This window comes from Podarcis muralis, chromosome 4, assembly GCF_964188315.1.
Source record: "Podarcis muralis chromosome 4, rPodMur119.hap1.1, whole genome shotgun sequence".
In the NCBI taxonomy this organism is placed as follows: domain Eukaryota; kingdom Metazoa; phylum Chordata; class Lepidosauria; order Squamata; family Lacertidae; genus Podarcis; species Podarcis muralis.
Window position 1 is genome coordinate 80386742 of NC_135658.1, and position 119239 is coordinate 80505980.

At 41.6% G+C, this 119239-nt stretch overlaps 2 protein-coding genes across 5 annotated transcripts; both read right to left on the bottom strand.

Annotated features, from left to right (window-relative positions):
* Positions 1-19976: 19976 nt before the first annotated feature.
* TEX29 (testis expressed 29) lies at positions 19977-29316 on the bottom strand. The gene is made up of 4 exons (XM_028728121.2): positions 27921-29316; positions 25512-25622; positions 22507-22576; positions 19977-20100 (listed from the first exon to the last, which is right to left on the bottom strand). The coding sequence occupies exons 1-4, from the start codon at positions 28105-28107 to the stop codon at positions 20004-20006; spliced, it is 465 nt and encodes a 154-aa protein (XP_028583954.2). The 5' UTR covers positions 28108-29316; the 3' UTR covers positions 19977-20003.
* A 133-nt stretch (positions 29317-29449) lies between these two features.
* Positions 29450-112101, bottom strand: ARHGEF7 (Rho guanine nucleotide exchange factor 7). 4 transcript variants are annotated; one of them, XM_028728118.2, is made up of 22 exons: positions 111792-112101; positions 98189-98275; positions 89699-89783; positions 86365-86495; positions 83658-83859; positions 82621-82709; positions 75877-75971; positions 73551-73646; positions 72370-72492; positions 66153-66291; positions 64714-64773; positions 63181-63327; positions 61906-61992; positions 60388-60466; positions 58857-58996; positions 58199-58423; positions 55780-55873; positions 54898-54987; positions 49010-49186; positions 33697-33796; positions 32885-32939; positions 29450-31540 (listed from the first exon to the last, which is right to left on the bottom strand). In XM_028728118.2, exons 1-22 carry the CDS (start codon positions 111954-111956, stop codon positions 31418-31420), a joined length of 2589 nt encoding a protein of 862 aa, XP_028583951.1. In that variant the 5' UTR covers positions 111957-112101; the 3' UTR covers positions 29450-31417. The 4 variants fall into 4 exon arrangements, with proteins under 4 accessions (XP_028583951.1, XP_028583952.1, XP_077783796.1 ...); XM_028728119.2 differs by lacking the exon at positions 49010-49186; XM_077927670.1 differs by lacking the exons at positions 29450-31540; positions 32885-32939; positions 33697-33796; positions 49010-49186 and adding exons at positions 38833-39880; positions 42503-42595.
* Positions 112102-119239: the final 7138 nt, after the last annotated feature.

Consider the following 119239-nt stretch of genomic DNA (forward strand, 5'->3'; position numbering starts at 1 on the left):
TAAGAACAGTTTCAGGTTAAGAACGGACCTCCAGAACGAATTAAGTACTTAACCCGAGGTACCACTGTAACTATCTGTTTGGCATCTGCTGGGAGGGCGTTCCACAGGTGGATGTGACTACTGAAAAGGCCCGCTTGGCCTCTCTACGTCAATTGGTGAGGGACTCCGTCTTGTCCATCAGCTAGCAAAGATGCATTATGCCAGCCTAAATGCTCCCCCCCCCCCAAAAAAAAAGGGCAATGGAAAGTTCCCAAGTAAGCACTCAAAAGATTGTACAGATGTGAATCCAACTCTGGCTCAGCTGTCAGCCTTGTTCCACTACCAAGGCTCCAGGTGTCTTGTACTTTAATTTATTTCCGAGTGCTCCAATCCATTTGCCTTCTTTAATACATTTTTTTCCAAAGCACAAAATTGATTCAGAAATCAGAGGACAGGAGGGCACAGTCTCAGGAAGGAGATCTGGGAAAGAATGTCTGGGTCATTATGAGGTGATCTAGGAACATTGAGGTATCCATTGCAACATTTCATTTGCATGTCCTAACTGTAAAGTTAACACTGTCATTATACATTATAAATAGAGGGTCTTTCTTGCGCCTCCGTATCTCAGATTAATGTTGGTAGTTTATGGAAGGGGCAGGCAGGAGGCTGATCAAGATCTTGTGGTGGATCTCTGAGCGATTTGCATGAGATCAGCAAAGGGTTTCTATCTCCCAGTTGTTTAGCAATAGCAACAACAACCTTACTGCCCCACCTAAATTGGGCTGTTGAAGTGAAGAAAGCTTGAAGTATCCAGTAGTGGTTGGAGTTCAGTTTTGTTTTGCAACATAGAATAAATTTCTGGGCTCAGGGGTATCCTGTTCTTTAATATGAAATGCATGCCCTTAAGTACCTTGTTCTGGTTGTAGATCTTGAGGTTCTTAATAAAAAGCAAAATGTCTGAAGTCTGTCTACCCCTGGTTTAGGGCAACAATAGAAACGACCTAAACTTATATAAAATATGATGTATTGGTGTTAGGTGCCATTTCTGAAGCAATTCCTTAAAGGTGCCATTTTAATATCCAAAACTGGGCAAAATGTTGGGTGATACTGCAGTAGCTGAACTTCCAACTTCAGTTAATGTGATGTTATGGCGCACAACTCTGAGAAAGCTGGATGTAATTACATCCTGCTGAGATGGAGGAAATTCTGAAGTCCCATTTCTGAAGTGTGCGTGCTTTGTTTTGTTTTTACTGAATTATGACCTTTGGGGGTTTTTTTGTTTTGTTTTCCTCTCATTTCCCTCCAGAGGTTCCTCCAGTGAGGTGTTTCTGGGATCAATAGATTTACAAAGCAATCATGATACATAAGTAAGTACATGACTATCTCAACGCAAGATGAAAAGGCAAAGTGGTGGGATTCATGTTATACCATAAACCTACATAGACAGTTATCACTTTATACCAAAACACCACCACTAAGCATGCTAAATTTGCATATCAACATTTCCATGTATCTTCCATGAGTGTTGCAACAGATATTGAACCAATGAGATATACCAACTAGCTTTATCCATTTCTTATATGTATAACCTTCCTTAACATTAAATATATATATTTCAAAAATATGTTTGAAATAAAACTTCATCGTCCTGCAAAGTCCAATGATCATCATTTTTATCTATTTCTAAAACATGCACACGACAGTTCTAAAGCAGAACTCATTTGGATGTACATCTCATTGAAAGCGGAAAGAAAAGTTGAAGTATATTACACTGTTACTCAACAACCAAGCAACTATAAAGCACATGCAGGCGAATGCTGGGAAGCAAATTCAGCTGAAGTCAGTTAGCTTGAGGCTAGTTCTACATAGACAGAAAAATGAGGGGGTGGGATGGACTGTCCCATTTTTTCCGAATGCAGGTAGAGAAAACTGGTTTTGAATGCTGCCCATAACAAAACGTAATCTGGGAGGACACTAACCTTGGCTTCTGCCTGTTCTTCTAGGCTTATTTGAAGTGATTATTTCAAATATTTTTATGCCACCTTTATTAACTCGCTAGATAATTTAAGACCATATGTCTACTTTCAGGAAGCATTTTACAAAGAGGAGAATTCCAGTCAAATTAACATCCCCTGCAGCCTGAAGCAGTACAACCCATTTTTACCATACAAGGGCTACACCTGACAACTTTACCACCTTTTCCAGCCTTCAAGCTGTTCTACACTTTAAGCAGAACAAGGCAGTGGGATGAGGTGGTAGAATTCTGGACTAAGCCATTCTTGTAAACTTTTCTAAATACAGGGAAATTTTCATTCTGTGTGAGAGTACTACAGAATACAGCCTCCCCATTCTCCACCTTGCAATCTGAATTCTACCACCTCAGTTTCTCACCTCATTCTGCCTAATATGTGGGATGGATCTTGTTGTGTACAACACCGCTTAGAAATTCTAAGGATTAAGCAGTATATAAATGCCTCAAACAAACAAACAAACAAACAAGTACATGTGTGATGGGCTGAGGCGCAAGGGATTCGTCCAAAGATGAAGTAGCTGGCATACTTAACTTGGAAGGGCATTCCACTTCAATAAATAACAGTTTCAAGAAAATGTATTATTTTACTTCCACTCCAGGTGAACAAAATAGTGACAATCACAAATGTTTGCACCCTGTATCATGTGCGTGAGAGCCAGAAAGAAAGGTATGTTTAAATCACCCAAGCTTCACCCCTCTCCCCTCCCCCGCCCCCCGCCCGACATGCTGGTTTTACTAATTGGATAATAACACATATTACCATGACTGTCAGTTACCACTGCGCTCATAAAAGTTATGTGACTTAAGTGTGCAATTTCATCACTGAACTGCATAAATAATCAAGTAATGGCAAATCATTTAATGTGAGGCATATTCCCCCCCTCTTTCTCTATTTCTTCCAACACAGCATTTGGGTTTCTCTGCTACAGTGATGTGTACATTTCAAGCTCTTGTCCGAATTCTACACTGCAAAGGTAAGTGTTTCCTTTACCTTATTGTAAACCCAACTCAAGAGTTTACCAAGGTAAAACCCAAAAAGACATGGTGTGCATCCGGTCTCTTTACTTCATAGCATAAGACTGGAGTTTCTGGACCTGCTGTTGTGAACAGTGTAATCTCTCATTGTAAAAGCTGAGGGGGGGGGGTCATTAATCCATCGGTACATCATCTCACTGTCTTCTAACAGAGTTTCAGTCTGCATGCAGTAACCCTTTTCTGACACATTCTTCTAACACTGATCTTGATCTATATATCTGCAAGCAACTGAAAGATATACTGCCCACTGTTTTCTTCCAACCAACATCTGTAGACTAACAAAATTACTGACATCTTTAATATAGTAGGGATTCCAGATGTTGAAAGAATGCGTGGTTTGCTGAAGGTTGAATGTAGCTTCTGCAAATATTAATAAATGTCTCACAAACTTGAGACCTGTGGCTGAATTTTTAAAATAGTTTTTATATGAGAATTCATGAACATGACAGGTACTAAACAATATCCAAAGTCGAAATAAATGTAAGCACACACACATTCATTCACAGATAACTTCTCCTTCCCCAGCCTCCAAGTTAAGGCAGAGAACAACATCCACTTTGGACAATAGAGCATCTTCTTCATATACCCAAAAAGTCTCTGTCTAAAAGTACCAAGAACATGTATGGCACGGGACAAACAAATGCATCCATAAAGCAATACTGTTGTGTCTATTGCCATGTGTCAGATAATGCACGTTAAAGATTCTCCAGATTGTGTGCTAGAACCATATAGCCGACATCTCTCTTTAAGAAAAACCAAACCAAAAGCACTTCACACAGTTTCCAGTGCAGTCTTAGCATACATGTCCTTACCAAAAAAAAAAAAAAGACTCTACTCCATCTCAGAAATAATACACCTTCCATTCTGGTAAAGTAGCCAAGCACACACACTCTTTCCTTAGTTGTTCCTTCAACACCACTTCCAAGTTCACCGGTAGAACTTTCCCCAGTTTCTTTTCCCTCATCTATTCCTTGACTCACACTTAAAAGCGAAGGGGATTTCAGCCTACCTCTGGGTGTCTTGCGGTCCAGTCGCCCGTACTGTATGTACACAGTGATGGAGAGCAGGGAACTCTTCAGTGATAATCAGTGCTGAGAGGCTGCTCCCTTGCATAATGTACATCCTCTAGCAGCAGGCTCTGTTCCCCGCAGCTGGCAGCAGCCTTTGCAGGAGCAGTGATGAGCACAGCTTGAGACTATCCACAATTAACCAAATATTGTATGGCAGCAACAAATCAACAACTGGAAAAAAAGGGGGGGAGAAACCGAGCTTATAAATAAGAGCAAAGTACAATTTTAGATGGGAGCTGAAAGCTTCGAGTCACCGAACAGTACATTTCGTCTTGAAGATTATTCCAGCAAAGCTCCTTCTGCTATTTTTTTTTTTTTTTTACTGTACCATAATGCACTAGGTCTGGCTTTTACCCTATTGAAAGAACATGAATATATTATTATCCACACAAAAGAGCAGGTTATTGTTTATGAATTACCAGCCTTCCCAGCAACAAAGGCTATTTTCATAAGAAAACTCAATTTCATTTTAGCTCCAATTTGATTACCAGCTGAAGAAAAGAAACCCTATGCCTAAACCTCAAAGGATTTTTATTCATGCCACTGAATGGGCTTTATTGCTTCCCTTTCAAGACTGACGTAGAAAGCTTTTAGAGTAAAACATTGACAAAAAATTATTGCGCTGCTATTTTGTGCAATAACAGAGCTGAAGAGGGGCAATGATTTCTCAGTCATCCTTCACTGTACTTCAGAATAGCAAAGGCTGGAATTAATGACAGACCATAGAGAGGAGCCAAGCTAAGGTCTCACAATGCATGTCAAATCTAAATGATCACTATACATTGAAAAGGCCCCCAAAAAAGAGCTTGCAGCTGATTGATTCATGGCTTTCACAAGAAAGACAGGCTTGAAGAGTTTATTGCACCACAATTTACTCTGAATTATCATAAAAATGAATGTAGAGGCTGAATGTCACCCCGGCACACTCCAAAATCACACATCCAATGACAAAGTTCAACCAGGAATTATAGCAAGGCTGTTCATGCTACTGTAGTTAAAGGTCTGACAGGGTTTTGGGGGGGGGTTGTGGTTTTGTTTTTTTTGTTTTTTGCTCCCCCTATTATAAGCCTGTTGGTTGTTGTTGTTTTTAGCTCAGCTGTAAAACTAGGATTTAAAAAGAACTTGGCGCACAGGGTTTCCTTTTAAAAAGAGTATTCTTTTAGCAAATTTAACAATTTCCCCCTCCTTCCTGCCTGGTTTAAAGTTAAACATTTGGAAAAGAAAAACACAGAGCAACAGCTTAGCAATTTCTTCTGACTCAACCATTCTGTGTCGCTTGAGAACACTGTGTGAGATGTTTGTGATGCGCGTCTTTAAAAATAAGATTAACTATCAGATCACTGGTTATGAAGGTTGGCTTCAGTGGTAAAGTCTTTTATCTAACTTATATAGAAACATCTTTACATGTTGTGTAATTCACTTATATCAGTATCTATACATTCTTGGGCATTTCCTCCCCCACTCCGAGTAGTTTCCATCTTCTTCCTCCTCCTTCTCCTCCTCTTCCCCCTCATCTTCTGTATTCACAACTTGACTGAAGCAACTGATCAGTGGATGATTATTTCTGTTAAGAAATCTCCACACATCTAAGAATATGTAAACCAAAATAATTCTGCAACTTATAAATATTAAAAAAATGGTCTCACTCCGTTTTTATACAACATTGTTTTTGCTGCCTTCTGCACCGCATCTAGAATTGGCTTCACCACAGTGCACAAGTTTGATTCAATCAGACCTAGGCTTCAGTCCTTTATATCAGCCTTCCCTAACTTGATGCCCTCTCAGAACCACACCTCTCATCATCTCTAACCACTACCTGTGGTTGACTGGAGTTGTATTCCAAAACACAGACAGGGCATCTAATTGAGGAAGGCTGCTATACACCTTTCCATGCGAGAATGCCCCACTGAATTCAGCAGTAAACTTATTTCTGCCACAGATGGCAATATTGGAGGCTTAACGCCTACCTGATAAGGAAGGTGTACGAATGTGCCTCAACACAAGAGGAATAACCAGTATCCTTACAATCATACATTATTATTCTAAATGAATGGAATCTAATGTAAGAGATCTTTGCTTCTTCTTTGACTTAAACTTGTCCTTGAACTCTGAGTTAGACACCTCCCCTAAAGGAGGCATTCTGGAAGTGGGCATGAGTGAATGATTTAGCATTCAGTAAAACAATAAACTACAAAACAGACTTTCAGCAGGCTCGGCTCTATCGTGGTTTCCTTTTGGGTTTAGAAATCCAAGTATTGAATAGCTTGCCCCTAAATCCTTAACTTCTGGTGCCCTACACTTAAGCTGAATTTATGTTCTTTTCTTCATCAGTAAATGGTAATTTGACTTCTAAAAAAAATAAAATAAAGAAATTGAACAGCCCTTGGAAACTTGGATGGAGATCCTAAGTTAGAAGAGGTACCGACAACACAGCTTAAGTCAACATCACACCAGGGCTGCCATAAGGCTTGGCATCTGAGATCCCTTTCAGATACCCTCCCTATGCAGAAATCTCACCCCTCCATTAATCTCTGCTGTAATAACATGAAAATTACTAAATTTAGGATCCCAGATCATAAGAAGTCTGTGAGCTACCCCCCACCTCAGTACTCAACCAACAAGAAATATTGTTTACCTTTTAATCGACAATGTGGCTTTAGATGTGAAATGCTTCTTTTCTAAAACTGCATTTATTAGACTTCAACTAAAAGCCAACAAGCACCATCGCTAGGTCACAAAGCAGCATCTTATTTGCATGTTATGTTTGCATCCTGCTAGTCTTTCAAAGCATTCACAGCAACTCAGGTAGTTCCCAAGTGGTCTCTCATTTACATGCTGCTCGGGGCCAGACCTGGTTAGCTTCAGGCATTCTATACCTTCAGACAATGCTCTGAATTACGATTACATGAAGTAACTTCAGAGGAAGTAATGCTTCTAAATGCTTCTAAACCACAGGAGGGGAGATTGCCCTTGTGCTTGGGGTCTTCCCATAGGCATCTAGTTGGCCACTGTGAGAACAGAATACTAGACTAGGTGGACCATTGGCCTAAGCCATCAAGTTCTTCTTTTGTTCTTCTGTTAACTGCATATTCCTAAGCATGTTGATTCATTTTCTATCACCAGCCATTTGTGCACACGGTAGCAGAGCCATATAGCCATATGTTGTTCCTCATATCTCCACACACTTGAAAAATGGCATTTGCTACAATGTGCAAATGCTGGAATCTGCGTGGCAGTAGGTAGTTGCACATGACTAGCCAATCATAGGCAAGGAATCAACAGGCACAGAAAGCTCAAGTAACTAACACACCCCAAAGATAGAATCTTTTGTTTTACAAGCCAGAGTTGTCCTGCCAACCTAGTAATTCGAAAGCATACCAGCACGAGTAGATAAATAGGTACGGCTGTGGTGGGAGGTAAACAGCGTTTCCGTGCGCTCTGGCACTTGTCACAGTGTTCCATTGTGCTAGAAGCGGTTTAGTCATGCTGGCCACAGGACCCAGAAAGCTGTCTGCAGACAAACGCCAGCTCCCTTGGCCTGAAAGTGGAGATAAGTGCCTCAACCTATAGTCGAATTTGACTGGACTTACCGTAACCATCCAGCAGTCCTTTACAGCCTTTTTGAAAACTTACGGTGATCCATAACCTCTCAACGTATCAGTGATGCATTCAGGTGAACATTATCATAAAGGGACTTTCATTAGTTTTTCTTTCCTGATCAAAGCAAATCTCTTTCCCAAACTTACTGTCCTCCTTGCAGTAATTTGAGGCACTATTTTTTTTGCAAAACACAGGTAATGAAGGAAGTCTGAAATTTATTTCACAGCAGGCTTATCACACACAAGAATAAAGTAGACTAACATACCAGGCAAATGACAATCCCGCCTTTCAGTTGCTGGGAGGCCCAAGGATGTAGCAGCAGAGTAGACCTCATTCTGGCCAGGCTATGCAGCCTATATGTCACTTTATTCCTGCATCAAAGCTCCCCCACTCAAGCCCTAAGGTTTTTAAGCTACCTTCCCCTGGCTTGATTGTTAAGCTACCTTCACCAGGCATGGGGGTCTCATGACCTAGACCAGCAGGCAAACAAAGTATTTAATCTACAGCTGTGTTATCTCAGCACCAGGAGCACAGCTGTAAGCAATCAAGTCAGCATTAGAATCACTACTGCTGGGCTTTAGGAGAGCCATGAAGCCCTGTTTTCATATGGTGATCGGTAAAGATAAAGGGACCCCTGACCATTAGGTCCAGTTGTGGACGACTCTGGGGTTGTGGCGCTCATCTCGCTTTATTGGCCGAGGGAGCCAGCGCACAGCTTCCAGGTCATGTAGCCAGCATGACTAAGCCGCTTCTGGTGAACCAGAGCAGCGCACGGAAACACCGTTTACCTTCCCGCCAGAGCGGTACCTATTTATCTACTTGCACTTTGACATGCTTTCGAACTGCTAGGTGGGCAGGAGCAGGGACCAAGCAACGGGAGCTCACCCCGTAGCGGGGATCCGAACCGCCAACCTTCTGATCAGCAAGTCCTAGGCTCTGTGGTTTAACCCACAGCGCCACCCGCGCCACTTCATATGGTGATATGAAGGGTTCATTGTGCAAGGCCACATACACGTTTTCAGATTAACCATTCATCTTCCACATTTCTACTACAGTTCCTAATATGGAGTTCCCGTGCAACTTGCTCTTTGATCCTGAGGTAACATTCTCACATACTTCCAGTGGCATGGGACCTCATAGTAAAATGCAGGTAAGGAATCTAGAGTACTAAAACAATAATAATTCTCTGTGGGGTGACTCCAAGTCACTTGGAGTATATCTCACATTTGTGTATTGGAGTACTACTTTTTTGTGGGTCTTTCCCAGCCAAAGGGCACCTTCTCTACCAGGCAGTGATCAGGTAAATGTTTTATTGAGGTGGAGATAATTACTACTCCTTGGTTTAAAAAAGTACTCCCTGCTGTTCTCAGCAATTAATATATTGTCTGCTGCAGTTCTGCTCCCCCAACTGCACCCCAGCATCCTTTCATCTTTTTACAGCATGGCACAGATAGTGAAGTCTGCGTGCCATTAATAAGCACACTCTCCAAAAAGGAGTGCAGCCAATTCAGAACTCACCAAACAGTCTCTGTTCAATCTAATCTCTGTAGAGGAGAGAAGGGTGAAGATCCGTGCCAGCTGGCTAACAATGTCACCAGGGATGCACAGAAGAAGCAAATAGAAAGCTTGAAGAAAAGCCATGGAAAATGAGAAGCAGCAGCCTGAGATGCAGAGCTGAGGGCAGAACGGTGTGTTTGGGCTGCTTGTGAGATAGCACTGCATGAGTCAGTCAAACCGGTCGATTAGTCAGAGGGGTTGGAGCTGGGAGTTAAGAGCACATATCTTCTGTTTTTCAGGTTATTTCCCCCCCCCCCCCGGTGTGTTATTGGTAATAATATGAAACAAAAAATAAAATATTAAAGGTGGCCTTTCCTTCTAACAATGAGAGCTTTTGTTTATTCAATTGTACAATACCACAGGATCCCTAAAAGACGCATTTAATTAGCAGGGATGCTCTGCAAATCTACTTAAATGTTCTACATGTGGACATCATAATCAGTGAAAAAGCAAACGCTTAAAACTAAAATCTATTTAATCATTTGACAACTCTAATATGTGGTTGTCTTAAGCCTGCCTTGTTAATTCTGGTTTTCCAGTTTGGGGTTTTCATTTCATTTTTAGAAATGAATGCTATTTACTAGTTATACCATTCAAGAGTTTCTTAACAAGGCGGGCTGTAAGGAGGGGGGATTCCTCTGATTCTGAGCAATTTATAAATGTGAAATAAGTGAAAATACCCAGTGGGGGTGGGGGAAGGGAACTACAGAGTCAAAAGCATGCGCCGATCAAAGCACATTTCCTGGTTATTGGGAACTGCTTACAAATCATGAGGCCTAGGAAAATACAAGGTTTCTCATCAGGTATTCTGGGAAGGTCAGTTTATTCACACATGTGGAATAGTAGAGAATGGAGTACTCAGAAAGTAGTAAACTTTGGTCATTGCTAGAACGGCAGTGATGGAACGGTTCCTTATTTAGAACCAAGCATGCCTACACGCAACACCTCAAAGGGCCCACAAGATCTGCGTTTTCTGCAGCTATCCCAGCTTTGTTATCATGGCCAGCCAAGCCAAGCCCCATTCTGTGGAACCCAGAGATGAAATAGAGAGATATCATTTAAATCTATCCTTGTTGATAACATTGTAGAATAGGGAACTTGGCGTCTAATGCTGACGCCCCGAGACATTTCCCACCTTGGAAACATGAAGTCAAAATGTCTCTTGTTCCTCCTCCCAGCTTTCAAGATGGATGCTGGAAGCCTCTCAAAACAACTGCTTTACTTCACTTTGTGGTAAGACCAGCCCCTTTGCCTTTGTCTTATTTTAAGTACAATCCCGGCATTCAACTGCATTTTGTTTTATAGTTGCTTGGTTGTTTAATAACACAGTGACATACCTCAAGTTTTCTTTCAGGCTTCAGTGAGTTATACCCAGTGCTTTTTCCCCAGAAAAAAAAATATTCATTTCCTCCAGAAGAAGCCCAAAGAGATCCTCTTCTCCTTTCCAGTCAGAGGCTTGTTGAGGCTGCTCAGCTGAGGCGATGGGAGTCTTCCACACCTCAGCCAAGCGGCTTAACGAGCCCCCACTGCACCTGTCTGGCTCATGTGAGCTGGAACAGCTGGGGCCTTGCTCAGCTGAGGTGAGTCTTTCCCACGGGTCACCTGTTAGCTGGGAGGCTGAAGAGCCTCAGTAAAGCCCTGCTGTGCCTCTGGCTCGCGAGGAGACCCTCTCCAGAGCCCTTGGACGATGTCCGCTTTGGACTCCAGGGTGGGTCTCCTCATGAGCCAGGAACATAGTGGGGCTTTGCTGAGGATTGGTCAGAACCAGCACGCTCTTACTATGTTCTTAGGTTTCGTTCTCACTTAATTCTTTGTGCTCCGGTCGCTATGTAAAAGGTGATCATGATGCAACCGCTTGCTCTGCAAAAAGTAAATCTACAGGGTGACATCTAATGCAATGGTACCTCGGTTTACGAACTTAATCCGTTCCAGAAGTCCGTTCTTAAACTGAAACCATTCTTAAACTGAGGTGCGCTTTCCCTAAGGAGGCCTGCCCTTCCACCGTTCGGATTCCATTCTTAGACTGAGGTAAAGGTCGCAAACCGGGACACTACTTCCGGTTTTGCGGAGTTCGTAAACCAAATAGTTTGTAAACAGAGCTGTTCTTAAACCGAGGTATTAGTACAGTGGTACCTCAGGTTACATACGCTTCAGGGTTACAGACGCTTCAGGTTACAGACTTCGCTAACCCAGAAATAGTACCTTGGGTTAAGAACTTTGCTTCAGGATGAGAACAGAAATCGTGCTCTGGCAGCGCGGCAGCAGCAGGAGGCCCCATTAGCTAAAGTGGTGCTTCAGGTTAAGAACAGTTTCAGGTTAAGAACAGACCTCCGGAACGAATTAAGTTCTTAACCCGAGGTACCACTGTACACCCATTGAAAGCAATGGATGTGTTCCGACTATCTCCTTTTTCACACACGCACACAGCATTTTTATGGAACTGGGGTTATGCTGATCTTCAGGAACAAGAAATGCAAAGCAATGGCTTTATTAAGCCCACTTGTTTGTTTGTTTGCAACCTTTTTATATATAAAAATAAAAAATGGTGTTGCAGAAGAATTAAAGTTTTGCCTTTATACAAACACTATTCAAGGCGTGGCACCGGTTTTCATGCTAAGAAAAAGTGACTTCTCTATTCCAAAAGAAAGAGAGAAAGTATGCAAGAGAGAATCAGAATTGGAAGCAGGTAAGAGGGGATTGAAAGCAACATAAATTAACTGGTGGCACCCTTTGCATTCTCCTCAGTATAGTGCATTAAGCGCATTATGTATCAAAATATTAAGAAGGGCTTCTTCTTCTTTTTAAGTCCACTGTTATTGAACTTGAAACCTTTAATGGTGAGCAAAGCAGTGTTTTTCTTTAATATAATTTTACTATTGATTTCTTCATTCATTCAATCTGAATGATTCTGACAGTTTTTTGAAAAGATACATTACCTTGATGAAAGATGCAATATTTCACATCCAAGGAAGCAAAGGCTGATAGCCTTGCCTCCTGTGCCATAGAACTGAATACTAAACTGCAGCTTCGTAGCATCATCAAATGGAGCAATGCATTAAGTTTGCATTCTTTCATTATGCACCATTGTAATGTATATATTAAAATGCAGGAGTTAACCAAGGTGGGACTATGTCTTCATCTTCTATTCATCTTCATCCTCTCTAGAATAGCAGAACGCTATTTTCTTTGGCCATGATTTATGCAAGTTGGTTGGGGTCCCTGACGCACAGCCCGGCATGGAGGCGGAGCAAGATTGTCCCACCTTGGCGCGACTATGCTACTGATGGAGGAGGCCGTATGGTGACATCAGCACAGGTGGGGGAGGTGGGTTCCCCATGGCAGTCAATTGGGTGGGACCCCCAAGCAGACCAGAGAGGTTGTTTTAGTTTAGATTATTGAGAGGGAGGGAATTTTTTCCCCAATTTCTTCACGGCCCCACTGGATAAAAATTCAATGGGGAGAACCTATAAGGCAATACAGTGGTACCTCTGGTTGCAAATGGGATCCGTTCCAGAGCCCCGTTTGCAACCTGAAAGGAACGCAACCCACATCTGTGCATGCACAGGTCGTGATTCGCCACTTCTGCACATGCCTGTGATGCCATTTTGCGCATCTGCGCATACGCGAAAGCCGGAAGTAACCTTTTCCGGTACTTCCACGTCGCCGTGGGATGCAACCTGAAAATGCACAGCCTGAAGCAAACGTAACATGAGGTATGACTGTATGGTAAAACAGCACTACCTGGTTTGTGCAGGTTGAGAAGCCTGGACTAAAATTAGATGCTGGAAATTAGTTCATATTCCAGTACCGTCTCACTCTGTACTATCACCGTGTTGTCACACCAGTTGATGTTGCAATGCACTCGCCCTTTTCATGCGTTGAAAAGAAGGCATGTGAGCAGAGAGTGTAAACAGTGTGGCAGGCCTGGCCCACTCATGGGGCAGGGTGAAGCAGCTGTCTTGAAGCAGCAGAGGCCCCTGAGGGGACACCCCCATGGATGCTCCACCAGTCACTCCATGGCTGAGGCAAGTACCGCTTCTCCCGCTGGTGATGAAGATGGTGGAGCAGGCAGAACAGAGGGAGCCATGTGGGATGCTACTTCCTGCTTCCCCTCAAGTGGATGCGCTGACTATGCAATGTGGACATACCTTCTCCAGCCCTAGTCTTCCTGTGTCAAACAGAAAGGTCAGAAGGAGTTGTTGTTTTTTTAAAGTACGCTCAGCATCAAGTACACAACAGTATCAAGTACACTTAGAAGGCTCTTCATGATGAGTGAACCCATCTTTAGGTACTAAGTAGGGTTCACAATTTCAGGGAATCTGACCACATCTTTAGCTATCAAACTTGATTCTACAATGAGAGAGTGAGCTGATGTCAGAAAATGGCAGCCAATCTGCTCAGCAGCTTAATGAAGTATGCTTCCTAGAAGGAGGAAGGCATCATACCGACTGTGTGACTGTCAGTGAAACAAGCAAGGATGTAGACACAGCACTGCTGGATCAGGGGAAAGTTGGAAAACTTAGGCAGAGTGTGTGCGACATCTTGTTTAACAAGGTGAGAAACAAAGGGCAAACATGGAAGGGCCATCTATCCCCTGCTCCTTCCTCCAGACAACCAATCAATGTGCCAACCGAAGTGAACTGCAGTTGCAAGCTGGATTTTGCATTGCGAATGTATCCAGTTCTCTTTCGAACTTTTTCAACCAATGTTTATTCCAGGGAGACTATTCTAGAATGTTGTATCGCCACCCATTGGAAACGTTCTTTGGATTTCGACTCTAAATTCCATGTTGCAGTCACTGGAGTTTGTACACACAATATTCTTTGACCTAATTAGGTGGCTTTCCTATTATCCGTTGCTAATATATTTACTGAATAGCATCATATCTTCTCTTAGCCTCCTTGTTTCCAAGCTAAAAAGGACAAGCTCTCTTTAATCTCTTGTCACAAAATGAATTTGGATGAAATTATCTAAACCAGCTAATATTATTTAGTTCTTTTATCTTCTTCATTGTGCTCTCTCAGTCTCTCGTTCTCTGGCAGGCATCTAGACCAACTTTAATTCTTTCCTATTGAACTTGGTTACTAACAATGGACAATACTATTCCAGATGTAACCTCACCAGTGTCTTGTACAAAGGTCCAAACATTCTCCTGTCCTTACTAAAAATGCATTGCCTAATTAAGTTTATGGATGTAGGTTCCATGCAATGGGCAGTGCTGCCTTTTGCAGGGTTTCCAGCTGTGCAGAGAGCAGCTACAATATGTATAGGCCAAGAACAGAGACAGCAGGCACAACCCCCAGTTGGTCTGTTGACAATTCTGTGATCTCTTCAATCTGTCCTGGATGCATTCGCTAAAATTCTTATATTGTTGTCCTTACAATAATGATCAGTTACTTGAGCTGTTGAATTCGGTTCTGTATTTCTCCACATGATGAAGTCACACAATTAATGTTGACTCCAGATCTTGGGTGGGTCTGTGGTTGGACCCTAAGCAGAACACCTCCATGCCTCCTCGTTCTTTTGACCACACCCTCTTGCAACAATTTGTAAAGGTAAAGGGAACCCTGACCATTAGGTCCAGTCGTGACCGACTCTGGGGTTGCGGCGCTCATCTCGCTTTATTGACCGAGGGAGCTGGTGTACCGCTTCCGGGTCATGTGGCCAGCATGACTAAGCCACTTCTGGCGAACCAGAGCAGCGCATGGAAACGCCGTTTACCTTCCCGCCGGAGTGGTACCTATTTATCCGCTTGCACTTTGACGTGCTTTCGAACTGCTAGGTTGGCAGGAGCAGGGACCAAGCAACGGGAGCTCACCCCGTCACGGGGATTCGAACCGCCAACCTTCTGATCGGCAAATCCTAGGCTCTGTGGTTTAACCCACAGCGCCATCCGCAACAATTTGTACCTCTGCCCAAAGGGCAAGGCAAGTGGAGACCTTCTCTTTGCATTGCTCCGAAATTGAGAGAGTGCCATTGAACAGGGAGCAACCGTGAGGAAGAGGAAGGATGCATCAGGGGGATCAGCAGTGATACCCTCTGCTAAGTTGAAGGCTTGAGCCCTATGATGCCAACCTTTGATGCCCAGCCTGCATCTGGTTCACATAGTGTAATTTTTAAATCCCCCAGTCATGTTAGCAATGCCTCCCAACTTTGTATTTATTTGCACATGCCATACCCGCTCCACCTCCTGCTGTTCGATTGTCCAGATTTCTGCATAAACTTTCTTACAGAGATAATTACATGATTCTGTCTATGCCAGCAAAGTATGAATTTCTGTGAAATTCTTATTCAAATGCTCCAGCTGAATGAAAGTGCATGGATCGATACAGTCATTCTGTGTTGAGCTTTCATCAAACCTTCTTAAAGCTACCTATTTGAATAAAGAAAGAAAGAAAATACTACTTTTTCCATAAAATTTAATCTAAGTTGTGTCCACACAAAGGGGAAAAAACACCCTCAACATTAAGGTAGAAATTAACCTAATCGAAATTATTGGATGAGAACAGCATGCCACAGGATGTAATTCCTGTACAATTCATATACTGATGATAGGTTTTACTGGACCAAGTGAATATATTTAAAATATTGAACATTAAGACCAAAGTACAGCCGAGTCGACAGCTGAGTAACCATTTTTTAAATGAAATTCATTATTGTTGCCCTGGCTAGTCTTAAACTACAGGACAAGGAAATAGAAGTCCCCCTATAGTCAAACTACACCAAACGTTAACCCTTCAATCATCTTTTAACTCAACCACTTCCACATTTTAGGATGACAGGAGGTGAGTGACTTGACTAATATAGTGAAAAACTGCAGGATTTAGCTAGATGTTGCAGCTGATCAGGAAGTTATGGGATGGTAAGTGTAAAAGGCCTCTTCCACATAAATCTCCATATATTAACATGGGATGGTATTTTTCAAATGAAAAGGAAAATGCAAATTGCAGGATGCTATCCATTTGAATAGATTCCCCTCCCCTATTGTTACCCTGTTAAGCTCTGCTGGGACATGGAATAAGCAAACTGTACAAATATGAATACAGTAGGGTGCTTTCTTGGGGCTTGCAGAATTTGCAGATTACCGTACTACTGAGTGTGGTGAAGTCATTATTTTTCTCTTAGCCAGGATGTCTGGTTTTTCCTCTTTGAAAGCATAGTATTCAGGCCCAACTGAAGTGAACTGCAATTGCTGAGTGCTTTGCAAAATCTGGTGCAGAACAATTTACACTGGCCAGAGTTGCAGATGAACGCACGTATCAAAGCAATTTCAGAATGTTCATGTTCAAGATTTTCCTGCTCTGTATAAGCTTTGTAAATTGGTTTTCTCCCCTTCAGAGATGTTTGGCATGCTGGGTTTTGCAGGTCTGTCTTCCTGCCACACATTCTACACCTGGACGGTTCTATAATTGATAACATAATTATCAGCAGAGTCATATTACTTCACCTGGAACATTCTCAACCATTTATCACAATGTTGATCTTTATTTTAAACATAAAAAAATCGGGCGATCATTTATGTCTCCCGTGCTCTTTGTATTTATTCAAGAATATTTAACAGGAGACAAAAGGTGACTTATTCATTATTCATCCCGAACAAGGCAAGTATGGCAATTTGAAAAGCCTGACATTTGAGCTTTTTGCCAACACTAGCAAAATTATATCCTTCCCATTGTAAATCAATGAAGTAGAATCATTGTGCACAAAAGAATTAAATTGCCTTGTCACTTTAATAAGGCCACCTTATATACATCCTTCAGCCAGTGCCATTGAGCAAAGAAAGAGTGCTTCCTTTGCCTCAGCTGCCTTAGATCTCAGTAGGCTTTCCAATTAAACGAACATCCTCTTAGTCTTTTGCAGCACTCTGGACAAAGAGGAGGAATGAAGTTCGGATGGCATTGGAACGAACCTTCTACCAATGGCACATACCTATCAACGTGAATTAACACTCACCTTTCCTCCCTATTTTTTGGGGGGGGCCAAACTTTTAACTGGGTAACCATTGTCAAAATGCAAGAGAAGCACTCAAAAAAAATCCATTGAAGATTTGGGATACAAATATTAGTATCCTGGACAGACAGTGTCAGTACCACCAAGACACCATGTCCAATCAAGCTGAATACAAGTGGCATGAGAAAGAATGGGCATAATTTTCTGTATTGTTAACCTACGACTCTGTTATTATAATCAGAACTGGGTCCATCCCCCCCTTTTGCTAGCCTAACCCCTTCAGCACTTCTCTCCCTAGAACGTTAACCTTTGGCGTTGCTATTTTAGTTCTCCGAGGCAAACAGCGATTTGATGATTCAGAATCAATGGTCCTCCTCATCCATTGAATCCATTGCACACTAACATTCATGGAGCAAAAGTGTGTACTCAAACGACATTTCCCCCGTCCTTGAGAAAGAGAAGGAGATGGGAGGGAGAGAATACTGCCATTAATTTCTCTCCAAGGGCTGTCTTTTAATAGAATCTTCATATTTCAAAACATGTGCAAACTGCTGCAACCTCAAATTTATGTGGGGCATCAATATTTGGCATTGTTTTGATATTGTTCTGAAATATAGATAATGGGATGGTTAAGAGGGGTGGGTGGGGAGGAGGGAGAAAAATGAGACCATGGCAAGGAGCCTTGAATAGTCTCAATGCCACCAACATTTCAAGTTTTCGTCAGAAAATGTTAATGCCAGATGACCTTTTTTCTGAAGGGCGTTTTGAGGAGACCAGGCGAAAAGATCATTTCTGTAATATGGTTACCATAGTGATCAGCCCTTTTTAAAAGGCTGGAGGGAGGTGGGAGAATGGATGTACATTTGCAATCAACTAGTGACTATAACAACAAATGGGCTTGATAAAGCAACACTTTGAATTTAATTCCAAGCAACAAGGATAGCGGGGAAGAAAAGAAGCTATTCAAGGAGGTGGACAAAAGGGACCTTTGGTAACATTTATGATGAACTGGGAAGCATTTTGCTTGAAAAGGATATACTTGAACATAATAGCAGCCAGGTTTCTCTTCCCAGCTATGATTTCACCATATGTACTGGAATAATGAAATGTGTGATGCAGTGATTCTCAAACTGTGGGGGTTGGGGCGACAGATCCACACCATACATTTAAAGGGCAGGACTTCCCCCAAAGAATCATGGGAACTGTAGTGTTTACCCTCACAGATATACAATTCCCAGGATCCTTCACAAACCAGTTACCAGGATACTTTGGGTGAAGCCATGTGCATTGAATGTGCTTTAAATGTATGGTACGGGGGAATCTAGTGTGTCAAGAAACACTAGTGTGCTAAGAGATGAGCAGATATAGGAACATAGGGCCATTGATCCATCTACCTCAGTACTGTCTACAGCAGCCTTTCTCACCCATGGGTTTCCAGATGTTTTCGGACTACCACTACCATAATCCCTGACTGCTGCCCCTGCAGTATGTTAAGTGGGAAAAACAAGTCCCCATTGATTCTAGAATTAAACATCATGTGTACACACCCTTTGGGAAAGATTTTGAACCAAGCTTTTTTTTACAAAATTTTATTTTGTGTGTGCGCGCACCATGCACACACCTCCCCTTCCAACACAACTCCATAACTGCCTCTTAGGATTTTGGGTTTTTTATTTTCTTTTTAATGGGCATGTTGCAGCTATTCTAAAGCAAGCACAGTAAGATTTTAAAAGGGCACAGTTGGGACTTGTTTAATAAGACCCTATTGTTTCAGGAGTCAGCGCTGGGCAGGCTCTTAGTAAGCAATGAAGTCATCACGGCCAAATTAAATCCAAGTTTGGTGTCCACTTCTGTCTTGCCATTCTACAATTCAGTGAGAGCTAAACAGAACAAATTGATTTGCTTTAGAATCAATCAAATCCAGAGAGAGAGAGAGAGAGAGAGAGAGAGAGAGAGAGAGAGAGAGAGAACAATTCTTTTTCTGACATGTCCACTTCCAGTACTATCCCTTCCTGTCTTAATCAGTACTTTGAGTGCTATCTGCTGGAAAGATAATTGATTGATTGATTGATTGATAATCCACACGTTCATAAAAATATATCATGGCAGTATACAGCATTTAAGCATAAAGTCAGCAATAAGCATCCATTAAAACATAATCAAAACAACAGTTTTGCTTCTCTGTGTTTCTCTTTTTTCCAATCTTCAATTCAGTTCTCTGCATTTGTTGGTTTTTTAAAAGAAAAACAAAAACCCTCATGAAATGTCTTTAAAATTTTGGTGCAAATTTTTCCGAACACATTTTTGTATGTGATTCTTACTAGTGGACACATTTTTGCCAGCCATTTCTCCTAATATTAGGCATTTCTGAATGTTATGTTCACTAATATGTTCCTTTTTATGCATGCACAGTTTCTTCTAATGCATGCCTTTAAAAAAATTGGTTAGTTTGAGAATTGCATGGCAAAATTTGAAGAAAAAAAAGGTGTGAATTTCAAAAGATGGCTGCATTTCAGTTCTCTTACCATTTTGAAAAGTGCAAATTTGATTCATTCAGTTTTAAATGTGAATGTGAATCAAATTTCGCCTCCATCCCTAACAGAGATGGAATCTGAGCTGGGATCTTAAGTAAACTTTTGCTTCTACGTACATGTCTGAATACCATCTTGGACTGTCCTGATGATCACTACTGTATCAGATAACGAGAAAGCATTCAATAATTGCTTCCATTGGGCAATACACACACACACAAAAACCACTTACTTTTCATATACCTGGAGCTAATCTTCATCAGACTCTGCAGAACTGTCACTTTCATCTGATGAACTTTTCACTTCATCCTCTAAAGATGACTTTCTCTTTTTTCCTGCGCAACAACTGTTTTGAAATTTTGTTATTTGCTATTAATAATAACCAGGGTGGATTTGATTTGAATAAAATTGATTTAAATCACGATTTAAATCACGTCAGTTAGAATTGATTTAAATCTATTTTTTACAGAAAGACTCATTCTTGCTGGTATAATCTATAATTTACAACCAGATGAAGATTTCATTTTTGGAATAATAAATTTTCAGAGTAGATTTTACAATTATATCAAAAATTACTGATTTGGTTATACTATTAAAAGATAGACAGATAATTATGAAATTATTGTGAGGTTTAATAAGTTAACTGTTTATATTTGGACAACTTTTCTGCTGTACTTTACTGGAAGGAGAAAAATCATTTCCTTAATAACAATTTAAACAATTTAACTAAAACAATAACATTATAGCATATGTATCCATGTTTGTTAACTGATTTGGTTAAACAATAAAAAGAAAAATTTAGACTGAGTTTTAGGCACATATGAAAAACTTTAAAAACAAATACCGGTACTTATTTCCTGATGAATAGCCTTTGGACTGGACGCGGGTGGCGCTGTGGGTAAAAGCCTCAGCGCCTAGGGCTTGCCGATCGAAAGGTCGGCGGTTCAAATCCCCGCGGCGGGGTGCGCTCCCGTTGTTCGGTCCCAGCGCCTGCCAACCTAGCAGTTCGAAAGCACCTTCGGGTGCAAGTAGATAAATAGGGACCGCTTACTAGCGGGAAGGTAAACGGTGTTTCCGTGTGCGGCTCTGGCTCGCCAGAGCAGCGATGTCACGCTGGCCACGTGACCCGGAAGTGTCTCCGGACAGCGCTGGCCCCCGGCCTCTTGAGTGAGATGGGCGCACAACCCTAGAGTCTGTCAAGACTGGCCCGTACGGGCAGGGGTACCTTTACCTTTACCTAGCCTTTGGACTATAATGTAACTTAAATAGAAAACTATCTTTAGAAATATTTTTCCTCCTTAAGCTTTTTATTTTGAAAACACAATTTAAATTTAAATTTTAAAAATCTGTTTTAAATTTTTAAAAATCTGGGTTTTTTAATCATTTTTATCCACTCTGATAACAATAATAATAGTACTATTTCCACACTGCACTGTTGGATTGAGGCTGACTTTATGTTAAATTAGTGGTTTTCAAACAGTTTCAGGAATCCCTGGATTTTCTCAAAAGCTCATTAGCAGCTCCTCAGCTTGAAGATCAGTAATACTAGAAGAGGCAGTTTTACGATAGACCCGTGTGACCATACTGGGCATTGCGCAGCAGAGGGTGCCACAACAATGCTGTAGAACAGAGTGAATGAGGCGGTGTGTGCGTGCCAAAATATAGCATCACCCAGGGCACCACCAAAATTTGAGAGTCCAAAGTCCGCCACTGATACAGGCCAAGTTTCCCCAAAGATTAAAATTTGAAAACTCATTCTCTGTCACTTATCTCACCCTGCAGTGTGCAGTCCCAAGATAATATTGGGTTCATGCGCTTTTATGTCAGGGGTGTTCCAATGTTTTGCCCTCCAGCTGTTTCGGACTACAACTCCCATCAGCCCTGGTCCACATGGCCTATGTAGGTGTGTGGGGATCTGTAGTTCACATCATTCAGAAGGCCACAGGTTACCCACACTTTGCTATCTGAGAAACCATTCCTGGGGAAAGCTTCCTTACAGGTGCTTCTCAATGGAATGGGACCCTGATCTTACCTGTAGTTAAGCTAATAATACCCTTTTGATGAAAACACACACATAAAACCAAAGAAAATTGCCTTGCTTGTCCCAGTGCAGCATGTTGATTAATTTAGGAATCTAAAGCTTAAGATTTTAAATTTAGAATTCTACTGGTATATCTTGGTCTGATGTATTCCCTGTATAGGGAAATTTTTAAATGTCTACCGTTTTATTAGGTTTTCATGCATGTTAGAAGCTGCCAAGAGTGGCTGGGACAACCCAGTCAGATGGACAGGGTGCAAATAATAAAATATTATTATTATTATTATTATTATTATTATTATTATTATTATTATTATTATTATTTCCCACTCTTCCACATAGTTAGACCACCAAACAAGAAAGCCCCCTCTTCCAGATGCAACCAGTTTAAAATATTACAAATGATCTAAACTTTCTTACAAAGAAAATAAAGACATTTTATAGGCTCTAGATTGAACTATCCCATTCATTCATTTATTCAGTCGGTCAGTCCAAAACCTATACCCCTCAGCCACACATCTCTCAATCACCTCCTTTTTCTGGATCTCATACCTTCTTTCATGAATCAATATGAAGAAAAAAATAAAATCCTGCTCTCCTTTTCTAAACTATAACATTAGAAACGTTTTCTTGGGGCTAAATCCTGGAATATTTTAAGTAACTCATGGGAGGCCAACATTTAGCTAATCAAGTTTGTATAAAGCGTCAACTTACCTATACAGCACAAATATACAGAAGGCCACCATGACGATCACTATTAAGCAAATAAACGCTTTCATGTATTCTAAAAATAAAAATGCAACTTCAAATTTCTGACAGAGTGAAGTGTTAATTTTGAATTTATCTTTTTTATAAAGGACAGCTTTGCTACAAGCATGCAATGGAGACTTACGTAGTCACTACAAGCACAGCAGTTGCCTACCTTACCTTGTGGTCTGTGCCACTGTTTAAAACAAGCCTCAGAGAGTCATCCTGTTCTGCCTAATCCTATAGATAAACTTCCCTTCAAAGCGATTGAAACCATCTTCTGAACTGAAAAGGTACAGTTGACACCGTCAGACTTTTCCTGTTTGCACAGTCTTCACTTTAAGAGGAGAGATGGTTCTCTCTTTTTTTTAAAAAAAAGGACCACATTAACCAGGATTTTTCCCCTCCCCCAAAACACGCGCACATACACAACTGTAGATTTAGGCAACATTTCAGTTAAGGAGAGCTTCATACACAGCTTCTTCAGGTTCGTCTAAATGATGAAAGGACTGCAATCATGAATGTTGATGTCCATGGCCAGCAATTTATCCTGTATTTGAAGGAGCTCTTTGAAGCATTGATGGGTCCAAATAGTTTAAAAGATCGCAGTTAAAGATAAAGAACCACAACCCTTGGACAGCCCAAAGTTTTCCCCACTATCATGAGATGCATTCTACTTCTATTTAATTTATACATATAGATTGGCCTATGTAAATTTTATGCAGATCTGTGTCCTCTGTTTGATGTGGTTATCCTACCAGCAGTGCAGGCCAGCTGAGTTGGGGAGCTGCTGTGGCCAAGGCCCATTTAAGTAGCCAACAAACGAAGCAGGTGGCACAGACCCTGCCAAGGCCCCACCAAGTCAGAAGCAGCACTCGCCACCTCTGACCTAGTGGAGACCCACAACCAATGGGATTGTAGCCCTGAATCTCAACAGACTCTCAACAGGTTTATTCATCTGAGTTCAGATGGGCCCAGCCAGGTTGGAGGCAATCCACACTGCCTCTGAACTGGCTCTGTGCCTCAGAGTCCCATGTTGCGACTGTGCATAGGATTATTTGGTATTCTCCTAGGTATTCGTTTTCACTGCATTTTGTTCTATCCTATATTTCAATAAGTTGGCTCCCAAGGCAGTTCACAGTTGAATTCCAGTGCAAAGAGAGCACTGAAAATGAAATGCAATAAAAAAAATAAAAAATGCAACGTCACCATTCCTGTGCAAAATCAAAGTTCCCTTTCCAGAAACTTTTCTGCCTACTCCATTATATAGCCCTAAAGCGCTTAGGCATGAGATTGGCTGGCTGACCCTAATCTGAGTTCTTTAACACAGGAGTGGAAATATTTGGATGATGAGGATTCCTTCGCCCCCACTTCGTCTCTTTTTATAATTTTCCAAGTCCCTGTAAACCAGGGGTCCTCAAACTTTTTTTAAACAGGGGGCCAATTCACTGTCCCTCAGACACTGTTGGGGGCCGGACGGGAAGTTTTGGAGAGTGGGCTGGCACCCTCGCAGGAACTGGGTGCCTCGGAAGCTGGGAGCCTGCAGGAGCTGGCCGAGAGCGGCACACACCTCTTTCAAGGAGCACGAAGACGGAGACAAGGACAAGCTGTTGCCTCACCTGCATCTGCCGCCCTGTGCAGGCGTTTCCACCCCTTCATCCTCCTGAGGTGAAGGCCACCGCATGGGCCACTTCACCGCTGGCCTCATTGTCCTCCATCATGTCAACTGCCACTGGAGCACAGCAGTGGCCCCACCGAGCCCTAGCCCGGGCCAGCTGTCCTTCTCCAGGAACGCCACTGTCGCCCCCCTCATGGGGACACAGAGCGGCAGCAGCCACAGGAGCACCAGGGCGGCAGTGGCGGCGGAAGAGGCTGAGCGGCGGTGGCTCTGCCAATCAAACACCGAGCCTGGGTTACCTCAGCACCGCGCAGGGACGTCTCTGCCAATCAAACACTGTGCCTGGTGCGGCACAGCATTTGATTGGCAGAGACGTCCACATGCCACACTGAGGTAAAACAGTCATGGCGTTTGATTGGCAGAGCCGCCGCTTGGCCTCTTCCTCTCGTCACCATCGGTGGGAGTCTCGGCTTCGTGGCGGGTTCTTAAATAGCTGGGCGGGCTGGATTTAGAACCCTGGCGGGCCTAATCCAGCCCGAGAACCAGAGTTTGCCGACCCCTGCTGTAAACCTTAAATACACTACAAGGGTCCTGTTAAGGACTGGAAGGAACAACTGGGACATTTTGTCTTTCCTCCAGTCGGAAACTTCATGGTGCCATGTCTGTCAGTTTGGTTGTGATACAAAACCATCCACAGTACAGTCTAGATGGTGGATGCAATACTACTATCCATACATATACATACATAGTATATTCGTTACTCAATGAAAGAAAAGAGCTCTCCTGCCAGAGAGAGAGAAACTAGGACTGAGCATGCTCAGTAGCCTTCAGGAGCCATGGGGTGTTGATAGCGTCCATTGGAGAGGGGGGAGGAAAAACGGGGTAGGTCGATAGGAGTTGCTTTGCTTAAGCCATGGGATCTTATAGGATCCTTGAAATTAGGACTTGGCTGTAGGAGAAGTGCACACCACGAGTTTTAAGAAAAGCTCTTCTCCTCGTGCTATAAACAATGAGGCTTCAAGAGGGAAGAAAGGGGAAATGATAAGTTTCCTCTTTCCTACTCTCCAGAACCCGCCTGTCAAACATTTGTGATCATGCTGTATCACATCTCCTTGTTTTTGTGCAGTAATTGCCAAGTTAATTTCTGGCTGTCCCAGGAAAACTGCTTTCTAGAAGCAGCCACAGAGGGATGATGATGATAATGATAATGATAATGATAATGATAATAATAATAATAATAATAATAATAATAATAATAATGATGATGATGATGTTCTTACTTGAAGAAAGGGGAATTTGCTCTTAAGGTTGGCAACTGAGCTTGAGTTTGGGCTACAAAATTATAGTTACTTACGTGGTACAGCTTTCTTATAGCACGTTTCTTTGTGGTAACAGCACCCCAACTCTGAACACTCAATTCTTGATACATTTTCACGGCATATTTCATAAAAGGGGAATTCACAGACTTCAGAAAAGAGAAAGGCCCAAAATGAATTGCAAGCATGATCTTTTAAATAGATCTATTTAAATACGTTAAGAGTTTTGCACTGCTGTTCTGTTTGTTTTATATAGATTACGAGCTGCATTCAATAGCCTTGATCCTAAAACCTTATATCCAAAGACTTTTTGCACATATATGGATCTGTCATGTTCCCATATGACTGATTTGGGACAGGGAAACCAAACTTCTCACAAAATTTGTGTGTCAGGTAGAATGCAAACAGCAGACAGATATTGTAAGACGCTTCTGCACACAGATTTCCATGCTGAAGTTAATGCAGCAGGTCAAAGTAAATGGGAAATGAGTCACTTGAGCTGAGGGACAGGATGAAGCCCCAAAAGACTAGATTCCAGCCATACCCCTTCCTCTCAATAGTTCTTCAAGTCAGAAGTTTCTTTTTCTGTACTCCTGCATCTCCTGACCCATGTTTCGCACTGACCCTTCGTGGTTCTACTTAATGACCTTTGGCAAGTAGACATTGGAGACTGTAACTCAGCAGCCTCTCAACAGATATGGATACCATGAACCACATGTCCTTCTGGACTGGCTGTTCAGGATAGAAACTCTGGCACACTTTCATTGCTACCTACTGTGCCCCACAGAAGGCAGTACTTGTGGGAGCATTACTCGGCCAGCATCCTGCACATATTTGCAGGACCATATTTTGGAACACAGGAAGCTGAGCTTTAGACAGGCAGCCAGATCACTGACCCACCAAGCTCAGTTTTGTTGACAATGAGTGGTAGCTGCTCTCTGGGGTCTCAGGCAAGGGTCCTTCCCTGTCCTACCTGGACATGCCAGGAATTGGACCAAAGATCTTTTGCATGAGAAGCAAATGCTCAACCACTGAGCTATGGTGGCTCTTCCCCATCCCCTCTATGTGAGAGACCTTCACATATTTGACGATGGCTACCATATTGCCTCTTTCCCAGGATAAAGATACTCCATCAAACATTCCTCATCGGACTTGGTTTCCTAGCCCCTTTAGGGCTGGGCAATATCTGGTTTTCAATATTGTGATACAGCAGCAACTAAATACCGCGATATGCTGATATATCATGTCTGACTCTGGTATGTATCATGGCTGCTTCTTCCTCCCTGCCCAGCCCTACAAAGCCCCCATAACACTCCAGCTCCCACGAGCTAGAGGAGCATCAGGGCTTCGTTCAGTTGCTCAGCTGGGGAACAGGAGCTTTCCTTAAAGGCACAAGCAAGCAGGCAGATGGAGCCCATCTGCAGGCAATTTGAGCTGGCGTGTTTTAGCACCAGCTCAAATTGTCTGAAACTGGTATCGTGATCTGAATGCCATACCAGTTTCAGACGATTTATCAATTTATCTATGCACATATATGTGTAGTTTTTTTATTTAAAAAAATATGTTCAAAGATGCCAGTTTCAACAGCCCCTTTGCTCTTGTATGTGTCCACTTGCATGCACTCTTCCCATTTTTAACAGATTTATATGTGGTTGCCACCAGAGGGAGCTCCCCAGCAGATAATATAACACCTGCACAACTTTTGCCAGAAGTCTTATGGTGGTGGCCTCAGTTGGAAAGAACGATTGAAAACTTTTCCTGAAATAATTGAATCATCGTTTCAGCCAGGGACAGCACAGCCAACAGCAAAATTAGTCCACAAATGTTGTAAAATATGCTTGTTTTTAGCACAATGCCCTCCACCTCCCGTTTGCTTGATCTGCTTGAAAACATAGATTTTACTTATTCCATTAAGGACTTCCAGCAGCGAGGCATAGCTGAATAGCTTTCAAACACAAAGCTAGGGAAGCAGCTTGTGTTAAAGTGTAGTAAAGATTGTTTTATTATGAGCAACAGGTTAAATACAACTCTGTACTATTAAAACACACAGGAAAACCAAGGTTTCCAGAACACTTCCTGTGTAACTTAATTTGTTCTAGCACCTTAAAGACCAACTAAGTTAGTTCTTGGTATGAGCTTTCGTGTGCATGCACACTTCTTCAGATACACACGTAGGAATGGTATGAGCTTTCGTGTGCATGCACACGAAAGCTCATACCAAGAACTAACTTAGTTGGTCTTTAAGGTGCTACTGGAAGGAATTTTTTTTGTTTTGACTATGGCAGACCAACACGGCTACCTATCTGTAACTTAATTTGTTCTGTATCCCAACAGTGAACATGAATATAGTGCAAAGTTAACTTGAGCGTCTCTTGCAAAATGTCATCTTATTATAGGGTACTTTAATCAGTTCATGGCAGCAAAGCAATAGTTTGCTAACTTCTTACCTGCAAACCCGTAACGGAGGAAATTGGTATTTCGTTTTTCCAGCCGATGAGGCAAGGGTGGAGATTGTATTGCCCTGTTCAACTTCAGAGGCGACTGAACACACAAGCCAGGAGGAGACCACAATGTTAGGCAATACATTAAGAAAATAAGCCTTGGATTCTGCCCAAGTTCTTCCAGGTCTTTCATTAATGGGCTTAATTACACTGATCCGTAAAAAAATATTTAATGCAGTCATGTAAACAAAAAAACCAGTTACATTCTTGTGGATTTGCCAACAGCTTTGATTCGTAAGTTCTTTCAGGAAAAAAATACTCAAGATATTGGTTAAGTGCTACTATTTCCATACATTTAGCAGGTGGCTGATCTAGCTAGTGTGGAAACCTGCCTTGACCCCTCTCTGATTCTTTTTCTCCACCAAGTCTGCCAAATGATCTCCCCGCTGTCATGGGGAACAACTAAAGGATGCTGCAAGCTATGACATCACAGTTGACTGTGTGTTGTCATTAAACTGGTTGCCTAGGGTACTGAAAGTTGAGAGGATACAGGTATGGAAGTAAAAAATGCAACACAAAGCCTGAGCAAAGAAAGGAGAAGATGAGGTTTGAGCTCTGCCCGGACTCCTGCAAAACTGCCCATGGCTTGGAGAAGTTATCTCTTGCTTCTAGCTGAGGAGGCTGTACCACATTGTCCATACAGGGTGTACTGCTAAGTCAACAGGAATTGAGCAGACTCTGAAGCCTAAGGCTCAAGTGTCAGGTGGAGGGAAGCACATTCAGCGCTGGTGCTGGTGAAGATTACAGCACAGACACTAGAAATTGATGAGCTAGCTCCCTTTATATGAATGTAGAAATCTGTCTCGACTTGGGGTTGGGGATCTAGCCACCCAAAAATTATGTACCAGTCCTTTTGTGGCTGAAAAGCTGGGAAATTGCAGACGTGCAGAGGGTTGCAATGAGAGAACAGGACTATTCATTAATGTTTTCCCCATTCCCTAGATTGCGGAATGATCTCCCCAAGAAAACTCAGCTTTCCAATGCCAGGCAAATACATATTTGTTCTCAAAAACTGATAACATTTTTAGCCTGTTTTGATGCTCCTCTTTTAATGGGGTGGAGAAGTACATGGGTTTTTGTGTGTGTTTATTTATTTTTGTTTATTTTGGGGGCATTTTTATATTTCAATTCCTTGCAAATCACTTTTCCTTGCAAAAAGATATGGGGGGAAAATCATAAATAAAAATGATGCACCATATCTCAGAAGTGTCAAAAAGTAAGCCTGGCGAAACCTGTTGAAAGTTTCGATTGTAAGCTCCTCAAGGCAAGGGACTGTCCTTTAAGCTCCTGCACGTTTGCACTAACATATACTGTGCAATGCCAAACAGGGTTAGTCCCAGGATTGGGATTAGTTCCTATTTCCAAATTCACAACACCACTTAAGTATTTAGATATTTAGCCCCATGAAATTTACTCCCATCCTAAAATTATGTGTGTATGAAGGCAGTTCATAAAATAAGCAGCCACATAAGCCCTTTATCATCACAACAAACATTTATTTTCAACGGAAGTATAGCTGCCCATTTCTGGTTGCTGACAGCGAGAAACAATAAACAGCTGAGTCTTATTGCTTCGTGGGTGGGGAATGTGGATTGCCTGTTTGATGGAAGAATCAACCATACAGCATACAGTATCAGAGACGTGTCATCTTTTAGGGGTGACATTACAAGAAACACAAGAGCTACCTCCTTAGACGGCTCCCCTATGTTGGGTTCGCTCCTCCTGTAACATGCAGTAATAGCAATCTTGACTTCTGATCTCATCACAAGTGTTTCCCCCTACTCCAAATCACCAGTTACTTACCTAGGCAGGTAAAGTAACATATGTGATGCTATTAAGAGTCAGGCGAAAGTTTTACTACACAATAAGGCAGGGGAAGAGCTCAGAACAAGGGTGCGTTCTGCTGCAGGATCCTGCCTAGACTCAGCAGTAAGACTGATATTTAACACCCACCAGGATTTGAACTGATTCACTGACTTCAGGAGCCAAATCCCTTCGTTCCTTTGTCTTCAAGAAATGTTACGCAACCTTCAGTCTGACGCACTGGCATGGTACATGATCACAATGGTAATTTAAAAGTATATACTGCCAAAACTGCACGTCATAGAGTCCCTGATTACCAACACATTGCAGAGTCCCAGGCTGCAACCCAAAATGTCACAGTGCCGCGTTTCACCGTAACAGCCATTTTATACGGACAGAGAAAACTAAAGAGACTTATTTTCATAAAGCACTGGGTTTTTCCCCTCATTCCTTTCTTTGTTATTTATTACTTGTATAAAGGGAATGGAGGTTATGTGGACTATAATTTCATTTGATCTTAAAGGATGGAGGGGATGTTTTCTGCACAGTAGTGGAAGATCAAATGTCAGTTCTGAGGTTTGAGTTTTGCAAATGCTTTACATGCATACATTAACCTAAACTTGCTACGATCATGATAAAAATAAATAATACATTTTTTTTCCATCCCAAAACAAAAACAAAAAACCCTACACACACTTGATTGGGACTTTTTGTTTTGACAGCAGTGCTTGAGTGTTCAATTAAAATACTAGCCAGCTGTATGTTAAAAGTATTTGCACAACCATAAAAAAACAATGTACTACATAAATCATCTAATAACTACCCATTAAAAAAAACAAAACAAGAGCAAGTACATCCACCTTTAACTAGTAATTCTGCATATTGGCATGCCAAAAGAAACTTAACTGTCTGTCTTGGATCTTTAAGATGCTAACTTGAATACAAAATGGTGCCAATTGTCACTGCATTGACAGCTTGGTGTTTTTAAAAAGCGTGTTAAAATTGTGTCTGAAGCTTTAAACAGACATAAATAAATTTAAGTTATTAAAACAGGCTGGTGAATACTGGGAAATAGGTCGGGAAATTACAAAAAAGAAAAAAATTGTAACTAACATCTACTATGTCTAGAACAATTTAAAACAATCCAACTCAGAGTAGAATTTTCAGTAAATTTTAGAAGAGCATCAGGCACTGCCATGTCTGTCTGCTGAAATCATTACAGGAAGAAACTATAACACTATATCAGTCCTGATACATTGATCACATATGCATTCAAAATTACAGATAATATTTACAAAGTGTTTTTTGGGGTGGGGTGGCGTCATGGACTGCTTAGCCAGCTGTTGCACTTGCTGCAAAAATGAGGTAATTTAAATGCACACAAGTTAATTCTAGTTCAGTTCAGGGTCCATGCTACCTACACTTAAGTACAGACAGCTTAAGTGAATGGATTATTATTATTATTATCATTATCATTATTATTATTATACATTGTAAGAAATAAAAATAATTTGATCCAGTTAAGTCCTACTTTGTAGTGCTTGTTATGCAACACTGACTAAATGTCAGAAGACTTCCCAGCTTGATTTGACAACTGGTCTTTCAATAGAAAGAAAAAGAAAAGAACAACAGTAAGTTTGTTATAAATTGGTTTCATCCCAAGATGGATCATTCATACTCTTTAGAACTTTCCGGACAAGTTTTTCCAACTCCTTGCGAGCTCTTTGTTCTTCTTCCAGCGACTTCTTCATCTTTTTGTTATCCTAACAAACAAAAGACAAACATATCATGGTAATTTGGTCTGAACAGCTGGAAGATGAGTTTCTCATCGAGATGTTTTTATAAGGAGAAGACATGAGGATCTCATGGAGCACTAGTCTATTGCTCTAGAATATTATCCAGGGACCAGGGATATTTTGCCTCATGAGGTAAAAAAACATTTCTACATCAGTAGGCCCAAGCCACAAATGGAAGAAAGGGTATCATATTAGAAGGGGCTCCATTTTAAGTACATGAACAATGTTAAGTAAATAGTCATAAAGTATAACGGGGGGAACCCCACAAAACATTAAAATCATGGCGGTACTCGAAACTTATCTCATCTCCAAAAATAATTATCTTGTACAAAGTAATGCTGAAATGTAGGAGGAAGTTATCTGTCCTGTCATCACAAGAATTTCCTCTTGCACAACGAGACTTTCCCACCTCTACTACCCCTGGGAAGCAGGGGAAGCAGAAATTCTTGAGCTGACAGCATGATTACTTAACACTACTGAAAGGTTCATTTTATTCCTTTTAGTCTCTGACCAAGAAATCCTGATATTTAGGGATATATTTCACTTTGGAAACTTGGAACACTGAGAGCAAAAGGGGGGAGACTAGCCAACGTTCTAGACATGTGCCCAGCATACATTTCCGCATCTGCATTACTTGGGAATCGCTTTCTGGGGCTTGTATTATATGGCTTTCATTTTCACAAACTGTTTACAATAATACATCTGCTTAAATGCCGCAACAGTTAGTAAGCATCAAAAGCAAAGAGAAGGCCATGTGTTTATAGCTGATGATGAGGGTAAGGGGAGTTGCGACGCAGCTTCACGTTCACTGTTTCTCGATAGGGCTTATGCATTTCCATAGTATGACTCGGCTTTTCACAATTAGTACACTAGGTATTACATTGCCGTCAGGTCATAGGAGAGCAAGTGCAAAGGCCTAGTGCCTATATGTCACAAAGAAGAGACCAGCAGTGAAGAAGGAGTGAGCTGCATGGAGTAATGCTGACCCCACATTAGTAACTGTGATAGCAGTAATCAGCAAAGTAAGGAGGATATGTAGATTGTTGGCCCACCTTGACACCTGACAGACAGATCTAAAGGAGGCAGAGCACACTCTTCAGACATTTGCTATATAGCCCATGGTACAGGGAGCAGAAAATTAATGCTCCTCCTTCAACCTCCACTCCAGCATCGATGCTATGAAACAGCATTGCTACTGGGGCTTACTGATTCTATTGCTAACTCTTTGAAATCTTAAATGGCCTAAACCACAGCATACTGCCCCCTCCTAGTCTGTGTTGATAAAGGGTGGGATATATATCTTTTACCAACCTGTCTTAATTCCTGAACTTCATCCTTTAATGCATATACTGTGTCAACAAGACTTCTAAAACAGAAAATTAAGATAGAATACTTTGTAAATATATTACGTTAAAATAAATATAAAAATCACATCAAGAACTATCAATACACATTTAAACGAGAAGCCACACAATTTTTAAGGTAGAAAAGACAGGGAAACAAAAATGGCCAACGTATTCCTCTGCAGTATCTCTTGGTCTTTTCTGGCATATTCTTAATTTAGCCTTTCTTGGAATAGAGGTTATACAACTAGGCAGCATAAAATCACTTTGCTTGGTTAGGGAGCAATCTGCTATAGCAGATGCTGTTCATCTGCAAATCCTCTTTGTTTTAATGGGCTTTGAGATGAAGCAACTCTTAACTGCACATTTTAAAACGGAAACAATAACGTTAACCGGTACCAAAAAAAAGCACCTAGTAGTGATTCTATATATTATTAAGAGCAGAAATCCTGGAGCACTCAAGAATGCCACCTTACCCACAAAACTGATCAATTCCCAGCTGGTACAAGGATGAAGGGAGAAAGATGCAAAGAGAAAAGTTAGAGAACTGAAGATTGTTGATATTAGTCTTAATGGGCTAGAGTGGAACGGCAGTGCACATTTATACGCAATTCAGCAATGAACTCCAGTAGGATATTCATCTGCTTAAATATAAAGCCAGAGAGTATATAAGGAACAAGTTTATATGCAGCTCAAGTTATCACACAAAAACTTCCTGTGCTCAAGAACGTGGACTGCTTAAAAGCCATCATTTTGCTAAAAGAAATTAAAAAATCTTACTTTTCTTCTATCACAGTCTGACCATTACTTTTTGTTTCTTCTACAATAATTTTCTCCTCCTCTGGAAGCAGTACTTGGGGAGCAGATTCTTTACGGGAGCCTAATGCAAAATAATAGAATTAAAAGATAAACATCCAGGCACTATTAAAAGCATATGAAAGAATATGTTTCCAAAAACTGCAGGATTGTTATTACATAGCAGCTATATGAAATATTGGACATGGGGACATATCATGTCTAGTTCTCTTTTTTGGGAGGGGGCGTATGCCAATTACTTCCATAGGTGTATTCACACTAGTTTATGTGAGACTGACCAACAAATTGCCACTTATGTTTTTTGAGCTATGAGCAGATTAGATTAGCACTGCCTAGTTAAATCTAAGAAAACTCTATATAGAGAGCCTAGTAACATAACCAGGCAATAATCATCTTTCGCCAGTAACTTAATCAGGCAATAATGAATTTTCACTAATATAATTGAAATTTCTATCGATACTGCAAAAGCACGCCATATGAAAATATCTTGGTTGGTTGTGATCGCCTGACTATATAATACACCTAATAAAAGAGGCATTTATGAAAAAATATTTAGGAATTGCAACTGCTTCAATGGAATAACCTGGCTCTAAAATTGGTTGGTCATTAGAAAAAAAATTGTAATGATGCTCAACTATATTGCTAAGCATAATTCAAAGTATTAGCATTCACTCTCAAAATCTATTTGACCTGAGTCACATAATATAGAGACTGCTTCTTCTCTTATTTGTCACTATAAATTTTAGGATCAAGGGGGGGAACACATTCTTGACAATATTCTCAGAACTAAACACAAATCAGGAGTAAATACAAAGGAACAACCATACAAGAGGTGTAGAGGAAAATATTTCTGCCACAACAGCTAAAGAAACACACCACCACAAAGCCTATATAGAGAATTGTTTTTATCACTTATCTGTACCAAATGTGTAGTTAAAGCCTCCTTACAACCTGACAGGATGATACCAGTTTACCAGGTGGCAAGTTCCCATTTGGCAAATGGTCACTAGTTAAACCGAAAACCTATGGTACAGAAATCTTAATAAGCCACTTACACACAGGAGTTGTTCTGAAAATAGGATCAAAACCAGATCTTTTATGCTGCAAACGTAGGAAAAAGAAGATACAAAACAAGTGTTTTCCGTCTAACTTGCTCGAACTCAAGAACTTTTAAGAAGTAAAATCAAAGGACAATGCAAGGTAACATAAAAATAGATGTTCTTTTAAACAAGGAGTACTTCATCATTACCCAGAACAATTAGGCACAAGAAATATCGTTGACACATCACTGCAACCAATTTTAAAAGGATAAACACCCTAAAAAACCACCATGTCGTAAAAAGAGGCAACACTGAATGAATTGTGCTATTCTTTGCACACAACGATGACACATCATTAACTTTTTAAATACAGCGTAAATCAAGTAATTTCTTGTTACCGTACTGAAATAAAGGATGCTATTGCAATAACGACACTGAAATTGATGACATGGAAACACTGTTATCCCTTTGTGTGTGGTAAGGAATAGCTATTTATTTCCAAACATTTTTATCAGTAGCTCCCTGACATAAATTAAAAACCTAAATCCAAACTATCAGTTCAGTCCCTTGGAAATTAGGTAACTATCATTTTAGAATGTATGAGATCTGAAGCACAATTTATTTCAACAAATAATGCTTTGATTTCATGGATGTTACAATAAACAGAGAAGGAAAGGGAACTGGAAGGAATGTAAGCCTTATGGATGGCATCAAAAACGGTTAAGTTACTAAATGTTTTTTGATACATGGTAAGACAACTATTACAGAATGTCATGATTCTAGCAAATATGACTACACAATAGGCCAGATCCGCTTCTCGACTCTAATTTATTTACATACTAAATAACAATCTAAACACAACCTTCAGCTTGACCTGCTATCACTTATTTCCCAATAATAATGAACACTTAGAAGCACAGTCCTTGTGTCTCAAAACAACTTTGTTAAATGTTTAGGATGTTAAAACCATCCAAGACTTGTATCTTCTTAAAAAACATGCAGTTGCATGGCAAGAAAAAGCATGGTTTTGTAGTGACGGAATGGACTGAAATGAAAGCACATCAAAACTCTGTATATGAGAAGGAGAAAACAAAGACACTTCCACACTTTTGGTCTAGAAAAACCACAAAAACCCACCAATCATTTCAAAACATTTTAATTACATAAATCTGAAAGGTTTATCTAGAGATCCCACAGACAATTCATTTAGCAAAGGCTTGGGATGGAAATCTACTGATTGACCTACAGCTCATTTCACAAAATGACCACAACTTTTCAATACTGAAATTATGCCCATTGAAGTGAATGTTCCTAACTTGTATTTACAAGCCAGGAAGTAGTGAGCAAGTGGTAGTGACTTGTAAATGAGCCCATGTTGTGTTGATTTTCTTCTGTTAATACAAATGCTTTGATTAACCCAACAGAACTTAAGTTCTTCTGTTTCCCAAAAGCCAATATAAGAAAGCCATCTATGCTGCAAATTTGCATCATACAGAATATACAGAAATGTGTAAACAACCAGCAGGAACACGTACATGTTTAGAATTAATTAAAACAGAAGCAAACTAAAGCAAGATAAACTTTTGCAACAAACAGGTAGACTGTTAATAATGGAAGAAGAGTTTTGAAAAACAATATCCAACTACATCAAGACATCAAGCCCAAGCCGCCCATGTTATAAAATTCTGCACTTAAAAAAATTTTACAAATACAAATAGCAGCTGCTGGGGAAGGGAGATTGGAGGGGACATTTAACCCTTTCCTCCCTTGCAGTGGTCCTCATGGAACTTGTTCACTTGAAGCTATTTGCATTGGGAGGATATATTCATTTGTGTTAATGGAGGTTTTCATCCCAAAGCAAACAGCAGCTTTAAAAGGGAGTGATTTTCACTGACAAAATCCTATCATTCCTACTGAAGTTGAAAAGTGTCCCCAGATTCATTGAAAAAAATCTGGTAACCTTATGATAGAGCCACTGAAAGTGCTGTTTTAAAGGTTTCCCCAACGTTGATTTTCAAGTGTGCATTCTAATCATAAGCCAATATCCAATGAGTATTTTACAAATAAGGAAGTTGACTTTCCTGTTTTGCCTCCCGCTCCCCAATATTTCCACATCATGGCTTCTGGCTTCCTGCATTACAAAAGCATGTGATTTACTCCTGCAGGCTCTTCATCATTTATAAAATAAGTGAATGTTCTTGTTTAACTTAAATTTAATTGGATTTGTAAATATACTTCACAGTGCTGTGTTACCAAAGTAAGGCATGAATATGTCTAAAATTACAACCACCAGCTGCTCTTTTTCTGTCATCTCTGTAAGAGAAGCTCTATTCCTTATATGGGTATGTTTTGTTCCTTGAAATTAAAAATCAAGTAAATAAATAAATAAGAGATTTTTCCAGGCTGCAATTCTAGAGGTAATCCTGTATGACCTGCAAGCATGTACCTGGGACCAAAATAACTTAATTTTTATAGCTGGGTAATCCAAATTCTGCACCATGACAAGTATAAAATTGGAACATATATAAATTAAGTAACATTTGCACACATACACACAAAATGTGTTGCACAATGTTATGATTTTTACATTCTTGCATAATTTGAGTTTGCTTGCAATTAAAAACAGCAAGATCAACGAAGCCCACCCCTTGATTTCAGTGGGACTCAAGCTCAATTTGCAAACTCCTTGTCTTTAAGTAAGATACTATAAATCTTTTGGTTTGATTTACAAATACCTATAGATGTGCTTTGCAAAATGACATGTTCAATGGTCTTTAAAACTGTGGTAAAAATAAAACTAATATCATATCAAGGTTAAAAACTATTGCAGTTTGCACTAACAATCTCATTACTTAGGAAATACAGGACACAGGACACACACACATGGCAATCATTATTTTATTCACATCTCAACTGGTACTCCAATAACAAATTCAAAGGGGCTTGCTTTGCTAATTGATATACTTTAGATAAATAATGCATAAAATCAAGAAAATAGCTGGTGAAAAGAGAGTGAGAAAAGAATAAGGGATTAACCATGATTAAAGATAAAACTTTCTGATCTGTAGATTTAAAACCAAACTATGGAACACTGAAAGGTATAATCCATTTGAAGAAGTTCATCTGAAGATATGTCAAAGTAAATCATCACAAAAGATGCCTGAACATCAATAGGAAGTCCCAGTCAAACCATTAGAACAGCACACTTCATGACATGGTAATGTGGGTGAAGTTACTGAGAGACGGACATGGGAAAGGGTTGAAATCAGAGCTTGACAACCTCCACACAAATACACCAAAGTAGCATCAGCCAAAAGTTCTTTGGACTGGTGTCAAGAACATGTTTACATCCTCAGGGATGTAGCCAACACTGCTGTTCCACTCGCCAGGCTTCTGCATGTGCAATGAAACTTCCTTCTCTGCTCCCCTGCACACCTGCAAAATATGCTGCACAGTGCTGGGAGATTTTGGAGATGCATGGGGAGGGGAGATGAGAAGTGGAACTCCATTCATGCAGCGTTGAATACATCCTTCAATCTAGGAGGACTACTTCCAGGCATTCTGGCTTGTCTTTAATATGACAAACTTTGAGGGGAGATGACAGCACTGCTGCAGGAGGTAGCGATAAGAGACCCTTGTAATGGCAATGCTTCCACTTACAAAGCACCTTGTCGATCCATATGCATTACTCAGCTAAATGGACCAATTGTCTGGCATGGTATAAGGTGTGTTTCTGTCAATTCCAGTACTAATGATAATGAAGCAAAGAACAGATAGGAAAGACAAGAACATTCCCCAGGCCTCAAGGAGAATAAGTACATGAAGAAGGAATTGTGCACTTTCCCCAGTCAGTATAATAATAATAATAATAATAATAATAATAATTATTATTATTATTATTATTATTATTATTATTATTATTATTATTCATTTATACCCCACCCATCTGGCTGAGTTTCCCCAGCCACTCTGGGTGGCTCCCAATCAAGTATTAAAATCAATACAGCGTTAAATATTAAAAACTTCCCTGAACAGGGCTGCATTCAGATGTCTTTTAAAAATAGGATAGCTACTTATTTCCTTCACATCTGAAGGGAGGGTGTTCCACAGGGTGGGCGCCACTACCGAGAAGGCCCTCTGTCTGGTATACATAATCTCCAACAGGCGTTTGAGAAAGTTCATATACTGACTGAATTTTGTATGTTCTCAGGCTAATATGCATACTCAACAGACCTTGGGGTATGTGCATATCTCAGCTGAATCTTGTACATTGTCCAACCAACATGCACATTCTCTAGTCAGTATGCATATCATCTAAGAAACATGCACATTTCCCCCCCATTTCCTGTTCACAAGTGCCATCAGCTGCTTCTAATCCACTGTCAGTACTTACATGGCCCACATCATACTGATCAGGCAAGTAGCAGAAAGAAAGGGGGGCAGGAAAATATCAATTTTTCCCCCTGTTGTCCAGCCCCCTTTTCACCTCTCAGTTGTTCACCAGTCAGCTGAGCAGCACAAGGGGGGATTGCAAGGAGAGGGAAAGTTTAAACCAGCCATGATTGTGATGGAAATTGCCCTCAAGTATGTCTATTAAACTTAGGAAAAAGCTTAATAGCAGCATGAGGTCAATCATCATGGGAAAAGAGCTGGGAGAGAAAGAGTGTAAAGTACCTCTGATTCAGGTCAGGAAAACAGCAGTCAGGCATAATCCAAAACCTGCCTGAGGAACGTACAAAATCCAGTCAAAATATGCACATTTCCCAAGGCCTATTGGAGGTTAGCTATATTGACTGAGAAATATGTACAATCTCCTCTTCATGAAAGAATTATGTGCACATTCTCCATGATGCCTGGTGAATGTGCACAATGGTCAGTCGTTATGCACAATAACCGCTTAACTCACATTCCACTTAACATATATATGAAGTTAGAATTTTTTACCCCAATGTGCATCAATTTACACTTGCCTACATTGGATTGCATATGCCATTTCATTCAGTTTGGAGAAATCCTTTTGGAGCAGCCTGCAATCAATTTTTGTACTTACCACCCTGAACAATTTGGTGTCATCAGCAAACTTCGCCATCTCACTAACTCCAGGTCATCTATGAACAAGTTAAAAAGCACAGGTCCCAACACCATCCAATGGGAGGTCTCACTTTTTACACCTCTCCATTGCGAGAATCAATTTATCCCTACTCTGCATTTCCTGTTCCTTAATCAGTTATGGATTCCTCAGAGGATCTGTCCGTTTATCCTGTGACTGCTAAACTTACAGGAGACTTTAGGAATTTTATTAACATTTTGATAGTCTAACTACACAATGTGCACTGGATCACCCCATCCATATGCTTACTGACACTCAACTCTGAAAATTGGTTAGACAGAACTTACCCTTGTGGAAGCCATGCTGGTTCTTCTTCAGCAAGATTTGTTCTTCTACATGTGTGGCAATTATATCTTTAAGAACGCTTTCTACCATCAGAACAAATGCTAACTGGCCTATAATTCCCCAGATTCCCATAGGATCTAAAAACTGCTGTTACATTGGCACTTTCCAGTTAGGGACAAGTTACAAATTTTAATTTAAAGTTTTTACATTTGAGTTCAAGAACTCTGGGTGAATTCCATCTGCACCCACTGATTTGTTCATTTTTAATTTGTCATTAGGCATAGAACGTAATCTCCTGGCACCACTAATTGCCTCAGTCTCCCTTTCTGAGAAAGTTAGTTTAGGAACAGGGATCTTGCCTTCATCTTCCACAACAAAAACAGATTCAAATAATTCAGTTAGCTTCTCTACTATTTGCTTTTCCTCATTTAGCACATATATGATCATGCTAGCCCCTTTCCTGCTTCTAATATATCTAAGGATTTATTATTATTTTTTTATTATTATTGGAGGTGGTGGTCTTAACGTTTTTAGTGATGTGCTCTTCAAATTATTGTTTTGCTTTCCTTATCATCTGCTTGCATTTCTTTTGCTAAAGTGTATGTTGTTTTTTAATTTGGAGACTCCATTTTCTGAAGGAAGTTTCCCTTGCCTCTGACAAGCTCCAACTTTTTGCACACAATAAGATGTTTTACAAAATATTTGAAACTCACCTACACTGCCAAGGTGTTACAATACTGGTGGTCATTTGGTTAAACATGAATAGTTGGGAATCAGAAACATTATGAGTATGGGCAAAAACCAAGAGCAGATGAGAGGCTAACTGGGAGGGTCTTGCCTTGAAAGAGTTCATTCCTGTATATGGAACTCGGGAATCTGAAGTGATAGCAGTGAATGGGAATATATACACTTCCATGAGATTCTGTGAAGGTCAATAAATTGCCCTTTTGACTGGCTTCCCCCATTGGAATATGTGGCATTTGACAAGCTTTTTAAAGTTAAGGTGGCTCTCTAATCTCTTGACAATTATAAGATTAACACCCAAGGTCAACTAATACAACAATAACATTATTTTTCAAGGCTTGATGAAAGTACTGAATGAATCCTTGCTCCACAAGGGCAAGTGGCCTGGGATTGTATGGAGAGCATCCTCCTGCTGGTCTACACTGGTTGGAAGAGAACTGTAAGTGGAGTTGGCTGTTCCTTCCAATAGTGTTCATGAACTTGTTCTCAAATTGTTTAGTGGTCAAATATTCTTGCTGTAAGGCTTGCAAGGGACACCCGTAATCCAAAAATGGGAAGGGAGGAGCAAGCAATCTAAGTGAGCATGTTAGGTTAGGGGGAAAATAAAAGCCGTACATTAATCCCCCTAGAGCTGCACTACAGTGCTATGGCATAATACTCCAAACACAACAGACACACCTTCTGAAAACCAGTCTTAGAAACTTAAGATTCCCCCCATAATAAGAATAATGTGTATGAATGATGGGTGGAAATTCCTGTTCCAAACACGCTGAGGAGTTTTCACCTAGTAAATGCTGAAACTTGTGACTACATTTTAACAGCCTGCTTTTCATGTTTCTCCTTCCCAGGCCTATGTGGAAAGGTGGCAGGTGGGTGGCAGGATTGGCGGGTAATTTGTGGGGTCAAGGCATTTGGCTTTCTGCTTTCTCTCTATTCTCATGGAGGCCAGTACTAGTATATCTGACCACCAACATGCAAATCAAATTAAAAACCTCTGGGTGAACACCCATACCCACTATGCTGGACAGGAGAGGGTGTAAGTCTTATCCATCCTCGGCTGAAAAGTTCATGCTTTTTTCTGCCAAGTGAGCAGCAGTCCTAGGTTGGTGGTGTCCCCATTCCTGCTGGTTACTAGTACCCCAGAGGCTAACCACCTATTTATGGGTAGCCAATGAAGCATCCTGTTCCTAGACTGGTGGTTGTTGAAACATTATCAGCATGATCTTTGCTCCTCTCTTTTTCTTCTTCTTCTAAGTACCTTCTAAAGGTGAAGGTGTGTTGGCTCCCTTCCTGATCAGACTCTAAAACTCAAGATGGGAAGGAGACAATAAAAAAAGGAGCGCCAGCAGTCTGTTTGGCCCCACCACAATGCTAGTGCACCAACCTTGTTTACTCAGAACAGACAGAAAGAACTTGGAAGTCTCCCCCTATCAGAAGGGCCAAGAAGGACTTAAATAGAGCCACCTTCAGAGCAAGTGGGATGAGTAATGTGCTCCGGAAATCCCTCCACCACTGAAGACGAACTATATTTAACCACAGTGAAACATATTCCAAGATTTCCCTCCTGTCGTAAATGATTATATAAACTCACCCAGAGTAAAAAAATAATTTTCAGTTTAGTTTGACAATTCTGCTCATTCAAGTTTGAACTCATGGTTGAGATAGAAGACTGTTGTGTCCTGATCTGAGTAAATGACACATAAACAATAAAACCTTTTAAAATACAAGGATGAGAGAAGTGATTATAAAACAAAACATTTTGGACTACACATAGGAGCTTAAACCAAATCAATAAACAAGGTAGACAAGCTAACAATTGTTCACTTATTCCAGTAAGCTATGTAACGCATTATTTACAGTTGTAAAGAAACACACCTTGTACAGGTTTCTATCTTGTCTTTTCATGAAAATGGTCTCAAGAAATGAAGAGACCACAAGATGAGGAAAGGATAATATATTTTTATATAGCAGATCACCTGTATTCACTTTTTAAAAACAGAAGGACGAGAGGACATATATTTAAAAGGTATATATTTTAAACTCAACAAGCTGTAGATTCTTGCAGCACTGAGTAGGGAAAAAAATCTAATCCTACCATTCATTCTGGATCATAGCCTGCCGGCTTAACCGGAAAACATCTGAAGAGTTTTAACTGTGTTTACTTAAGTTAATTGGATTTCCCTAGCACAATACAAAGCTGATGAAGCATTTGGGTATGCTTTTGGAACTAAAACAATATACACAACAGTACTGCTCATATTGAAAGTCTGCTTCTGAATACCTTTAGCCAAAAACCTACAAGTGTTGCATTTCAGAGTGAAAATTGACTGGCAAGTGTCACCTGGCAAAATATTAATTAGTTGAGTCAACCATTAACAGAACATTTTATTGGCTTGGGTCTTAATTTTCCTTCCCTGAAAGGAACACAGTTCATGGAGGAGGAATTCCCCATCTCCCACTACCGACCCCTACCTGCCCAACCCAATAAATGCTATTGGCAGATGGGGGACTCTTGGAAGTAGTGTGGATCATGATGTGAGGTGCTGCAGGAAATCACTGATGTTTACATTAACAAAAGAATAACTTCGGATTTGAGACCTTGTATTTATGAAGTCAGTTGTTTATGCTTTGCAATATTCAAACTAATAAAGGGAAAATATTTAATTGTGCTTTATTTTAAGGCCAATACCATGGATTACTGTTACAATTAAGCTTCATGTTCACTTCTAAATAAAATTTCTTTATCTCTGTTTTCAACATTAGGTGTTTACATAACACTTTTCTGCATTTTATTCCTTTAGCTGTTGCTCCCACCTTACCACCCATCCTATTATTCTTCAGTTTTATACTGTCAATATTTGCATATGGAAATGCACTGAAAATTTATGTAGCTAAACAAGCATGTCATAAATCATTTTACGTCACAGACAATGACCAATATTCTTTATTACCAAGAACAAGTGATGAGCATAAAAAACCTCAATGTCTGAGTTCACACGTAATGCTAAACCATGGTTAATATCAACCAAGGTTTATAAACCAATAATAAACCAAGCCTCATGAGCATGAGCTTGTTCATGATTAACAAACCAAGGTTAAGATGGTTAACAAACCAAGATTAAGATTCTATTGTTTGGACAATAGAAAAATGTGATTTAATAAACCATGGCTTAGCATTACATGCTAACCAAGTCAATAAATTATTTCAGGGAACTACTGAAATAAAAATCTGTTAAAACAGACTTATAGCCTGATCCTCATTTTACTCAGAAGAAAATTTTGCCATCCAATGAGACTTAATTCCTAAGTAAGCATATACAAGATTGCAGTCTTAAGAGACACAAAACTCCAATGTTACAAAGTTACAGTATTAGCTCCTGTATTTTGGCAAAGGAAGTCAGAGGAAAGTGCACATTGTTTCCCTTTTTTTTTTTTTTTTTTTTTTTGGAGTTTTAAGGAATGACACAGGAATACTTACTTCAGAAAGAGACCTGCTCATAAATCCCTAACTGATATGGATGCTCAGTAGGGAAAAAAGCAGTCGTGATTAGTTCAGATGAATTGCCAACATAGCAGTAACAATACAAATATTTACATAGCAGGACCTTTTCCAGTATTTTACTTAGTTCAAACAATGACAATGTTTAAGAACAACAACATCACACAAATTTACTTTTTGAAAATCCAGGTACCTCGTTGAAAATTCTGTGGCTCTCAAGAGCCAGTGGATGGATATATGCTCTATCCAAATCTAGTCACTTCTCATGGGTGCCAGAGCACCGCCACATCAGAAAGGTCCCTCACTCACCTGGGATGCCCCACTGGATCTGCTGCTATTTATACTATTGATCAGCCTACACAACAGAGCTCCAAATGTGTAAACAAATACCCTGAAAACATCTGAGACATTTCTCACTAATTTTTTCTTTAAGTCACTTAAGCATGCTCCCTGCCAAATAACACTACCTTATTAAAATGTATTGAATCATGGGTACCCTGATCCAGCAAATAAAATCTGCATACACAGCTGATGTTTCCCATCTAATCTAGAAAGACACATTTGATGCAGATGAACACCCACAACCTGAGGTCACCCACTGCACACAATGAAACGCAACTACAGTAGTACCAGAGCCATGTTCTATAAATAGCAAATAACTGGAAATTTAGAACTTTACAGGGTGGTTGTTGTCATTTTTAGAAAGCTAAAACCCTACATAAAGCAAAATCTGTGTGAAATAATTCATCAGAGCACAAAAGGTGTTACATATACACACACCCAGGCCCTAAATGAAACACTTTTAGTTTAGTGCTTGGCTTCCATATTGCTTGACTACATCCAAAAGGAATATTTTTTAAAAGAAATTATAAAAAGCTGCCCTTTTCAGAGCATAATAATTTTAATATTAAAGGCATAGGCTAGTAAATGCAAAATTTATTTCAACTGTACATAACAGAAACCTTTTTTTAAAAAAACAAAAAGAAAACACGCAGTTGTTATATGCCACCACAAACAAGAAAATGCAAACTGTACAATACAATGCACATTCAGATATACATCTATTATAATTGTCTTCAAAAGTCAGTAACTTACTAAAGATGGCTTCTCCCATTCACAAATGAAATGAACAATATATATATTTGTTCTTTTTTAAAACATCACTATATACACATTTTATTGTGTTTTGGCATGATTATGCAAAACACACAATTAATAATAGCTTACTGTCACCTTATAGCAAATACTTATTGAATGGCAGTATCATTTAAGCTGTGTGAAAGGGACTGACAATGGCTCACACCTAACATTCTAATTCAAATTCTGTACGCCTTCATTTTAATACTAACTGTACACACTTATCTTACAGATTGTATAACATTAGGTACCATTATTAATATCATTTAAGTTTCACAAAAATAAAACACTAAAACTTTGGGCTGAATACCACCATTTTAACACTGGATTATTATTATTATAATTATTTTTTAACGCTGGTTGCATTAACACTTCTGATCCATTCACAAAAGCCAGCAGTCTGCCACAGTGAGAACACTGATAAGGACCTTTTAATGGCATGGTTAAACCAAAGAAAATTACCGTAACAAGACTCCATTGTTCTGATGGTTCGCAGCTCTTGTAATAATTAATGGTGGCAATTTTTTCAGAGCTTTGGATATTCAAAATTAGTTAAACATAATTCTGAGAAGGGGGGGAGTTCCAAGGAAACCATGGTATACCATATCCATAATACATTATCTTGAGAGCAACAGAATCAATTAAAAAGCTTTCAGCCACTGTAAGAAACATCTATTGTCTAAAAGCCAGAACACGATTGCTTAAATTTATGCCTTCAATGTTGTCTGTTTTGCTTTTAAACTGAGCTTTGAGAATTCTCAGGGTCAAATTAGGCTTTATGCAGCAGACATGTTTGAACAGTTTCCTGGTTTACCTTTTTTGTTTTTATGAAGGGCAACAGAGACCTGGCCATTTTGACTCAAGCTGCCTCCTTCCAGCTGCTTCTGCACTTGTGGTATATGTGCATGAGTACCCTATATATTTTCCCCCAAGGAAGGAAAGCATTCCAGAAGGGGCAACATTTTGAAAAGGAAGATGTTCCGAATGTAGTGTGCTAAGAAAACCCACCCCTGCCATTTCCCTACTCAAAACTTGAGCCGAATCCTATAAACCACTGGAACTGCAGCATAAGCCTCCTGTTGCTACCACAAGGGTGCAGCGGGAGCTAGAAAGTGACTCAATCCCCAGTAAAACAGCAGCTAACAGCTCTGTAGATTGGTGCTCCTGGCTGATCCCTCTGGGATACTGCTATGCTGCATACGGTTCCTCATGTTACTCTCTGCAGCCTTAGGGATGGGCAAAGGTAGAGCAACTACAATGAAATGCTGGTATTAAGTCAAGGCTGTAGCAGCAGGTAGCTTACTGGTTAAGTGGGGCCAGACTGCAAGCAGTGTCTTGCCTTCCACACCATTTGACCTGAAGTAAACCTCCCTCTCTCTCTCCAGCCAAAACTGGACCATCGGCTGGCCGTTGAATTAGGTGCAGCTGAAACAGGTCCATGCTATTTCATTGCTAACAATCCTCTCTTGAGTGCTTCAGTTTGGGGACATTTATTCATAAATTGCTTAAAGTTAAGTGCAAGTAATTTTACATCTACTGGGTTGGTTAGTTTGTTTGTTCCTTAGGCCCATTGTATCCTGTTCAGCCATTAAGCAGTGGAAACTAAAGATTACCTGCATAGATGTTTGTTGTCATCTGAGGAGTCATAATCTTTTATGGTTAAGTTTCTAGAAAGCAGTAATAGAACATTATGCTTGGTTTAATTTATTCAAAGAATGATGTTAGGACAGTGAGTACAGTAGTTTCAGCATCCTAGGGGGAAAGAAGTTGCCAGTTTCTAATAGCAATTCTGATTCTTTGTTGTTTTATTTTAGATTACATTTCCTAGTAATTTTATCTGCAAAACAGAGCTCCCCAAAAAGTATATTGGGCTCCTATAATACAAAAAAGTATCTCAAAGTATTCAATGGTACTATCAGTGTTATTTTTCTAGAAAAAGAGGTGTCAGAACTCACAAATGAGCACCTCTCTTATAACAGCAATGGCCCCCACCTGAGGAGTTCAGAGACTGATTTCTGGTGAGTTCTGGCTGAAAAAGCAGCCCTGGGTACTATTAATCCAAATGAAAAGTGTGCTTATGAAACAAATTAATAGACTTATAGTCATACCTCGGAAGTCAAATGGAAACTGTTCCAGAAGTCCATTTGACTTCCAAAATGTTCAGAAACCAGGGCATGGCTTCCGATTGGCTGCAGCCAATCGGAAGCCGTGTCGGACGTTTGGGTTCCAAAGAACGCTCACAAACCGGAACACTCACTTCCGGATTTGCTGCGTTCAGGAGCCAAAACGTTTGAGTCGCAGGGCATTCAACTTCCGAGGTACTACTGTAGTTACATGCAATTGCAGACATAAGAAAGATCTGGAGAGCTGAACGAATTTCAAAAAGTCAACAGGGAGAGACATGGCACTTCCAAAAACTGGACATTTTTAAAAAGGAATCTTAGCAAGTGTTTTTATCGTCAAATAAAATTTAGGAATTCCTTCCTACCGCAGAAAGTAATGATTTACTGTTGCACATGTATTGGTTAACATTGCCTTATAACTTATCAGCCACAGGCCAGAGAGCTTTTTTAGACACAGGAGCTTACGAAGCCTTCAGCGCACTGACATTCTTTTTGTCACACCAGGCAGCTGTGCTGAAAACTGCTTTTGAAATTCCCTTAAGTATCAAACTTGGTCTGCTGTGAAGATAGGGGAAGGAAGGGTCTGCTGTTAAAGGAAACAAATCCAAATCCCTGATGGATGTGCAGAGCTAGCTGCAGAACTCTCTGACTTGTAGGCATAAAGCGGCAGTGAACTTCACCTTGCCAACAGTTATCGGAACAGTATTTTACAATTGTGAACCATCCCATGCTTGCTCAACTTTTTAAACATATATGTGGTTCTCCCAGCTTTTTAAGAACTGTAGGCAGGATAGTAACACACTTGGTTTGCTCTTCGAAAACGAATACACAGAGTTAACTGCATATACAACTCTCTGGGATTTTCCTTGTACATTTATGCAGTTGTTGTGTTTGGTTTTCCCTGCTTTATTGTTAATACACACCAACCTAAACACTGTAAGGCTAAATGGATTTCCATACAGATGGCACAAGTGTTGCTTCACAGAATACGAGCCATGTGCTGTAAAAATGGGGCTGGGAAGGGGGAAAGGAAATAAGTGTTATGGCTACACCGAAACTTAAAAACCAAACAAAAACTAGACCATTCATAGCTACATATCAATGCTCCCAATCTTTATATAAAAAAGAGATCCTATTAGTGTATCCCAACAAGGTGTGACTGTAGTATCAGAAATTGGTTTTCCCCCACCCCAAAGGTTGTTAAAATATCACATTAAAAGAGACAAGGAACTGCAAGAAAACATCTAAGAAAAGCAGGCTGTGATACAACAAGCATTTGTTAAGAAAAGCTCAGAAGTGCATTAGTTCTGGTGAGAGATATATGAGCAACAGCTCTTACGAGATGTAGACCCCATTCTGTAACTATGGGCTGTCCATATACTGTCATAGTCAGAGTCTTCAGAGAGGTCGGAAGGCTCCAAACGAGAAAGGCTACTGCGACGACCCAAGGAGTCTAGACTTGATTGGTCATCATCAGCCAAGACGTGATTATGCATCAGGTCAGTGCCTTGCCATGCTAAGGATGTATGGGGTGAAATGAAATGGTGGATGTAGACAGGCAAAGGTGGGATGAGGAGGAGAACATACAGGATAAGCCACAACCAAAACACATGAAAACAAAAGCAAAAGGTGACGGGAAGAAAAGGAAAAGAGAAAATATTGTTAAAAAGGCACCAAATCTTGCTGTCCTTATTTTGGCTGGGTTTTATGTACAAATTACATTTTTTTTAAAAAAAGAAAAGACATTTGTCACAATAAGAATCTGAATTTGTTTTGGTTGGCTTGGATACAGACTTGAGACTTTCCTAGAGGACACCCATTTAAATCCATGGGACTTAAGAGTAAGTTCCAGTGATTTCAATGGACCTACTCCAAGCATGACCGGCAGCACAATCCTATGTGTGTCTTCCCAGAAGTAAGCTTACAGGACTTACTCCCAGGTAAAGGTGTACAAGATTGCATCAAAGTCTGGGTCCAACCCACAGTCACATTTAGAAGGTGCTTCTGCTTGCAGATTCATTTTAATGCTATTAGGACCAATTACTCTGGTTAAAATTGGGTATTTAAAAATGAAAATAAGTGGAAGCACAGACTAATGTATCAAAAGAGCAGTCTCTATTGGTTTTTTTAATGAAAAGATTTCTTACGGATCTGCTGTTTTGCATTTCCAGAAGAAAAGTCTTCTGAAAAGTGCTATAAAGCCAATCTAAATGTAAACCAAATCAGACATTTTTTAAAAATAAAATGTTTAAAGTATTCTGGATTTAAGTGGAGTTCAGCTGTCACTGATCTAAGTCTATGTGCCCACTTTATTATTCGCTACCTCTAAATCACTTCCCCCTTATAAGTGGATTTCAGCCATATTGTCCTTCATGAGAGGGCCTTGGTTAGGCCTGGGCGATGTACTGATACATCACCTAGGACCGGTTTGAGGACCAGAGTGCGATGGCATCTTCACTCGGTGGCATATCACGGGTGAGGCTTGCCTGTGCCTGACTCCGCCGCCACCAGCGCCTGGAAGAAGGAACGAGCTGCATTGACCCCAACCCCACAAGGCTGAGGGACCTGAGGCACCACCGCTCCCTCGCAGAACCAGGGCAGATGCAGTTTGTTCCTCCCTCCACTTTTCAACATCATGATGTCTCACTATATTGTGATGTTTGGCTGGTGATACATCATGATGTTGAAAAGCTGACATCGCCCAGCCCTAGTCTTCCCATGGAGAACTACTTGGGGGGGGGGGTTGAAATTAGTAACAAGGAGCTGTCAGCACTCTACCATCCCACACAAAGACTTTTCTGGGAGACTATGTGAGAAATGCCATTTCTCCACAGGAACTATTCCAAACCATGCCCGTGGAAGGAAAAACTTGGCCCCAGAAGATTTAGCTTGAAAAATAAAGGAGAATCTTAAAGTGATGCAAAACTGGATTCTCAAGAGAAACAGAAGGCTCACTAACTGTACAGACACCTAACATAGCAAGTATTGGATCAGTCTGATCCAGGGAACGAAAACCCATGTAGGAGCTAAGGCCCAATTCACATGTGCAATCTCTGGGTTTGGTACCCTCTGGAAATAATTACGTACAGCCACACGCAGCTGCTTGCACAAGCAATGTTTTGTACAGCTGCAGCCAGTTCAGCAGCACCAACACATCTGAACACCCCACATCAGAGGAGGTTTGTAGCAGCTTAGTCAAAATAGCCATGGTCATATGGGTTGATGTGTTAGGCAAATGTAACGCCGGAGCTGCTGCTGTGGCGCTGCCCTTTCCATCATCAACCATGCTGCAGACTGGACATGTGAAGAGGGCCCCCCAAATCTGTCGCTCCCACAGATTCTCTATTTGCTTCAATGGAGGGAAGAAAACTGTACACACAGAAGCACCGTGTGCACATTGTGGCACACATGGATTTCCCTACAAGTGATCGCAGACCATTCATACAGACGTTAAAAACAAACTAACCCAGGGCTTACAAGGGAAGCTGGGCTCCACCTGCTGCTCTTCCCACTTGTTTTCAACAATACTTAAGGACCTTTTCACATGATCAGTGAATGGAGTCATGCCCTTATCGGTGGCATTTTAGGCTGTGGGCAATGTTTCTCTAAGTCGCTATTCAATGAATATTCAATATTTTGTCCACATCGCAAAGGCCGGGTAGCCTTGCCACATGGAAGAGAAAAGATGAATATTAGTGACACTAATAGCTGGTGCTCCAGCATCAAGAACTGTGCGGTGAGGTGGGTGTGAGTGGGTGGCCATTGTCTTTTTTGCTGGGAGAGGAAGATGAGGAAACTTTCTAAAACACAAATATGCTAGATTAGCACTCCTATGCTGAACAACCCCAGCAAAAAAGTATGGAAACTGAATAAATGTTTTCAATCTCTCTCTCTCTTAAGGGATTAAAGAATGATGCAGGCACTAACTAGAGGAGAATAATATTCAGTAGGAGCGTTAGTGACGAGCATGATAATAATCCCTAAATGTAATAAAACAAATCCTGGGACCTGTGATGCCTATGCAACCAAATTCCATTTGGCAATTGCAATAGATCTCCGCAGGAAAGGACTGCTTCTCTGCAGTCTCCCCTCAAAAGTAATATACCTCCTTCCAGAAGATGTGTGAACTATACTCAAAAGAAGAAGCAAATACACATTTGCTGCACAACAGATTGATTGTGTGGAAAGGCCCTTAGAAAAATGCTTTTATTGCCCTGAAAGCAGCATAGAGCACACAGAGTTGAAGACATGGTTTAACTAGAAGGAGAAGAGGGGCAGAGGCAGAAACCCTGGTGGCCAGCCATTTTCCTTTTCATGCCCATCTCCCAAAAGCCTTTCACAAAACATGGGGTGTGCTTTTCCATTGGAGAGAAAAGACTTCTGTCCTACCTCTGATGCCACAGATTTCCAGGGCAAGGGGGTTCCCCTATCCCCTGGCCATAGTTAATGTGCATTTCCAGAAGCAACACCTCCAAAATGAGAGATGGACGGTGCTACTAACGGAATTGCAGACCTGCACTATGAGGAACAGTCAGGATGTGAACACAGAGGTGAGGACAGACTGGAAACAAAGAAATGGTGTTGTGCTAAAGGGGCCTATTTAGCTATTGCATGTCCTCTCGAGTCTGATGCAGGCACACACGTTTCCCAGTCTCCTAAACCACACACAAGAGACTGAGAAGCATTACATCTATACTTGGCCTCATTCCTAAAGCACAAGGCCAAATCCTGTTCCTTCTGCCAATTCCTGTTAAATTACACCTGGGCAGATAATTTTAAAAAACAAAAACAAATATAATTTTAACAATATCAGCAGCCTTGAAAAAAAGAAGCCGTGCATCTAATAGCTATTACCTTTATTTTCATTGCAGATAAATGCAAATAAAAGCTGCAGATTTTTTGATGTATGCAATGAAATTTATTGCACTATGTATATTTACAAAATATACATAGAAAGGGGGAAACGGCAAAAAAGCAAAATACATTTTGTACCAGCTGTGAGCTTCCGTAAACACACTGTTGCATAAACTAAAAAAAAAAAATATGCTTCACAAAACACTTCTTTTCACTTTGTGTTTTTTTCTTATAAAAATAATGACAAACACCAACTGAGCACAGTTGTGCCATTCAAAACATCAGCAATTTATCTGATCCCACCCTAGTGCAATCGCCCATAGAAACGTAATAGCTGCCACTTCAAAACAATTGTAGGACTAGAATAAAGTCTGATTTTAGAAAAGAATGATTAAAACAGCCTAAACGTAACAGCACAAAGACATAACACAGCACCAACGATTTGATACCGTGGCTTACAAACATTACGAACCTTTTCATAAAGGTTCTAACCAGAAAATCTAAATATGAAAAGACTAAAAAGTAGTCCTACAATAAATTCCTAAGAATTAAACAGGTCAAATTTCAGTTATTGGTGGACATGTATGACCTCTGATTAATGATCCAAAGCAGCAAGCAGCATGAGAGTCTTAGCTCCCAGTCTAGTAAGACTGGCACTGGCATTAGATATTCTCAACAATACATGTTGCTGAAAACCTGATTAAATGTAAGAAGTTTGAATAGACAAAACCCAAACCAATGTCTACATTGATTTCTGCCAATAGCAAACTATTTGACGAATTTGGAGCATGGAAATATAGATTGTAAACTAGTTTTATAGACTAATGGCAAAACTGTGCAAACTGGAATAAACCAAAGAGTATTTTATTCCCTTATGTAGATGTGATACATGCTGGCAGATTCTCCTGATAGGTGCAATGCTTTACTTACAATAGAGGATCTCCACCATTGCAGCCTTGTTTAAGATTAAATAACCTGGGTCCTCAAGACACAGTGTAAGTTGGATATATATCTGAGTAATTGAAAACAGCAGCTTTGCTCAACATACAGGTATTTACAAAAATACATATATTTTTTTCTGGAATAAAGGGGAATTATTGATATCTGTAACAAAAAAAAATTTAAACTGCTATTAGTTGTTTATGCCCCGTTACCTTTTTTTAAAAAAGTAAAACTAAATGTCTCTTAAATGCCTTTGAAAAAATGCACATCTCACTGAATATGATGCCCTACAATCAACACTTAACCATTCTTAAAAAGAAAATTTTTGACTTAGGGTATTGAAGATCACCTGTTCCTAGACACAAGTTTTATGCACAATTAATAGTTTTTTAAGACTTGCTGCATCAATAAATGAACATTTAGGATGGGCTTCAGCATCATCTGTGCTAACATACAAAACCATGACAATCTACCAAGTTTGTAAGGATATTACTCCAGAAGTGGAAAGGTTAGAGTAGGGCTGAAATGCTTATGGCAGCAATTTCCAAACTGTAGCACGAGAGATTGTGATGTGTGCCTTGCATGCACTACTTTATACCTCTCAGAGAAGACAGTCCTTAGACAACTTATATATCTTCTTTCTCCATTATGTGAGGAGTGACATCATCCCAAACAGAGGAAGTAAGGATGTACAGGAAATGCCTATCACAACCCACGTTGGAGCGGAAAGGCACTATCTCTGAAACTTGGCTGATTAGACAACGGAAATGGCAGAAGGCTATTAAATGGGTTGCCTCTGCAAAGTTGAAAGAAGGATCTCTGTTCCCTATTCTAAGAGCTGACTGAGAAAATGCACATTTATCTTTCTGAGTGTCACTTGAAGTGTGCCTCCAATTCGAACCACACCTTAGCAATCAAACATTTAGAAAATACTGGTTTAGAATGGTAGTTTACAGTCCTCTTATTCTAGAATAGCCCTGTGGCATTTCCAGTGACTTCAGTTGGGTAAGTCTAAAACAAATGGGTGCATGGACTACAAGTGTTGGCACAAATATCCAAAACGAAAATGTTAGTATGCATTAATTCGAGAAATCCAGTATGAAAACATGGCAGTCACTGCTCTGTTCACAGGCCTGACCCTTACAGTGCTTCTCCGATGGCTGAATCTTGGAACTGTCCCGAGTGTGGGGTGCAAACGACCACAAAATGTCACCTGCCAAACTTGCGCCACTATGCAGAACAAGCTGTATTTACATCATTGCAAATATTTTTACCTGTGCTATTCTTAGCACATTTCTCTGATAATCACTTGACATGCCACTTGTCAGCCAAAAGAAGATGAAGGAGAAGAGCTGGAGTCACCACTAGAGATATTGCTTACTGAATAAATAGGACAGTTGTAATGTTATTTATGTTTTTTCTAAAACTTACTTGAATTTAATGTTTGGCGTGTTTTGGCACTTGTGCAGTAAGCTTCAATGACTTTTAGAATCTGAGCATCTTCCTCTAATGCAGCAGTACCTGCAGAAAATAAAAAGGTGTTGGTCAATTCAAGACAACATTAACAGATGCAACAGCTGGCACACCAATCCCATACACATACCTTTGAAAGCATCAACTGTCTTATGTCAACATGGCCATGGCATCCTGTCTTCCTGGGTCTTGACCTGCTGCATGAGCACCTATCTCCACTAATCCTGTATACCCCTAGGTGATTCTCCTAGGTGACTTCGCACAGTGACTATTGTTGCTAGTATGGTGCTGCTAGACCCTACCGCTTCGCCAGCATGGTATCATTCAACGCAACAAAATGTGTGAAATGTTAATTTCTTGCTGAGATAATGTAAAAACGCTTGCCTATCACAGGGCAGTCCTGTTAGCAACAACTAGCTGTGGAATGGTGACTGCTGCCTTGGCGTTCAGAACATTAAGCTGTATCCAAATGAGTCATGCTCAACATTAGATCCGCAGAAATCAATGGACTTTTAAGTTAGTCAGGACTAATTCAAGTCTGCTGATTTTAATGGGCCTAGCTCTGAATGTGACTTAGATGTGTACAGCTTATTATACCTGCATTTATGAAAGGAAGTAAGAGCAAGCCATATAACCAATGACCTTGTAAGTTTAAGCTGAACGCTATGGATTTTCAGCCAAGGGTGGGCAGAAGGTATTGGTAGATCCAAGTGGTAGATCCAAATGGTTTGCAGTAAATCAGCAAAGATTCTGATTCCCAGTTGTTTAACAACAGTGATTTTTGGACTAAGCAGAAGGAATGAAAAGCTTTCACTCGCCCACACAGCAAAACACACTTACTTTTTCTCAGTGAAAACTCTTCTTCTGATGGTTTCCGTTCAGGTTTTCGCTTGGGCAGTAGTTTTTTCATGGTTTTGGGACTTTTGCTGAGATCCTGAAGTTAAAAGAAAAAGGGAGAAAAAACACAGATACATACAAACACAGTGAAAACCTACTTGTGTCAAGGTATCAAAACACACCAATAGAATAGCAATTCACTATTACAAACTCTCATTCACGTGAACCATTTCTCCCCATTCTGGGTTGTTGCAGAGAAATACATAACAATAAAAATGGTGGGGTTTTTTCATTATTGATTAATGTTTATATTCAACTTTTATATTAGTGCAAAACGTAGCTAACAAGAATCAAGTTTGCATAAATAACTACAATTTAAAATCACAACATAAGAATCATAAGAATCTGATGGAGAAATGATAAGCCGGTTTTGGTCTTCTGACACATGGGACTCAGCTAGACTGATAAAGAAAAGCGATTTACAGTCGTACCTTGGAAGTTGAACGGAATCCGTTCCAGAAGTCCGTTTGACTTCTGAAATGTTCGGAAACCAAAGTGTGCCTTCTGATTGGCTATAGGAAGCTCCTGCAGCCAATCGGAAGCCGCAGAATCCCAGTCAGACATTCGGCTTCCAAAAGAACATTTGAAAACCGGAATAATCATTTCCGGTTTTTGATCGTTTGGGAACCAGAATGTTCCACTCCCAAGGTGTTCGGGAGCCAAGGTATGACTGTATATGTGTTGTATGTGCGATATAACATTGTGCCACCAGATGGCGATTTGGAGTCCTATTTTTCTCCACCTGTTTTCCCTGTTTAAATTTACAACGCTTTAAACTGAAACGCTTCTTTGATGTGTCTAAATCCAGCCACAGCCTTCTATTGTGGATGTAGCCTCGAGAGCTCAACTTAGCACATTTCCTTGGCTTCCAACAGTTGACAAATAATAAATTTCCAGCTGTATCCAGTGAAATCATCCCGCCCCCACCAAGGTACTTCCTCTCCCCCTCCTCTCCCTGTGTGTCCCCCAAATCTGCTCCAGAAGCCCTAAAGCAGGTAGGGATGCACAAGTGAGGAGAGGGAGAAGAAGTTCCAATGCACAGGTGGAAGTTATTGTGCTAATAGGATGATGATACAACCCTGTGCATTAAATTAGGGTGCTGAAAAGAGGAGACCAACAGACACAGAGCACTTCAGTTCTGCTGAGCAAACAAGCTAATTTACAGGAATTCCAAGATATGCTAGTCTGTCTGTAAACTAGACATCTGTTTAAAAGGTGGACAAGGAAGTGGTGGAAAAACATGACAGAAGTCTACTGAATGGCCTGAGTCAAATGTGTTTGCACACTGGGTCTCTCCTTGCCCTTTTGCTCATGCATATCCAATTCCTCCTCCCTCACGTCCCAGTTTGATCAAATTTTGCCTGGCTCCAATGTAACAGAAAGCTATGGTTTGATCATATCAGAAAGAGAGAGAAGGAATCTGAATATCCAAGAAGAGGAGGAAGTGTATGAGCCCAATATCTGGTCACTGTGGTTTGCTGTTATAAGCCATTGGGCTGCTTTGCCTCTAACACTGAACTATGGCTTATCACTATGTGGATATGCCCAAGTGAAGTGTTGGGCTCATGTACCCCCAGTCCGCTCCTGTATGATGGACACATCAATTTTACTTTCAGTTTCCAAGCTTCATATGAAGCTGGCTTGTTGAGCAACTATCCATTGTTTCTTCTAAATCAAGATTCCTTGTTTGCACATAATACTAATGGTTTGCACTGAAAGTAATCTCCGTTGTAATCTTCCTTCCAAGCTGCACTGGAGGAGGAAAGCCCCAAGACAAAAAGATTTTGAACTCCTATATAATCTTGCTGCTCTAAAGATATGAGTGTGTGTCGATTTTAGGAGCTGCTATTAATAAAACCCGTTTAAACTATTAAACTACAAGAGACATTTGCTGGGCAAAAACTACTGGTGAAAACAGAAGGCCTGTGCAAATTCAGAAACAGAGCAAACAGGAACCCTGCTGTCTCGATTTCTATTTTTACAATACTAAATTTTGGCTGAGGAAAACTGCAAGTGGCCTGGAGACAGTGAAAGCGCAGCTGAAGGAGGATTTGCTTTTTATACACCAACACACAGGACACATTTTCCCTAGTGTCTGATCCATCATCATTTCAAGAACATTACTCTTTCTATTAAATATTTCCCCCCATCCTTTCTTCCAGTTAGAAATGTGGCTGAAGAGAAAAAGTGTATGGTGTCCCAAAGTCAAATCAGATATTCCCACTCACTGCCTAGAAAGCGCAGTCTTGGTTAATTGTGACTGACTCAATGCAAACTGAATCTCAGCTGGAATCCTTTGTGTTATCCGTACAGAATTGACCTGGAAAGAATTTAGACTTCTCATTGGGTTGCACATGCTCACCTCTTTGTAACAGAGTGCTGCTGAAGGCCTTAATGGAGGTGCAGGCCGCAAGCAGCTCAAACTCCACGGCTTAGGAGTTTTAGGAGGCTCCAGGGGTCCCCAGTTTATAGTGGTATGAGGCGTCCCATGATGTGAAGGATGTGGAAGAGTGTGGTATACTGGAGTCAGGGGCATTTGCTTGCTGTCTGCATGCTTGCTGGATGGTGTTACAGGATGAGAAGGAAGCTGCCAAAATGAACAAACATCACACAAGCAAAGAAAGAACAATCAAAAGGGAATGCCACGTATAACCCTATACCAGTAAGCTTTTGTTATTAAATTTGCTGCAGTAAGACTTAAAAACAGGTTTGTTGGAACTTACCAATCTATTAACACTATGGTATGGTTAGCACATCACATTAAACCATAGCTTAAAATGAGCTATGGTTGAATGTGAATGCTTCTACCTGCTGCAAACAAAACAAATCAGAGTTTGGTTTATCTTTGTGCCTGAACACAAAGTGCTTCTTTCCCCCCAAACAAATCACAATATTTCATTAATACCCTACTTTAACACAGCTCCAACACGGACTACAATTATCAGGATGCATTCGTTTGTCTCCAGGAACACAGGAAAAAATGACCTATTTTAAACCCAATGGTACTAAAGGCCTCTTACCGTGTGAGATGGCACAGAATGAGGTTTAATAGCAGGCATCCCAAGAGTAGTCACTTTGGTTTGCTTCTGCAGATGATCTACCCATTCATGCAAATCTTGTTGGTTGTTACAAGATACCAATATCCGTTCAATCATACTTCCTGGAACCCAACAGAAAATACAGAAGGAAAGAGTGGTTGTGTTGAATTCTCACATTAGCAACAGCCAACACGGCAAAATGCTTTCCTGTTTCAAACAAATGAACATATTCTGCTTCTTAAGGATCAGCACACTTCTCCTGAATCTGGTGTCTCCTCCACATCATCACCTTACCACAATTTGAGAATGAGAAAAGAAGAATGCTTCCAGTTAAACAAGCATTCCTTAAGATTTCTCTTGTCCCTTTAAGGATGAGTAATTCTTGGTTACAGAATATATGGGAGGTTTGCAGGTTACAAATACAAATACAAATGATGTTTAGGGCTTTACTCCCTATGAACCACTACTACCCCTGCACAACGATGGCCACCTCACAGAGAATCACCACTACATCTTCAAGAACCAGCACTCTTGTTTGGAGTGCTACAGTCAGCTAACTCTGCTTAGCAGAGAATATGGCTTGCTCAGGTTTTAGCTGGTGTTAAGTCTCAATATACCTGTGCTGTATAATTTCCAGGCACAAATCAAGGTGCTGATTTTGACCTCTGGAACTCTAAATCAGGGGTGGGGAGCCTATGGCCCTCCAGATGTTATTGGGCTCCAACTTCCATCAGTCCCAGCCAACATGGCAAAAGATTAGGGATGATGGGAGTTGTAGTTCAGCATTATATGGTGGGCCATGTGTTCCTCGCCCACTGACTTGGGCCCTGTCCATCAGAATATCTGTTCCTCTAGTGAATCTCTCTGGGATCAACTGAGGAAGCCTTGCTCCAAATGCCCTACCCCCCACCCGGGACTTACTGTGACTTTGGGAAGGACCTTTTTAGCTGCTGTTCCCCTGTTTTTGGAACAGCCAATCAGTTTGCAAGAGCTTTGGGGGGGGGAGTGCAGTGAAGGCACTAAAATCCCTTTCCACTAAAGCCCTTTTCAGGTGTTCAGCTGGACAGGTGATGACAAAAATATAAAGAGGGAAAGGGACACACAAATGGGCACTGCAGAAAACTTATGAAGATCAGGGTGGAGGAGAAGGAGGCATTGGAGCAGGGCTGACATGTATACTCCTATTCCTCTACCCACTTTCCCCCTTGCATGTGCAGGATGAAGGCTTGAAGTGATTGCTGGCCCAGTGATCGAGTGGATTACAATTCCAGGCATCGAGACCATATTGTTATTTTACTGGTATACTGCTGATTTTTTTACTGGCAAAGCCTGTCTTGAGTTCTTTTTAAAGAAAACAACAACAAACCCACATACTATTTTAAAAATGAATAAATTATAAACAGTATGACGAGAGAGGTCACTTAAAACTGTCTTGTGACTTATTTTTTCAAGCTGGCTTTTGTCACATAAAATGATACAAACAGAACCAGACAGGGAAGCACAAGGACATTACCTGATATTTCAAATGCATTTCTGTGATTTTCACTGTCTTCTAGCTTTGCAATGGTCATGCCTGTTAGCGGCAATTTCCCCTAAAAAACAGATATATCAAACCATTCTTTAAACAAAATCCAAAAACATGGCAGCCTTGTATTTAAGCACTAGCCTAGGAGCCATGGGTGACAAGGAACTGCATGCAGGGAAGCAAGCGTTCTGCCAAACAAAAAGAAGGGAGTTCTCTGTCTCTTCTCTGCCAGCCCCCAGCAGATCAGTAACTTTTGTGAGCTTATTTACATTGATAAATCCTAAAATACATTCAGTAAATGAAAACAAATGTATGAATTGTTTTTGAGCCAGGGGGTGGTTAAGCAAAGATTGGGACACAGCTTGCTCTTGGAGAGTGGTTTATGTTCACTATCCACAGTTCTGCCTTTATGCTCCTTACTTCCTCCTCTACCACAGTAGCAGCAGGCTGAGGAATCTTTTTCAGTCATTGAGGACCACATTCTCTTGTGAAAAACATTGCAGAGGTTGTATGTTCATGGTGGTTGGAGGTGGAAGCAGAAAAAAGGGGTGCGCCTCCTCCACGAGAGGGCAGCAACACGAGAAAGGGCCTTTTCCGCAGTGGATCCCTGCTTGTGGAATGGTCTGCCCAGGAAGGCTTGCCTTGCGTCTTCGTTATCTATCTACAGACATGCCAGTCAAAAGCATTCCTCTTCTCCCAGGCCTTTGGCCACCGTATTTTTCGCTCCATAAGACGCACTTTTTCCCTCCTAAAAAGTAAGGGAAAATGTATGTGCGTCTTATGGAGCGAATGCAGGGGGGAGGCAGGCAGGAAAAGCCCCCAAGAGCCGCACACAAGCTCCGCGCGGCTCCTGTGGGCTTTTCTACGAGGAGGGAGAAGGGACTGATGCAGCCAGTCAGTCCCTTCTCCCTCCTCGTAGAAAAGCCCGCAGGAGCTGCGCGCTCCTTTTTTCTTGATTTCCCCCTCTAAAAACTAGGTGCGCCTTATGGTCAGGTGCGCCTTATGGAGCGAAAAATATGGTAATTAAGCAATCTATAGCATTTTAAACTGTGGAGATGTGTTGTTTTTGTTTGCTATTATGGCACTTTTTGGTGTTTTTATATGATGAAGATGAAGGGCGGTATAGAAATTTAACAATCAAACAAACAAACAAGTGACTCTTGCTGTTGTACGGTAGACTTCATTCCAGTCACACAAAGGTCAGCCATTTCCACAAACATATATATCTCCAGCGAAGCAAGAGGCATTATGACAATTCAAGGCCACATCTGAGCTACACAAAAGTACTTGAGGGTGCCAAGAAGGGGTGGTGAAGGGGGCATGATGTGGGGGAGGGGGAGTCCTAAGGTCATGGAGGGAGGCCTAGAGGGTCATTTTGGCCTTCAGACATAATGTTGCCCACTTCTGCCTTATAGGATCAGGCAGAGGATATGATACAAATGTTCCAAAAGCTAAAGATTACAGAAACATAGTATGCAGAAAAAGTTATACTAAAAGTTGTTTTACCTGATAGATAAACCCACTCATTCTAGGACTGGCGGACAACATGAGCAATATGTTAGGAAAGAGAAGAAGGTATCTTTCATTCTTTTCCTTATTAAAAAAAAAGAGAGAGAGAAGGCGAATCATTAAAACACAAAGTTACAATTAAGTGACAAAAGAAAATTTCATATGGTATATTATGATCGCAAACACTGGTATGTGTTGTTACTTTAGTAATATTAAGGCATGCCAGGCATTTTTTAAAAACAAGATTATCCAGGGGTGTAGTGAAGTTGGGAAATCTTAGTATGTTAAACTTTGGTTCACGCAAGAGTGAGGCATTGTGGGGTAGTTAAAACTATGGATTTCTGGGAATAGATATCTAGGTTCTGCAAACCTCCCTGTCTTTAGAAGTGTGAATCAAATTGCATCCTGACTTGGGCAGGAAGGAGATGTTATCTGATTTGTAAATTCTGGCAGCTGGGGGCTCCGTATCGGGTAATTTACAGCTCAAGAGCCTGGTACATGTCAGAAAAGTATGGGAACAAAGAAGCAGTCTTTTGATCTCAAGGTTCTTTGAGCATAAACAAAGTTCAGCTGTGCTGGCCTCCTGACAATCAGGAGATATAGTCTCATCATACAGCCATTGGTAATTGGTAATTAACCTAAAGAAATGATTGGTCCCTAAACCCCTTCTCCACCTGGGATTCTCAAGGATAAAAGTTTGGGGAATTGAGATGAAAATTGCAGACTATCTTGCCCTGGTGTTTGCCTGAGGGTGTTTGACCAGAAGAACGGACTTTGTGACTTCTTGCTATGCTTTCAACTAGTGATGCTTTGTGAGTATGTTTTAGTTAGCTATATTGTACAGTACAATGTTTTTATTGTTTTGTTTGTAACCTTCGAAAAAATGTGCAAGCTTCTGCTTTCTAAGTGGCTTTTTCAAGAAATTTGGAAAAGGACTTTTGCCTTTTGTATTTTGAGGCTTTTGCCGGAGTAGTTAAACTGGTTCCTAACCCTCGGTGCATCTATCTGTTGGATTTCTGTCTGCGTCACGGTACAGTGACACAGGTCTGGGCAACCCAGTAAATATCGAAGGGGGGTTCTCCTCCTTGGACCCCATTCAAGGGTTGACCCAGGAAAGGAGGTGGTGGCAGCTTTCTACCGTTTGGCTTGTGACTTGCAACACCTCACGTCCTCTCCCTTTGGAGGACTGGTTGGGGGGGTGGATAGGGGCCCGCGAGCACGACAGGGGGGCGGCAACCACTTCGGGTTTTCTTTTAAACAGAGCTGCATTACCTCACTTCCAGCACACTGAATCATGACTTGTGACATGTAAATAACATTTCCAAGTGTTTTAATGTCCTCTCCTTCCCAGCAGCGGATAGCTTCTGTTAGTATCTGGAGTTCAAGCTCCTTTCTTTTCCGTACTTCTTGACACTGTGCCTATTGGACCAGGAGAAAATACTATGAGCCAGGATGCAAGCACAACTGAAATAGCCCAGAAACAACAGTTACTCAGTGCCATGCCTGGATCTTTTCATTTGATTTGGCTGTAGAAGAGGAGAGACACTCACAGACGTAACTGCATCTTGAACTCTCCAGACCACCAAATCCCAACTACTCTTTTTTTTTTTTTTTACTTAAGACTGCTATGCATTGTATCATTGCTGCTTTAAAGGCCTTTCTATACTTGAAGCCAAAATAGAAACTTGAGGCACCTCAACTGTAGTGGGACAGCTAGTTACCAAACAGTTTTGTTTTCCCTTGACTTTTTTTTAAAAATCCCTTAACGTCCATCTCTTACCTTTCCTCAAGGTGTCATTAAGACTGCAAGCTATGGGTAGGGGTTGTCTCTACTTAACTGTTTCATGTATAACATATAGCTCCTATAGGCACTTGAAAAAACATTATTAAAGTATAATCAGTTATAATGACTTAGCTGTCCTAGTCTGACATTTCAAGTGTTTTGTTTTTAAGCTGTTTCTACACAAAATATTCCAACACTTGGTTTGACTTCTTACCAATTCTTTTTGTCCTCTTTTAACAACTGAAATATTTTACAAAGAGCTATATATATCCTTTCATTCACTGTGCTCAGTAAATAGAGAACACAATCAATTTTAACCCAAGGATTACATTATATAGGACATTTATCGCCATATAAGGGTGTGTGAAACGTGTGAAACATCCTAAACAAAGGAAGCTGCTCAAGAAACTTCAAGCACAAATAACTTTTTTAAAGAGTTTCAGCATACTGGGGTTTGCTTCTTTTCCCCTCTGTGAACCTCAACTGCAGAACGCTTTCTCAAGTTTGCCTGCCTCAAACTACTTTACTACATTAAGCATTTGCACAGGAGGAGTATATCTAATTTAAACAGGAAAAGCACCTGCTAGTTCTGCATTCTGAATGACCAGGTTCACATTTAAATTCTGTTGACCAGAGATCCATGGGAAGAATGATGTGTAGGCAGACTAACACCACACAATCAAACAGGAAGCTGGCTATGTGGACCAACCACAACATGGGTGCTTTTATCCTTATATGGATTTATAGTACTGGAATTCACTCAGATTTCTATATGCAAAGGTTTGAGTCATGGTATTTCATGTAGTACCATGTGACTCCCCTTTTATCCTATAAACTGTCTGTCCCTTGAACCCAGACCAGAGTTTCCAGTGGAACCATCTTTTTAAAAATTCTTCCATAGTGATTCATCTTTAAATACTGTTCCCTCATGACACCCACCCAAAGTGCTCTCGTGACTCTGATACGCTATTTTGTATGATGTTTAGACTAGTATGTTGCCATTTATCACCTATGTAACTTACAGAAAGATTTTTGAAAGCTGTCATGGATTTCTGAATGTCAGGCCGGTCTGGATGATAATCCTAAAAGAATATTAAAAGATATATGTAATATGAAAGGAACAAAGTTTACTTTACATTCTATACAAGGTTTACACATTCTTCTGGTATTATATATAAATCAAATGTTAAGATACATTTCTCACACCTACGCTGCTTTAAATGCAGCAAACCTCTAGATCAGGTCATGCCAGAAACAGAGAACAAATTTTATTTTAAATAAGCCCATTCACTCCCACTGGCCTGGTGACACTTCGCCTGATGGACTAGCCATAAATCTGTATCCTTCACTCACTTCTATATAAATACCTAGGGGACACAGGTGGCACTGTGGTCTAAACCACTGAGCCTTCTTGGGCTTGCTGGTCGGAAGGTCGGCAGTTCAAATCTGAGTGATGGGGTAAGCTCCCATTGCTCTGTCCCAGCTGCCAACCTAGCAGTTCGAAAGCACGCCAGTGCAAGTAGATAAATAGGTATCGCTGCGGAGGGAAGGTAAACGGCGTTTCCGTGCGTTCTGGCACTCATCACGGTGTCCTGTTGCGCCAGCAGCAGTTTAGTCATGCTGGCCACATGACCTGGAAAGCTGTCTGTGGACAAACACCAGCTCCCTCAGCCTGAAAGCAAGATGAGCGCTGCACCCCATAGTCACCTTTGACTGGACTTAACTGTCCAGGGGTCTTTTACCTTTAACCTTTATTATAAATACAATTTGAGCAAGATTTCCCTGGCGCACAATTTGAAAATAAGTTGATTTACTACTGTAGATGTAACAGTAGCAGCTGGTGGGACTGCCCTGCCCTGCCCTGCCTTCTGAACATGCTGGGTCACTTACCAAAAAGGGAAAAGGCAAGGCAGCTGGAGTTCAGTGTGGTGCAGGCGCTGTGGCAGAACCAGCCCAGTAAGGACGCTGTGTCCTTACTGTGCCTACACCATACCAAGCTCTCAATGCCTTGCCCCTCTTGTGCAGGTACGATCAGAACAGCTCCTTGCATTTTGGACTTTCCATGGGGGTCATCATTATGACCTCTTGCACTTCCAAGATTTACCATTACAGCACTGCTGTTAAATACCCACCCTGTCTGAGACATCCACAAGTACCTCTTGGGAGACTGGAGTAATAAAAAAGCAACAGGTGGAGTGCCATATAAAATGTGGCAATACACTCATACTATAGGCCAGAGCAAGCCACAGTTTTAGGATCAGGGCATCTTATTTTTGTCTTTGAAATCACAGCCCCAGAACTCTAATGGAGTTGATCTTTCCAGACTACTATGACTTCCTTTACATCAGAAGAACCAGAGCATAGTAATGTCCTTTAGGACTCATCATTCCTGAAATGTACCTTTAAGGTCATCATTGTCAAATCATCATTAAGGTGGAATGTTAATGCTGCTGAGATATACCTCCATGTGTCTTTCAAGTTCTTTGAGCAATGTGGGATATTTATCCAGGCGCATAAAAGGTTTGCTCAGGCCTGTGGTCAATACAAGAATCCCAGGGCTGTTGGCTCCTTTCATCTCCATGAATTCTCCCAGCTCTTCACTGTTCATAAAAAAAGAAGTTAAAGTTAAAACAAAAGCAAAGAAGTAAAATCAGCCAAACCAGAGAGAAATAAATCATTTAACTTCTTTGGCAATAGTCTGCTTTTACTTTTTCTGAGAAAGGGTTAAGCTTCCTCATAAAATAAAATATGAACAAGCCTAATCTTATCCGTATTTTTTTGATGGAAAAGCAGTTCTTCAAGCTTAGCTTTAATTCTCTCTGAATCCCAGTTGAAAAGAATGCATCAATTTAGAGCTAAAATTAGGACTCCCAGCACTATAAATAATCAAGTATTTCAGGTGATGTTAAACATATTATTCATACTGATGACGAGAGCTAACGTCCTAGAAGATTAACAGTTCAACCCTGTGCTCATGTACTTGGAATTAAGCACTATGTTGTTCAATGGCATTTAAACCCAAGCAAATCTGCATAGGGCCAAAGCATCAGGGGGAAATCACACTACCAAAATAATAACAAGCCACACTGTGAAATGAACATACTGGCCTTTAAGCAGGCATTGAAAGTTGCTTTAGTCTAATCATAAGTATTTTCAAGATCTGGTTCCTTTAATGCTGTTTTTTCATCTACTGTTTAATTTATTTATTGTATTTTATGCTATTATTTTGTTTAATTTGTTGTTTTATTGTTATTGTTTAAAGTTAAGGTATACTCAGGACAACATGGTAATGCAGAAGGGTTAAGGATAATTTAAATATATAAATACACTGAACACAAAGTTAAATAATAGATTACTGAACATTTTCCAGAAGAAACACAAATAAAAAGTACATTTTTAAGAACTGCCATCGCAGTTGCATTTGTATAGCCTCAAATCTCCCACAGCAATTTAATCCACTCTAGCACAATTGAGAGAATGTCAAGAAAGCATTGTATGTTGGCACACCCACCATCAACACATACACACCCTTTTCAGCTAAGTCACAACATTCCTCTAAAAGGAAGTCTAGTCTACCTACACATCTGCAATGTTGCATTTAACTATTGTCATGCTCTAAATAACAATCCAACAAGTGGAATCCCCAAAACTTTCCTCTGCTAGGTTCTCTTATGATTCCTTGCAAGATCTAGGGGTCTTAGTAGAACACAAGCTTAACATGAGTCAACAGTGTGATGCAGCAGCAAAAAAAAGCTAATGCCACTCTAGGCTACATCAACCGAAGTATGGTGTCCAGATCAAGGGAAGTCATAGTACCACTCTATTCTGCCTTGGTCAGACCACACCTGGAGTACTGTGCCCAGTTCTGGGCACCACAATTTAAGAAGGATGTTGACATGTTGACATGTGTGCAGAGGAGGGCGACCAAGATGATCAAGGGTCTGGAAACCAAGCCTTATGAGGAACGGTTGAGGGAGCTGAGTATGTTTAGCCTGGAAAAGAAGAGACTGAGAGGAGATATGATAGCCATCTTCAAACATCTTAAGGGCTGTCACATGGAAGAGGGAGCATGCTTGTTTTCTCCTGCTCTGGGGGGTACAACTCAAACCAATGGATTCAAGTTACAAAAAAGAAGAACCCAACTAAACTTCAGAAAGATTTTTTTGATAGTAAGAGCTGTAAGACTCCTGCATTTCAGGGGGTTAGGCTACATGACCTTTGGAGTCCCTCCCGACTTGACAATTCTATGATTCTGTAAGTCTGAACTGACCTTTCCCCATCCATACACTGAAGAGTCAAATGCGTCCTTCCCACTGAACATTCTCATTACCAAGAAAGTCCAAGGTTAGCTGCAACACGTTCCTACTACCGCAACACTTCAGGAAAATATAGTTTTGATTTCAGGAGTAATATCAAGCTTCCTCATTTTGTGTTTAAACCAAATCCCTAAGACCATAAAAATGGTCCACACCACCACCAATATGTTCATGGACATGTGCTTGACAGAAGGCTGTATGTACATACGCTATATACAAAATGTGAAGTACACAGAGCAGAAACAGTTTTTATATTCAAGAGTCTGTGTATATTCAAACATAACACAGCCCTGCTTTAGCTACAAAACTCAATACATGGGATAGAATCAACTAGCCAAGCACTTAAAAATAGAATGTTTTAAATAGTGTTCTGATCAAGAAAGAACTTTTCTTTTTTTAAAAAAAACTGCCATTAATGAACTATTTAAAGACTATGCATAGTTAATTTATTTCCTTCAACAACCATTACATCTACAAATCAGTGTGGTTAGTTCAAGATCACAGCTGTTTTAACAAAGACACTAAGTTTTTATAATATGCACTTTTGTCTAAATGCTGCTGAATATTTCACAATGAATCCACTCCATATTTAGCTAAAGCAGTACACAGGGAAGAAACAAAATGAGATATGCAAGAGATAGTAGTTTAGCCAAGAAACAAATAGGCCTATTATTAAAATCTTAAATCTATCCAAAACAGACTAGGTATGTAAAATAAATAAGCATAAATATTATTACAAAGCTAGTATACATTTACAAAATTTGGGTATCAAGGAATTTTTGAAACCTCTCCAATAAAGATAGTCCTGAGAAGTGACTGTTATCATCCGTGCTTCGTGAAGTCTCCTAGGTTAGTAAGGTATTAAAATAGAATTTGCAATTTGCCTCTAAAAGGGATCCAAACCAACAACATTTTTAACATGTAAAATCACTAAAAAAACAACAACAAAAAACTAGGAAGAGTATCTTTAAAAACCTCAAAGCACCTACAACCATGTGAACAATAGGAAAACTCTTAGCATTAAATGAACAAACAAATGGAAAAAGAAACATTTAAAACTGCAACTTACACTTCCAATTCCTGTCTATAGTAGACGGAACATGAACTCTCACTGCTGAAAGGTCTAAATATGTCACATAGACAATGCATGCTGAAAACCCTCCACTAAACCCTTGGCTCACTTAATGACTCTAAGCTTTTTACTGTCTCTAGTGCAGCATTTCTAGATAGAATGCCTTATTCTTGGGCTGTTGCTTCAAGTATGACATCACCCTCTATGTTAGCAGCCCTTTTTCTGAAGCAAAGTGGAGGAGGGACAAAAGGTTCTCTGACTCAGATGCTTATCTGTATTCCATGCTCCCATTATCTTCCATAAATGCTATTTAAGCTTCACATTTCGAAATCTGTTTTTGTTAAAAAATGCAATCAAGTAATTTCAAATCAGGTTCCAGCTACAGGATCTTCTAACACTCTGTTAAACTGTACTTTAAAAGAAAAAGTGGCTTTAAGCCTTGCTCCAGTTCTACAGATGCAATTTTTAGCCTTGAAGCATGCAGGAGAAGTTTTGAGTGTTGTGCTTGGTTGTAGTTTCTTTTTATAATCTGCTCTCTCATTTGGGTTAATGCTGGAAAAAGATTGCTTCCATTTGCCTCCACAGAAAGTATTCTTACCTTTGTTTTAAGACTTTTCTGCCTTTGGTAAAGATTTAACTGAGGCTGCATCAGTAAGACTGATGGGTAAAGGTAAAGGGACCCCTGACCATTAGGTCCAGTCGTGGACAACTCTGGGGTTGCAGCGCTCATCTTGCTTTATTGGCCGAGGGAACCGGCGTACAGCTTCCGGGTCATGTGGCCAACATGACTAAGCTGCTTCTGGCGAACCAGAGCAGCACACGGAAACGCCATTTACCTTCCCGCCAGAGCGGTACCTATTTATCTACTTGCACTTTGATGTGCTTTCGAACTGCTAGTTGGCAGGAGCAGGGACCGAGCAACGGGAGCTCACCCCGTCGCGGGGATTTGAACTGCCGACCTTCTGATCAGCAAGTCCTAGGCTCTGTGGTTTAACCCACAGCGCCACCCACGTCCCTTAAGTAAAGACCTAAGATTGCTTTAAACCAAGTGACAATCCTGCTAGAGGGTGTTAAGAACTCCCAAAGTGAGAAATAGTCAGGTTACTTTGATATGTGGCTAACTACAGGTTTCTGAATAAGGAGCGAGGGCTAACGATGGATGGAAATGTCCACATTCCTTCCAAGTCTAAAATAATATAGTTATAAGCTGAATCAATTAATGGCCCTATTGGTCCGTAGATAATCATTTCAAAACATCGGGTATCAGAAAAAGGAAACCCTATTCATCTGACCAAGGATAGTGATGTAGACCTCAAATTTTATTATTAAAATATATTTGTTTTAAATGAAAGCACTTCTGTGGCAAGCTAGTTTCTACTGTCTATTATACTCAAAGCACAATCACATTCAATCAATCCCACAGTAGGCTTGACACAGCCCTTGATAACAACACTGAGTGGAACTTGAACCCCTGAACCTTAGGAATGTAGCCAAAGCCTCAATACACTCAACCACTGTGCGTCTTTTGAAAACGAAGTAAAAAAATATATATTAGGAAGTGTCAACACTGTGCTCCCAGCCACAGAATTAAACACACCAGAAAATATTATAAAGATTGCTACCATAGGTGCTAGCGTTAGCCTGGAATCCTCCGAAAGAATCATGTTTTTCCACAGGCTGTGCAAAATTACTTTTACTTATTGTAACATCCCACCCAACATTCAGCCATTCGATCACAACACCATTCCAAAAGCACAATGGTTTAATTTCAGTTTTAATGCATTAAGCAAATATAATTGAAGCAGAAAACCCTAGTCCTGTTCAGATACTCCAACTTTTAATATGGTACTTTAGAAATTTTCTCAATTTTTAAAATAAATTGCCTAAGAAAAGGAACAACTCTGATTGATCGGACCAAAGTTGCATCTAATCTGCATTCTGCTTCCCAAAATGGCCAACCACATCTTGAATGCAATAGCTCTCACCTGCTGTTGTTTCCCTAGCAGCTGGCATTTAAGGGGATACTGCCCCTAGACATGGAGGTTCCATATATAGTCGTCATGGCCAACAGCCAGAGATAGCTCTATCATCCAGGAATTCATCTAATCCCCTTTAAAAGCCATACAAGCGAGTGGCCACCATCATTATCTTGGAGCAGTGAGTTCCATAGATTAAAATGCACTGTTGTGGAGGAAAAGGAGGGAACGTGCAATTGTTGGAAACTACCCAGTTTGGTTCATGTAGGGCAGGGGTGGGAAACCTAAGTGGCCCTCCAGATGTTGGCAGACTACAACTCCCATCATCCCTGGCCACACTAGCTGAAGCTGAAGCCCAACATCATTTCAATGGTCTCAGGTTGCTTATCCCCGACTTAGAACCAAGGTATCATATGCCTGAACTACCTGTAACTATTATCTCACACATCCAATGAACAAAATTATTTAAGGCATTTTATGGACTGCTGAATCCTCAGCGTTTCTAAGTGATGTATATAAAAACAGACCACACAAGAGATTAAAACAATAAAAATTCATTGTGAAACTGGACAGTAACACAAACGCCACCTTAAAATGCCTGCCGGAATAAGAAAGCCTTTGTCATGTGCCTGAATAAAAAGTATTTGATTTATTTCAGGCACCGAACTAAATATGAATAGCACTACAGGACTTATAAGATTGCAAACCTGTGCACACTCCCTCAGGAGTAAGGACTGAACCACACTACTGCCTCTTTCCTCTAAGAAAACCTGCCGTTTACCACTAAATATGAGTAAATATCCATTGTGTTTTCTCTAGACTGATGTTTGTTCCAATTTAGCAATAAAGACCAGATTTTCTGGGGGGAAGTGGTGGGGCAAAGGCTAAACTGCTTTGACTTATGCCTACAAGCTACAGGACAAGTGATGTACACTTAGCTCAGTTGGCAGAGTATGAGATTCTTAATCTCAGGGTTGTGGGTTTGAACCCCATGTTGGGCGAAAGATTCCTGTGTTGCAGGGAGTTGGGCTGGATGATCTTTGTGGTCCCTTCCAACCCTATGATTCTAAGTGGAAGTGTGAACGAGCCCCAAGTTATATTGAAATAAATCTACATGCTGAACACCATAAATGCTTATTCTCAAATCCTCCACTAAAAAAAGCTGATTTCAAAACTGACGCTCACATCTGCTGCCACTTCATCTTCGGTCTTGTGCCTGATGAAACACCTCAATTTGTTTGCAAAACACCATTAAAAAGTGGAAAGAAAAACCAAGTTAAATTTACAAGGTTTTCTTGTTCTTGATGCACATACCTGTGTTCTGTGAGGACGGTTACTGCCGACGGGTGGTTGGCACAGTACGCAAGGTATAAATTTTTCATTTGTGGCATCAGATTTAGGAAGCAACCACCAACCCGCTGCTGAGTTTCAGGCAACCTGAAAGAAAGCAATGTAAATGTAATTTTTTTAATGTTCTGAAGCTGAATGAACAATGCACTCCAAATGCACCAAGGACATTTGTTTTAGTAACCTCAAAGACCAAATGTAGCTTTGGGAGTCTAGTGTTGGGGAAATTGTTGTAAAATTGTTATATATTTGATAGCTTATTATGAGTTGCTGTTACTTGGGATGCGATGCCTTCTATTTTTTTCAATCAATGTCCTTGCTTTTGTGCCGAATGCCCATAAGCATGACAAACACGGAGGAGGAGAGATAACTCAGTGATGAAGAGAATGAAGCTAGAAGCAGGGATAAAAGGTAAAGGGACCCCTGACCATTAGGTCCAGTCACGGACGACTCTGGGGTTGCGGCGCTCATCTCGCTTTAGTGGCTGAGGGAGCTGGCTTACAGCTTCTGGGTCATGTGGCCAGCATGACTAAGCCGCTTCTGGCGAACCAGAGCAGTGCACAGAAACACCGTTTACCTTCCCACCGGAATGGTACCTATTTATCTACTTGCACTTTGATGTGCTTTCGAACTGCTAGGTTGGCAGGAGCAAGGACCGAGCAATGGTAGCTTACCCCGTTGCGGGGATTTGAACCGCCGACCTTCTGATCGGCAAGCCCTAGGCTCTGTGGTTTAACCCACAGCGCCACCCACATCCCCTAGAAGCAGGGATACAATAACCCAACAACCGACTCCCATGATCCTAACTGAAGAGTCAAAATTGTTACAGCTGCACCAACTTTAATGTTTTGAAATTATTTACTTCAAGAATGTTTACTGTTGGAAAGCGTATTTAAAAAAAATAAAGAATAAAAATCACCTGCTTTAATATCCTTTATCACATTGCATAAAACTATTGGTGGTGGTTGTTTTTGAATAGTACTTTCATTTTTTTGGAGAAGTCACTCCTGTTCTTTGTTCATACTTTGCAACTGAACTGCAAGATTTACACATTTACATCAACGTGTGGGCTACAAATGTCTACAGATGCCAGGTGTCATTCTAAACAGTTAAACATAAACAGGTCTGCTAGACTGGATAGTACATACTTGGTGCATTCTTCTAAAGACTGTACAAGCATTTGCTGAAAAGAACTGATTTCTTCTAGATTTCCCATTAAATATGAAGTATCTGTAGAGTTTAACCTGGAGCCAAAAAGAAAATAAGAAAATTAAGCACTTGTACGTAAAACAGCCCACATCATTTCTGGTGTTGCTTATATGGCCGTGACTGGCTTCCAATATAGGAGGCGTAAAATCACTTTCCTTTCACATGCACCCCTGGCATTACAGACCCACCCCCAATTTCCCACTTGGGGGCTCAGGAAGCTAGAGAGGTGGGGAGACAGGCCAAAGTTCTTTCCCACTATATACATCTTTATGCTTTCCATACGCTTTGATTGACAGCTTCCCCCATAGCCAGATTCACTGCATATTCCTGCATTGCAGGGGGTGGACCAGATGACGCAACTCTATGATTCTATCCCAGAGTCCTCTGCAATACATGAAAGATGTGTGAGGTGGGGAACGGGGGGGGGGGGGGTTCTTCTCTGGGGCTAACTTGCATAGGGAGCTTGCCAGAACAGAATCATGTTTGACAGCCGCTGTAGAATCCTGTGATGTCATACACTCTGTGGCAGTTATTTCAGTTGGTTCGGTTATTAAACAGTCTCACGATTCTCAACAACTAGATTCTCTTAAGGGAGTTCTTTTTGGATCATCTTTTAATAAAAAAATTTTTTATCTTTCATCTTATCTTTATTATGAAGTAGCTGTCTTATTGCAAAAGAATTTTAGAAATACACTTGAAAGAGTAGTTGCTGAGTTACAACTCATTACCAAACTAAAAACTATGGAGAGACCTGGTCTGAATAGAGATATTGGATTCATGTCCCATTATACATGCTAAAGCTAATTTTGGTCATCTGTCCTTTTAAAAATCCCTTGCCCTTCCCTGCGGAACCAACTGCCATCATTAACAGCCATCAACAGTTATAAGGCTGTAGCAACCTCTGCTTCAGAGTATCTGAAGAAGTGTGTATACACACGAAAGCTCATACCTAGAAAGCTTATACTTAGTTGGTCTTTAAGGTGCTACTGGAATTAATTTTTTAAAAATTTTTTTGGAAAGATTCTTTTAAAGACTGTCTTAAGACAAAAAGACTTGATTCTCTTAAGGGAGTTCTTTTTGGATCATCTTTTAATAAAAATTTTTTTAAATCTTTCATCTTGTTATTTACTGCGAATCTCAACAGTTAAAGCAGCAAGTTATGTTGTGTTGTGCTGTCTGCCTCAGACTATCAGTCAGTCTGTAAATGTTTGTTCATCTGTAACAGTTTAATCACATAAGGTGCTTTCGCAACTAAAAAAAAAAAATCCACCTGCACTGTATAAATATGTTTACACTGTAACTGCAAGTACACCAGGTAAAAGTTGTACATTCTTTAAGCTTTAAAAGAGAGCATCTTTCGCAGTTTTTAACAGGAGGGAAAAGAAAATTAAAGGGTCAAACAACCCACATACACATAGTTCTCTGTAAATGAGAACTAAAGTCTAATTCCCACAATATACACCTCTAACAAACTAAAAATCAGGGTCTCTTTCACCCATAAGCCCTTGGAACCATTGGTTGTGATGTCACAGAATGTTAATTCAACACATTGATAAAAGGAAAGTTCAATATAAATTCTACAGCCCCCCCCCCCATAGGTAAAGGTACCCCTGCCCGTACGGGCCAGTCTTGACAAACTCTAGGGTTGTGCGCCCATCTCACTCAAGAGGCCGGGGGCCAGCGCTGTCCGGAGACACTTCTGGGTCATGTGGCCAGCGTGACATCGCAGCTCTGGCAAGCCAGAGCCGCACACGGAAACGCCGTTTACCTTCCCGCTAGTAAGCGGTCCCTATTTATCTACTTGCACCCGGGGGTGCTTTCGAACTGCTAGGTTGGCAGGCGCTGGGACCGAGCAGCGGGAGCGCACCCCGCCACGGGGATTCGAACCGCCGACCTTTCGATCAGCAAGCCCTAGGCGCTGAGGCTTTTACCCACAGCGCCACCCGCGTCCCTACAGCCCCCCCCCCATACTAGCCTCTAAACAACAGATATAATATTGTGTGCATCTCTATTACAGTGTCACAGAATACTACTATGACCCCTGAGGGTTGAAATTCCTGCATTGCAGGGGGTTGGACCCTCAAGAGTCCCTTCCAACACAATTCTAGGATTCTACTACTATTATGAATGCTTTTTGAATTTGTTGCCTGCCCTTCACCATAGGCTCGCAGAGCAGGTTTTAAGCAACTTACACTGCCCATAATGGAAGGCCCTTAAGATGCATGGTGGCTCAAATAAGGTTTTTCAACGGCAAGATGTACTTACTTTTCACTAGCTTGTAAGGGTCGCAGGTAGTTAGAAAGCATGGTCTGTAGTTCCTTAGCATATTCGTTTTCTGTCTCTAGAATGTTTTGTAGCACCTATAATACATTAAAAAAGGCCTGTGACTGTCGTGTTAAAGCTACAGAGAGGAGGAAACTAAATGTCAAGACACCAATATTGTTTTCTATAGTTTGACTGTAAATAGGAGAGGAAGAAGTGTGCACTTGATTAAAGGTGTAAGCAATTAGCGTAGTAAAAAAAAAAGCACATTTTTAAAGGGTCAGGATGGTAGGAAAGGGCTGTAGTAGAACCAACACTTTGCAGGGTTAATCCTCAGCATCTCCAGGTTAGGGCTGGGAAAAAATCCTGCCTGCAAAAGGCAATGTGTCTGGCATATCTTCCTTATAGCGCCTTGATTATTTAAGGCAGCGATGGCTAATATTTCTTGACAAATGTGTGCTAGAAATTAAAAAGTGTGAGATGGTACAGTGGTACCTCAGGTTAAGTACTTAATTCGTTCCGGAGGTCCGTACTTAACCTGAAACTGTTCTTAACCTGAAGCACCACTTTAGCTAATGGGGCCTCCTGCTGCTGCCGTGCTGCGGGAGCACGATTTCTGTTCTCATCCTGAAGCAAAGTTCTTAACCTGAAGCACTATTTCTGGGTTAGCAGAGTCTGCAACCTGAAGCGTATGTAACTTGAAGCGTATGTAACCTGAAGCGTATGTAACCAGAGGTATCACTGTACTCTGCTCTGCAGCTCTCCTTCCTGCCTTGGGTGTGGTTTTTGCCACAATCTACAAACAGTGGCACACAGGAGTGATATCGGAATCTCCAAATCTTATTGTACTGCAACCCTGAATTTCTTTCTCACACCTTTGTCTAACATTACACACACACACACACACACACACAGCCACTGGAGTGCAGGCGCAGCTAGATGTCAGTTTTTGAAATTAGCCAGGTGCATTTTGCGACCAAGTGAAGATGCCCAGGCACCAGGATGCATCCTGACATCTACACCATCTGGAGGTGCATGCCTGGAGATCATTGGATCTGGGCTGTTTACGCACACTAATACCACAATCAATTATATTTTATCTGCACAATCGGAATGAATTTCTGGAACCCAAATGCTTTTTCTGTGCAGCCTGAGTGGGAGCAGTCACCATTCAGAAAAAGAGGTCTGAATAGGCCAATATATATACAGTGGTACCTCAGGTTACATACGTTCCAGGTTACAGACTCCGCTAACCCAGAAATATTACCTCAGGTTAAGAACTTTGCTTCAGGATGAGAACAGAAATTATGTGGTGGCAGCAGGAGGCCCCATTAGCTAAAGTGGTGCTTCAGGTTAAGAATAGTTTCAGGTTAAGTACGGACCTCCAGAACGAATTAAATACTTAACCCAAGGTACCACTGTATATGAGGACTGTCCCTGGATCAAGTGACTTTTCTTCTTCAAGTTTTCAAAGCTCTTAACCCAGTTCAAGGCTGTCGCCTGACCTAGCCAGATGTTTAACTGAGAATCAATCACAGTCAGTCCATCATTTGAAAAATATGACTTTGGAGATGTCTTACCCAAAAATGGCAACCAGACATTTTAAGGAGCCATTTAGTACCTAGCTTATATATGAGTTTCTAACACTGCCCGGTGTACAACAGAACTGCCCTAGGAGTAGGGAAATGTAGTAGTTTTCAGTAGTTGCTAAGAGCATTGCAATCTGCAAGAATAAGCTATCTGTTTTTACCGCTACTTTCCCTTTTAAACCCCCAATTTTTTTATTACTTTGGGAAGGCTAATATAATGCAATGGATCCCCTAGGACCCCCATGATCTTAGGATGTAGTTAGCCTAACTACATTATTCAATACAGCAGTTTATAGTTGGTATGGGCATAAAACCATTATTCATGCCAGATGTCTATATGAAAACCTGATGAAACAAGTGGCATGCTGAACTATTTGAAACGGAGAATTCACTGCTTCTTTCATTAGTGTTGCTGAACTCAGTTTTATTCCTTTGAATAGGCCTATTCAGCTGAAGTGAGGGCGGGGGGGGGGGGGGAGACAATTTCTGAGTTCATTCTTTTGTTGGTAACTTGACTCCTGCCCCGAAGATTAAAATGTCTCCATTTTGCAAGAAGCGCTACGAAGGACAGATGTCACAAAGAACACATAAGCTATTAATTAGTCAGTCAGAAAGTACTGGCTCGCACACAAGAAGCAGAAAGATTAATAAATTATATCTTAGAAAGAAAAGACAATGTTGAAACATCAGCAGGCCACAACACTATCGCATACATGGTAACCTGTTGCCTGCTGCATTACAAAACCAACAATCAGCAAAAGCCGCATTGTATGTGGGGAGGGGGGCATTAAATAAGCATCTAGAAGAAATATTTTATAAGGCTTTCAGGGATTACACTGGCATTATTTTGCATCATTTTTACGCAGGAGTCATCAAGGTGTATTCTCATGCTCTAATCTCTGGAAAAAAAATTAATTAACTGTATTAGTCTTTGAATTAAGAGTGATCCTATTAAGAGACACTTAATAGTACCACTCTTAAATGTTTTTAAATTAACTGTTTTTAATTTTAAAATGCACACAGTATATTTGCCAATCTGAGAAAATAAACCGTATCTAAATTAAAACATGCAGTGTAACACAGTTTCTTAATTACCAGCAGCTAGCAAGGCTGCATTTCGGCTAAGTGTAAATTAAATTCCCACAAATAAGCATGTTCCTGAAGTTTAAATAAATTCTCCTTTACATTTCCTGCATTCATGAAGTACCATTAAAAAAAAAAAGCCTATTTTGACTTTCAAGATTCATACTGATTTTTATGCAGAAAGTTCTCAATTCTCATAATTTCTTTCTGTCTCCCTGTTCTTGAATGGGCTTCAAGTTCACTTACCTGCCTCCCAGCCAGACAACTCACATTTACAATATTTTTGGAGGTTACAAAGCATCAAACATAGTAATACTTCACATTCAGCGTAGCTGCACCTCACGCTTTCTAATCTTGCCACCATGCTTGTCTGCTCTTAATAATCACCTTCCTCCTCTTTCCTGCTTTCTGCACATTCTGGCTGCTGCAAGAACCCATGAGATTTCAAAGACCCAAAAGCTCCATCACCATCTGATGGAACTAGGTACCAACTGTGGACTGCTTTCACAGACATGGTAACCTTTAGCAGTCTGTACACAAATGAAAAAGCATAAAGAGCTGGATTCATTCAGTGTGAGCTATTCCCTCAGTCACAAGAGGGGAGAAAAATATCAAGTATGTCTAACAGTTCACTCACACAATGTCCATTTATCATCCCTAACTTTGACTATTCTTTTATTCAAAAGAATAAATAACAAAACTGCTTAAATGACTGTTTTGATATCAGGTGAAAGGAAACTAAGGGCCACTTTACAATGTTTTTTCTTCCACTAAAAAAAAAAAAGGACACATAATCATAAAGGGAAGCTACCCAGAAACTTTTTGGAGCAAAATAGATCCTTGCATTTTTTTTCCATTTTATTTTTTGCATGTAATAGCATATACTTTCCCCCCGCCCATCCTAGAAACAGAAGAACTGAGTATATGCAGAATAAAAAGTCAAAAATATGTAATGCACAAATAGTGGTGTGTATCTCTAAATAGACAAATTTCAAATAGTCACAAGATAATAACAGATAAAACCAAATTCAACACTATACAAGAGATTGCTAAAAGTCCACAAAATTACAGGGGCCTGTCTCCTGATCTATTTTAGGAAATCTTCATCAAGTCCGTTTACATGCAACTCATAACATGTGTGAACATTCCTTTTAAAAAACACAAAAAAAAAACCAAAGCCATGCAAAATGTGGGCTGAGTTTAATAACTTCACAGCGACTTTTCTGAATTTTCCGAGGAATGTTTTTGGACCCTGGAGTCATTATGAAAACTTTCCCCAAGAAATACTCTTCACAGATTCACATGTCAACTATCAGCTGAGAGACAAGTGACAGATTTACTCAGCTTGGTCAAAGACTAACATTCCAGCTATGACAAGCACCCTTTTAATATTTTTCAGCAATGTTTAGATTTTGTGCCCTCATCAAGAGTGCAAGTTACATTTCATCAGTGAAGTTCTCTAAAATTTCCATATTACATATTCACTTTTCAAACATTCTTTTTAAAAAAAAACAACGCCAAAAACATTTACTATCCCAATCGGCTCAATTGTTCCCTTTCTTAATTCATTTGGAATAACCTCCTTTGAGGAGGGCAATGGTAGGGGACACAGGGGCCTCCAGATATTGTTGTTCTACAACTTCCATCATCTTTGAACACTGGCCAGGCTGACTGCTGAAAATGGGAGCTGAAGTCCAACAACATCTGGAGGAAGGCCATAATTAGGCTCCCTACAAACAGTTGTAGGGGAACCGACATCATCGTTCCATAGGAAGAAGTCCTGAGAGAAAATGGGCAAAGATGGCGTCTTGTCATAAGATTTGAACATACAGTTGTAAGTCTAAGTCCCAGTCTGGGTGACAGAGCACCATTCCTGCAAGGTGCAGAAGAGACCTTCCTTCTGTGACATCAATAAAATAGGAAATAAAAGAGCAAAAAACTGCACAGACTAGGCCTCTACATGACTGATCAGACATTCTTATGGAATGTATCCATTGTATATTTAGCATTATCTCTGCGGTGGAACAGGGCTCTTCCACAATCACATGAGGATGGTGCATCCCCTTCCCAATGTATGACATGGCCTATATGTGGAACTGGAAAAGCTCCTTTAAACACCTGATTCAGGTGCTATTAAGGCACACATCAAAAACCTTCCTTCCTTTTCCTATGAAGATCATAAGGAAAACAGGAATAGCAATGTGTGCATTAGCCCTCACTCACTCTTTTCAGACAACACAACCCGCCATTACTAGAAATACTATGAAAATGCCTGTTTGGAATCTGCACCAAAGCCATGTACTATTCCAAGTTTAATTTCCCACCTCTTTCTCTTTTGCTGCAGTTCAAAATTTTGTGCACACAGCAGCAGCTTTCTTCCACAAAGATTAGCCCCAAACATCTCCTAGGACTTCCTCAGCACCAAAGAATTTGCAAAAACAAGAGAGCTCAGCAGCACAGCCTCTTGACTTTCATTTCATTTTTTAAGGTAAAGGTAAAGGTACCCCTGCCCATACGGGCCAGTCGTGTCCGACTCTAGGGTTGTGCGCCCATCTCACTTAAGAGGCCGGGGGCCAGCGCTGTCCAGAGACACTTCCGGGTCACGTGGCCAGCGTGACAAAGCTGCTCTGGCGAGCCAGCACCAGCGCAGCACACGGAAACGCCATTTACCTTCCCGCTAGAAAGCGGTACCTATTTATCTACTTGCACTTAAGGGTGCTTTCGAACTGCTAGGTGGGCAGGAGCTGGGACCGAACGGCGGGAGCTCACCCCGCCGCGGGGATTCGAACCGCCGACCATATGATCGGCAAGTCCTAGGCACTGAGGTTTTACCCACAGCGCCACCCGCGTCCCATTTCATTTTTTACATACCGCTTAATACCAAATCAAGACTAAATAGTTTACAAAACAGACAGCAAATAAAATGCACATAACAAAAGAAACATATCAAGTGTCAGGATGGAGTAGCCTGGCCAACAAGTATCTGTAAGATGGGTGGAAGTTCAGAGAGAGGTGGGTATGGTTTGCAACCCTCTGACCTCCCCACCCTTCACTCTCTCCTACCCATAACCACCTGAATAAAAGCACCATCCCTTCCCTCTTTAACCGCCCTCTTGCCAAGGCACATTTTGACTCGCAAAATATGCAACACTCACCCCACCAACACATACACACCACACCAGCTCTGTCTTACATCAGCTCCCAACTGATCTCCCTACTGCAATCATTCACACTGCATAAACACAAAGCATGCAGTACCCACTACTTATGGAAACACCTTTTCATTTTTGCACAAAGACAGTCTTCAAACTGAGCTGGGTATTTGGGGCGGTCTTCAACAAAGTAGTTCTGTTAGTGCAAAGACATTCACCTGTGTAACTGGATGCCTTGTCTTCTCCTCTCCCCCTGCACTCCCTAAATCTGTTATGGGGTTTCCCCCCAACCCTCCGAAGCAGATTTGGGGAGGGTGCAGGAAGCATGTAGGGAGGACAGATTCCATTTTGCAGACCGGAAGATCTTGCAATAACAAAACCACTTATTTGGATAACGTCCTTGGAAACTACTCAGACTTGATCATGGGCTCTTCCTTATTCATCTTGTGCTGCTTTGTATCCCTAAAGTCATACAGGACAAAATGTGCATATTTTGTGCCAGTAGGCATATAAGGTGCCAGCTCTTCCAAATACTGACCGATTTTTAAGTATCAGCCTTTCACTTCAGCATTTGGGTTCCAATTCTTTAAGCCAAGACTGTAAACCTGTGAGCCTCCAAGCCACATATAGTGGCATACTGGGAACTGGGCAGCTTTCTGGTTTGTTGCCTATGTTGGAATACAAAAACGGGCAGGAGTTGTTGTCAAGCATCCTGGTTTGCCACAATACATGGCTAGTGGGCTCTCTGCAACTTAGCAAATAATGGTTTAAGGTGCTCAGATCCTGCAGATGAATATCATTTGCAAAAAACAAACAAACAAAAAACCACAACAAACCATGACATCATCAACTTCGGTGTTCTAGCCTTAAGCAAGATTCTATGGATAAGTAGTGCACATGAAATTCAGATAAAGATTACTCACCACATTATAATAGCTTTTGCTAATTGCAGATGTATCAAATCCCTTTGGTGGACTCTTCAGGCTTCCTGATTTTGGGGAGACGGGTTTTTCTGAAATAGGGAATATATTAGCAGTAGAATGCAATTTCACAGCTCAGACACTAGAGGTCAAACAAAATGCTCTTCTTAAATCTTGTTGCAGCAAGGTTCAGGACCATTTACTTCAGCTATTTATTTACAAGCACACAGCTCATTCATATGGATCCGTCTCGGCTTAGTAAACAAAGATATGAATGAGTCCTTTTTCCTGAGTGTTTCATGTTCGCAGAGTCTGTTCCATCAGCACACTGCGGTAAGCTAAGAAGTCTTCAATTAATAACAGTTCCTTGTTCCACTTTTAGAACAAGCCAGGATCTTAAACCACAATTTGAAGATTTTTTAAAAAGTCTGCCTTGTTCCAAACCTGGTAACCATTGTTTCCCAGCTTGGACACTACAGGAAACTGTAGTTAACTGCAAACTTATGGAGTTAAATTGCTGTGTGACAAAAAGGAAGAACACTGAATCTGGGTCATTTGTTATAAATCTTAGCCTGGAAACTCTGGAACACATTATAGAAACTAACAGGTGTAATTTTTTAAAATGAAAGATAAGACCTGGGGCTTTACATTCCCTGTCACTGGTCAGTGAACCATCTTCACTAGGGCTGGGAATCCAAATGTGAAAGCTAGTAACTTGTAAACAAGTGTCAGAGCATACACCTACTTAGCAGTCACCATCACATGTGTGGGGATCTTACTGAGGCTGCTAAACATGAAAGGAAATCTGTGTATCTGTATGCAATGCACCTAACTATATTGTCAATACGTGTACTGGAGTTCTCAGAATAAAACCTCTCATTCAGTGCTCTGCCCTGATGTACAAAAGGTAGATTAAAGAATTTCACACTCATTTTTTAGCTGGGATACATTGGCATGCATCATCACAAATATATATGCTACATAGAAATCTACAAAGAAATTAAGTTTGGGCAGTTTATAAGCAGACTCTTGAAACTCACCATTTGATTTTACTTCTCGTACGTAATTGCTGGGAAACCAGCCTGTCTTGCCATTGTGAGTTCCTTCCCACCAGCCTCCTTCTTCCACTCTCGTAACGTGAATAATATCTCCTTTTGTAAAAGAAAGTTCATCTTCGTTGGTTTGTTGAAAATTAAACTTTGCTCTTACCACCAGCTGGTGGTTGCTGTTATCTGTCATATCCTAGGAGTGACAAGACAAGCGAAAACAAAAGTTTTAGGTACTTTTTCAAAATGTTAACAGAATTTAACTGAGTGAGATGTATGAAACGGCATCTGCAAATCCCCAGTGCAGGATAACAAGACAGCTTTTTCACAGGCTGAAGAAAGGTCTCCGTGGTTGTACAATGGATTAACCATTCCATTTCTATAACATTTGGGAGTCTAGGAACATGTAGTAAACAGTCATGGTCCCCAGGCACACAAGACAGGCAAAGGTCCTAGAATATTATGAAGCCCATGATACTTTCCCACACTTATACTGTGAAACTTGGCATCAATTGAAAATTCACCCACCCACACATATTTGCTGCAACATTTTCCAAATTGAACCTGCAACTGCGTATTGATGGAAAAGTTAGGTCAAAACAGATGCCTGCTATCACTTTCCTAGGAGTGCCCTAAGAGCTCTTTTGTTTAACGTCCCAGTCTGTATGTGTGAATCAGTAATGCAAAACGACTGATGCAAAACGAAGTGTATGAAAGGATACAAGCACTCTTTCACATCCATGGGTGGAGTCATTCAAAACAGACTGGAATAAAGCCAGCCACTGATTTTAGGATTTACGGCTGTCTTGACTAGTGGAAAGTATGCAGTACTTTCAGCTGCTTAGAAACTTCAGGAGTAAAGAGTACAAGACAGCCTCAAAAGAAGTGGCATGGCCGCTTACTCAATTCTAGAACATGGACACCAATTCCTCCATCAGCGTGACACCAACCTCACCCTTTGCAAACAGTGTGAACAGTCATTGTTCGGCAGATTTGCCATTCCTGGAAATGCATGGGATACCTTGACCATACCAAGCTAAGCTTCAAATCAAACACAGAGGCTATTTCTATATAGTTCTATAAAAGTTCACACAGTAGGAAGAAAGTGAGCAACAAATGGCAAGGACTGATCATAAGACGTGGGCCTCATTTTGTTCATTTAATTTATATCAGGGGTGAGGCACTGCAATGTTGCTGGACTGCAATTCCCATCATTCCCTTGACCAACAGCCATGCAAGCTGGGGCTGATAGGATCTGGGAGTCCGACAGCATCTAGAAAACCACTGGTTCTCTGCACCCGATGCATATCATTGGTTAGTTGCCTTTCAGCAGAAAAACTCTGTTTGAGATGGAAAGCAGAGGAACAACATTTATATGAACTAATATGATTTACTCTCACAGATTGTAATCATACTTCAAAAACTGAAAAAAACCACGGATTCAAACAAAATGTGAACCAAGAAACAGGGTTCGAATTCAACCACTCACTGGGTAACCATGGGCCAGTCACTGCCTGATGACCTAATCTACCTCACAGGGTTGTTATGAAGATACAATTGGAAAGGGCGGGAAACAAGCATGCCACTGTGCCCTCCTTCAAGAAAATATAAGTGTAATAAGTAAACAAACTAGAATAAACCCTTACTTTTTCCTGAAGCAGAACAGAACTTGAACCATTATCCAGAAGTCTTAGCCAAGTAGGAAACAGAACAGAACCACCCCCTCCCTAAACAAGGTTCAGACCAAAAACATAGGTTGCTTCTTCACCTATGTATGTGTATAATTGTACAATAAAAAAGTACAAATGAAAGAAGCCTTTGGGATTTACTTAGTACTTAGGTAGTATGCTTTTAAGGTAGGATTCATACCCCTTAGCTGTAAAAGTTTTAGACCTATTATGTTGCTCTGAACTGCATTATCGTGTGCCTCATTTTCTCATCACACATTTTCTCGTGAGAGCTGGAACTGAACGAATTCATTTGACATTGGCCAACTTGGTTGCAGAGGGCAGTAACTAGCACTAGCCTCACCATTAAAGTGAATGGGCATGGCTAACTTAAATACATTGGTTTGAATGGGTCATTTCTAAGTAGGACCAATGTTCGACGCAACGCTGAAATTTAACTGGTTAAAACCTAAGCGGAAAATGAAACACAAATGTAATTCTTGGAGGTCTTTTCTTCGATGTATTATGACTTAAGATAGTGCACAGAATAATAATAACAACATGCTGCCCATTTGACAACAACAACAACAACATGCTGCCCATTTGACAACAACAACAACATGCTGCCCATTTGAATGGGTTGCCCCAGTCACTCTGGGCAGTATCTGATGACAAACATGGAGGAACTAGATGGCTATGAGCTCTGTTTACAAATACACCATTTCTAGGACTCTTTGGCCACAAGCCAGTAGTTAAGCACACTTAAACCTCACTGATGCACTAGTGGGTTTAAGCAACCCTTGACTGCTCTGAATTGTTGATCTCAACCCATGAATCTGCAGAATCTGAAAGCAGATTCCTCAAAACAGCACAAAACATATTTAAAGTCTCAAAGGCTTATGCTACAGATAGGTGAGAAGGCAACGATCAAGTATCTGTGAATCTGAGTCAAGCTTCTCACTTTGCAGCACTAATTAAGGAGAGTGAAAAGAAAAGAAAAAGAATAGAGAGAATAGAAATAGGTCAACACTTACCAGACTTCGATACTGGCCCTGAAAAAGTTTTGAGGTCCTGCTATGTAAAGATTGGGATCCCAGGGAATCAAAAGATTTTATTCGATGAGATGATGGCCTTGCGCACACAGAATCACTTCCTAGCCCAATATCTGAAAAGAGATAACCATGAAACATTAGCATTTCAGTAAGGCACACGTATATAAAATTTGTGCTGTGGACAAGCATTTATATTTGATTTCCTAAAACAGAAGTGTAGAATTCCCAGAAAAGCACGTGTAAGATGCCAATTACTTGAATTAACCTACTTCTATGCAAGACAACAGAACTATATTTTATCATCCCTCGGATCTGTAAAGCGAGTTGTCTTCACAGGAATGTACTGAGTACCAAAACGGGAAGAGATGGGCCTGGAAAGGATCTCTGGGCAGATGCATCCAACAGGTATGCAGGCAAAATTCACTTCAAAAGCAAATAATAATAATCACACCCCTCATTCCCCAAAATCCAACAGAATGCAAGAGGACATACTTCCATATCCACACCAGGAGGCACATTTGCATGCACATCCAATTTAGACTGCCTGCCCCTGATCCCAAAAGTGATATCATTACTACTGAAATGATGAGGATGATGTACTTCCATGTATGTGTCTCCTGATGGATCAGGCAAGAAATCCAGGAGACATGGGGTGGGAGGAAGAGGCTGGTAGGTAAAGTCCTCACTGTCTCATTTGGGAAAGGAAGGAACCGTACACCAACAACAGTAGCAAAATAAACAAATCATGAAACATTTTCAGGGGTCTAGACTTATTAAAATGTATATAGCCCACTCTTCCTATATTCAGGGAGGCACAACATCTCCACCCCCATCGTTCAGCCCGGACACTGAGATCCAGCACCAAGGGCCTTCTGGCGGTTCCCTCATTGCGAGAAGCAAAGTTACAGGGAACCAGACAGAGGGCCTTCTTGGTAGTGGCGCCCGCCCTGTGGAACGCCCTCCCATCAGATGTCAAGGAAATAAGCAGCTAACCTATTTTGAAAAGACATCTGAAGTTAGCCCTTTTTAACACTTGATTGGGAGCCGCCCAGAGTGGCTGGGGAAACTCAGCCAGATGGGCGGGGTATAAATAATAAATTGTTGTTGTATTATTATTATAATAGGCACATCATATGGGAAAGTTAGTGCCACTGAATTCAATGAGGCTCATACAATTGAGCACTTAAATGCATCTTTATAATCTACTAGCCCCCCAAGTCCATTTGCAGCTCCTCCTCTCTCTGGAAGAAATCCTACAACCATCCTAGACCATGACACCAACTACCAGGAACCAGAATAGCCTACCACAAAACCTATATCCGTAATATATGGTATATTGTAGATGTAAACTGGTTTGAGAGCCAGTTTGGGGGAAAAGTGAGTGATACATATAATAAAATAAACTTTCAATTAGATTGCTTTCAAAGGGACTTCTGTTAGATTATTCCTCAGCTCTACTGCTGTCCAACTTCAATGATGTGCACAAACACATCAGAGGAAGCCCGTTCTTATGATGCCACCCTCCGGACCTCACATGGGCTTTATGCAATAAAAAAGGCATTAACACAAATACTAATATTATGAACTGTTAGGTGTATGCTTGTGCATGCACGCACATGAGTGCTTTAAGAGACAGTGACATTTATGCCCCATACTCATGGGGTATCAAAATCATTAGAGGTGATCCTATAATCAAAACAGCAAACGTCTGGTACACACCACAGTATTACTAGAAAAATCTGAAAATGGGGCAATTGTCCATCTATCCTCTTAAAATGGAAAAAAGGGAGCATGGGATGAACACCAAAACAGACACAGTAGGTATATATTACTACTTAGAAAATGGAGGTGTTCTGTACCTGACGCCAAATATATTCCAAATAGTATCAAAGTACAGAAATGGGGCGCTTGTGCAGGTAACACTGAAAACCAAGCAAATTCCAGGCTAATGACTTGGGTGCTATCATCAACAGAGCTATTGAGCTATAGTTCGTTTATTTAGTTAAGGAAGCATATTCAGCTCAAGGACAACTGGGGGAGTTGTGTCGCAAGAGCGGAGCAAGAAATGAAATGAAATACCGTATTTTTCGCCCTATAAGACGCACTTTTTCCCCTCCAAAAATGAAGGGGAAATGTGTGTGCGTCTTATGGGGCGAATGCAGACTCCTTGGCTTCAGCGATAGCAACGCGAAGCCTCCGAAGCCTGCACTCCGGAGGCTTCGCGTTGCTTCCGCTGAAGCCAGGTGAGTCTGCTCTTTGAGGCTGGCGGTGGGGAAAGCAGCGCTTCCCCCATCGCCAGCCCCAGAGGATGGGGGGCAGCAGGAAGGCGCGCGACGCCTTGCCGCTACTCTCCAACCCGGGTTTGAGGCTGGTGGTGGGGAAAGCAGCGTTTCCCCCATCGCCAGCCCCAGAGGATGGGGGGCAGCAGGAAGGCGCGCGACGCCTTCCAGCTACTCTCCAACCCTCCTTTGGGTTTTTGCGGGAGATGGGGGAATTCCCCTACCTCCCGCAAAAGCAGGCAAAAGCTGCGCGCTCTTTAAAAGGGCTCCGCAGCTTCTGCTGGCTTTTCTAGGAGGTGGGGGAATTCCCCCACCTCCTAGAAAAGCCTGCAGGAGCCGTGCACCCTTTAAAGAGCGAGCGGCTCTTGGGGGCTTTTCCCTAAGGAGGGAGAAGGGACTGACTGGCAGTCAGTCCCTTCTCCCTCCTGCTGGCTTTTGCAGGAGATGGTGGAATTCCCCCACCTCCCGCAAAAGCCTCGCGCTCTTTAAAGGGGCTCTGCGGCTTCTGCTGGCTTTTCTACGAGGGGGGGGAATTCCCCCATCTCCTAGAAATGGGGGAGCCGCGCACCATTTAAAGAGCGCGCCGCTCTTGGGGGCTTTTCCCCGAGGAGGGAGAAGGGACTGACTGGCCGTTTCAGTCCCTTCTCCCTCCTGGTCGAAAAGCCCGCAGGAGTCACGAGGGGCTCCTGTGGGCTTTTGCGGGAGGTGGGGGAATCCCGCCACCTCCCGCAAAAGCAGGGAGAAGGTCTTGGAGTAGCGCACAGGCTGCGTGCAGCCTGTCCACTGCTCCCAGAGCGGCGGGGGGGAAATCATATTTTCCCCCTTGATTTCCCCCCTGAAAACTAGGTGCGTCCTATGGGCTGGTGCGTCCTATAGGGCGAAAAATACGGTAAAAATCCTGCTACTGAATGATAAATGCAGTGAATTCTTTTTTTAAAAAAAACCTGAAACGTAGAAACTTTCAGTTCAGAGCAAAACAAACAAACAAAATATTTAACAGCAAGAAAAGGAAGTGGGGGGAAACGGATTCTACTTACCTGCTGTTACTTTATTTAGAGCAACCAAGGAGCTAAGCACCTTGCTGAAGTTCTGTCCCTGATAGAGATCATTTGCATCAAACGTCTTAAAAAAAAGAAAGAAATATAAATACATATTAAGTCATGCTAGAAAGCCACTGCAAGTTCAAAACAAAATTGTTCTAAAAGATCTCAGCCAAGTTTTGATCCGTTGTTTATTTTTTCTACACACAAACGTGAGTTGCAAAGAGTGTACAACTTCTGTTTTGGTTGCGAGGACCAAAAACCTTATTAGCTTCCAGGCCCAATTCAAAGTGTTGACAATGGCTTTTAAAGCCCCGGACATTATGCACTCTGCCTACCTGAGTGAACATCTCCTGCCACATGTGTCACGCATAGACATGCCAAATGGAATCGGCTGTGTGTGCCCTTTCACACAGAACTGCAGGGCCACAGGACCACGTCTTCTCTCTTGAACAACCTCCTTATGGAATCCGTTTTCCAAAAACACTCCTACCTGGCCTATTTTATGCCCATCTTCCATAGGCCACGTAAAGGTTCTCCAGATGTTGTCCTTTTTACAGGCTGCGGTACAGAGGGGCAGTTATGCCAATCTGTTTCAGCAAACAAAATAGCCCTCTTCAGGCATTAGATTTAGCAGGAAAAATGGGGGGGGGGGGATCTTACCCTACTGCACACAGGATGTATTAGCCAATCCTGCAAAGTCACCCAAAAAGGATAATTTGTTTTATTTTCTGCTTGAACCAAACGAAGTTATCTGTTGTTTCTCTTTTTTAAAGCAAAAATACCGAGCGGAGACTTGTCCTTAAGCACAGCCTGCGTTCAGAACCCATATACATAAGGAAGCTTCACACACACACACACACACACACACACACACACACACCGAGGTTGCACACACTTAGCACAAACAGGAAAAAGCCAAAGTGTTCTTTTCCAGGGTACACTGCTACTTTGGAAAATGTTTCTGCACCTGCATGATTGCTGGTGGGCATGGCCCACAATTCCCCACATTCCTGACATGAAGAGATAGGGAATCAGAAGCAGGCCACACTGTGCCTGTGGTTGCAAGTGCTAAGTGCGCTGAAGGAGCATGCCCGACACTCTAAAAAAGCGCTCTGCATGGAAGCTCTCCAACAGTGGGACCCCCCTGAAGCCCTGTGCACAGACTTCCACTTCCACAACAGGGCTTCCGACTTCTTCCCCCTGGACAGTCCATGAAATCAGCTTTTGGGGAGGCAGGAGAATGCCCAGAACAACCCATGAGGAAGGAGGCATCATTCTATCTCACAAGCTGGAGTGCTTGTATAGACACCGCTCCATCCAGGACAACAAGAACCATTGCCACGTAAGACACATTCCAGTCCGGCAAAAGAACTTGAGGAGGATGCAGAATGGAGCCAGTGAAAGGTATGGTCTAGGGAGAATCTTGAGGGCAGACAAGAGGCCTGGAGGGCCACATTTGGCCCCTGGGCCTGAGGTTCCCTACACCTCTTTTAAACCAAACATTCCCAAGAATATGCATTTACCAAAAGTCTTTAAAAAGCTAAAGGCATAAAAGTTGTTTCCAGCAGGGAAAAGAAAACGCCACTCCCTGCCCCTCACTCCATCATCCACCCCAGAGAGTTAAGTACCAACCGGAAGAAATCCAGTCAGAGATATACCAGGACTATTTTTCGAAACAGCAAAGTCGCAAAATAAAAATGGGTTAGGAAGCAAGAGAATCTATATAAACAGCACAAAAGAGAAGGATTTGGGCTCACCATTGTGAATTCTCTCTCAACAAAAGTAGACTGCTAAACGTGTATGTTCAAAGAAGTCAAGGAAAAACAGGATGTGAAGAGGCTTATGTTTCCTGCCAGTCTGAGGCTATCTGGGAGGGTGGGAGCGAGTCGATTGGCCATTCCAACAGCCAGTTCATCATCGGAATAACACACGCACCTAGGCGGCCTTACTCAACAGGAAGCCAAACAAAAGGATGAAGGACAGGGAATTGCAGAGAGAAGAGTATATGCATGTGTAATGGTTTCATGGAAGTGATTTCATGTCATCTGGGAATTCTCTTTAAACAGAATAGTAAGAATCGCCAACAATGTACCAAGGGGGGGGGGGGGAGTCAACTTGTTTTTGAACACTCAACATTTCTTTGCACCTCAGAAATTATGTGGGGATGCCAAATTTAATGATGGTATGACCCGTAGCATAAAGATGAAAACAAAAATAGGTGGGGGAAGAAGAGCAGCTGATTCGTGATGACATGGCTCAAGGTTCAGCCCCCGACAGCTCAGTTCAAAGCATCAAAGGAAGCAGAGCTCAGGAAGAGAGCTTTCCACCAGAGACTCTGGAAAGCCACCTATGGTCAGTGCTGGAAATACCAACTGGGAGGCTTCCTAGACGCTTCTGCCCATCTCCTCTGGTTAGCCAGTCAGCATAATCACTACCAGCAGGTCCCACCCAGGCTCCTGCAACTCTCTATCCCACAGAAATGGCTTTCGTAGAACAGTGGATGCTTTTGCTCATTTCCCTCCCCATTTTTTGTAAGAAGGGGGTGAAAACCAAGCTATGGCTTATACAGGTGGCAATCCTTTTGGCCGGGCATTCCATTCCTGACCCCACATGCATGTAAGTGGAGCTTACATAAGCCCACCCCGCCACTTTTTCAGACCTCTTCCATATTGGCAGCGATGAGCATGAGCATGATTTGCATAAAATGGTCTCTGCCTGTAATGAGCTGAGGGGGGGCAGACTCAGTTTCCCCAACCTAAGTCAACCAGCCCACCCTAAGCCAATCAGAACCATGCATTCTTTCTGTGGGTGTTCGCCTTTCTGAGTCTGCAGAGAGGGATTTGAAGAAGCAGCAAGCGAGCCAGTAAGAACGTTTATAAACTTATTGTTCCGCTGGGTTTTCCCAGTGCAGAAAGAGCTTTTAAGCTGTCTCCCTTGCTTGCCAGGCAAGGCTCACTCAGCACGCCAACTCTGGAAGGGTAGGGATGCTTGCATAAGGTCTCACAGGAACTGGACAGCCCTGTGAGATCTTGCACCAGTGTGCCAAATCTGTGTGTGCGTTGCCCTCCCAAGCAAAGCAGACAGCTAAAAGTTATTTTCATGCAGGCAAAAGAGCTTTAAAGCGTTCTATCTTCCTTGCATTTAACTTGCAAAATTTCAGTCAACCAGCCTTCAACTGCATATGGTTCGAATCATGCAAGTTAAATATTTGTAAAATGCAACTGTCCTGAAGACTAGTTCACCCAAGCACTTTTTTTTAATGGCAAACGCTGGCACAAGTTGATGTTCTGAGATACTGATCAGTTATCAGTACCACATACCCTGCTGATCATGTACTTGGTGCCATTTGAATTTGTGACAGCTGTAAAACAGAAGGCAGCAACTTGCAGGCTACAGAAAATCAGCCTAAATGGCTCTGAGTCTCTTCTCACCATTATCTGGTATTTAAAGTACTATTGTTTTTCAAGGCAATAAACCATGTTCTCAAGAAACCAAGCCAAACATTTCTGATCTGCCTAGATGCAGAAAACTCTGTAACACACCATTTTTTTTCATCTACAGAAATAAGAATACAGTTTTGACTCTCAAGCAAACTTCTTTCCTTCCAGAAACCTGTGCAGTGAATGGTTACACACATATCGCCCGACCATCTCTTCTTTAGTAAAGGAATGCTTTCAAGTCTCTACCAAAATGAGAGCTCAATACTTTTGCTGTCTTCTCTTCTTCCTCTGCTCCCCCCCTCCTGTCAAGAATTCAACTTCTCCTGGCCCAGAACTGCGTAAGCGGATATAAAAGTATAAATGGGACAGAAAGCTATAACCCAGTGGCAGCCTAATCCTATGCATGTTTATTTGGAAAACACAGCAACATCGTGAGGGTCTGAGAGTCCACACAAAACAGTAAGCCTCTGCCTGGATTGTATCACTAGTGACTACAGGGGACTGAAAAGTCCTCCATGCAAAATAAATCAATAACCCCTGCATATAGAAAAGCAGGTGTAAGAAATAAGACTATGCTAGAACCCTCTCCCTTGAAATCTATTTCTCTAAGGAGAGGAATTTTATTTATGCATTAGTATGGAAGAACATTTAATTTTGTGACTTCCCATTTACAGCCCAGTAGCACAGCCCAAGGGACGCGGGTGGCGCTGTGGGTTAAACCACAGAGCCTAGGACTTGCCGATCGGAAGGTCGGCGGTTCGAATCCCCACAATGGGGTGAGCTCCCATTGCTCGGTCCCTGCTCCTGCCAACCTAGCAGTTCGAAAGCACGTCAAAGTGCAAGTAGATAAATAGGTACCGCTCCAGCGGGAAGGTAAACGGCGTTTCTGTGTTTCTCACCCCGTTGAGGGGATTCAAACCGCCAACCTTCTGATCAGCAAGCCTGAGAGGCTCAGTGGTTTAGACCACAGCTAAAACTAATTTTAATACAGTGGCACCTCTGGATGCGAACGGGCTTCATTCCAGAGCCCCGTTCGCATCCTGAAGTGAACGCAACCCGCGCCTGCGTGGGTTACAATTCGCCGCTTCTGCGCATGCACATGATGTCATTTTGAGCATCTGCGCATGCGCGAGTGGTGAAACCCGGAAGTAACATGTTCCGTTACTTCAGGGTCGCCGCGGAGCGCAACCCGAAAATGCTCAACCTGAGGCATGACTGTAGTTATTCTATGTTTCCAGGGAACTATAGTTCTACTTTAACCTGAGGCATGACTGTAGTTATTCTATGTTTCCAGGGAACTATAGTTATAATAATAATAATAATAATAATAATAATAATAATAATAATAATAAATTTTATTTATATCCCGCCCTCCCCAGCCGAAGCCGGGCTCAGGGCGGCTAACAACACTAAAACAATGCAACATTATAAAAACATTATAAAAATTAATTAAAATACAAATTGATGGCAACCATAGTTCTACAACAGATAATTCTAAGCACATTTGCCAACCAACCATTCCCGTAATTTCCGACGGTAAACATGAGATTTATAGGTTTGCAGTGTAGATATATTCCTATGCTTTTCCCAAGGCAAAACAGTAAGGCCAGGGATCTCTGAAATGTGCTGAAGAGGTCAACAATATTATCTAGAACGGAAAATGGCCCCCCAAAAAACTGCAGTTCAAGTACAATATATGATGCAATAGGGTACAGCTGGGTTTTTTCCTATCCAGCATTCTCTTAAACTATCTAGTTGTTATCTTGTTCCCAACTTTAAAATGACTTGTGCCTGGGTTCAAAATATTTCCAATTTTCCCCAAACCATGAAAATACAGAAGTCTCCCCTCAACTCCCCCCCCCAAAAGTGAGTCATATAGTCTTGAACTTCCCCACAATTTTGGCAGACTTTGTTCCTGTTATTATACGTAATGCCCATTCAATTTTTAAAATACGTTTCCAACTAACAATTTTTAAGTTCCATGTCTTAACAGAAAGGCAAGTGCAGGCAAGAAGACAAACAACTTGACAAATGAATTCAAACAGCACTGACCACTTAATATAGTAAACTGCATATTGTTTATGGCCAATAATCAAGAAGTTTCAACTCAAGGTAGTCAATCACAACTGTTCCTCAGATGGCCCTGTGAATTCCACCCCCTGCACCCCACCTAAATAAAGCTAAGTCATTTTACAAAACTCTTATTCTTTCTGTCTTTCCCCTCCAAAAGATAAGAAACATGGGTGGGGCTTTACCTTGGGTAAACAAAGCCAGAAGTTCAATTGTCTCGCATTTCTACTGTAGTTCACAAGCTTGTTTCAACAAGTCTGCCATAACTGTAGTCCCACACAGTGTTCACAGACAAAAATGAAGCAAGGTAAGTGGGTGATTGATCATGTGACCAAAATCTAGGTCTCTATGTTCTAATCAATTACTCATTAAAAGAAAAGACTATAAATTTGCTAGGTATTAAAGTTATCAAGTGTTAAATCTACAAGGCCCTTTAAAGTTAGATTCACTAACCCAAGGGAAAGTTAGCAAGCTTGGGGGGGGGGACTAATTTAAATAGCTGCATAGAAAGAAAGTAGAGGGGAAGTTCATCATTAACTAATTGACTCTGACTCAGCAATGTAGCGACACTGCCAAAAGGAAGAAAACACCATACTTGGATGGTGAATTATACACAGAAGATTCAGAAGATACTTGTCCCGTTCTAAACTGTACTCCTTATAACAAAGAAGTCATAAGGAAACAAAAACCAAGGCAATCAAGGGTCTGAATGAGGAAAAAATGTAGAAACCAACTAGGTTTGTAGAGAAATCTGAGAAAGTGTCACCTAGCAGTCAGAATGGAAGAAGTCTACTTTTTACAGAGCATTTAGATTTGATTATCACCTATACATTTCCTCTAGTTATCTCACTATGGAAAAGGGCTGGAATCATAGAATCACAGAGTTGGAAGGGATCCCGAGGGTCATCAACAAACAAACGAAAAATTAAAGGAAAGAAAAGCCTGGAATAGCCATCACTCCCCAGCCTCAGAATCTAACAGAAGGATTCAAATGCGTTGAGATTAGTTATATTATTTGTCTACTGTATACGAGACATAAAAAGATGGAACCTTGCTGTGCATCCTCTGTCAACAGAGGTCTTAAATATCAAGTTAGACCACTGTTGATTAAGATTTGTTTAGGTGCTGTCCTTGAGGAAGGAGGGTTGACTTGATGATTTAGTGTCACTTCCAGCTATATATCCAGGGACTTCTTTAAGTAGAGAGGAAGAATGCCCTTGACAGCAACAGCTTTGGGTAGGATTCCTGAAATGGTTGGACATGATCACCCATGATGTTCCTTCTACAAGTAGGGTAAATTTCTCATCGTTCAAAGTGTTTGAGCAGGTAGAACCAGAACAAGCTGTTTCTCCTTGCTCCATAGCCCAAGGATACGCAAGAAAACCCTCTTTCCGCCTCCAGTGTTAGGATTTTATTTGGTCATGCTGAGCAGAAATCCACCACCTCTGAGGAGGCGTGAACACATCAGCTATCACCTTCATTTTAAAGTAGTATAACACTACATTAAACAGTCATGGCTTCCCCAAAGATTCCTGAGAACCTTAGTTTGTTAAGAGAGTTGGGAGTTGCTATGAGGCTCCTATTCCCTTCACTCAGCTACAATTCCCAGAGTTCCCTGGGAAAAGGGACAACCAGTTAAACCACTCTGAGTATCGTAGCTCTGGGGTGGGAACAGGGGTCTCCTAACAATTCACTGTACACTTAAACAGTTTCCAAGGATTCTTTGGCTGAAGCCTAGTTGCATAATAGCGCTTTCAATATATCATGCAGATGTGGCATTAAAAATCTGATTCTGAGATGATCTATGGTTCGTTCACTACAAAACATAAAAAACCTCAATATACAGCATTTGATGTGAGGGCATGGATTCAGTTTTATGAAACTAGAGAGTGTATATTTTAATATGTTTGCATTACACAATGATATTAATCAGGCTATTTTAAAGGGATGACTCTCTCATATATATATAAAATTTGGAAGAATCCAAATAAAATCAGTGTGAAGACAAACACAGTAGAAAACAATAGATCTCTTTGGAAAAACAAGGCTAGATTTGGGGCCAGATGAGACAAGAAACAAGAGGTGTGGAACAATCTCATGACATTTTCATTTTTACTTAACAGTAAAAAAACAAAACCTGTGTGTGTGTGTGCACGCGTGCTTGGGCTTTGACTATGATCAAAGCACCAACATTGGGGGAGTGGAAGTTAACTGCCCCTACCCCAAAAAAGCTTAATACAGTACTCTCAACAAGCAGTTAACAACCTCCCAGCAGAAAACAGAGATGTCTTCTACTTCAGAGCTAATAGCAGCCGGAAAGAGGTATTAAACAGTGAAAGCGGGGAAATGTAAAAACCTCATTCCCCCTGCACCACGACTCCAATAAAATCCAGGCTTCTCCATGGCTGCTTTTAAGTAAAAATGCCAGGAGAGAGGACTCACAATCCTCCTGTGTTTCATCTGGTCTGGCCTTCAATGAGAGTTAACAGGAGGTGGGAAAGCTTGTTCAATATCTGGCTGTTAAAACAGCTACCCGTACAAAATGATATATAACGTTCGCAAGGCAATATAAAAGGGGAGGCGTGCAAAAAAAAAGGACACTGTGGCTGCACAGACACGAGTGTGCTAAATAGGTGCGTGGGTAAGAAGAACCACCACAGTGGCATTACGCTGGAGGAGAAGAAAGAAACGCCTGTGTGCAGAGAGAGAGAGGATGGAACAGGTAGGCGTTTGTTTGCTGCCAACCGTCCGGCACAGTAGCTCCCTTAACTTTTAATTCATTCCTTAGCACAGCTCTCTAGCCTCCTTAACACCCTCCACCCTCACCCCATATTACATGCTCATATATACACGTGTGTCTGTGTGCGATTATACACACACACACATGCAAGCAAGCAAACACACACATATTGCAAACACACACGTCTTTGTGTGTGTGTGTGTTGGCAATATGCACAATTCTCCCCCACCTCACCTCCAGGCGGAGAGTGGCGCCGCAGGCGCGGAGGAACTCGCGGATATTGCTCAGGCACTCGCTCTCGGTGCGCGGCTCCGGATAAACCTGCAAGAGGAAGAGAAGGAGAAGCGGCTCAAGTCAGTTTCGCGGTGGCGGGTTGAGACCGTGGAGAGAAGCAGGGGCTGCGGAGCACCCACCCGGGTCTAACTCGCCCTCCGTGGGCTCCGGGCTCTCGCTTCCACCCGCCCACCCACCGCACTTTCTCCCCTCCAGGCTTCACTTGGAAAGCAGCTTTTGGATTTGATTTGCCCGGAAGTAAACATGCCGACAGGAAATGGCGTGTAAACGGGGGACGAGGGAAGTCCCTCGTTCCCCCACTCCGGGATGGTTTCCCCTTCTCTTCCCTCCCTCCCGCCCGCGCCACCCCCTCTGCAGGGGCAGGGCTAGAGAGGTGGTGTCTTATTAGCTTTGCAAATACAGCAGACAATATAGAGAGCACCCCACCAGTGCAGCAGCGGCAATGTGTGCAGAACGGAGTTGCCAGGATCTTGCCACCCTGCCTTTCTGGAAGGGCTCTCTAAGAAACTGCTCCGGCGGGCAGTTTTGCTAATGGGCACAGCCCTTGTCCTTAAGTCACCAGTTAATAAAGATCCACCTGTTGGATTTGGGCTAGCTATTTCCAAGGCACAGGGAGCCTGCCAGAAATAAATGGTAGCCACCTTCAGGAAAATAATATATAAGGCAGGCTGACTGGCGTTCTTTCATAGGCTTTCCCCATCAGCAACGTTCTGCCATGGCCTGTTGGCATTGTTCCAACGTGTCTTCCCAGTGGGCCAATCTCCCCCTTAATGTAGGAGCATCCACATAATGTCCTCCCCATCTCAAGTTTTACCCTGGACCTTTCCACCTTGAAATGCAGAGGGCTTTGATGCTTGGGAAATCAGAAAAGGCCAGGATCAAAACACCCAGCATTTAAAGGAGGAAGGGTCTGATAGAACATTGGGATGGGGGTCCACATTTTGCCCCAGTGTGGGCAAGCCCCGAGTCTGCTGTCGCCCACAGTAGGACCATCTGCATTCCACGGCACAGCATTCAGTTCATGGTGTGCTACGAAGCTTGCAGAACAAATAGGTTACAGGAGACTCGAGAAATCAAGCCAAGCTCCATTGTACAGTCAGTAGGGAGGTGGGGAACCTACTTAACTTTTAACTCCAACCTTGCAAGCTGCTAAATGTAGCCTACGTAGGTGATGAAGCCACCTTGAGTGGCTTCTTGCCATGTTCCTACACCCTCCTTCTTTCCACTTGTTTCTCTCAGGTGGAACCTGCTGAATTTGCATAATGGTGCAAAACACAGTGAAATTGGGGAAATCTGCTGATGTCACATTTACAGAGTTTCTGCAAGCAAATCATTTCGCCGCACTAGAAGCTGAACCAGAGAAACGGGCCCCTCCTTGAAGCAGTGATTTCACTGCATTGATGCCACATACAGTGGTACCTCGGGTTACAAACTTCATTAGTTCCGGAGGTCCGTTCTTAACCTGAAACCGTTCTTAACCTGAGGCACGTTTTCACTAATGGGGCCTCCAGCTGCCACCGCCGCACGATTTCTGTTCTCATCCTGGGGCAAAATTCGCAACCCGAGGTACTACTGGGTTAGCGGAGTTTGTAACGCAAAGTGTTTGTAACCCGAAGCGTTTGTAACCCGAGCTACCACTGCATACGTTCCATATGTTGTCAGTGCAGATGCAGAAGGCTAGGTGAATGGTACAGAAGTCTGTATTGTTGACTTCTATTGCTATTAACTTTACTGTATTTAAGACATTTTTACTCCACCTTTCCAAATGTGTTCAAGACAGCTAAGAATCCTTAAATAATAAAACACATGATAAACATCAACAGCAAAACAAAGTACTGTATTTTTTCGTCTATAGGATGCCCCCATGTATAAGGCACCCCCTAATTTTGGGGACTCAGATTTAAGAAAATGGGGGAAGATGGCCCAGAGTATAAGATGCCCCCTAATTTTTGACATTATTTTTTACTGAAAAAAAACCTAGTCTTATGCATGGAAAAATACAGTACTACATAGAGACAGCATCCTTGAATCAACCCGTTTCAACTTTTTCCTGCCAGCCCATGGGTCTAGTAACAGACACAGGCATGGTCCCCTAAACCACAGAAAATACAACTTCAACTCTCATACAGAGAGCCCAGAGTAGTCACAGAATCATAGAATTGTAAAGTTGGAAGGGACTCGAGCATGCAGAACTACTTATCTATGCACCTACTATAAGCATGCACCAGTTTCATGCCGCTGTGATTTCCGTGGCTTCTCCCCATGATACAGTGGGGGTTATAGTTTGCTGAAGACACCAAGAATGCTTTTGCATAAATTGTTAGCCCCCAGCCCTTCACAGGACCACAATTCCCAGGGTTTCCTGGGGGTAAAGGAATGACTGTTAAAACCATGGGTAGGCAAACTAAGGCCCGGGGGCCGGATCCGGACCTATCGCCTTCTAAATCTGGCCCACGAACGGTCTGGGAATCAGCATGTTTTTACATGAGTAGAATGTGTCCTTTTATTTAAAATGCATCTCTGGGTTATTTTGGGGGCCTGCCTGGTGTTTTTACATGAGTAGAATGTGTCCTTTTATTTAAAATGCATCTCTGGGTTATTTGTGGGGCATAGGAATTAATTCATATATTTTTTTCAAAATATAGTCTGGCCCCCCACAAGGCCTGAGGGACAATGGACCGACTCCCTGCTGAAAAAGTTTGCTGACCCCTGGTATGTACAAACTTAGGTTTGTAATGTGGGTATGCCCTTAATGTATGTATATCCCTATGGCTAAATGCATTCAGTGTTTGTATTTTCAGTATGTTTCAACTTAGGCTACTAAACATTTCCACTACAAAGCACACAGATGGGCTCTCCAGGAAACTACTGAATGCACATGGTCTGAAAATCTAATTTCCAATGAATGTGGAAAATAAGAATCTGAATGTATATACATGCATACAGTCAAACTACTTTCTTCTGGCAGAAACAGGAGAAGGTGGGAACATACTTGTGTTTGTCCCCCAAACCCCTTCCCTATTTTATTTTATTTTTAATGAAGCTATGAGCACTCCCTCACAGGCAGTTTTACGTGCCCTAAAGCAGTGGCAATGAGTACTCAGGTAGGTAGTAGCTGGCAGGCTCTGCTAGCACAAAATGGCCTGCTCTGTGTATCTGCACAAAATCTCAAGCGCGTAAACACCTCACTTTTGTGGGGGAATTCGCAGTTTGGCTTGTGATGCTCAGAGTTGGCTCCAAGTGAATGAATATAAAACCAACTATCCCAGAGTTCAAGGGAAACAACTGAAAAATCCAAAAATAGTTTTCTTACTTCTACTTTGGAAACATTTCTGAAGACTGCCAAATTGTTCTTCAAGCTGCCTTAAAATAAATGAGTTGGAACTAAAACCTGTGTGATAAATTAAGTGTTACATAAGCAACCTTTGTAATGCGGGAGCCTGTAACACTTCAGCTGCGATAAGTCTTTCCATTGGTTATTTAAAACATAGGTACAAAAGAACAGAAACAAATAGCCAGCATTCATCATGAAAAGAGGTCAAAGAGGACTACCATACATGTTTCTGAGGTAAAATTGATCTGTTAGAAGAGAGTCCATACAATCCTTTGACATTTTGTTACATATTTTTGCCTAATGTGTGGCACCATGTTCTGTATCACTTGGCAAGACACTCAAGCTAAGAGGTGAGGCTTCATTGCAGGGCAGGGCTCTATATCTGTTAACAGTCCGAAAGACTTAATAGCGCATGGATTCAAAATTAACTTCATAATGGCAAGAACAGCTTATCACACTTACTTGTGAATACTCCCACAGGGATTGGTGAGGTCGATTTACAAGTGATTCAGTCATTTAAAGCAAACTCCAATATAGTAGGCCGAAGATCTCCATGACTATATTAATAATAATAATAATTATTATTATTATTATTATTATTATTAATTTTTTAAAACCTTTTGCCCCACAGTTGTGGGCAAAAACCTCAAAACTGGGCAGTTTCTGCTTCAGCAGCTTGATTTTGAGTGCTTCCTCACATAACACATTAGCTGTGGCACAAAATCATCATCGTTTGTCATTTTTGGGTGTGCTTACGCGTCCTTTGACTGTTCGCTTCATAGTTAAGTTTTCTCCTATCCAAATTAATTGCATGTAGTAAGCAACAGCCTCATCACATATTGGTGCGTTCACAGAACCAGTCACTAAGTGTCCCGCTATAAAAAGAATCGACACTCATGCTGAGTCATTGCTTGGTCATTGCCATATAAACATAGTCATCCAAACACTGTCCTGAGTCTTGGAGTCTGGAGAAGTTTCTATAAGTCACAGTCTACAGCTGTTTCATACCACACAATAAACAGTATTTCTGGGTTCCAACTTGACAACCCCTATGCACACACACAAAAAAGAACTTTGCATTAGCGTGCATGAATTATTCGTAACCCAACGTCCTGCCAAATAACTCAGAGCAAGAACCAGTAGGAGACTAGATTGGCTCCGCTGGCGCACTTGCACATGCGCTGACCTGGCTGCCACCCCACTCCCACTGCGCAGCCCCCTCTGCTGCAGTGGTTCAGCTGGGCAGAGGTCAGGTGTGGGGCCCAGCCCCACACCGCTGTCTGCCGCTAAGCAAGCTCAAGCCTTGGTGAGACTGAGAGACGGCGACTTGCGTAAGACCACCCACCAAACTTCACAACTGCCTGTGGAGAGCTGAACCTGAGTTTTCCGTGTCTTAAACCCAATCCAGGCTTGAGCAACGTGCCACACACTAACGTAAGTGCAGCCCACCGGCCGTGGCACCCCATCATGTGATGGGTTAACCCCTTTTTTGCCATTACCTGGGTCTAACATAAAAATGGAGTGTCGGTGAGCCTCTTGCAATACATTGCTCATGGGCTTGGTGAGTCACGAGTTGCACAGATTTGCTGTAGCCTCCTACACCGGCTGAGACTCCAGATGTAGTGCTGTGCCAACACAAGAGATTCCCAAGCGGTCTACAGTAGAAGTCAATTAGCACATGGAATCTGGAGTCATCAGCTCTGTAGTGGAGCTCTAGACCTTCAGGAGCAAATGTCAGTTCCCCACTCCCTGAGCCACCAGGACAGCTGGTGTCAAAATTAATTTGATGCACATTCAGGGAATGTTTGCACAGCCAGTTTTCAGAGAATTAACATTCTAAACGAATAGTTAATGTGCAGTGTTATTCCTCAAACAGACCAAACACAGCTGTCCTGTACAGATTATTTCTGTCAGGGGCATATATAAATCTCCACAGGAGGCTGCACATAGTGAGTATTGTCAGGGAAGGAGACCATATGCGTGTAAATATGCAGGCCATGCCTCAGGCCCCAATGTAAAGACCTAAAATGCCTCTGAAAAACTGTCACAATTGCACACTGGTGTCTTTAGGATTGCCAGGGAAGGAAAAGAGCTGCAGCTTGCACCATGAAACCCTCTGCTTGCGATGCCTTGGTGCTTAGCTCAGCAGTTCAAGGCAACCTGGTCCCATAGTCTGTGCCTCATTATCAGTTCTCAATTATCTCCTCAGAAAAAAGCATCCATATTTCTTAACACACTGGTCCCCCACTCCTCCCTTCCCCCAAAGTACTTTCGTCTAATTCTTGTCCTATTTATGGTTCCTCTCCAACATCTATAAAACACCAGGTTCCATCTCCATAGCTGAAAAGGCAAGCACATGAGATGTCCTCATATCCAGAGCCAGTTTATGCAAGCGATGAAGTAGTGGCAGTGGCAGTGGCAGTGATGAGGTCTGCAACAGCTTGAATGCTCTCCCATGAGAGAGGACAACTTTGGACGGTGACAGCCTGAAGACACATTAAACCACAACCTACTGTGGCTAAATACGTCTGGGTCTCATCCATGCCTAGATGAGAGAACCTTCTATGCCACCTTGCAGTTTATGATGGAAGAAATATGGGGTATAAATGTAAGGGGAAAATTAAAAGTAAAAATGCACAATTTGTTTGTTTTAAAACTTATATTCCACCTTTTGCCTTTATACGGCTTGCATTAAAAAAACACACAGTTCAAATGCAAATCAAATCTTCTCAAAAATAAATAAATGTGCCTCCAGATTGTGACTGCTTTGTGAGTGAGATTCAAGTGCATATCAGAATTTTAAGTTTTACATAGTTAAGAGTGGGATATACGGCTCTGTTGCCCCAGCACAATAAACATACATTTTTATATGCCTTTCCGTAGTTTGGAAAGTGATAGGGAAATGAAAAGTGATAGGGATGAAAAATAAAGACTAATAGAAATAGATATCAACATCCCACAAGCAAACCAAGACGAATGCTCCTTGTTGTATAGCGGCCCTACAAACAAATAATGAATGGTCAATAAAGACCGGATATAATCTAACCTCCATGTAAGCTTTGTGCAAGCAAAACTGGATTAATGCTCAATAAACAGGTTGTTGGGGAGATGGGACCCTAGTGCACAATAAAATATCTGCAATGCAAGGTATCTGTAAGCTCTTGCACCTCCTGGTAGTTCATCATAACCTACAACTGGATCATGCCCGGACCTACACCACTGGCATTTTCTTTTTGGGCAAGTTTTTAAGAGAAGAGGAGAAAGAGAAGAGGAGAGAAGGAGAGGCAAGAGGACAAAGACAAACACATAGGTTGAAAAAGGATGATCCTCCATGTGAAAACTTAAACAGTGATGCTTCTAAAACTGATATGCACAAGCAAGAGTTCAATGCCTCTCTTCCTATAACATGTGTGGACCCTTATCACATGCCCTGCTTCTCATGCCCTGTTTCTCAGCAACAACTGAAGTGTGTGTAGGGGACAGTTAAGAAAATGCATAATATGGTATCACAGCATGTGGATGGCACATTATGTCAACGGTAACATAAACACAGAGAGATGTGGTCGATAATTAAAGTGTGAGCCTTACATGCCATGTTCTGCACATGCAATGCAAGAGTCGGACCAGGATCCATGCCTATGAGCTGTTGTTGTTTTTTAATAATAGTGTAGTGGTGAAATAAAACTAAGTAGTTACTAGTCATGATAGTTATGCACTACCCATAGTATCAGAGGCTATATGCCTCTGAATACTAGTTGCTCCAGATCACACGTGCAGAGAGTATCACTCTGTTCATGAGCTTCTCACATCTGGTGGGCCAATATGAGAAGGAAATGCAGGACTAGATGGCTCCTCTGGTTTTGACCCTGCACAAGGTCTTCTTACGTTCTCAATATAAATGTAAGCAGTCATTCCCAGAACGATCCTAAGAATTGTGCACCCAGAAGTAATTCTTGCCTTTGGCTGCAAACTAGTTACCTTGGGAAGAAGCCCCATTGTGCCCAATGAGTCTTACTTTTGAGTTAACATCACGGGACTGTGATGTTACCCCCCCCCCCCATTCCAAATAAATGTCTTCTCCAAAATAAACCCACATAAAACACGTTATGCACAATACAGCATTGTAAAAAATTAACATACGGAAAATGTTGCATGTTGTTCATATTAAATGTTACTTTTTTCTGTATACTTCACATGAAAGCACTATTTCTCATCAGGTTCTAATTACTACCTCCATTAGTGCTGAAACATTCCTGTGTAAGGCTAGCTTGCTGGGTATTTACTTCATAGTAATTAATGAGCTGGTCAGCTGTCATCAAAAGGGGCTTCCAGATGGAAGTTTATTGTGGAATCACAGCTGCTCATGTGTGCAAGTTTCTTCCTTTTTTTATAATATTTTTTTCCCATACAGTTACATTTGTTACTCAACAATTATATTCCAATTCAACAAAACTAGTGACTTCCTGCTCACACCCAACATCAATGTTTATAACCCAAAACACATACAACTGTGTTTTAAGGTTCCCTCTTATCTAAATTCATCCTTTCTCTAACATGTTTCTTCATATATTCTGCAGTTTTCTTACACTTCAAACCCCACTGTGGTCTTCACATATGGGAAATAACTTTTTTTATATAAACTAGAAAGGGTTTCCAGTCTTCTTTAAAAGGTTCGCAATTTGTGTCTTTCATCAGTGCCGTCAATTTTGCCATCTCTGCATATTCCGAGATTTTCATCAACCATTCTTGTGTGCGCAAGTCTCTTTCCATCATCCATATCACATGACAATGCCAGTTTGTACTCTTTCCATCCATTTAAATCCAACTTTGCTCTTATTGCAGAAATTCTGTTAAGTAAAAATAACGTGTTATGCATCTGCAGTCACAGCTTGTGTGGAAGCTCATTAGCAACTGTTTTGGGGTGGGTTCTGTGTGTGTGTGTGGCGACATTTCAGCAAGGTCTCTATCACCGCACTCCTAATTCTATTCACTCCTTACTTGAGCACAACCTAGCCTTTTTTGTTTTGGTGGTCCAAATGATAAAAGAATGGCTACTTTCACCAGTTGCCACACTCTCTGGGCATAGTGGAATTTCAGCAACCCAGTTTGGATGGTACTTGATATTTTGACGTCAAAGACTCAGGTCTCTTTCTATGCCAGGTTCTCTGCACTGTGCATACAGATACACACCTAGAAGGGCCATCTCAGTGAAAGCTGCTTTTCAATGGTGTGGCATCACTCATCATATTGCAAAGGACAATAATGCAACTTTCTGTTACGTGTCAATGTGCTAGCAGAAATCATACATCCAAAAAATGCAGACCTTGTCAAGGTACCTGAATGTATAAATTACATCTAAATTTGTTTATTGTAGCATGAGCTTTCATAGGCAGTATCAGGTAGTGAATAAATGTTAGAAAGCCTGAGAAAAACCATAGTTTACCATTTCATTCAAACCAGGAATCCATGGGTTGGTCTACATTACCATCTCAGAGCACAGTAAAGTTGGTTTTTCCTCAGTGCATTTCACAGCTCTTTCCCCGCTAGCTGTTCACTTCTGCACAGCTTCAATTAATTTGAGCGTGTGAAAACGTCAGGGGCTGTTGATGACAGGGATGTCTTACCCTATGCAAAGGTGTTCATACCTTGGATAGAGACAAATTAAGGTCCACTTTAAGGACTCCAGTTGGTGTGAAGTGACACCACTGGTTGGAGAAACAACACATCAAACATTGGTATATCACAGCAAAGTATAGGATACATATGCATTTTGGACAATGTTGTGTGGACACAGATTAAAAACCCAACACTGAAACTCAGTGAGTACACAGTAAATGGGAGTATAAATGCAACATATGGTTCCCAAGTTTATAACAAGCCAGAGCATTCAACCACGACCTGAAGCCAGCTTAACATCATGACTTGCTGGTAACTCTAGCCTCCCAGTTTGGATGAAATGGTAAACTATGGTTAATTCCCTTCCTGGTTCAATTATGGATCAATCGAGGGGGTTGTGTGTGCGCAGGCAAAACACTCATTCATTTCTCAGCTTATTAGGCTGGGAGTGGATTGTCCAAATGCAGCCAATGTTAAGTCAGCTTTTCGGTGTCATGCAGATTGTTTACAAAAAGAACTACAAACGCACAACAACAAAGCCCACTCCAAACCCTCTGGCTGCCATCCTGAGAAAAGTTGTTGTGCTTAGGCTTGTTGACTAGCAAAGGCAAAAGAGCCAGCTGAGCAGCCCTCTTTGCTGACTTAAATCCCGCAAGCAGCTTGTATCTTCTTCTAGTTTGATCTCCATCCCTGGTGAGCCATCTTTGTTCTGGCCACAATTGGAAAGATACGTTTTCCTGATTTGGAAAGGTTTCCTACCATATACATTCAAGCAGTAGAGGGGATGCGGCAGCAGTGATTTAGAGGTCTAGGCGCCATACTCAAACAAACTGCTATGAGGGTTTACACTGGCAGTTCAGCCTTAAGCCATGTTTCTCAAAGCACAAGGCAGTACGATGCTCTCTGGGAATCGCACGATTCTCCATTGCCTCCAATCAAACCAACGGTTGCTTGAGCTCCCACCAACAATTCCCTATCCAGTAGGGTCCACACCGCACATTTTCCATTCACACTGTTTCAGGGAAGCAGCAGATAGTAGCTAGCATCCAATTTATCTGGTTTCTAGCACCTCCCTGCAACTCCCAATTCCTTCTCTCCCCCTGCCCTCCGGCCACACACACACACACACACACACAGTCTAAGCTTTCTTCTCGTGTGCCACTGCTTGCCCTCCAAAATCCTCCCACATGCCAAAACACCAGCTATCTTGCCAACCCAAACAGCCCTGTCATCCAAGATGCACTCTCCCCAGGATGTCCCCATGACCCCTTCCACACTCCCTTCTCCCTTGCCTGCTTATGCAAGCAAACAGCACATTCCACACTCTGCCCCACCCTGCCCCAAGGACTCATCTACGCATCCCTTAGCCCTGCAAATTTAAAAGGAATGGTGGTGCTGGGGTTAAACCAGGGTTGCACTACCACGGTTGGCTTTTGAATCCATGAACACACAGAGGACGTTGCCTCTTGGTGCAGAGTTATCCTGTAATTCCTTGAGAGGCCCTGTTGTTTGATGTGTTTTCTGTCAATCCGAAAGGAAAACTTAAGCCTCTGAAATATACTCAGAGTCGAGTGTGGATTTCATGCTCTTTATTCAGCTCATAGTAGTGGGGAATGAAAGCTCCCCCAAAATATCTGCTTTATATACATTATTTACACAATGGGCCGCATGTGATTGGCTAATTCCGGGATTCTCCCATGGGCCAATCAGGTTGCGGATTCACTTCCACCTGGAGCTGGATTGGGTGGCTCCTGCGGAGTAATCATACTGCTGCATTGTTCTAGGACGAATCAGACTGCTGCATTCTGAATCCTATTGTTCTAGGACCAATCAGACTGCTGCCTTTTGGATCCTATTCAACTCAGTACATAACAGCCTCATTCACCTTGCTGTTAAGATGAGGTGTGTATGCGTAACAGCCACTGTACATGCGCAGACGGCAGCTTCCTGAATAGGTTGCAAGGCTAGAGAAATCAAACAGGTTCACGCACATCGGGTGAAGACACCCCTGTCTCTGGCCCAATGTTCGCAGCACTGTGCAATTCGCAGCAATGTGCAAATGAAACTTGATACACAGCATGGAGAAAACGACATTGCTGTGTTTTAAGCCTAAAAGTGGGTGAAAGGGAGACTGGAATCTGCTGGTAGATCTCTGGGTAATTTGAAGCAGATGAGCAAGGAAAGCTGGCTTCCTTTTTTTAAAAAAACAAAAAACAGGACAACCACAAAAGTACTTGTCACCCCCAAATTATACTGCTAAGACTGCTCAGGGAGAAGAGGCAATGAGGAGTGGGTTTTTTGTGTGTGGAAGGGCAGTTCCAGTACTCAGCCATTTTGGGGGGTCAGAATTATTTCATTCTAAGTATATGTCTTTTGCACCTGGGCTCCACTTGATGGATCTTGAAGGTTCTAATACCAAAAAAAAAAAAATCAAAGGTGACTCTGCCAACCTGGTCTAAGTCACACTGCCCACCGGACAAGATTTGCTTAAAGCTATAGTTTTGGATTACCCAGTAGCAAGCCCTGTGCTGCCAATTTCTCCAAGGTTAGAAAAAAGGAAGGTGGGAATTCAAATTCCACATGCTCTGCTAATGCAGCTGGGAGTCGCAGCTCCAGCGCTAACAACCACTACACCCTCTAGAGGCCACCACTGTACAAATAATATTCTGAATCCACAAACCTATGTAGAATAGTGCCGAAACTTATGGCAAAAATACTACAGCCGGAGCAATATTGTTTTTCTTGTTGCGTTCACGCAGGTTCGTGGATTATGATGATGCATCTGTAACCAGCGACAAAGCTGAACTTTCCCTTTCTCCCTCTACCCACACATAAACTAGACAACTAGTATGAACGCGAAACTTAGCCAATATGTAGGTCAAAGTTCACATTAATTTACAAGGGTGGAGTGGGATCAGCAAACAGGCACCGATTTTCCCAAGTTTGGAAAAGTCTACAGTCAAAACTATACCCAGAGATAAGAAAATACAATAAGCCAATCTGAATACATTGTTTATAGACCTTGAAATAAAGCAGCTGGCCTTTTTTTTTGCCTGCAAAATACACCGGGGGGGGGGGGGGAGCTTTCTCTGGCTTTGAATCAATGTTTGAAAAAGGCAAGTACCATATTCAAATTTTTTTAACACACAGCAGAAATTTTTAAGGTGCTTCGTTTTCAGCTAAAATGCTGTTTCATCTACCGAGGGTCAAGCTGTAAGACACTAAACTTAAGACTTCAAAATAACACTCACAATAAATCACCAGCGCTCCTTCGAAAACTAGGTCAACGTACTGCAATGTGAGCAAGCAGAGCTATCTCTTAGTATAAGGGGTATTTTTAAGTAATAGCAACAGTAGTGCTATAGTAGTTTGAATTATGTGATCTGCACCTCGCCCATGCTAGAACTGTAAGGTCTAAGTGCAGGACTTCATGCAAGATTGTCTATCTTTCTATCTCTCTAATCAGTCATATTTTGTGAAATTTGTATGTTCCATTGCAAGCCTGTAGCCTGAGAGTATGTCCTTTCTGTCACACCCATTCTCCCATCCAACAGGCCCAAAATGGGCCTTTGGATCTGTGAAGGCCTCAGCAGATCCTTAGCATCCATGCAAAATTATAAACTGCACCAATCCATAAATTCTAGAACGGATTGTTAATTTCAGCTGGAACCTTCTGTCTGCATGCCTATCAGACCACAGCTGTAATATTACTTCTCAGTAAGAACAATGAATAACAGTGCTTGTGCAAAAAAGGAGACATTAGATTGCTAATGTCTTAAATAAAAGAAGGAAAACTAATTTTCTCTTATACATTATATGATTTTTTGGAAAACGTTTTATTCTTCCCATGCTAAATCACTGTGGGTCTTGTAGGGCGATTACAAACGTTTTACCCTTAATTTTCGTTCAGGCTAGATCTGCAAACGTTCGACGATACCTGCCCCTTTAAGAGAAAATCGAAAAGTACAGCAGCTTAGCCCTGCTCCAAACTCTGCTCCTATATTTACCCCACTCCCCACCCATTTCCCACCCCCTTCCTCTTTGACAATGGCGCCTTTCGCTTGCTAGATGGGATGTCCGCACCGTCGGCTGAAGGAAGGCAACTGCATTCCCCAGGAAAAGGCCGCACGTTTCCTGCGTTTGCGAGGGTGGGGAGACTCCTTGGACAAAGGAAAAGCGCTTAGATGCGATCGGCTCACTTCCTTGCATGTCCAGATCGACTGGGATGGAAGGAGCCTCTTCGGGTTGCGCCCATGCGCGCTGTGCGCGCCTCTTTTATCTGGCAAGGGCGGCGGAGCCTCTGGCTACCTGGGTGACTGTTGCGCCCTGTGCCAAAGAGGATCGGAAAAGCAGCCGGGGCCGCTGCATTATTCAGCACCCAGCCCGGGCATTTTTATTTGTCTGCTGCACTCGTAGGTTATCAGATCCGAGGGCAGCATGGTGTGCTGCATGCGCTGTGCGAGCACTCTGGTGGTGAAACCCAAGTATAAAATCCGTTTGCCTTACCCGTGTGGGGGGGGGGGAGGGAAGGGGGGCGGTGGAGGGAGAAGAGGAGGCTTAAAGGGGAAATATAGGGACATAAATGCCACTTACTTTATCGATGGTCCCCGGCAGCAGGCGATCCAGCAGCCTGCACAGCACCACCCCGTCTTTCAGGGACGCCTGCAAAAATCCCTCCGGGTCCGAGATGCTCTTTTTGGGCGATTCCAGCACCCCCAGAGTAATCAGCCATGTAACGGTTTGCTCAGCTGAATTCATGGCTGCTGCTCTTGCCAAGAGGCGGTTTTTAATCCCAGCGAAGAGCCAGCGCGAGAAAGCAATTGCGACGAAGGAGGACTGGATCTGATGGATTTTTTTTGTGTTAAAATATCAGTGATCTCCTCCTCCCTTAATTTTCCCCCAACCACCCCACCCTCCCCCTTCTTCCCCGCTTTATTTTTGCTTGTGGTTTCACATGGAGGCTGCCGAGTCTGGAATCGCTGCTTCTGCCGCCGCCACTGCTCCCCCCTCCTCCTTCCCCGTGTAGTTGCAGATGATGACGATTCGCTTTACGAAATCCAGTAGGTCCAGTTTCTCCCTCCCGTGCGTTTTGGCAGATTGTCAAATGCCTTTTCATTATATACACATGAACCTGCAGTGTCTCCTCCTTTTTCCTCTCTGCCTCCCCCCTCCCTCCTTCGCCTGCTGCCTCTCCATGACATCATTGAAGCGGGAGGAGGGGGAGAAGAAGAGACGGGCCCCCTCTCGGCAAACAGACCTTGCACAAATTCAGCACCCCTCCGCGCCTGGGCGTTTTGCATGAAAGGCACATGGGTGGCGCGCGCGCGCGCAGACACGCGCTCCGCTTCCCGTTAGAAATTCTGTAGGCAAACCGCTTGCAGATTTATTATTTTTTTAGACGGCGCTCCCTGTGGCAAATGCAAACGTTCGATCCAGCGTGAAACCTGCACGCGTAAGAAAAGCATTCACACGCGCGCATGATTGCACGCGAGTGCTCTGGGACATGCGATCCCTGTCTTTTTGGCTTTTGTGCCCCTATGCGCATCACGCACACAATAGATGTAGATAAAATTGCAGGCGTACATGATTATTCTGAAGAGCAATATCTGGATCATAATTCTAAACTCCCTGTGAGAAATACCGTCTCCTGTATGCGAAGGGCTGCTTTTAAAAATAAAAATAAAAATCCAGTTGAAAATCCTATGCATGCCTACTCAGAAGTAAGCGCTGCTTAGTTGGATGGGACTTACTCCCAGGAAAGTGGTTATTACCAGAGTTCCTCCTTTAAATGTGTAGTCAAAAACGGTTGCAACAGGATCTCTCAGATTAGGCTTTAAAAAACTGAATCACTTGACAAAGAAGAAGGAGACAAGCCAGCAACCGGGAGAGGAGAAGATGCTACTGCAGCTGCCGAGCCTTCTTTTACGCGCGCGCGCTACAAATGCGTGCCAAGGTGCGCAACGACAGGGAGGGCAGGTGAGGAGACCTAAACCGGGCAGCTTCCGGGCTGGGTTAGGGGGGAGATGCCGTTCTGACACTGATGGAGGGGCGGGGCTTTGCACTTCTCCAGGAACAGCTTCGGATGTCTGTAAAATACCGAATTAGAAGAGCAACGCGCTGCCCTTTCGGGCGTTTGAATGAAGAGTCGCAGCGTTGCGCGCCCCCCGGCGGAGGGTCGGTTTGTTCACACCAAAGGATGAGATCATCAAATCAAAATAGCAGGACTACGTTAACGGTTTTATGGTGCAATGAATTAAAAGGGAGGGATTTTTTCTTTTCTTGGTGACAAGGGAATGCAGACTCTTAACAGCCAAAAGGAATATTTATCTGGGTCACAGATCTAGGAATAGAAGTTATTGAAAATAGGATGTGATGGCTCAAAAGAAAGCGGGAGAGACTAAAAAATCCTCATTGTATATTTTTAATATGGATCACAGATTCTGAAATCTGCCACAAATAATCTCTCTCACCTAACAGCATTTGGATCATATTGTTCAAGGCTAAAAAATACATTAGAAAAGCATATGGCTGGTTAAAATTAATAAAAATGTGGACATTTCCCTTTATTCAAATGAGGCACTCCTTTTATATGTGTGGTGGAGTTCAGGGGGGGGGGGAACCCTTCTAGTAAAGACCTTGATTAGCTATTTTGAAATCAGAATATGTTTTTTCTTTGCATTTAGCTTCTGTGGCAATGTAACCCAAGATGACCGCATTTCTATTTGCTTCACCTGCTGATTAGTCATAGCTGTTGGATAAATTAGATTGTACCATACACTTTTCACAAGTTCTTTTGTATGCTGTTATGAGAAGCTATATTCTTTCTTTCCCCACCACCCTTTTTCTGTTGCATTTTGGCATTCTGCCAGCAATGCTTTTAGCAAGACACAAGTTTGGCAAGAAGTGGGGGAAATGTGAAGCTATGGCAACCCAGGCCCCTTCGCCTATCTTTGTGCCAGATGTTGAGAACCACTGACTCCAGGTGTTGCGGGACTACAACTCCCATCAGCCCCTGAAAGCATGGTCAATGGCCAGGGATGAAGGGAAGACCAAAGATTGCCAAACCTGCTTAATACCAAAAGGTTGTTAAAAGGTGACAAGGTTCCCCCTCCACAATTAAAAACTGGTGTATCTAATACTGAAATCTTTAATAGAGGCACTCTTCTCCTTCAACTGTTCATTCAAGATGTCCACTGCAACAAATTACGTTAATTTAAGAACTGGTTCCTGAGCTTGTTTTTTCCCTCGTGTCATGTCTTTCAGACATGGATGGTATTATTTTTTGTGTCTGCGTACTCTGATTTTTATGTGTACCTGTCAAATGGTTTTAATAGGCACATAAAAACATGGCATATAACATGATCCTGAGAGAGAATGTGAAAAAGTAGAGAGATGCATATGATAAGGAGTAAGAGATAATGGTTTTATGTAGGGTTTGTTCATCTTTTTTAAAAGAAGCAGGGAATTGGCTTTGTGCATTTTGTGTGTGTGTGTTCATATTTTTATATAATGTGCAATGCTATGTTGCTGGAAATTGCTTTGGATGAAGTGGCACATATTCTGTTACAGCATAGTTGCGCCAGTTTTAACTATGTGAACTACTTGTGGCCCATAACCACTGAGGCACTGATATAATAGATTCTGTCTGTATCTTCTGTTCCTTTGCTGACACCGTTTGACTTTGAAATGCTGGTTAATCTTTGGAAATAGGGATTACCAGCCTACTGAAGTTAAATTAGTTGTGCTGTTGCCTGAAATAAGTCTGCTGTAGTGCCAAATGTTGGCATCATTATTATCATTATCTATAAAGCACATATAATTTACTAAGTGCTATATAAAGATGGGGGAGAGAGAGAATCCCTGCCTGCAGGTTTACAAATGCAGTACACAATGCAACAAGAACAACAAGGGTGGGAAGAGAAGAGGAAAATAAGCAAACTCAGACACTGCTTCTTAATTGCACATAGCAGTTTTTATACTGACCATATAGGAGGAGAAAAGTTCAGAGAGGAAAGGAGCCAAATTCCGGTGTATTCCAGCTTAGCTGGTGGAGTAGGTTCTGCTTATAGGTACTGAAAGAATAAAATGCCATGTACCGGTATCAGGAAATCAGCCCTGAGTGCTCACTGGAAGGACAGGTCCTGAAGCTGAGGCTCCAATACTTTGGCCACCTCATGAGAAGAGAAGACTCCCTGGAAAAGACCCTGATGTTGGGAAAGATGGAGGGCACAAGGAGAAGGGGATGACAGAGGACGAGATGGTTGGATACTGTTCTCGAAGCTACCAGCATGAGTTTGACCAAACTATGGGAGGCAGTGGAAGACAGGAGTGCCTGGCGTGCTCTGGTCCATGGGGTCACGAAGAGTCGGACACGACTAAACGACTAAACAACAACAATCTAGCAGAATATATTGCACAAAGCCTAGTTCCTCTGATTAGCTTGCCTAGGAACATTAATTTTAGCAACATTCTTTTGCCAAGCACTGATAAAAGCCTGTACACAATGACTGAAGTCCAGCTCAACCTCGGCACCATTTTCAAAGTGAAACAAAATGCAAAATATAATGTGTGACATCTCCTTCAGCATTGACAGACTGCAATATAATTTTCTATCTATAAATATAATTTATAAAACAACTTGAGTTCAGCACCTGTTTTACCAGAGTGGGGGAGGGGGAGAGGAAAAATACAAAATACACTGAATATGATATCTGCGACTAGGCCTTTCAGATGCTGGTGCTGCCTTATTAACTAGTCACTGTAACCATTTTGCTTTCAGGCAATCATCTTTTTTGCATTAGAATTAGATTTCTCTCTAAATTCTTCTAAATTCCCCCTCCCTTCAGATGTATATACTGCATGCTTGCCTGTTTAAGTTTACACTCCCCGTGTGGACTGTAGTCCACAAATGTTTATGCCATACTCAAATTTGTTAATTTTTAACATGTTCCAAAACACTATTGGTTTTGCTAAAACAGACTAAGACAGTTACCCTTCCCAGGAATTTGTGCTCTGTTAACATTTACAGTGGTACCTTGGGTTAAGAACTTAATTCGTTCTTAACCTGAGGTACCACTTTAACTAATGGGGCCTCCCACTGCCGCCGCACCGCAATTTCTGTTCTCATCCTGAAGCAAAGTTCTTAACCCGAGGTACTATTTCTGGGTTAGCGGAGTCTGTAACCTGAAGCATCTGTAACCCAAGGTACCACTATATTTATGTTTACTATGTTGCCTTTTACTTATTTTCTACTTTAATTAAAGAAGGAAAATATTTTCTTTGCATCCATTTTCCACACTATGCATGCAGATTATTGTGTCCCTGTTTGCACAATTATGAAACTGGGCCCAGTGAGTGACAGTCTAGATCTGCCATTGAGGCTTTCACTTCATTGCCCAACATAATTGCACACAGATGCCTAATTGCTACTTAGCTTGAGTGTACCTGTGTACAATATCACAGTAAAGAGTCAGCAATACTCGGTAACTTAATTAAATTAAGCAGCCTGTGCACAAGTATGCTTGTGATCAAGCACATCACCTTCAAGTATTGAGACTTATATTCTAATCGGGAACACTTCTTGTGAAGTTTATGCATTCTATTTACGTTTGTCTGAATTCATGCATCTTCTGTATTGTATGTGATTCAGCTTCATCACAAGGTAATAAACTGATACATATATATGTCTCCAGTTCAAGCACTTTGTGTGAACAAACTTGTACACTGATTGAGCAGGCACTTAAATCAACCGCTTGGCTGCTGAATAATGACGGCACTTATCTCCCAACAGAATTCTAACCATGTTGACTGAGGCACACCTGATACTTCCAGGTAGGTAAGCACAAGGGATGCCCCAAAATCTTATTTCCTTCCACTCATAAGCAAAGACATACCAAGAATCTGATCATCCCCACCAATCCACAGTCAAGATTCATATGGGATCCAATTGATCTGCCTCTCAAGGCCAAACCCAAGTCCTGTTCATCTTGCTCATGCAATACCAAGGATTCGGGACTGCTTTTGTGCTAATATATAGGAATATGCAGTGACTTTGCTGCATGTGCTGACGTCTTTCACTTCAGTTTTCCAAAGACTAGGTAATTGCGAAGTTGCCAGCAGGTGGTGTGCTGAGAGCTCAACTGTGCCCATTGTTCCTTTCAGGAACAATGAAAAAATGGGTTGGTGGGAGTGGAATGGCTCTTCCTTTTGTCTCCTTGTGATGTGCCAAGTCTTAGATGTGATGGATTGCTATTCCTGTTTCCTTCCCCTCATCACTGCTCTCCAATGTCCAGTTTTATGTTCTTACTGGTATGATTGATGAGGCCATTCACTGAGGAAGCATAACAGAAACGTACGAAATCTGTCCATGCTAAAGGATGAGCAAAAATAGATCTATGCAGTGCCATAATAAACTAGCCAGTGTTAGAACCTGAGATATGAAAGCTAGGAGCTAAATGGCCCCTTAAACCTAGGTTATGGGCGCAAGAACAGAATGTCTAGGCACACTTTTTTATAACAAGAATACAAAGCTGAAAATTAATGAACTGCAGCTAAAATATTTTGTTCATTTTTCACATGGTCTAGTCCTTTCCCTGCCCACCCCCCTAATATTCTTAAGAGGGTCTTCTCCCCAGTCTTCAGAGAGTAGCTGGAAGTGGGGAAGAAGAGGAGTTTGGATTTGATATCCCGCTTTATCACTACCCAAAGGAGTCTCAAAGTGACTAAAATTCTCCTTTCCTTCCTCCCCCACAACAAACACTCTGTGAGGTGAGTGGGGCTGAGAGACTTCAAAGAAGTGTGACTAGCTCAAGGTCCCCCAGCAGCTGCATGTGGAGGAGCAGAGACGTGAACCCGGTTCCCCAGATTACAAGTCTACTGCTATACCAGAGGCAGAAAAAGGTCATCCTTTCTTTCCACTCTGCAGTTTTAATCTGAAATCTTAGGTGCAGTACTGCACAAAGAGCTCAGAAACTGCTCACACTAATGAAATTCCCCATTGCAGCTCCTTTCTGTGTTCCTCCTACACTGCATCATTTCATTCTGTGTTAAACGTATATTCAAGTACTGGTCTACCAATAGGTATGTGGGTGAACGTGGACAAACATCAGCAAATGTGCACAGTTAGCTGAAGAGAATGTGCACATATTAACAGTGTCCATGAGCAACGCCGGAGAGTGGCAGACATTTTATAAACTGGCTAGGTGAAATGCATATGGTCTGTTTGAATTTCATACATTGAAAGTGCAATACAGTATGTATGACTTCTCCACATGAAGACTCAGGTCCAAATTAGCATTTAGCCCAATGAAGTTAACAGAATTCAAACTACAGTGGTACCTCGGGTTACATACGCTTCAGGTTACATACGCTTCAGGTTACAGACTCCGCTAACCCAGAAATAGTGCTTCAGGTTAAGAACTTTGCTTCAGGATGAGAACAGAAATCGTGCTCCAGCGGCGTGGCAGCAGCAGGAGGCCCCATTAGCTAAAGTGGTGCTTCAGGTTAAGAACAGTTTCAGGTTAAGTACGGATCTCCGGAACGAATTAAGTACTTAACCTGAGGTACCACTGTATAAATGCATCAAGCTTCCTTACATAACAGCATTTTATCATAATCTACCTGGTCATATTTCGGTGAATAGATTTCATCAGCAACTAGGAACTTTAAATCCTTATAATCATCAGAATAAAGTTCTGGATGCACCATTGGTTAAGTGTTCCATGGATTACTCTCATAACTATAATGATTTCCAGTTAAATTATGCAACAGTAAATGGGTTAAATGCTATTTGAAGTCACATTACCTGGTGTGTATTTTGGGTGACAGTCACCTGCCGAGGACACTATAAAAGCATTAAGTCTGTAGGACCCGCACATGCCTATAATTCTGGGTGCTTGCAGTGGTATTATCCCCCTGGAAATAATTGCTTGGAATTGCTTTTTACCATTAAACTCCCTTTTTTCTAATGTAGAATAAATTAATTATATTTTTTGTTTGTTTTTTGTTTAATAACTTCTTCTCTGAAGTTCTCCCAGTTGTAG

Excerpts from the sequence above, each read along its gene's own strand:
- TEX29 (XM_028728121.2), bottom strand. The coding sequence starts at position 28,107 with ATGAAAGACCTGGAAGAACTTGGGCAGAATCCAAGGCTTATTTTCTTA. Across the intron at positions 25,623-27,920 it reads CCTCCGTTACGGGTTTGCAG|TCTGTGAATTCCCCTTTTAT; the intron begins GTAAGAAGTTAG and ends TCTTTTCTGAAG. Across the intron at positions 22,577-25,511 it reads CTATAAGAAAGCTGTACCAC|AATACATGAAAGCGTTTATT; the intron begins GTAAGTAACTAT and ends TTTTATTTTTAG.
- ARHGEF7 (XM_028728118.2), bottom strand. The coding sequence starts at position 111,956 with ATGAATTCAGCTGAGCAAACCGTTACATGGCTGATTACTCTGGGGGTG. Across the intron at positions 58,997-60,387 it reads AAATGCATTTGAAATATCAG|GAAGTATGATTGAACGGATA; the intron begins GTAATGTCCTTG and ends GTTGGGTTCCAG. Across the intron at positions 54,988-55,779 it reads AGAGTTTTCACTGAGAAAAA|GTACTGCTGCATTAGAGGAA; the intron begins GTAAGTGTGTTT and ends TATTTTCTGCAG.